Here is a 144,179-nt window from a genome sequence, read left to right as displayed (position 1 = left end):
TGCCATCATTAAGTTCGCTGATGATACGACGGTGGTAGGTCTCATCACTGACAATGATGAAACAGCCTACAGAGAGGAGGTGCACACTCTGACACACTGGTGTGAGGAGCACAACCTCTCCCTCAATGTCAGTAAGACCAAGGAGCTTGTGGTGGACTTCAGAAGGAAAGACAGAGAACACAGCCCCATCACCATCAATGGAGCACAAAGTCAGCAGCTTCAAGTTCCTGTGTGTCCACATCACTGAGGAACTCACATGGTCCGTCCACACTGAAGTCGTTGTGAAGAAGGCTCTTCAGCGCCTCTTCTTCCTGAGACGGCTGAGGAAGTTTGGAATGAACCGCCACATCCTCACACGGTTCTACACCTGCACTGTGGAGAGCATCCTGACTGGCTGCATCACTGCCTGGTGCAAAGCCCTGCAAAGGGTGGTGCGAACAGCCAGACACATCATCGGAGATGAGCTTCCCTCCCTCCAGGACATCTATACCAGGCGATGTGTGAAAAAAGCTCAGAGGATCATCAGAGACTCCAGCCACCTGAGCCCTGGGCTGCTCTCACTGCTACCATCAGGCAGGCGGTATCACAGCATCAGGACTCGCACCAGCCGACTTCATGACAGCTTCTTCCAAGCAAGTTTGTTCCAGCAGAGCGCCAGCTCTGGCACTGGAAGGTGGAAAGGGGTATGTTTGTGTGTGTGGCTGTAAACTAAAGCCTATTGGCTATTTTTAAAAATGGGACAAGTAGTTCGACATGTACCGCCCCCACTTCCTGTTTCAGAAGGAAATACATCAAAACACCAAACCAAACTGCGCTCATCAAGGCACTTCACGGGGACTTGTTGAAGTTCTTTTTAACTGCATGGCATCCAAAAAATGTGGTGTTACTACATGAGATGCTGAAAAAAAAAAACTGCAAAAAAAACAATGGCCAAAGACATCCATCTAGCACATGTTTACACAGAAAACAATTGTGCTCAGTGTGACCGGCCCACTTACACTAACAAAACAATGTATCTCTCAAACATGCAATTGCAGTGATGTATTATGCTTCTCCAAAAAGCTGATGGTTTTGTTTGTGTGTTCATGTCACATCTCTTACAGGACGCTCTGAAGTTTATGCACCATGGGAAGAGGCGCAAACTTACTACTAGTGACATAGACAACGCTCTTAAACTAAAGAACGTAGAGGTGAGAAAACTGAAATGTTGGTTTCCTGCACTCCAGCCTCTAACTCACACACACACACACACACACACACACACACACACACACACAACATTCAGTTGGCTGTGGCTCAGGTGGTAGAGTGGGTTGTCCACTAATCGCAGGGTTAGCGGTTCAATTCCCGGCCCACATGACTCCACATGCCAAAGTGTCCTTGGGCAAGACACCAAACCCCAAGTTGCTCCCATTGGCAGGCTAGCGCCTTTCATGGCAGCTCTACTGTCATTGGTGTGTGTGTGTGTGTGTGTGTGTGTGTGTGTGTGTGTGTGTGTGTGTGTGTGTGTGTGAATGGGTGAATGAGACACAGTGTAAAAGGTGCCATATAAGTGCAGACCATTTACCATTCTTTTTCCTTTATTTAGCAAACAGTGTTTCTTGAATTGTGTGTATCTGTCTCCTTTAGCCGCTGTATGGCTTCCAGTCTCAAGAGTTTATTCCGTTTCGCTTCGCAAGTGGAGGCGGCAGAGAGTTGCACTTCTATGAAGAAAAGGAAGTGGATCTCAGTGACATCATCAACACACCCCTCCCACGAGTCCCTCTTGATGTATCGCTCAAAGGTGGCTAATCAGTGTCACATGAAACAAGTATTGCAATTTAGAGGCAGTTTTTAGTGACTGACCCATTCAATCCCCATACATTCAGCGACTGCTGTCGCTCTAACGTTATTGGTGGACTTCACGTCTGGCCATAACTTTTGAAAATGTAATCACAGATTGCCAGTAAAACTAAGATCTAATGTGACGAGGAATTCGTTTTTTATCGCAAAATATTAAGATTCTGCCGTGGAGAGTGTTGTTATATGAACTACAGCAGTGCTCAGTGCATTCAATCATTAACCCGATTATGAACAGTCTATCAATGTAAAAAATCTACGCATCAAACTTACTCAGACTGCCAACAATTCCTTTTCTTGTCCCTAAAAGTGTGATTTAATGTGAACCACAGCTGTGTTCATTGCATCATATCATTAACTAGATGAATGATCTATCAATATATGAAATAAACTCACTCAGACTGCCGACAGCATTATTTTTATTATATCCATGTATGTGATTACAGACAAATCATATAGAACAGTGGAAACGCTCACAGAAATTTTAACTTCTGTTGCCTGCACTTGACTAAGAGGCGGGTGATGTGAGCTCTACTGACAAGTTTTCTCCTATTGTTTGATGCTGCCAAAGGTTGCTCCTTATTTGCATAAAGTTAAACGTTTCTCAACTTTGTTGCATCGCCTGCCACACCCACATCTATCGCCAGAAGTCTCCAGCTCTCATTGAAAATGAATGAGATCTAGTCGCTTTGTCGCTGGAAGTCGCTGCATGTGTGTTCAGGGCTTAACGTGTTAATGACAGGAATGTTTAAGCCGTATGGTTCCATCATATCATCAACATGGAAACTAGCTTGTCATTTCTTTCTGTCTTTCAGCTCACTGGTTAAGTATTGATGGTGTCCAGCCTGCAATACCAGAGAACCCACCGCCCGGTAAAAGAGTTTTCCTGTCCTATTTGTTCACCTGTATATTTATCTAACCTCTTCCTCCAGGGTCAGGGAAAAGCTAGGTGTGTTTAGAATGGCATAGTACCACACATACATTTTTGTACTGTTTTTGCAGTGTGTATATTGTGTAGAGTTTGCATATCTTCCGTATGCATGGAAAACACAGAGTGGTATTTTGAATCTCTCAATGCAAGCACTTGACTTCACCCTCCATTTCTATTGTGATGAACGCAGTGTTCATTTTCAAAGTTTTTTGTTTTAGTATTAATTTTAGCCTTTTGATATAAAATGTATTTTTAAATTTAGTCAAAGCGTAATCCATATTCAAACATTTTTAAAAACAAATGACATTAAAACAAACATTAACATATAATACATTTAAATATTAATTAAAAATATAAATGTGTACAGTACATGTTCAAATATTCATTTTTTTTGTGTGCAAATACAGCTAATTAGACACATTTTTACAGGTATAAATCTTTGATACAAGTATATGTATACATGCCATAAAATCAGTTGACATGCTGTAATTAAAAGTTGGGCAAAATCTTCTACCATTTGTTTAATAATAGGATCAAAAGGGCAGAGTCAGTTCATATCAAGCGTTATTGGCAATATAAACTTAAGTGTACATTGCCAGTGCATTATTAGATACTATACATATATAATTTTTATTTGCTGAAATTGAAAATCTCAAAACTATTATTTTCTCTAGCTGCCTTTCAGTCTCTATTGCACACACTATGGGTCTCTCTCATGTGGTTTCGCTTTTGACACTGGTTCAGTTCACTGGTTTGACAGTGAGTGTTTTTGGGCGATGTGAAGAGATATGGCAGCTTGGCCGTAACCTTCACACACTTGGCTCACCACTTGCGGTTGAATTCTCCATTCAACATTAATGCATTAAACTTTCCATCCCTAATTTAAACATGTTTGAAATATGTCTTGAACGGCTTCTAATAGGATCAACTTGTATAATTTGCCGTGTTTACGGTTTTGCGCTATGTAAAGCGTATTGTTATGGGCTAAGTTCAAAATGCAATGACCGGATCATTTGAATCAACCATATTCAACAATATCATTTGTAAAGTTGTTTATTTATCGTCATATGTTTTACTTCAAATAATTTGAGCTGGAATTAATATCTGCCACAGGATTTTTAACAGTTCATTCATTTGATCGAAATGCCAATATTTTTACATAAAATTGAATCAAAACTTAAAATATATGTAGTAGGCATTATGTAGTGCATACTGTGCAGAAAGTAGTGTACTAGTATTCTGTTCCGAGCATCATGAAAGTCGTAAAAAATGCCCTTAATTCTTAATAGCTAACAATTACTTTTTGCCATGTATCTCTTTTTTGGTTCTCTTTCTTTTTCCTCATTCAGCCCCTAAAGAGCAGCAGAAGGCAGAATCCACAGAGCCCCTCAAAGCTGTCAAACCTGGACAGGAAGAGGAAGGCTCTATCCAGTCCAAGAATCAGGGTGCAACCTCTGCAGAAGTCAAAGGTCAGTAAATTAGTTGATGTTAAAAGTTGACTTTGACTTTCTAGTTCATATTATGCTGTTGATTTTGTACCTTCACTCACATTTTACTCTCATGGGGTTTCAGTAAAGGAGAAGCTCCGGATGAAACCACGTAGCACACATGAGCTATCCGTTGAGCAGCAGCTGTACTATAAAGAGATCACCGAAGCTTGTGTGGGCTCCTGTGAAGCCAAAAGAGCGGTATGTGTGTGCGTGTGTGTGTGTATGTGTGTTGTGAATCCCATTGTGATTTTGATTTTGTTTCACTGTGATGTGTATGTGTAAATACTGTATGTGTGTGTAATTGTGTCACCAGGAGGCGCTGCAGAGCATAGCCACAGACCCAGGATTGTACCAGATGCTCCCGAGATTTAGCACCTTCATCTCTGAGGGCGTGAGTACATTCCTCAGCGAGTTATAGCCTATAAACACGCACAAATATACGTAAACACAAATGGCACACTTTTTGCATCTTAATCTAGTTGTTTTTCTACTAATATTTGTGGTGCAGTCATTTATTGAATAGATTTTTTCATCCAAATAATATACCTGGTAGTGTCAACTAATGCCTTTATTAGCCAAATAAAAAGAATACTGCATCTAAGACACTTAATCCTTAACTTCTTCAACTCTGGTGCATTTCAAATTTTAAAGCTCACCATACACACATACGGTGGACTAATTGCATGAAATTGATCTCACAGAATGCCCCCCAAATCACTGATAGATAATTTTGTGTATGATTACAATCTTATGATGAACATAATATTTTCCCCCTAACCTTATACGCATGTAATTCTGGTTCTGTTTGCTCTATCTCCCTGCAAAAAGTCTTATTTCATTCCACTAGATGGAAACAAGTACGAGGAAAAATAAGTTTTTTTCTATCACCTTCCATATCAATATACAGATCTGACTGGTGTTCGCTAGTTCGCTAGTTCGAATACCAGGGCGTGCTGAGTGACTCCAGCCAGGTCTCCTAAGCAACCAAATTGGCCCGGTTGCTAGGGAGGGTAGAGTCACATGGGGTAACCTCCTCGTGTTCGCTATATTGTGGTTCGTTCTCGGTGGGGGCGCATGGTGAGTTGAGCGTGGTTGCCGCGGTGGATGGCGTGAAGCCTCCACACACGCTATGTCTCCGTGGCAACGCGCTCAACAAGCCACGTGATAAGATGCACGGGTTGACGGTCTCAGACTCGGAGGCAACTGGGATTCATCCTCCGCCACCCGGATTGAGGCGAATCACTACACGACCACGAGGATTTAAAAAGTGCCTTGGGAATTGGGCATTCCAAATTGGGAGGAAAAGGGGAAAATCCCCCCACCCCCCCCCCAAAAAAAGTATACAGATCTGAAATGGAGGTGGCGCTCTAATGCAACTGAGCACTCAATTTTGGATCGCATGCATGGTTTACACTGTTCCGTCATATATCCCGGGCTCTGAATGGACTTAAATTGTCATCTTAACAATGGGTTGTCTCCCCCGGTGAGCCTGGTTTCCCCCAAGGTTATTTTTCTCCATTAACTAACATCTGATGGAGTTTTGGGTTCCTTGCCACAGTCGCCTTTTGCCTGCTCACTGGGGGCCTAAAGAAAAATTATTTTAAGGCATGCTTTTCAGTGACGTTTTTCAGTGAACTTCTCTGTGAGGAATTTTAAGACATTTGATATATTACAGTCTAGGGCTGGGTGATATGACGAGATATATCATGGCGACAATTTAAAGTGTCAACCGATAGACATTTTGCTATATCATTTTGGTATATCGCGGTATGTAAATATCCATGTATGCAGCTTTGGCTTATCTATCAATGGGCAGGGCTTCACGTGAGACTGAGAGTATTGAAGAAACATGGACAGGGTTTTTCCGGCATTGAAAAGTTTTCTGCGGCCGCCCAAGCAAATTTAATCACCTTCATCGTGCCTTTGCCGCTTTAAAAATGCTAAATGTTCTTCTCATGTGACATGCGAATGTTTCACATGACTGTGGCGTGCGCTGTCTCTGGAGCTCCAAAGTGCACCAGGCTTTCCGATATTTGCAAGTGTATCTGTCTGCGTCCCGCAAGACTACAAGGAACACCCACTTCATGACACGCCCACTACACGTAACACCCCCTCCCCCCCCGGATCATCAAGCGATTTTAATGGCTACAAGAACTTTTAAAATCCTATGCAATTGCTGTATGATTCATTTTCTCTTAACTCTTTAAATATGACAAAGAATAACTTATGTCACATATCATATTATTAAACAGAAATGGTAAACTGAACTTACTTTTTTAATGTGAAATTTTGTGGAAGTGCTCTTTACTTTATTCCTGAAGGTGTTTGTACAATTTCTGCTTGTTCAATAATAAAAGTTATACTGTAAATGGTAAGATAAACATTTATCTGTTCTGTTTTCTTTAGTTAGCTTACAGTCTAATCGGTTAGCATATTAGCTTAGCAAACCGCTAGCAGCTTCTTCTTGTCACTTTCATTAAAGTTCTCCTCACTGTCGCCACCTAGTGATACGGTGGTATGATTGAATTCAAAATAACTTTTAAGTTGCGGTATGTTCAATGATTTTACAAACTTTTTTTTTTTATCTTTCTAGTTATGGTTAGGTTTAGAGTTATGGGTAGGTGAAGGTGTAGGGTTGCTGCTGGACTTCAAATAAAAACAGCAAACACAATGTATGAATGTGACATCCAACTGTTCCAAGACTTCAGGATTTCGCTGCTTATTTGGAGGGGGCGTAACTTGTAGTAGGCATATCTTGTAGTAGTCTTGCAGGATGCAGACAGACTGCTCTTCGTATTTGTGCTCCACAGACAGGAGAGCTCAGAGCGGGATCACTCGCGCTACTCAATCATTTTTGACCCAGCAAAACACCAAATGGAGAAAGAAATCTCCACAGAACGGGACAACTCCCTAACAGGTCAAGAAAATGAAAAGTTCAATTTTGTTATTAAAACAGGTGCGCCATCTGTGGTTCGTACGATGATAATCACTTGTAAAACAAGCAGAATATTATGAAAGCCAAAAGATGAACTCCATTTATTTTTGTTGTATTTTTAAAATTTTTTTGCTTATGTTTTATTTTCTTTGCCACATTGCTTTGAGAAGATCTTATGTTTCTTGAGCAAAGTTTATAATAATAATAATAATAATAATAATAATAATGGTCAACAACACTTTAAACTGAAATGTGGCATACTGTTATATTTAGCATTTTGGTAAGGTTTATTTTTATTTATTTATTTATTACTTTGACATCGTTTGTCTTGTTCCAAATAAAGAGGATGTAGTTTTAATTTATAAAGTATTTAATTCACTGACTGGAGTTTCAAAAATAGGCATTAAAATGTGGTTATTTTAAATATGAACCCATTTTTATTGATTTTCCAGAAAACATTTATATATCGTGATATATATCGTTACCGTGATATAAAATTACTCATATCGTGATGTAAGATTTTGGTCATATCGCCCACCCCTATTACAGACATTACAGCATAATGTTCTGCAAAGCTGCTTTGAAACAGTGTGTGTGTCGTGAAATGCACGTGTTTTCTCTCTCTCTCTCCCTCAGGTGCGTGTAAATGTTGTTCAGAATAATCTGGCTCTGTTGATATACTTGATGAGGATGGTGAAGGCTTTAATGGATAATCCGACTCTATATTTAGAAAAATATGTAAGTAATTCACACATTACATATTATAAATATTTACACAATTATATATAAACATTTTTCACCTTCTCTCTTGCCCTTACAATGAAGTGGCCCATTTTGCCCCTGTTCCTTTACCTCTTTAATAGCAACCCTATTTCTTTTCCCTCTGTCTGGTTATGATAGCTGCATGAGTTGATTCCGGCAGTGGTGACGTGTATTGTCAGTAAACAGCTGTGTTTGAGGCCTGATGTGGACAATCACTGGGCTCTGCGAGACTTTGCTGCACGTCTAATGGCTCAGAGCTGCAAGACCTTCAGCACCACCACCAATAACATCCAGTCACGAATCACCAAGACCTTCACCAAGGTAGTAGAGTATGACAGTGCACTCAGATATTTAGTCATTGTGTGTGCAAGCCATTATTTGGGCAGTTCCTGTGTTAAGTACTCCCACATATAAAGTGTTAATTACCAGTATATTAAACCATATGTATGTACAATCAGAAACCCCTTTAAAAAGAGTGCAGACATCAGAAAATGTTCTGTCTAGGAAAGCCTAATGTAAGAAACTGTATGCCTTTTCTAAAAAATTTTTAAAAAAGATTTTGCTCAGTGGGACCATGAAGGAACAATATATATGTATGTATATTTTTACTATAAAGCAGTTGTGGTAACTACATATTTATTTTTACTTTACTTTGTTTCATGTATTGTAATAATTAGAGCTGTTGAAATTAACGCGTTAACGCATGCAATTAATTAAAAACGTTAAACTTGATTAACGCATTTACCAATTTGACATTTCATTCAGCTCCATGTGAGTTCTAAACACTGCTTGGAACAGGGCGGAACCTTTGTGATGTGTCTGTCCGGAGTCATTACCCTGACACACCACAAACACACACAACAGTGATTCCGTATGATGGAGAAAGCCTCCCTAACCATACATTTTATTGTACAAAACAAACCCAGATGGGACCTGTGAAAAGCTGCATTCACATGATTTGCTGGAGTGAAGCATCAGTGTCTCTCCGGTACCACGTTACGCTTCCATCTTACCAGACAGTTTGGATAAAGTATCATTTACGTGTGCAGTACCAGCGCTAAAAGCAAAACAAGTCGTTCTCTGCAAGCACATTTCATGGGGAGTTTAAAATGGCGCGAATAATGTGAATGCGACATCTGCTGTAGCAAAGTGGATAGCCACGATTAACATTGTGGAGGATGAGAGTTTAAGAGATTTAATGCCCATTGCAATGAATACTTAACCTAGTTTTTTCAATTAGTTAACCTCCCACTCAGACTTCGGGAAACGTTTAATGTTATTTAAATTGGTGTTATTTTAGTGCATTTCTGTCCGTATATTGTGGAAGGCTTTGTTTGGAAAATGTCAATAAAACATTATTGTTACATATTGTTTTCTTTTCTAAGAAGGAACTAAATGCATTTTGACAGGAAAAGAAGTATATAGAGTCAAATTTATGCACTTTTTCTTTTTTTTCTTTAATTTTTTTTTTATCCCCTTTTCTCCCCAATTTGGAATGCCCAATTCCCACTACTTAGTAGGTCCTCGTGGTGGCGCAGTTACTCACCTCAATCCGGGTGGCGGAGGACAAGTCTGTTGCCTCCGCTTCTGAGACCGTCAATCTGCGCATCTTATCACGTGGCTCGTTGTGCATGACACTGCGGAGACTCGCAGCACGTGGAGGCTCATACTACTCTCTGCAATCCATGCACAACTCACCACGCGCCCCATTGAGAGCGAGACCCCTAATCGTGACCACGAGGAGGTTACCCCTTGTGACTCTACCCTCCCTAGCAACTGGGCCAATTTGGTTGCTTGGGAGACCTGGCTGGAGTCACTCAGCACACCCTGGATTAATTTTTTGACATAATCTTTAGAGGAGCACAGTGGAATTAAATGGCTCTGTTTATGTTACTATTTGCACCACTCATGTAAATCAAGACCAACACATTTACAATTTACAACTCTCTGTAAAATACATCAAAAACTATTTTTGACCCTTTAAATTTCAAACAAAATTTTGGTTACAACTGTAACTGATGGGATTAAATGGGATAATTTTTATTAATTGTTGTTTTCACAATAATGAGGAAAAACCAGCTTTACGGATGTGACATCTCTTCGTTACGGATGTGACAAATGTGAACACGGAACTTAAACGTTGAGGGAAATTCATCTAAAGCTCTTAGAAATCTACAGACATTGAGATATCGGTTTGATATTCATTAAGGTTGCACTACTGATTGAATCAAGACTGAAGTCGCAATATGGCCTTGTGCGATTACTAAACTGCAAAACGGTGTATTTTAAAATATAGGTCTAGTCTGCATTCACCGCTTCAGAGTGAAGGAGCGGCATTCTCTAGTGTGGAGATGCTCAAACCAGGGCAAAAAAGTTGGCCCATGATGACCTTTGATTTGGCCCCCCTTGCCGTATATGACAAGCGTTAAAAAAATTGAAAAGAAGAAAAAAATATTTGACGCAGCTTTTCATTGCATTAATTTAGCAGATTGCAGAGTAATGGTTTTTTTTTATTATTGTTTTTTATATATAATGAAATTAATAAAGGAGGGGAACCAGAGCAACTTTCATATTTTCACATAACAAAGTTTGCAGAGCCTGAAATCCGGCACGGGACTGTGGGTATTGCACACAATTTTAATCATTCCCGCAAGTTCCACGTTCATAATGCGGGAAATTCCCGCACACTTTTATTCACTTGAAGGGTGCAGCTGCGAATAAGTAAACCAATAGATACACATGAACGAATCAAATCAATAAACTTGTTTTTGTGTCAAACTGTAATTCCATAAACTGCGCGAGTAAATCCGTTATGTCTCTCACTTTCTCTCTCTTTTTTATTTTATTTATTTTTTATTTTATCCCCTTTTCTCCCCAATTTGGAATGCCCAGTTCCAACTACTTAGTAGGTCCTTGTGGTGGCGCGGTTACTCACCTCCGCATCTGAGACCGTCAATCCGCACATCTTATCACGTGGCTCGCTGTGCATGACACCACAGAGACTCGCAGCATGTGGAGGCTCATGCTACTCTCTGCAATCTACACACAACTTACCACATGCCCCATTGAGAGCGGGAACCCCTAATCGCGACCACGAGGAGGTTACCCCATGTGACTCTACTCTCCCTAACAACCGGGCCAATTTGGTTGCTTAGGAGACCTGGCTGGAGTCACTCAGCACACTCACTTTCTCTCTCTTGTAGCTGTCAGCAGCACAAAGCTCTTGTTGAATTTAGTGTGAGCGCACGCAGTGAGGAAGCTCTTTGTCGCATAGTTACTGAATTTGAGATGTTACAGATGTAAACCTTTCTAAACCTGTTAATTCGACATGCAAATGGCTTTATACTGCATCTCCATAAGCGAGTGATGCAATAAAACTATATCGTTCCTGTTTATAATCAACAAAGCTGTTAACATTGCAAGCGCGTGGCGTGGAGTGATATAGTTCAATCGCCTTTTATATCTTGGTGCTCCCTCATTGGTCATAATGCAGCAAAATTGTAAGAAAGGCAGAAATAGCAAAAAATGCTTTGTGTAATGTACCAGATGTAGGCCTATGGTGAAGAGAGACGCTTAAACACCTGTTACATCTCTTGTCTCCATCTCAAGTTCCATCCAGGATCGGAAATTAACGGGGGCTCTGGGCAAAAAAAAAATCCCCTGCAATCTGATATAGTTCCAAATATAACCATCGCAATCTTAATTTTAATTTTTGCTGAACATATTTTGTGCCGTTTGTTGTGCAGATGTTGCCGAGTCAGAACTGGTGGATGCTTGCGCCATAATCGCGCACAGAGGAGCACTCCGCTTCTCTCGCTCCGCATCAGTTTGGTGTCGTGCTCGCATGCTAAAATTACCAAATCCTACAATGTAGTTATTAATAATATGAGCAAAAATTATATTGGGATGTGTTAATAGCCTTGATGTTAAATAAAACATTATTAATGATACAATAATAATTTTACAGGACATTTACCACTTTTGGTGTATGAATCATATCTCTGACTAATGTTCATTGTTAAATGTTTAATTTTGCATTGTTTTATTCAATTGGCATGAAAGAGTTGCTAAGTTTATATACACTACTGGTCAAAAGTTTTGAAACACTTACTCATTCTTTATTATAATTTTTTTTTCACATTTTAGAATAATAGTAAAGTCATTAAAACTATGGAATAACATAAATGGAACTATGGGAATTATGTTGTGACTAAACAAAATCCAAAATAAATCAAAATTGTGTTATATTTTAGCATCTTCAAAGTAGTCACCCTTCGAAGTCTTCAATTTCAAAAACTTTTTTATTTTAAATTAAATGTTAGTTTTATAATTAAATAAATTAATATGGTGGCACAATTATATTTTTGTCTACAAAACTAATTTCAAACATTTAAACATACGCCTTCAGATCAAAAGATTTTTAAGATCATGAGAAACATTTCAGTCAAGCGTTTCAAAACTTTTGACCGGTAGTGTATATACAGTTGTGCTCAAAAGTCTGCATACCCTTAGTTCTTAATACTGTGTATTGCCCCCTTTAGCATCAATGACAGCGTGCAGTCTTTTGTAATAGTTGTCTATGAGGGCCCAAATTCTTGCAAGTTGTATAGCTGCCCATTCGTCTTGGCAAAATGCCTCCAGGTCATGCAAAGTCTTTGGTCGTCTTGCATGAACCGCACATTTGAGATCTCCCCAGAGTGGCTCGATGATATTAAGGTCAGGAGACTGTGATGGCCACTCCAGAACCTTCACCTTTTTCTGCTGTAACCACTGGAGGGTCAACTTGGCCTTGTGCTTAGGGTCACTGTCGTGCTGGAAAGTCCAAGAGCGTCCCATGCGCAGCTTTCTTGCAGAAGAATGCAAATTGTCTACCAGTATTTTCTGATAACATGCTGCATTCATCTTGCCTTCAATTTTCACAAGATTCCCCGTGCCTTTAGAGCTCACACACCCCCAAAACATCAGCGAGCCACCACCATACTTCACAGTGGGGATGGTATTCTTTTCACTATAGGCCTTGTTGACCCCTCTCCAAACATAGCACTTATGGTTGTGACCATAAAGCTCTATTTTGATCTCGTCACTTCAAATTACAGTGTGCCAGAAGCTGTGAGGCGTGTCAAGGTGTTGTCGGGCATATTGTAACCGGGCTTTTTTGTAGCATTGGCGCAGTAAAGGCCTCTTTCTGGCAACTCGACCATGCAGCTAATTTTTGTTCAAGTATTGTCGTATTGTGCTCCTTGAAACAACCACACCGTCTTTTTCCAGAGCAGCCTGTAATTTCTCCTGAGGTTACCTGTGGGTTTTTCTTTGTATCCCAAACAATTCTTCTGGCAGTTGTGGCTGAAATCTTTCTTGGTCTACCTGACCTTGGCTTGGTATCAAGAGATCCCCGAATTTTCCACTTCTTAATAAGTGATTGAACAGTACTGACTGGCATTTTCAAGGCTTTGGATATCTTTTTATATCCTTTTCCATCTTTCTTAAGTTCCTTTACCTTGTTATGCAGGTCTTTTGACAGTTCTTTTCTGCTCCCCATGGCTCAGTATCTAGCCTGCTCAGTGCATTCACGTGAGAGCTAACAAACTCATTGACTATTTATACACAGACACTAATTGCAATTTAAAAAGCCACAGGTGTGGGAAATTAATCTTTAATTGCCATTTAAACCTGTGTGTGTCACCTTGTGTGTCTGTAACAAGGCCAAACATTCAAGGGTATGTAAACTTTTGATCAGGGCCATTTGGGTGATTTCTGTTATCATTATGATTTAAAAAGGAGCCAAACAACTATGTGATAATAAATGGCTTCATATGATCACTATCCTTAAATAAAAGACAGAAATAATGCATGATCATTGCATGATCAGTCATATTTTCAAAATCAATGCCAAAATTTCACAAGTTCTGCCAGGGTATGCAAACTTCTGAGCACAACTGTATATATACAGTACTGTGCAAAAGTTTTAGGCACATAAGATGTTTCACAAAAACATTTGTCTTAAGATTGTTATTTATATCTTCAGCTTTAGTGTGTCAATAGGAAAAATACATTTTAGACTCCCAAACATTACTTTTGCAAATAGAAAAGATTAGAATAGAAGAACAGGGAGCCCTTCAACAGATGTCATGGTCTCCACAAAGCCCCCCACTGAACATAGTGTCTGTCGGAGATTACATGAAAAGACTTAATCAGTAATTGAGACTAAATAGATAGAAGAACTGTGGTGAGTTCTCCAAGAAGCTTGGAACATCCTATCTTCCAGCAACCAAGAAAAACTGTGTCCAGGTGTACCTAGGAGAATTGGTGCTGTTTTAAAGGCAAAGGTGGTCACACCAAATGTTTATTTAGCTTTTTTATGTTTACTGAACTTTGTATGACATTAAGTGATAAGTGAAAACTATTTATGCCATTATTTCAGAATCAGAATCAGCATTATTGCCAAGTATGCTTACACATACAAGAAATTTGTCTTGGTGACAGGAGCTTCCAGTGTACAACAATACAAAAACAATACAACAACAGCAGCAAGACATAGATAATAATAAAAAAAAAAAAAATATATATACACATACGTATAGACACACACATACATACATACACACGTACAAATATGGGTAGTGCAAATCTAATACAATCTGTTATGTACAGTGCAAATTTGTTTTTTGTTTTTTTTCAGAGGAATGAAATGGCAGAAGAGGTTGGATGTTGGATAAATATAAGAAAGACTAAACTGTGTATTGCACATAGTTATTGCTCAATGAGGCAGTTTAACTGTTCATGAGATGGATAGCCTGAGGGAAAAAACTGTTCCTGTGCCTGACGGTTCTGGTGCTCAGAGCTCTGAAGCTTCGGCCAGAAGGCAACAGTTCAAAAAGGTAGTGGGCAGGGTGAGTGTGGTCCAGAGTGATTTTTCCAGCCTTTTTCCTCACTCTGGAAGTGTATAGTTCTTGAAGGGGGGGCAGGAGGCAACCAATAATCCTCTCAGCAGTCCGAACTGTGTTTTGTAGTCTTCTGATGTCTGATTTCGTAGCTGAACCAAACCAGACAGTTATTGAAGTGCAGAGGACAGACTCAATGACCGCTGAGTAGAACTGTATCAGCAGCGCCTGTGGCAGGTTGAATTTCCTCAGCTGGCGAAGGAAGTACAACCTCTGCTGGGCCTTTTTCACAATGGAGTCAATGTGGGTCTCCCACTTCAGGTCCTGTGAGATGGTAGTGCCCAGGAACCTGAATGACTCCACTGCTGCCACAGTGCTATTTAGAATGGTGAGGGGGGTCAGTGTTGGGGTGTTTCTCCTAAAGTCCACAATGATCTCCACCATTTTGAGCGTGTTCAGCTCAAGGTTGTTTTGACTGCACCAGACAGCCAGCTGTTCAACCTCCCTTCTGTATGCAGACTCATCATCATCTCGGATGTGGCCAATGACAGTGGTGTCGTCTGCAAACCTCAGGAGCTTGACAGAGGGGTCCTTGGTGATGCAGTCATTGGTGTAGAGGGAGAAGAGTAGTGGGGAGAGCACACATCCCTGGGGGGCACCAGTGCTGATTGTTCAGGTGCTGGAAGTGAGTTCCCCTGTCTCACATGCTGCTGCCTGACCGTCAGAAAACTGGCAATCCACTGACAGATAGACATGGGAACAGAGAGTTGGTGTAATTTATTCTGGAGAATAGCTGGGATGATGGTGTTGAAAGCCGAACTGGAGTCCAAAAAAAGGATCCTTGCATATGTCCCTGGTCTGACCAGATGTTGCAGGATATGATGCAATCCTATGTTGACTGCATCATCCACAGACCTGTTTGCTCAATATGCAAATTGAAGGGGATCTAGAAAGGGTCCAGTGATGTTTTTCAGGTGGGCCAACAGCAGTCTCTCAAATGATTTCATGACCACAGATGTCAGGGTGACAGGTCTGTAGTCATTAAGTCCTGTGATTTTTGGTTTCTTTGGGACAAGAATAATGATTGAACTTTTGAAGCAGCATGGGACTTCACATTGCTCCAGTGATCTATTGAAGATCTATGTGAAGATGGGGGCCAGCTGGTTAGCACATGATCGAAGATATGCTGGTGAAATGCCATCTGGGCCCTGTGCTTTCCTTATCCTTTGTTTTCTAAAGGCGCGGCTCACATCATCTTCACAGGTCTTAAGTGCAGGTTGAGTAGCAGGAGGGGGGAGGAGGGGGGTTGCAGGAGGTGTTGGTGTTTGTGTGAAGTGAAGGTCAGAGTGGGTGTAGAGTGTGAGATTGGGCCTTTCAAATCTGCAGTAGAACACATTCAGGTTGTCAGCCAGTTGTTGGTTCCCTACAAGGTTGGGGGTAGGAGTACTGTAATTTGTGATTTTTTCATGTCACTCCACACTGATGCAGGGTCGTTAGCTGAAAACTTGTTTTTCAGCTTGTCAGAGTATCTTCTTTTAGCCACTCTGATTTCCCTGTTCAGTGTGTTCCTGGCCTGATTGTACAAGACTTTATCCCCAACCCTGTAAGCATCCTCTTTGGCCTGACAAAGCTGCCTGAGCTCTGCTGTAAACCACGGTTTGTCATTGTTGAACTTTAAATAAGTCCTAGTAGGAATGCACATATCCTCACAGAAACTGATATATGATGTAACAGTATCTGTGAGCTCGTCCATGTCTGTGGCTGCAGCCTCAAAAACACTCCAATCCGTGCAATCGAAGCAGACTTGTAGTTCCCACTCTACTTCATTGGTCCATCTCTTTACAGTCCTTACTACTGGCTTGGTTGATTTTAATTTCTGCCTGTAGGTTGGAAGAAGATGAACCAGACAGTGATCAGAGAGTCCCAAAGCTGCTCTAGGGACAGAGCGATAGGCATCCTTTATTGTTGTGTAGCAGTGATCCAGTATGTTCCTGTCTGTAGGCAACAGTTCAAAAAGGTAGTGGTGAGGGTGAGTGGGGTCCAGAGTGATTTTTCCAGCCTTTTTCCTCATTCTGGAAGTGTATAGTTCTTGAAGGGGGGGCAGGGGGCAACCAATAATCCTCTCAGCAGTCCGAACTGTCCTTTGTAATCTTCTGATGTCTAATTTGGTAGCTGAACCAAACCAGACAGTTATTGAAGTGCAGAGGACAGACTCAATGACTGCTGAGTAGAACTGTATCAGCAGCGCCTGTGGCAGGTTGAATTTCCTCAGCTGGCGAAGGAAGTTTTTCACAATGGAGTCAATGTGGGTCTCCCACTTCAGGTCCTGTGAGATGGTAGTGCCCAGGAACCTGAATGACTCCACTGCTGCCACAGTGCTGTTCAGAATGGTGAGGGGGGACAGCGTTGGGGGGTTCCTCGTAAAGTCCACAATCATCTCCACCGTTTTGAGCGTGTTCAGCTCAAGGTTATTTTGACTGCACCAGACAGCCAGCTGTTGAACCTGCTTTCTGTATGCAGACTCATCATCATCTCGGATGAGGCCGATGACAGTGGTGTCATCTGCAAACTTCAGGAGTTTACTGCAGGCTTACTGTTAATAAAGAGCGCTTCCAAATTAGGACAGCACAAACTCTTTAACGTTGTTACATCTGTACACCAACTTTGATTGATGTAAAAGCATGTTCCACCGCCTCTTGTTTTCCCCGTTAACTCCGTGATGCGATCCGCTCTGAACAGCTGGAAGCCCGGCAGATGTAATGCGCTGTCCGGAATGGCTTCACTCAGCCAGGTTTCTGTGAAGCACAAGGCAGCAGAGGTTGAAAAGTCCTTGTTTGTGCAGGTGAGGAGATGTAGTTCGTCCATTTTGTTAGGAAGAGAGCGGAGATTCACTAAGTGAATACTCGGCAGCGCTGTTCGAAATCCGTGCCGACGGAGTTTTACCAGCACACCGGCTCGTCTCCCTCGCCTGCGTCTCTTGAACAGCAGAGCTGCGCCTCCAACTAAAATGTCCAGCAAAACGTCTGAATATTCGAAAACCAGGAAAAGATTGTCTGGTATATGCTGTCGAATGTTCAGCAGTTCATCTCTGTTAAAATTGACTGGAAAAAGATTACTTAACACAGGACAAACAAACAAAAACAACAAAAGAACTGAGGAGCTCCACACCGAGGCAGCCATCCGCGGCACCATCATGATGATAATATGATTTTTGAAGACATCCTCACTATGCAACATTTTTCACAAGTGCCTAAAACTTTTGCACAGTACTGTACATATAAGCTCCTCTTTCCAAATCTGGAGAAATGCTGTCATCTACTCCTCTGAGTTGGTGTATTAGTTTTGTAGTCTGCAGTATGCAATGTAGAGATCATGCAATTTTGTAAGTATCGAAACATGCCATTTTAAAATTTAATTGTTTGAAATTATTTGACATGAAAGGATTAGTTTTATAAGGTTAGAAAAAAATTACCTTTGTAAAGGTAAAAATGCCCCCATATGAGCCGTGTAAGGAGGGAATTCCCCCCATTTTCAGAAATGAATTTCAGGCCCTGAGTTTGTTATAATGCAATGTTTACTTTCATCCCACGGCCCTCAATCAAGTTTGACTTTTGGCCCTTCGTAAGAAAATGTTTGGGCACCTCTGCTCTAGCGGGTGTGTGCGGCACACACTGAGCAGTGGCATTATAACCTTTTTTATATTACGATTCAAATCGCAAAGTTTGGCAAAATGATTTACTTCCTAAATATTGGGCTATAAATGCAGTACGTGTGATTTTCTCTTTGATAACCATATGATTTGATATGAAGTGTCTGTAACCATCACATCAGTAATACATTATTTTGGGGTATTTAAAGTAAAGAAGAGAGGCAATTTGTTCATCATAAGTTAGTTTTGCACTAAATGTATCAACTTGTATGAATATTGTTTAAGTGAAAAAATGTGGCTCTTATGACAAAGTGTGTATGTTTCTTAGACATGACTTTGTCTCTGTGGAAAATGTTTGTTGATAACATAAAGTGAAAATAAAGAATCCCTTGATCCCTCTTTTGCAACCAGGAAATATGGCTGGTTGTTACACACATCATGTGATGTGGATAAACAATACAATTTCCTAAAAAAAATCCATTATAGCACTATAATACAGTAAATACAGAACTAAATGAACGATTTTAAAGGAACATTGTTTTTAGACTTTGTTTTATCCAAGTGACACAAATTTACCTAATAGGCAAAAGTACAGGAAGTGCTTGATTGTTGAGTCTCTCTCTCTTGCTCTCTTAGTCATTGTTGGATGATAAGACACAGTGGACGACTCGTTACGGCTGCATTGCCGGACTTGCTGAACTTGGCCATGATGTGAGTCTCACAAATGACAAATTCTCCTTTATTAGGGGTGATGACTGTAACTACTGTGTTGCATATTGCAGTGCATATGCAGTTTGTACACTTTTTTTCTATTCTAAGCATTAGTTTGTATTGAATATTTCTGTCTTTGGTTTTTAAGCATTCATGTGTGTTGGTCAGACATGCAGAGTAAACTGTAAATCTGTCCGTTACTTTTCATGCAGGTGATAAAGACACTGATCATCCCGCGGCTGTCATTAGAGGGAGCTCGTATCAAAGCTGTGATGGATGGGCCAGTGCTGTCGAACATCGATAAGATCGGAGCAGATCATGTTCAGAGTCTGTTATTGGTAAGGGTTAGGTTGTTAAATACTGATAACAGTTAACATTGCAAAGCTATGACCCAGCTGATAGTGCCAATGGTCTCACATGTTGAGCCATTGACATTACTGTCAGAAACACACATTTTTATCCCTATATCTCTCTCTCTCTGTCTCTCTGTCTCGTTCTGTGTTTAGAAACACTGTGCAAGTGTTATTGCAAAAACTAGGCTGGTCCCAGATGTGGTGGAGCAATATAAAACAGATTACGGTTATCTGGGTCCCATGCTGTGTTCACATGTGGTGAAGGCCCGCGCACAGGCCGCCTTCCAGGCCCAAACCGTCAACAGAACAACACTCACCATCACACAGGTGCGTACATTTGTTAAACATCATCTGTAGAATCGTGAGCTGAAAGTTTACCTGAATGCTGAATTCATTTGTTTTGCAATGATCACTCAGTGTCTCTCTCTGCAGCCACGTCCAACTCTGTCAATGTCTCAAAGTGGCTTGGCAGCATCCAGCGGTTCCCGCACACCCAGCATCATTAAAGTGCCCAGTTCTCTCACCCTCATGTCCACTCGCCCTGGAACGCCCACCCAGCCATCACCTCCAGCAACCAAGTATATTGTCATGGCAACAAGTGCGGGGACTGCCTCCACACAACAGGTAAAGGAGTTTGACGTGATTCTTTGATAGTTATGTTGTTGTATTTAGTAGAGCTGCACGATTATGACAAAAATTATTATTGAGGATTATTTCCTTTGCTATTGTAATTGCCATTCAATTCGTTGAATAGAATTTACACTAAAACACTTATTTTGGGTGGATCAACTGAATGCAAAATGGTCAACTTCACTTTGGCCCTCATAGCAGCATAAAAACAAAGCTGTTACTCAAATTTGGAATAAATTATAGACCAAAGCGAGCATCGGATTTGTCTGTGATTGGTTATAATGCTCAACCGCTGCAAAAACGCATGTTAAATAGAAAATTAAATAAAACATTTTGACGCAACATGACTGCTTTAATTGTTCATTTTCAGGATTAGTTAATTGTGGCAGCTGTAATCTTGATTATTCAATTAATTGTGCAGCCTAGTATTTAGCTCACATTTTGATTATTTATGCCATTTTCTTGATCTTTAGAAGCTGTCGACCAATATGGGTTTTGGCTGAAAAACTGCTCAAATTGAATGTTTATTTTACAATTTATTTACTCAAAATTCACTCACATCCTTTAAAACAGAAAGTGCATTCTAAACAACTTTAATTATCACTAGTAACTAAATGGGGGCAATAATCGGCTAATGCAGATAAATTGGAAATGCCTAATAGAGGCCAATTACTCACCCAGGCCGATATATCAAAACATACAATTTTAATAACAAGGGGTTTGTAATATAACAGCAATATATTGGGCAATTATATATATATATATATATATATATACACTACCGGTCAAAAGTTTTGAAACGCTTGACTGAAATGTTTCTCACGATCTTAAAAATCTTTTGATCTGAAGGCGTATGCTGAAATGTTTGAAATTAGTTTTGTAGACAAAAATATAATTGTGCCACCATATTAATTTATTTAATTATAAAACTAACATTTAATTTAAAATACTTTTTTTTTTTTAAATTGATGACTTGGACCAAATAATAAAGAAAAGCAGCCAATAAGTGCCCAACATAGATGGGAACTCCTTCAATACTGTTTAAAAAGCATCCCAGGGTGATACCTCAAGAAGCTGGTTGAGAAAATGTCAAGAGTACATGTCTGCAAATTCTAGGCAAAGGGTGACTACTTTGAAGATGCTAAAATATAACACAGTTTTGATTTATTTTGGATTTTGTTTAGTCACAATATAATTCCCATAGTTCCATTTATGTTATTCCATAGTTTTGATGACTTTACTATTATTCTAAAATGTGAAGAAAAAAAATATAATAAAGAATGAGTAAGTGTTTCAAAACTTTTGACCGGTAGTGTATATATTACTTTAAGGATTAAATTTTTATTTTGTATATGTTCATCAATAATAGATATAATTTTTTTGGTCAAAATTGAGTCATGACCGAAATCGGCTTATGCCGATACCGATATCTAGGGAGCAGGATTGCCGATATAAATACAGAAAAACATGCAATTAACAACAGCAAATCAGATGCACACACAATTTCTAAAGTGAAACAAACCCTTATTTTTTGCAGTATTTACTTACATCTGCATAAACTTGAAAAGAAAAAATCTTGAAACATAAAGCGTTGACCATCCATTGACAAATCTATTTGTAGATTTTGGAACTTTGACTGTGAAAGTTAACACTTGTGTTAATCGGCCAAGCGAACATGGATATCGGCTGATGCCCGACAATCGTAAAATGGCGAAATATCAGCCGATTAATCGGCCTGGCCGATATATCGGTCTATCACTTAAATACATCACATGTTAGAGAATACATTTTTAAAAATAAAATAAGTTATTCACTAAGGGATGCCCCACATTTTATAAGTCTTTGTCCCGATTTAAATGATAATGATTATAACTAATGCTACAACAACTAATCAATAATAATCAATAATAAAAAGAATCAACAGCAAAAATTAGGTAACTTTACAGTGGTGAATATTTTTTTGCATGATAAAAACCTGTTTGAAAAATGGCATAGACAAGTTGAAGCAGAAAAAACATGACCCATGTTGTCCAGTGCACTGGAGAACTTAAACACTTAAAGAAGATAATAAGCATACAGTTTAAAGTGAGCGGTTGCCGCATCAAGTGCGTGGAGAGAGTGCTTGTGCTGTTTGTTGCGCTTGAGAGTTGTTTATATCATTTTACCATAGTTGTTTCTATTTTATAGTATAAATGTTATGACTTCAAAATCAGGCACATAATATCACAATCTAGTCTCCGTTAAACTGAAAATAAGCAAGCTTGTATCCATCCAACAGAGAAAGGGAGTGCAATCATTTTGATTAAACTGTGCCGTTTGATAAACAATGGTTTTGCGCATCAAATTTAGGTTTAACCTCCTGAGACCCGAGCGTGACTGCTGTGTGCATTTTGCATTTCCCTTTTTGATTTGTAACTAGTAGCACCTAATAAACATGCAAAAAATAAAAACATTTCTAGAGCAAATAGTTTTCCTGAAAATGTATGTCTACATATGTGGACAGCGGGACCAAGTTGTAAAATTTAAAATAATATCAAGCAATAGAAAGTTGGTTGTTCATGTTTTTGAGATGTTACAGACATTACATCAGAAATTAGCATAATTAATTCTGATTCAAAGTAATGTCCAGCATCATCCATTCACTGCCAACCATGTTAAATTAAAATTATACATTATAAATTCTGAATCTGTGTACTGATTACCATTGTCACATGTCTGCCAAACATGTTGAGTGGTCCAAACATCATCTGCCATTGTGTCACATGACTCGTGAGCCAGAAGTTTAACCCTTAAATGACAGTCTAGAGTCTTGTGAACAGTTTTCAGTCAGTTTGAATTCATTTAAATTATGCATTGTGCATAGCAAAGCCAAAATACAACACATGTGGACGAGGGGTCGCACAAGGTTAAATGTAACCTTTGTTGTTCTTTATTTTCATTTTTAATTGAGTGGTTTAAATTGTCCTGCTGCTTCCAAACTAAGGATGAACAGGGTTTTTTATTTTATTTATATATATATATATATATATATATATATATATATATATATATATATATATATATATTTATTTATTTATTTTTTTATTTTTTTATTCTACATTTACAATTGATATTGTAACATTTATATTTTTTTGGATACAATAATGTTTTTTTTTTATTTATTTTTTTTATCCAATTAATCAAATAAATATCACAGATTAATTGATGATCAAAATAATCATTAATTGCAGCCTTCATAACAAGTGTCTATTTGGGACTTTTTAAACGTTTAAAACGTTTTAATCTCAAATCTGTAATGTGTCATTATTGTGGATGTAATTTCTCCCTCCAGGTGATCACTCTCAGTTCTTCCCAGTCTGGATCTCCCATCACAAGTACAGTCCCCAGCACTCCCACCTCATTACAGCCACTAGTCAAACTGGAGTCTGGAAACACAGGAGCTGTGGGCGGCTCACGTCCTTTGCAGAAATACATTGTGGTGTCTTTGCCTTCATCCTCTTCCTCACTGGAGAGCAAGAGCTCAGGCGTTCTCCCCTCCTCTACCTCACCCATCAGCATGGAGTCTACTGTGAAGCTGGAACGCTCCGAATCATTGGCCGCAAGCTTACAATCGCCACACTGACACACACACACACACACACACACACACACACACACACACACACACTTTATACAGAAATTCATTCTCATACACATGCATTGACACTGTATATACAATGTATACTTTCCAACATTAACACTCAATCATGAATACACATAACTATATCTGCATACAGTATATACATGCACACACACAAAGTTGCCAATGTGGCTGCAAGAATAGAAGCTCTAACAGTGGCTATCATACACACACATTGCAACTTTGCAGAAAAAGACAGGATGGAAGTTGATTGTGACTAGTGATAAAATATTGCTGTTAGTGTGTGTCAAGAAATGTCAGGACTTGTAGGTTCTGTGTTCAAGCACAGGGCTTTAGCAGTCTTTCAATAATAAATATAAGGAGGTTATTCTTGTATTTATAATGGGTGCTAAAGAGGACTGGAGTGATTAATCTGGATTGTGTGGATAAAAAAAATAAAAAAAGACTGGGTGTTTTGCCTCCATCCCTGTCTAATATACACGTGTATAATTATGCACATACAGTATGTGGGCTTGTTGACAGATAACTGGGCATTTATAGGGTTTAACAAAAAATTTAATTGATTTCCTATTTCATGTTCATTTTTTATCTTCTGTAATAAAGATGCTTTTTAAATGTGGTTGTCATTTTGTGGTTTCCTTATGAAAGTTTGCCATATTTCCGATATAGAAAGCTACTATAGTGGATTTTGTTTTCAAATACCACATGTTTTAATGATGTAAAAGGGATAGTTCAGCCAAAAATGAAAATTCTCTAGTCATTTTCTCACCCTCATGCCATCCCAGATGTGCATGACCTTTTTTCTTCTGCAGAAGCAAACGAAGATTTTTAGAAGAATATTTCATCTTTGCAGGTCCATACAATGCAAGTGAATGTTGACCAGAACTTTGGAGCTCCAAAAAGCACATAAAAGTAATCCATACGACTCCAGTGGTTTAATCCATGTCTTCTGAAGAGATATGATAGGTGTGGGTGAGAAACAGATCAATATTTAAAGGAATTTTCTGGGTTCAATACAAGTTAAGCTCAATGGACAGCATTTGTGGCATAATGTTGATTACCACAAAAATATTTTGTTTTACTATAGATTCTCCTCGGGGCCTGGGTAGCTCAGCGAATATTAACACTGACTACCACCCCTGGAGTCACGAGTTTGAATCCAGGGTGTGCTGAGTGACTCCAACCAGGTCTCCTAAGCAACCAAATTGGCCCGGTTGCTAGGGAGGGTAGAGTCACATGGGGTAATCTTGTGGTCACGATTAGGGGTTCTCGCTCTTAATGGGGCACGTGGTAATTTGTGTGTGGATCGAGGGGGCTAGCATGAGCCTCCACATGCTGTGAGTCTCCGCGGTGTCATGCACAACGAGCCACGTGATAAGATGCGCGGATTGACGGTCTCAGAAGCGGAGGCAACTGAGACTTGTCCTCCGCCACCCGGATTGAGGTGAGTAACCGTGCCACTACAAGGACATGGTAAGTAGTGGGAATTGGGCATTCCAAATTGGGAGATTTTTATATAATAAAAATAACTATAGATTCTCCTCCCTGCCCAGTGGCAATATGCGTGATGAATGTGAATAAAATAAACAACAAAAGAAGAACTTATAGGAGAGTAAAGTGCTTAGGAGGGCTGTTTGATAGTGCTGATTTATAGTAAAAAAACCAAACAAAAAATTAAATATTGAGCTGTTTCTCACCCACACCTATCATATGACTTCTGAAGACATGGATTAAACCACTGGAGTCTTATGGATACATTTTATGTGCTTTTTTTAGCTTCAAAGTTCTGGTCATCATTCACTTGCATTGTATGGACCTACAGAGCTGAAATATTCTTCTAAAAATCTTTGTTTGTGTTCTGCAGAAGAAAGAAAGTCATACACATCTGGGATGACATGAGGGTGAGTAATTTTTGGGTGAACTATCCCTTTAATAGCAGATGTAGGGTCATAGTAACCCCAGGTAAAACCATGGATTGCTTCTCATAATCATCGCTATATCAGTGTAACTAGTTTCACTGTATGGAATTTGTTAAGGAAAAATAGCAGCCTAAAAACATTTAGCAACTAATAAAAGTAGCGTAGTGTTAACTCACTAGAATATATACGTAGTATGAATGTACATTTCACCAAAATACCGTAGTTTCCGCACTTAGTGTTGCTATAGTAAACTATGGTTATTTCTTGAGATATTTATGGTAATAAATAAATATTAAAACCACAGATGTGACAGTGAAATACACATAATTTGTTTTTGTATGCCATTAGAACATGTAAAATGCATGGCCACATACAGTTGCATGTAACATGTTGAATGTGTCAGGAGGTGTATACCCCTTCAGAAGAGATGTCACATGAACTCAAACGCACGGTCCCTCCCCCGGTCGGACACGAACAATGCAGGCGGGGTGTAGATGTTTGCCAGGCCAGAGTTTCCGTATGTTCACGTCTATCTAGATTATAAGAACGCTCAACGAAAAGGGAGTCTTTGTAACTTCGGTAAGTTGTTTGAGTTCTTTTGATTGCTGTTGTTTTCTGCCAAACTAAACTGTTAGAACTGCTTCGGGATGAGAGAAAATAAAGAAGGTAGGGATTTTGTTGTTACAAAACACGAAACACATAGTTTCGTACCTTCGTGAAATTGTACAGTTGATTTTAACTCGTTCTCCTAATATGCCTCCAACTACAATCAGTTTGACGGAAGTGCGCGTGCTGTCCCGATTTAATGGAGAAAATGTTTGTAGAACTGTCAGTCAGTCGCCGGCTGCATACTTGTTGCATACTTGTTTTAACAAGCTTTTTTAATATTTATTCAGTAGTTGACAAGGGTTGAAAGTACAACAATGAGAGTTTACAACCCCAAATACTACTTTGAAAATAGTTCTGTCAACTTCTGTTGTTGTTGTTGTTGTTGTTTATTTACGTTAATTGTTTTGTGTACTCACTGTGCTGACTCTAGAAGTTCTAGAAATCTTATTGCACAATGTTGACTCGAGACTAATACAAAACTTTCTTCTGCTGAACACAAACTAAGATTTTTAGAAGAATATTTCAGCTCTGAAGGTCCTCACAATGCAAGTGAATGGTGGCGAGAACTTTGAAGCTCAAAAAAAGCACATATAGGCAGCATAAAAGTAATCCGTACGACTCCAGTGGTTTAATCCATGTCTTCAGAAGAGATATGATAGGTGTGGGTGAGAAACAGATCAGTATTTAAGTCCTTTTTGTTTTTACTATAAATCTCCACTTTCAAACAGCCCTCCTAAAGCTGCGGTCTCGCATACCTTCACACAGCAAAATTCCACGGGTCTGCAACAATGTATAGGTAGGTGGCACGGGTCAAATTGACATGCACATGAATGGCCGGACCCAGGGTTTCCCAGCAGAACATTGCCCAGAGCATCACACTCACTCCACCGGCTTATTGTTGTCCCACAGTGCATCCTGGTGCCATCACTTCCCCAGGTAAACAGAGCACATGTACACGGCCATCCACGTGATGTCCAAGGTCAAGTTCCGGCACTCGTGTGCCCATTGTAGGAGCATTCGATGGACAGGGGTCATCATGGGCACTCTGACCAGTCTGCGGCTACGCAGCCCCTTATGCATCAGGTGTGGTGTGACACATTTCTCCCGTAACCATCATTAACATTTAGACCTTCTGTCAGTTTGGATCAGACGGGATAGCCTTCGTTGCCCTCGTGCATCGATGAGCCTTGGGCGCCCAACACCCCTGTCGGTGGTTTGTGGTTTGTCCCTCCTCAGACCGCTGTCGGTAGTTATTCACCACTGCTGACCAGGAGCACCTCACAAGATTCAGGGATGCTCTGACCCAGTCATGTGGCCATAACAATTTGGCTCTTGTTAAAGTCGCTCAGGTCTTTACTCCTGCCCATTTCTCCTGCATTCAACACGTTGACTACGAGAACTGATTGACGGAGATGATCAACGTTATTCACTTCACCTGTGAGTGGACTTAATGTTTTGGCTCATCTGTGTAATGTGCAGCATTAAAAAAGGTCATATATTTGCTGGTTTCAAACAAGCTCAACGTCCACCCAAGGTATCTTTGCCTGCGGAATTTGGCCGTGCGAAGGTGTGTGTGACCGCGCCTTAAGCGCTCTTCTCTCCTAATAGTTCTTTTGTTTTTGCCGATACGCCTTCTTCATGCATATCGCCACCTACTGGGTAGGAAGGAGAATTTATAGTAAAAAAGGACTTAAGTATCTGTTTCTCACCCACACCTATCATATCGCTTTTGAAGATATTGATTTAACCACTGGAGTCTTATGGATTACTTTTATGCTGCCTTTATGTGCTTTTTTTTGAGCTTCAAAGTTTTGGTCTCTGTTGACTTGAATTGTATGGACCTACAGAGCTGAAATATTTTCATTTTTGGGGGAAATCTCCCTTTTAAAGGATATTCCAGGTTCAATACAAGTTTAGCTTAATTGACAGCATTTGTGATTGTCGTCCCTTTTCTTTAAAAAAAAACAAATAAAAAAATTGAGGTTACAGTGAGGCACTTACAATGGAAGTGAATGGGGCCAATTTTTGAAGGGTTTAAAGGCAGAACTGTGAAGCTTATAATTTTATAAAAACACTTAGATTTATTCTTCTGTTAAAGCTGAAGTCTGTAATGTTTCCAGTGTTAAAATACTTTTCCCTAAGTTTATATGCAGAAACTTATAAGTAAGCCATTCATAGGTTGGTTTTCTTGAAAACTGTTAACACTGTGTCTCTGTGTCGCTATGAAAATTCCTGTTTTTTTGTTTTTTTGTGCGACCGGTCTCGAGAGACAATAACATCGACTTAACCAATGGTTTGAGTTGGGGGTGGGACTATCTGTTTGTTTGATCAAAGGCGGGGGGGGGGGGGGGTATTCAGAAAGCTGTTTTGAAAACTTTTTTTTCTTTTTGCAATTCCGTTTGGTGGCACAGAAACAACATACTTCAGCTTTAAAACTCACGTATTATTTGAGCTGTAATGTTAAAATCGCTGGACTCACTGGAAGCTTGATTTTTGCTTGATTTATAAAGAGAAGGAAGAACAAGTCGAGATACATTTTAATGGTAATCAATAATATGCCACAAATGCTGTCGATTGAGCTTAACTTGTACTGAAACTGGAATTTTTTTTTTCATTCTGTCTTTCTATCAGTCTGTCTTCTTTTATGACAGGATTTCACATTTTATTTATTCAACCTGTTAAAACTGGTTTCTCTCTGTCAATGGAGATAATAAATGAACACATTTTTTTTTTTATGTGCCAGCTGGGTATCAGTAAATTCAGTTGTAAGGGGTATCTCATAAAAAGGCTTATAGGAAAATATGTTCCATGGTATTACAATGATGTTTTGGTACTACCATTGTATTGCCACAATACTTTTTGAAAGGGAGTACTTTTAAAAGATGTAGCATAATACCAGTGAATCTACATTGAGCTACACAATTGTTAAAAATAATATCACACTGTTATTCTTTCTCTCTCTGGTCAGGTCAGAGTGAAAAAAAGAGGATGGAAGACCGGAATTTACTTCAGAATATTCGTAGACCACCCAAACTCAGCACACCTGTTCTAAGTACTCACAGTTACTCTGCTTTTCTGTTTCAAGAGTGCAATATGCCCAGATAGCACACTTACATCTCAGAGATGCCTGTTTTAGATCTTTTCATCTGAAAAACTTCACAGTCTAATTAACATCTGCTAAACATCTTAAAAAGATCAGATTTACAAACATTCTAAATTGTAAACATCTCAAAGACATCTGCTGAATGTCTTATTGAAATCCCAGAGGAAATGTAAAAAAAGAGACATTTTGCAGATGAGCAAACAGTCTTAAAAATATGTCTTCCAGATGTAAACACACACTTCAAATAGACGTCTGGGTGATGTAGCCTACCTGTGCAATCAGGGTGGTTGATTATATCACTTTATTAATGGTGCTTTGACAGTCTAGAACTTTATTCATCTGAATAATAATCTGAGATTAATCTGAGATATAACAGTTTATAATGCCGTCATTTAAAAAAAAAAAAAAAAGTGTACACTTAATTCCAAATACTTCTTAAGCCTTATCCATGTAGGTAAGACTCTGGTGATCTGTATGTTGTAAGATCTACACATGCCTACAACAGTGGTTCTCAAAATACTAGGTCGCGGCCCAAAAGTGGGTTGCAGGTCTGTTCTGATAGGGTCGTGGACAACAGGGGAAAAACAATGCTTAATTTCAATAATAAAATGCAAATAACCATACTTCTAAAACGTTTAAAGGAAGTAGCATTTCTTAAACTTCTCTTTTGTTGTTGATGTTAAAGGCTGTAATTGAACTCTACAGAACAGGTGGGGTGACATGCCATCATCCTTGAAAACCAAAACCACAAAATATGCAAGGCAAAAGACAATACGACCCAGTTTGATTTTAATTATGGGTGACGTTTGGTGCTGTGTTCGGGTCGACACCTGAAGTTAAATAAAAAATCTCGGTCCTGAAACAAACAATGTATGTATCCGGGTGCAACGTGGGCAAATGTTTGCCCTAGAATTTATGGGATTATGATTATAAACTGTATTATATGCCTTCAATATGGACATCCGGTAAGAAATACACAGGAAGTAATCTACTTTTATTTTCTCTGCCTCTAACCAATGTTTCACAGTAATCTCCAAACTCATTGCGATCGCCCTGCCCATCGCTCAGGTATCAATTGGTATGTTTGCTTTAAATGTTAGTCCAGATTTTTTGTTACGCCAGTTCAGTTTGGGCAAATAAATAAACCAATATTTGAGTATTATCTCCCTCTCCTTCACAGGTGCAATATATCGGAATGACTGTCCAAAGCAGCCCTATATCCCCATCTATCTGCTGGTGTCAGGTGTGTTTGCGCTGGTGTTGGGCCTGCTGTCTTGCCTGCCATGCTCTCAGGAACCAGAAGAGGGAACTCAAACTCCTCTGAGCAGTCTGTGCACTGCCTGGAACTCACTGGTGTCGCTCTTCCTCTTCTGCTGGTTCATCGCTGGTAAGACATCAGAGTGTGAGCAATAACGCTAGAACGTGATACCAACTTTCAAATGATGTAGGGTTATTACAGCTCAAGGTTTGGACTGGTACAGGGTTCAAAATGAAAACTCTGCCATCATTTACTCACCCTTTATGTAGCTGAAAACACCCTGTTTGCATAATTTAAAAGCCGCTCTTTTCCATTTTCGAATTCTTATTGTTTGAAGAACTATCCCTGTAACCAGCGTTGGGCAAAATTCACAATTTCTGAATTGGCTTCCTTTCAATTCATGAGATGTAATTGAATTGGCCACACCCAATAGGAAGGTGAATTGGACTTTTAATTGGAATTCTAGGAAGTGAAACCCAGTAGAGTACAACAGTGCCCTTCCACTTTTTCAACCGTCTGGGTTCCGGAAGTATTTTTCCCATTCATATTTTACGTAGGCTTTTCATAAAATCCTCCATAAAAGAGTTGTTAGCCATGAACCAAAGCAACCAGCTCTGAGGTAAATCACAACTTTACAAACTTTGTTTTGAGGCAAAACATTATGTGAAAATCAGATACTCAAAGTGCGTAACTGAAATTCGCAGTCGCTCCTGGGCTCGTATCGTGGGCTATGTTGGTGCAGTTCTCTGATTAGTGAAGCTTACTCTGCTGAACCGTGGGTGATGTAGGAATTCCACTATAAAACAAGATTTTTAAACTGTGAAGTTCAAATAATGCAGACTGATGGCTTTAACAAATGCATATTCCATCGATGAACAACGTCGGACCTCACGTTGGGTCTGTCTTTAAAGGCTTTATTAGTTATCATTGAAAATCAATTAGTCTATGAGAAAAATGAATGGAATATTTAGTTCAGGAACGAGACCGTTGCGCTCTATTGCAATTCAAAGAAATTCAATAGTTACACAACACAATTTCATTAGTCCAACACAAAAATCCTGATCCATGAGATCTTTGCGTGAGGTGTCTAAAGGTTGATTCTGAGGCAGTTTGATCTCTCTCTTTTTTTTTTCTTTTTTTTTATCCCCGTTTCTCCTAATTTGGAATGCCCAATTCCCACTACTTAGTAGGTCCTCGTGGTGGCGCGGTTAGTCACCTCAATCCGGGTGGCGGAGGACAAGTCTCATTTGCCTCTGCTTCAGAGACTGTCAATCCGCGCATCTTATCACGTGGCTCGTTGTGCATGACACCGCGGAGACTCACAGCATGTGGAGCCTCATGCTATTCTCGGCGCCATCCACGCACAACTCACCACGCGCCCCACCGAGAGCGACAACCACATTATAGCGACCACGAGGAGGTTACGCCATGCGACTCTACCCTCCCTAGCAACCGGGCCAATTTGGTTGCTTAGGAGACCTGGCTGGAGTCACTCAGCACACCCTGGATTCGAACTCGCGACTCCAGGGGTGGTAGTCAGCGTCAATACTCGCTAAGCTACCCAGGCTCCCTCATCACCTATTTTTAAAAACTGCATTTTAATCAAAACAACTTTCCGTTATTATTTCTTTTTATACAAATTATGTTGCTCCATTAATATTCAGTAAAAAGATTTACATCTTTTCAATCTTTATTACATTTTGCGACCAGTAAAAAAGCCAATTTTCCTTAAGGTGTGCCTTTAGCCCAGTTGTACCCTATTCCTCCAAAAGAAGAATTTAATTTTTTTAACTTATTGGACACAAAAATATTATAAAATGACTAAAATTAACATAGCTATCAAAACATAGCTATTTTAAATGTAAGAAATAAGGAAAATTTGAATCTATGTTTGGTTTAAAAGTGCAGTATGTAATATTCAGAAACCCTTGTTATTAATGACACCCGTGGCCGTTAAGTGAACGGCAGCCAGCTACCTGTTGCTCGAGCTCGTGGTCGTGAACACACTCCATAGGGACGCGAGCGAGCGAGCATCCAAAACAATGACGTAACGTACAAAGAGACTGAACGTGATTCACCGGCATCATGCTGACAGATGAGGTAGCATAATTAAAATTACACTGTTATGATTGTTTTAATAAAAACTTTGAGACTGTATATTATATTTGACTCTCCAGTGCTGGAACAGGGCTAAAACAAAGTGTGGATATAGGTCTGGCTATGCGAGACTGTAGTTTGAAGTAATCACTTTTCTTTGCATGATACATTGACTGCATTTATACGATAGCCTATGTTGGCGTTAGCTAGCTAGCCAGCTTTATCAATAGCTGTTAGCTAAATTTGGTGGATGATGACATGAGTAAATTGGAGCATTTCAGAGAATGAAATATTCTTCCTCCATGATCCATAAAATGAAAATGCATTAAAAATAGTTAAATATACGTAATACAAATTTATTTAGGAGGTATTTTAAACATGATTTATTATTGATTATAAATACTGTAAAAATAGATATGTTCGTAGATCTTAAAGAAATTATTATTATTTTTACATTGAATTCATTTACCTAATTTTAAGTTAAAGTAACTAAGAAGTTTTCATAAACTCTGTCAACTTAAAAGTCCTATGACAATTTCTTCCTTTTACATAGTTTCAAACTGTTACACATAAACATTTTGTGTTAACATCTGTTAACATGATAAAATGTTTTATGGTGTGTTCACATTTGGCAGGTTTGGTTCGATTAAAACGAACTCTGGTACGATTGCTCTGTTACTGCGGTTCATTTGAACAAATGTGAATGCTACCATCCGAACCTTGGTGCACACCAAACAAGCAGACAGTGGGTCTCGGTCCGCTTCCAAATGAACTCTGGTGCGGTTCAACTGATACATGAATGCAGCATGGACCAAAGACATCTAAACGGACCAATAACAGGATGTGATGTCACAAGATGCGACCCTAAAAATCATGTGATTTGATAACATAGAGCGTTAAGTGCGGTGTATGCAAAACAAAATGAGCAGAGGGCAAACATGGAGCAATAAGGAGGTAAAGATCCTAAGTAACATTTGGTCCGACGAGCATATTTCCAGTATACTGGAAAAAACGCACAAAAATGCTCAAGTGTTCAAAATGTTCAGTGATCGGTTAGGGAAAGTGGGTCCAACGAGCACATTTATCCCAGCAGCCAGCATTGTTTTGGATGTTCGGCAAGTTCCGTCGCAAAATATACGTCATAAAAGCAGGTTGTGACCTTATCTTTTTGCCTTTTGTTTTGTATCTTTAGGTTCGGTGTTAGAAATGCCAGTGTAGGGGGCCTGGGTAGCTCAGTGGTAAAAGACGCTGGCTACCACCCCTGGAGATCACTAGTTCGAATCCCAGGGCGTGCTGAGTGACTCCAGCCAGGCTTCCTAAGCAACCAAATTGACCTGGTTGCTAGGGAGGGTAGAGTCACATGGGGTAACCTCCTTGTGGTCACTATAATGTGGTTCGTTCTCGGTGGGGCACGTGGTGAGTTGAGTGTGGATGCTGCAGTGGGTGGCGTGAAGCCTCCACACGCGCTATGTCTCCGTGGCTACACGCTCAACAAGCCAATTGATAAGATGCGCGGGTTGGCGGTTTCAGACGCGGAGGCAACTGGGATTCGTCCTCCTCCACCCGGATTGAGGCGAATCACTACGCGACCACGAGGACTTAAAAAAAGCACATTGGGAATTGGGCATTCCAAAAAAAAAAAAATGCCAGTGTGAACACTAAGCGAACCAGGACAAAATGTATCATTTTCTTTTTTTGGTCTGAACCAAGAGAACCGAACTACAAGTGTGAACACACCCTTATGTTATACTGAAAAATCAAATGTATTATTAAAAACTAAACAACGGATAAAATAATTTATTTGAATTTCATTACATTTTAATTCAAATTGCTGATCTACATCCTGTTTGCTACCTCAATTCAAGTTCAGTTCCAATTCTGGAATTAAATTGGCATTCAATTCTGAATGATGCACAACCCTGCATGCAACACTTTTCAGTAAAATCGGCTTTGGTAATTACAAATAAAATGACTTGTTAGCCATTTTCTAGGACTTTTTTTTTTTAAGGAACTTTTACAATGTATGGATTGGATGTATGCTTGAAATTGCAATGTACAGTAGGAACGATATTTCAAACTTTTCAAAACTTTTTTTTTTTTTACTTGAGCGAGACCAATAAAAGACATGTGGTCTACGTAAGAAAAGCTTTGTAACAACTAATTTTAACTAGTAAATATGCACAAATCTACAAAAAAAAAAAATTGGTATTTTATTTATAATTTCTTTAATTATTTCATTGTAAAATATACCGTACATTTTCTCAAGTCACACACCATTGGCTGGTGTGACGAAGTTAATTTTGGGCTCCTGTTTGTGTATAACGATTTTGGAAGAGTTAACATTTTTAAAAGCAACACAGCAACTCATGACAGATTCATTTGAAAATAAAGTTTTATAGCACACTCACACTCTGTACTCCTCTCTTCCTCTACAGGTAACGTGTGGATCTACTCCATTTATCAGCCTAGTTACATCCCTGGCACAGACCAGTATTGCAATAAGACGCTGTATCTGTTTGCTTTCTGGACCACCACACTGGTCTATATTCTGCTGGGGATCGTCTTCTTAGGAGGTTGCTGTATGTTATTCTGCATGTGTTTGTTTGGAAGTCTGGGATTAAGTAGAAATGTGGATGATGATGTGTGAGTGACAAACAGTCAACACTGATGTTACTGAAGTTTATTCTTCTGTGCACTTAAGCAGTTTCAGGGCTGCTAATTTTTTTTGCTCTGGCACTAATTTGATTTACTGGCACTTCTTGGGTCAAATATGAGCTTTTGCACTTTTGAATAAAGGCCATTGGCAGTGATGTAACTCAAAAGGTCTTGTTTACGCATCGACGGGTGAAAACTCTGTCTGAATAATTGCATGTATTGGATTTTGCACTTAAGAATATTGTTAAATGCTCAATAAAAAAATAAAAAAAATAAAATAAAAAAAAGATTAATGAAATCATATAAAAGATCATGTTACCCATTATTCAGTTTGTTCATTCAGTCCATTTTTTTTTTTGTATAATCACCACTTACTGTAACTGTAAAATTCACTGTTTTCCTAGCCAACCAATTTCATAGTCGTTCTAGTTTCATGTCTTTTATATTATTCCATGGTCTTCGCAATTTCTTTGCATACAATAAAATAATTCCAACTCAAAACAATAATTCATGGCCATTTATTGATATATTGGTAAGTTGCAGCGCAATAAGTGCATCAGCCGGTACAGTCAACCAGTCATTGTCGCAGACGGGGAAATCAGGACCTCTGTGCATTATCCCTTGCATGTATTCACATAAAATGAACAGTAGTTCACCTATAGTTAGTTCCCCTCATGTTGTTCCAAAAGCCTATGAATTGTTTCTGTGGAATACAAAAGGAGTTCTTAGACAGAATGTTAGCCACCATTCACAATGAAACTGCATAACATTTTCTTTTGTGTTCAACAGAAGAAATAAAGCTGTATGGTTTTGGAATGAAATTATGACAGAATTTTCATTTTTTGTGTGAACTATCCCTGTAGTAGCATGTGCACCTCAAGTTAAGGCAAGTTCAGTTAGTAACATATTGTTTTTCAATGCAAGGTAAATTAGCCTTAAACATACAGGTGCATCTCAATAAATTAGAATGTCGTGGAAAAGTTCATTTATTTCAGTAATTCAACTCAAATTGTGAAACTCGTGTATTAAATAAATTCAATGCACACAGACTGAAGTAGTTTAAGTCTTTGGTTCTTTTAATTGTGATGATTTTGGCTCACATTTAACAAAAACCCACCAATTCACTATCTCAAAAAATTAGAATACATCATAAGACCAATAAAAAAAAAAAAAACATTTTTAGTGAATTGTTGGCCTTCTGGAAAGTATGTTCATTTACTGTATATGTACTCAATACTTGGTAGGGGCTCCTTTTGCTTTAATTACTGCCTCAATTCGGCGTGGCATGGAGGTGATCAGTTTGTGGCACTGCTGAGGTGGTATGGAAGCCCAGGTTTCTTTGACAGTGGCCTTCAGCTCATCTGCATTTTTTGGTCTCTTGTTTCTCATTTTCCCCTTGACAATACCCCATAGATTCTCTATGGGGTTCAGGTCTGGTGAGTTTGCTGGCCAGTCAAGCACACCAACACCATGGTCATTTAACCAACTTTTGGTGCTTTTGGCAGTGTGGGCAGGTGCCAAATCCTGCTGGAAAATGAAATCAGCATCTTTAAAAAGCTGGTCAGCAGAAGGAAGCATGAAGTGCTCCAAAATTTCTTGGTAAACAAGTGCAGTGACTTTGGTTTTCAAAGAACACTATGGACCAACACCAGCAGATGACATTGCACCCCAAATCATCACAGACTGTGGAAACTTAACACTGGACTTCAAGCAACTTGGGCTATGAGCTTCTCCACCCTTCCTCCAGACTCTAGGACCTTGGTTTCCAAATGAAATACAAAACTTGCTCTCATCTGAAAAGAGGACTTTGGACCACTGGGCAACAGTCCAGTTCTTCTTCTCCTTAGCCCAGGTAAGACGCCTCTGACGTTGTCTGTGGTTCAGGAGTGGCTTAACAAGAGGAATACGACAACTGTAGCCAAATTCCTTGACATGTCTGTGTGTGGTGGCTCTTGATGCCTTGACCCCAGCCTCAGTCCATTCCTTGTGAAGTTCACCCAAATTCTTGAATCGATTTTGCTTGACAATCCTCATAAGGCTGCGGTTCTCTCGGTTGGTTGTGCATCTTTTTCCTTCCACACTTTTTCCTTCCACTCAACTTTCTGTTAACATGCTTGGATACAGCACTCTGTGAACAGCCAGCTTCTTTGGCAATGAATGTTTGTGGCTTACCCTCCTTGTGAAGGGTGTCAATGATTGTCTTCTGGAAAACTGTCACATCAGCAGTCTTCCCCATGATTGTGTAGCCTAGTGAACCAAACTGAGAGACCATTTTGAAGGCTCAGGAAACCTTTGCAGGTGTTTTGAGTTGATTAGCTGATTGGCATGTCACCATATTCTAATTTTTTGAGATAGTGAATTGGTGGGTTTTTGTTAAATGTGAGCCAAAATCATCACAATTAAAAGAACCAAAGACTTAAACTACTTCAGTCTGTGTGCATTGAATTTATTTAATACACGAGTTTCACAATTTGAGTTGAATTACTGAAATAAATGAACTTTTCCACGACATTCTAATTTATTGAGATGCACCTGTATTTTTGTTGCTTTAAAGCAAACAGAGCAAAATGGGAATCTTGGAAGTCCAATAGAAAAAGTCAGTAATAAAAGTTAGTGGAGTGGGTGAGAGTCGGATTAGATACTTGCTGTCCAAACTACACTGACAATTAGTAACTCTTAGAATGTGGAAAAACAAACAAGCTCAGGTTTGTAAAACAGGGTTCCCACACCTTTTCACAAACTAATTTCAGTGACTTTCCCAGTTGCGCTTGATGACAGGATAAGGATTTTTATAAATTATTTTAGAGAGACTGCTCTCTCAAAGATTCATTTCTTGCCAATTAAATATTTTAGAGCTGAGAATGACTAGTAAAAAATGATTTTCATTCATATAGAAATTTCCATGATATTAGATTCAGGCTTGGGAATGAAAATGTTATAATTCCCTGATATTTCCAGGTTTTCCATGACTGTGGGAACCCTGTTTTTACCCTTGTGTTGTGTTAATTTTGTGTTCCCGGTCAAAAATGACCGGCCCATTAAGATTGTTTATACAATTGAAGTCAGAAGTTTACATACACTTAGTGATCCTAACTGACCTAAGACAGGGAAAGTTTTCTATGATTAAATGTCAGGAATTGTGAAAAACTGAGTTTAAATGTATTTAGCTAAGGTGTATGTAAACTTCTGACTTCAACTATAAACCTCTCATAGTGCATATATTATCACAAGATATTGTATTATATATTTTTATCAACTTCTTTTTTTAGTAATTATGACTGGTTACAAATATATATACACTACCGGTCAAAAGTTTTGAAACACTTATTCTTTATTATAATTTATTTTCCTTAACATTTTAGAATAATAGTAAAGTCATCACAACTATGGAATAACATAAATGGAACTATGGGAATTATGTTGTGACTAAACAAAATCACAATAAATCAAAACTGTGTTATATTTTAGCATCTTCAAAGTAGTCACCCTTTGCCTAGAATTTGCAGACATGTACTCTTGACATTTTCTCAACCAACTTCTTGAGGTATCACCCTGGGATGCTTTTTAAACAGTATTGAAGGAGTTCCCATCTATGTTGGGCACTTATTGGCTGCTTTTCTTTATTATTTGGTCCAAGTCATCAATTTCAAAAACTTTTTTTTTATTATTAAATTTTAGTTTTAGAATGAAATAAATTCATATGGTGGCACAATTATATTTTTGTCTACAAAACTAATTTCAAACATTTCAGCATATACCTTCAGATCAAAAGATTTTTAAGATCATGAGAAACATTTCAGTCAAGTGTTTCAAAACTTTTGACCGGTAGTGTGTATATATATATATATATATATATATATATTAATAGAAGGATTAATTGAACTGAGTTTAACTTTGTGTGCAAACACACATCCACATGTGCTCATCTAAAGGACTGGATTGCTCCTGAACACTTAATATTTCTGTATTTTGTAGTCTAATCCATTCATTTCCAATGGGAACACAACAAGTGTAACAAAGTGAAATAAAACCCATAAAATGTAAAGAAAATGTTCCAATTTTTTTGTGTGTTTTTTCAGATACCATATGTGAAAGAAGTCAAAGAATTTTATTCCAATTGTATTAAGGAAGGAAAAAAAAAAAAAGTTGCCCGGAACAACACATAAGGAGACTATTCAGAGATGGCATTTTTTACATTCCTGCTTTTAAACCCTACAGTACACTTGCCTCATAGGCGTTCATTTTAAGTACATTACACTTTATGTACAAATGTTCTGTTTTTCCTATTTTTCTTACAAACTGAGGAACAAGTTAATTTGTTTTGTAGTGATAAACAGCATGCCACAGATGCTTTCAACAGAGCTTCAGTTGTCTTATCCCATAATATTCCTTTAGCTTTTGTTTTATGGGCATTCTTTTTATTTTTAATGTGCTGAACAAGACAAAAACAAACATAGATCTCTCCAAAGTAGAAAAATTGACTTTCTAGATTAGTGGTGTAAATTTAGCGATTTGCAAAACAGTATATATCTTCTATCTTTAAGACCACAATAATAGTTTTTAGTCGTTTAAACTAAATGTTTAATCCATTGGAAATCTGGAATGCAACCATGTTAACTCACTGAATACTAGATTAATATTTAGCTGGTGCTGCTGCAGAGTGCATTCTTTCACATGGTTCTCTCTTACAAAATTATTCATTTCACTTCTTCAAAAAGTTTTTAGCGTAATAAGTCTTTATGCTGGATGTAACAGACTAAGAGGAAGTCCATTAAAAAGATTGGCCAATAACATTAAGGCCACAACTTCCCAGTTACCAAACCATTGCCACTCACAGTCTTTCTTGAATACAATGTTTATAAAGAGACACTCTGAAAAGTATATGAAGGGAATAGTGAAATAGTGAAAAACTTTTATCAATACATTTGTAAACCAACTTGTCATGTCTAGATTTCTGTTTACAAAGTGCCTGGAGGCCTACCAATTAATGTACATGAAGAACATTTTGACCAATTATACAGCAACATGTTAAAACTAGAATAATATCAAATAAAACATTTTAAGAAAGCTCAAAAAATAGCTACAATAGTCTACTGGGCAACTAAAGCTGACACTCTTGGAAAGCTTGTGTTGTAATATTTAGCTCTTTCCTGATGCAACAGATTTTAATGACATGAAAAACACTTGGTGGCATTACAAGCACTGGTGACATTCCAATGTAACTGTCTCATTGTACCCACCAATAATTGACTATACAGAGAGTTGCTGTCAGACTTAAGACCATCCATATTCTCATATTAATACAGCCTTTTATGTCCTTACAGAAATAGGGGCAAAAGTGGAATGTTTGTTCATCCACTTCCATCGACTTTTCATGAAAACATTCCCAAAGAAGAGATGTCAGCAGTAACTGTTCACAAAGACTTTCAAGAAAGTCTCAAGGATTGCAGTGGTGTTTCAGCTGCTTATACTGGTTCTCCTCTTTTACTCTCTCTACCACCGACCTACAAACCAAAAAATAACCCATTATTTTTCCTTTAAATTATTTTTTACATAGCTACAGTTCTTGCTAGAGTTCAAATGTCCAAAGATGAAACAGTTTTGTATGACAATGTGAGAAATGCTGTGGTGTCCACTGGTGAAAATGCCAGCCTAGTTCATAGAATGAACGTTACTATTACTAACTTTTTGCAAACTGAGTTTTACATGCTGAATTCTGCGTTTTGCTGCAGTTTCCTGGTGAAATGAACACTAGAGGCGCTACAACAAGAGTGCGTTTTATTCACTTTCACACAAATCACGACTACAAGGCTGATTATGACTTTATAAACACTTATTTTTTCCTCTATTACTCACTCACTATGTTACGATATCGATACACTTTCATTCTAATGCATCATTTGAAAAACGATACATTTTAACAGACCCACCTACATTTACACACTTATTCCAATGTGATTAGCTTGTGCGGTAGCTCACCTGACTTTGGACTTGGAAGAACGTGGTTTGAGCCTAGCCAAGAACACAAGCTGACACGTGAAACATAGTGTCATAGAAGCAACACGAAAAGACGTGGTCTGCATCAGAAAATGTGCTTTTCATGTCGCATTTGATTTTAGAACACTATCGGTTAGGTTTAGGTGTTGATTTAGGGTAAGGACGTCTGTTTTGTTCACCTGTCATTTATCTTTTTGAACACTATTAGTTAGGTTTAGGCTAAAGTTTTAGGTTAGGGAGGTACATTTTACTCGTTAAACCTCCATCTAATAATCACCTGAAAAACCTTGTCTGATTACATCACAATTTCACTTGCTTTTGGCGCCTCCCGCTGGACATTTCAATAGGAAACTGCAGCAAATTGTGTATTAAAGCACGTAATTTCGTTTGCAAAAATGTTGCCACAGTCACATAATATTCATGAGACTAGGCTGGAAAATGCTTCTATTTTGCATTTTTCTAATGTATTAAACACATTTTTATTAAAATTTTTTTGATCAAGCATAAACATTTGTATGAAAAGTTGTTTTTAAGAATTGAAAAATGTACATGAATTTGAGAATTTCTAAGTATTTGGTATGTCCCCCCTTTGCTTTAATGACAGCTACATGCTGGCACGGTCTCCACAAATTTGTGCAAAACCTGATGATCAATGTTATCCAGCATTATTTGAGAATGTTCCAAAGAGCATCTTGTATGCTTTAATGGATGCAAAAAAAAAAAAAAAAAACTGACCTTTTGTACAAAGAAGTTAAAGCTGAAGTATGTAACTTTTTCGATGTTAAAATACTTTCTTCTATCCTAGCTTAATATGCAGAGACAACATTAAAGTTTCACTCAGTAACTTTAGTCTTTGTGTCATCTTGGACTTACACTGACATCTAGCGGCTTGGATGCAGCATCATTTAAAATAAACAGTTTTCATTTTCAAATGCCATTGTAGAAATGTAGTATTCACAGTCAGCCATAATTACTTTAATCAATGAGTGAAAGTGTCCAATAACAGGATGGTTACTGAGATTAAGCGAGTTGTATTCGGCTGGTCATGTGATTCAAACATGGCCACCCCCATGTGTGGACCCTCTCCATGTAGAATAAAACAGCTTTTATAAGGTTACTGATATGACTGGAGTCTTCATTTTAATGTAAGTGCTCATGATTTTATACATAGAGTACATTACAAAATTACAATTTATGTCTTTAGAGTTAAACTATTTTAATGAGGAAATGCAATAAGTAAGCCATTTATAGGTACATTTTCTCGAAAACTGTAAACACTGTCTTTGTGGTGCTATAAAAATGACTGTGCTTAGATCCGCCCCGAACAACGTTACTCAACCAATGGCGTGATTCAATTTTCTATGTGATTCAGTGTCGTAGAAATTACATACTTCAGCTTTAACATGGTCAGGGAGACAAATGTGCTTTTATTTGTTTAGTGTCCTAGAAATAGTGCAGAATATGAAATATTTCTATTCATTTTACCTTTTCTATTCATTTTACCTTTTCTTTTAAAGGGATAGTTTAGCCCAAAATTAAACTTTTGTCATTTATTCACCCTCATGTCATTCCAATACCATATGACTATCTTCTGCGGACCACAAAAGGTAATATTTAAAAGGATGTTCTGCTCGTAGATACAATACAATAGCAGTTGATGGTGACTTACTTTAAAGAAAAGTCTCATAAAAATAGCCCATGCAATTCTTGCAACCTATTCCAAGACTTCTGAAGTCATACGATCACTTCGTATGATGAACAGGCCAAAATTAAAGTCATTCACTATCAAATCAAATCAAAGCAAGAATCAAGGAGGTTTTATTTGATTTGCGAGTTAATAACGACTTGAATTTTGGGTCTGTTCATCTTACAAAGTGAATTTATGCCATTAGAAGACTTGGAATATTATGCATGATTATGGGCTACTTTTATAATACTTCAGCTGCTCACTTCAATTGCTATTGTATAAAAAAAATTTCTTTTGTGTTCTGTAGAAGAAAGAAAGTCAAATGGGTTTTGAAAGACATGGCTTGGCAAGAAAAAGACAGGGCAACCGCTTTCCCTTACGTTAGTGCTACCCCATCCCTTCAATCGCCACCCTGCAGACCTACCTTCATTTTTTGTTCAAGTCTGCTGGTAGTGTGCAACTTTTTACTTGTCCCAAGGCTGCAACTGGCTTTCCATCCATCTTGCTTTCTTCTTCTTTAGCGTGATTGCTGTCCTCCTCTTGCAAGTCATTCAGAGCTCTCTGGAAGGATTTGGCTAAACAGGCAGTCATATCTTTAGCCCGGTCCGGCCTACTACACCAGAACACTCTGCACTGGAGCTGTTGGCCTCGCTGCTTACAGATATAGAGGAAAAGATTGGGCCTGGTTGCGTCTGCTGCGCAATAGGCAATGTCCTTTAGATAGGTCTTTGTAAGTTGCCTGCCTGTGCTGATCTCCTTCACTTCTACATAGCGTGGTCGAACAACAAGAGCATGCTCCTTGCCCAGTTTGCCTAGAGTGGTCATATCTGGCAATTTCTCTAGCAACCGGCCTATGGCCTCCTCAGCCTGTTCTACATCCAGAGAGTAGATCTTTTCTGTACCAAGGTAGTGCACCTTGAAGAGGGGGTCGCCGTGCGAGAAGGTTTGGGCACGGTCCTGGCGGAAATGGCACCGGACAACAGCCGGAGTCTTCCTTAAAGTCTGCATGAGCTGGAATGGGCTGCTCTGAGACATGGCTGAGAAAGAGAGACCACAAGGTTACAGGAAAAAGAAGTTAATGTGGCATTCTCAAATCACAAACACAGAGAAATGTTGAAATGTCATATCTCGCAACTCTTGGGCAATCACAGTTGTGCAAACTCTGCCCTGATTTTGAGAGAAAATCTGCAGAATTTGTAGGTTGATTTCTTTGGGAAATATGCAGAATTTGTAGGTTGATTTCCTTGGGAAGTGTAAACTCTGTAGCTTTGTGGAGTGAATAATCATCCCAACCAGCCAGACACAACATCGGCACAACCAATGGCCTGTGTTTGGGGCGGGACTATATGTTTGTCGGATCACTGGTAGATGGGGGGAGTGTTACTCGTTTGAAAACAGTCTATAGGTGTGTTCAACTTGAACTGCGCCTTGCCTTACCGATCGGTGAGATTTGGCGGTTGTAGTTGGGGGAGGAGTTGAAAAGAGAGCCGTCAAGCCGGACACATTGCGCTTCCCATAGCGTGCTAAACTAACATCAGTCATGGAAGATGTCAACAGTGAGTCTTGCCGATCATGAATAAGATGTGTCGTCATTAGAGTTTGTGCAACCGCTCAGGAGAAATAGGACGGCTGGACTCAAATCGCTCTTGCGGTACTTTGATGGCATACGTCTCGGTGACGCAGTGGTGGCGCTGTCTAAAGTTGGGCAAAATTTCTAACCAACATGCATTGCTTCAAGTCTGGCACCGATCGGTCTGCACAGCGCTGAATGAAGTCGAACACACCTATTTGCAGTTGTGCTTGGTGATGCTAGTGGTGCAGAAATAACACACTTCACCTTTAATCTGGCATTAATTTTTTCAAATCACATATGCGCTGCATTCTGGAATGAATCATCCCATAGCTACTGGGCAATCGCAATAAGCAATACTGTGCAAATTAAGATTTACAGTGGTGCCTTCCCAAAGTTTGTAATTGTGCGATTCACCTCGGAGTTGGTTGGAGTGGTTCATGGCTTAGAACTCTTTATAAAGGATTTTATGAAATCTTTATGGAAAAATTTACTGGGAAAAATAATTCTAGAACCAAGATGGCTGAAAAAGTGGGTGGTAAATGTTGAGCTCCATTGGATTCTGCAAACATTCTTTGCGTTTTCTGTGCTTTAAGGTAGTTTTCTGTGCCTGAATCTGCAGAATGGATTCAAACATGGTAAAATTTGTTAAACGAAGCTTAGAGTGCCACTCTTATTGGAATGTGGGACTGCCGAAAAAGCAATGTGACAGGTTATTAATACACATCCGGTACATGATGTACAGCTTTCCATCCTTTCTCTTTTCTTAACCCATTCTTTCATCAGTCTTCTGATGGTGCTTTGGCTAGCGAGCTGTGGACTCAATCTCAGGAAGTAACTGCCACGTTCAACCCCAAATACTTCTGCTAATCTAAACAATGGGTGTGTACATTTGTGTGTGAGAAGTTTAGAGTGAGAGGCAACGAATGTACATGCATTCAAACACAAATGTGTTCCTGTGCCTTTGATGAATGTCTTAAATTACGTATATACTCATATTAAGAACTCATTACAGGAAATATCTGACATAAATAAAAAGGGCAGTACCGATACAATTATATAGCGATATATTGTGATACTTTTTCTCACAATATTGTATCAATACTTAAAGGGATAGTTCACCCAAAAATGAATATTCTCTCATTATTTACTCACCCTCATGCCATCCCAGATGTGTATGACTTTCTTTCTTCTGCAGGACACAAATTAAGATTTTTATAAAAATATCTCAGTTCTGTTGGTCCATACAATGCAAATGAATGGGTGCCAAAAAGTTGACGCTCCAAAAAGCATAAAGTAATCCATAAGACCCCAGTGGTTTAATCCATATCTTCAGAAGCGATATGATAGGTGTGGGTGAGAATCAATATTTAAGTGAATTTTTGCAAGAAATTCTTCTCCCTGTCCAGTAGGGGGTGTATGCATGAAAAATGTGAATCGCCAAAAACACAAGAAGAAGAATGTGAAAGTGAAAGTTAAAGTGGAGATTGACTGAGCAGGGAGGAGAATTTATAGTAAAAATTGACTTAAATATTAACTGTTTCTCACCCACACCTTTCACATTGCTTCTGAAAATATGGATTTAACCACTGGAGTTAATGTGGAATATTTTTATGCTGATTTACGAAATTTTTGGAGCTTCACAATGTTGGCACCCATTCACTTGCATTGTATGGACCAAAAGAGCTGAGATATTCTTCTAAAAAACTTAATTTGTGTTCTGCTGAAGAAAGAAAGTCATACACATCTAAGATGTCATAATAATGAGAGAATTTTCATTTTTGGGTGAACTATTCCTTTAAGGTTTAATTTTTTTGTTAATTCATATAATTACAGTATCGAAGAATCAGGTCGTCTACATAAGAGCAAACTCTAAAAATGGCTCATATATCGCGATATATGATATTGTTACATATTTCGTAAGGTGATTGGCAATACCTAGCCCTACAAATAAATCAACAAAACATGAAAGGTATTTTACACACAAAAATTTAAATTGTTATTAGTCACCCCCATGTTATTCTAAACCTGAACCTTTTCAACCAAGGAACACAAAAGGAGAATTTTTTTAAGAGTATCGCGGCCACACTTTTCCTTAAAATGAAAGTAGAAGCTCTGAAAGAATTAGCTCTGCAATTAGCTACAAAATCTATGGACTAAAGGCACATAAATGGCATATGCCACTGGTTCTTGCATCTCTTGAAATATCAAATGTCATTAATCATGCTTCCGTCCAAGTTACGCAAAAAATCTGAATATCGCAAAAAAAAACAACAACAAAAAAAACAAAAAACAACTGTGAATAAAGTTTCCATCCTATGTGTTTTAAGAGAACAAAATCGTCACTTCTGGGTAAACTGGTGCAAAATAGAGATGAAAATGTTAGTTGAAGCCACTGTGGCTCTTTTATGAAATGTAATTAATTCCTAATTGTGGCTTAGAGCGCACAGACAAAATGCTCTAACGAATTTAATGTTTGCTAGCGTTTAGCAGCAAATACCTTATGTCTGGGAGCGAAAGCGAGTCAAATAGTTTTGGGAGGTAATAGAAGCCAATCATTTTTATGATAGGCTTTGGCATTTCCAAATAACCAGAGCATTTGAGATGTTATGCGATGCTGTTCTATGAGCGAATTATCAATTTACAAGGCTTGTTGAAATTTACATGGCTTGTTGACGCAGTCAAATTACTTTTTTGATCCGCATCTACACTCACTGAGCACTTTATTAGGAAATATGGTCCTAATAAAGTGCCAGACGTGGTCTTCTGCTGTTGTAGCCCATCCACCTCAAGGTTCGACGTTTTGTGCATTCTGAGATGATATTCTTCTCACTACAATTGTACAGAGGGGTTATCTGAGTTACCGTAGACTTTGTCAGTTCGAACCAGTCTGGCCATTCTTTGTTGACCTCTCACGTCAACAAGGCATTTCTGTCCGTTAGAACTGCTGCTCACTGGATGTTTTTTGTTTCTGGCACCATTCTGAGTAAATTCTAGAGACTGTTGTGTGTGAAAATCCCAGGAGATCAGCAGTTACAGAAGTACTCAAACCAGCCCATCTGGCACCAACAATCATGCCACGGTCGAAATAACTGAGATCACATTTTTTTCCCTATTCTGATGGTTGATGTGAACATTAACTGAAGCTCCTGACCAATATCTGCATAATTTTATGCACTGCACTGCAGATTAGACAATTGCATGAATAAGTAGATGTACAGGTGTACCTAATAAAGTGCTCAGTGAGTGTATATTCCAATATCAATTCTATAGGAATATATTCGATAAATGTGTTTCCATAGTTTGTGGATGTCTTGTTTCCAAAAATAATTTATCCACCTAAAGCATGTGTATATGTGCAGTTTAAAGATTTTATTTGCATCTTGTTTTTCCATCCAGCATTTTTAATGCAATATTCCAACATTTGCATTAAAATACGTGGATGGAAACCCCGCTATTTACGCCAAACCTGATTCTTATATTACTCTGATATATCGTAAATTTCAGTCTGTTTCCCACACAAAGCTATTGCATGGCTACGGAAGACTTGGAATATAGTGCATGAGTCATATGGACTTTTTTAATGTTACTTTTATTGTGCTTTTTGTCATTTAGGAGCCCGACAGCCCCAGTTCCCTTTCACTTATGGAAAAAGAATGGTCATGGCGTTCTTCAAAATTTCAGCCTTAGTGTTCCATGGAAGAAAGAAAGTAATATTGGTTTGGAATGATATGAGAGTAAATGATTTTAGAATTAAACTATCCGCTTAACACTATTAAGTAGTCATGTGCATTCATGAAGACCATGTTTAGGGTACAACAGGGCTAAAGGCATTTTTATTGAATATTGATGGAGCAACATTATTTGTGTGAAACTAAATCATAACAGAAGGTTTTTTGAATAAAATACAATTTTTATAAAAAGTGGCGAGGGAGGATTTTACCCCACACTAGGCAAAATTTGTCAACTAATGCAAGATGCTTTTTTGAGTAGCAAATTAAGATAATGCTTACTCACAATAACTACTTCAGAAAAGGGTGCATGATTCCCTTTTAATTTCAACCACATTTGGCATTTTATAACATCTCAAGTATTCTATAAACAAATTAATCTCCATTGTGATTGGATCAGTCAATGATAGCCCACTTTGAACATTCTTCAAATCAGATTTGCCCCACTTGTTTTTTATAGGGGGCTTTTTACCCAAAATACTATCTTCTTCCAGCTGCTCCTGTTAGGGGTTGCCACAGCACACCTGTGACTTGGCACAGGTTTTATGCTGGATGCCCTTTCTGATGCACCCCCCAGTGCTGTGGTAGTTTTTGTTGCTATTTAGTGTTTTGGTGCTTTTAGCCCCGTTGTACCCCAAGACAAAGATAAGCACACTCATCTGGTCTTCATGTAAACATGTACTGTATGTTTGCTTGAGAAGGGCTGAACGATTTGGACAAAAATCTAATTGCGATTATTTACAAAAATGTGCGATTTAAACTGTGATAAGATAAAGAAAATTTAAGTGATCTCTTTTTACCAGAATTTAATCATGTTTTGTCCAAGCAAATACTGTTCTAGACAGGGTGTTCACACTTGAGTCCTCTTAAAAAGGACCAAAATAATAATAAAAAATGTGAAAAAATCTTCGCATTAACGTTGAACATTTCCCCCGTGTACATTTTTTCAATATTATTTTGGAACCCAGTTAACTTGAATATTATATTATTGTATAATTGTATATAATACTGAATAATAATAATTATTATTATTATAATTATTAGATAATAGTCATGTATTTCTGTAATAATTTCTTAACTTGCACGTGACGCTGCTATGCAGTCTGGTTAAACCCTCAAGCCTGTATTTTGGCAGAAGCTATTATTTTGGCGGAAAACTGAAGGAAGTTGTTTCCTGTTTGAAGTTGACAACAGCCTTTCAATTCAGTAAAATGCTCTCATCTCCCTTTATGTCCACAAAAACCCAGTGTCTTGGGGTTATTTTAGATTTGTATAGTAACTTAAAGCGGCTTGTGTATCAAGCACAGAACCGCTCTAAAAACACTATCTTGAACCTCATGTGTGCACAGACTATGTGTAATACACGGACCCCGTTTACATGCACTTCAGAAAGTACTACACTATATAGAACAGGTCTGCCCAGATAAGCCCAGCAAAGCAGGGCAGCACGTTCAGGACTGTTTACTAATTTAATTAAATCGCAGTCCTTACTGACTAGGTAAATCATGAGTAAATCATCACTGTGTCATCATATGCTGTCAGATAAATAATATGTTGGGCACGATTTAAAGCCCATAAGTGTATGTGTGTTTACTTTGCACTTAGCATAATATAATTAGCTATAAAAAGCTTGTTCTAGACTATACATGCATATTAGTGGAGATCCTTTATATTTAACGACTTCAGTTTCAGTCTGTTCCTCACACAAAGCTATCATATGGCTTTAGAAGACTTGGAATAGAGAGTATGAGTCATATAATGCGTTTATGGTACTTTTATGTCATTTTTTGTCCAATTTGGAGCTTTTTTGACTCTAAATCATTATTCACTTTTGATACTGTACATATACATACTATATTGTATATACTATATACCTGACTAACCATGCATTTCAGTGTTGATTATTTACCTCACACAATTAACTACAGGACTGCATTGAATGTATAGGTTTGCACTGTTGGATTTAACATTATGTAGTTAAGAGTTTTGCAACCTCTATAAAGAACACAGTGTATGCTTTCCATCAGTTGTACTGTAAATTGCCAAACATTCTCTGTTGAAAAAATGGTCATGCTCTCCATGGCAAATACACGGGACAGGGATGAGAAAACAAAGAATGGGGAAGTTTGTATTGTATTCACACAGGAAACACTAATTCTTTTAAATTGACTTCCAAAACTTGACAATGAGAGTCATGTATCATTCTGTCATTAGACAGACAATTGCAGAGAATTCCAGTATTGCCCCTTGGGATAAATTAAACGGAAAACTGATGAACAAAAATATAATGTGGGGTCAAATAATCTGATACCCACATTGAAAATCTTGGAATATTATTATTATTTTTATTATTCATTTAATCTTGGAAATAAAAGTCTTAGGATGTAATTTTTTTAAATTAATTTAAAAAAGAAAGAAATATTTAAGATTCTGCATTATTTCTAGGTCATTAACAAATAATGCACACAAGATGCTCTAAGAATCTCAAATCACGCTGGGAAAACATGGATTATCAGGGTTTTTTTTTTTTTTTTTACAAACTTTTGGGATCATTAAAGCAAAAGCGGGATTGACTAAATACTAAATTCTTAAATTCCATGTATTTTTCACATTTAAATCAAAACTGTTATGTTGATAATATAGCCTAGGCTGATTTGTAGTGAAAAAAATAAATAAAAAATTTCCAAAACAGACATTTGGATTCAGCTGTAAGCCTATATGAAAAATATCATTGAAAACTGAATTTGAAATGTGCCAGCTAATTTAGTAAAAAAATTATAAAAATAAGAGCCAACATATTATTTATAAATCACACGTCTGAATTGTTCAGTCTTAGAATAAAATTTGATGTCTTCATATTTTACAGAGGATTCAATTGCAACAGCTGGCTGATCACATCACAGACACAGAGCAACAACACCCAGACTCGCTTATTATTATTCTGGGAGATTTGAATAAAGCTAACCTCACCCGTGAACTACCAAAATACAAACAACACATCACATGCCCTACCAGAGACAGAAATATATTGGACCACTGCTACACCACTGTACAGGATGCAAATCGCTCTGAGCCACGTGCAGCTTTAGAACTCTCTGATCACTGTCTGGTTCTTCTTCTTCCAACCTACAGACAGAAATTAAAATCTGCTAAGCCTGTAGTAAGGACTGTAAAGTGATGGACCAATGAAGCAGAGCTGGAACTACAAGCCTGCTTTGACTGCACTGATTGGAGTGTTTTTGAGGATGCAGCCACAGACCTGGATGAGCTCATAGATACTGTTACATCATATATCAGTTTCTGTGAGGATATGTGCATCCCTACTAGGACATTTTTATCATTCAATAAAGATAAACTATGGTTTACAGGAAAACTCCGACAGCTTGGTCATGCCAAAGAGGATGCTTATAGAAGTGGGGATAAAATATTGTACAACCAGGCTAGAAATACACTGATTAAGGAAATCAAAGTGGCTAAAAACAGCTACTCTGAAAAGCTAAAAAAACAGTTTTCAGCCAACGATCCTGCATCTGTATGGAAAGGCCTGAAAAGCATTACCAAGTACAAGACACCTCCCCCTCGCTCTGTAGAAAGTGAACTAATGGCTGATGAACTGAATGTGTTTTACTGCAGGTTTGCAAAGCCCAGTCTCACACCCCTCCACCGCTCTGATCTTCACTTCACACATACACCAACACCTCCTGGAACCCCCCTCCTCCTCCCTACTGCTACTCAACCTGCACTTATGGTCTGTGAGGAGGATGTGTGCCGGGTCTTTCGGAAACAAAAGACTAGGAAAGCTTCAGACCCAGACGGTGTTTCACCTGCCTGTCTGAAAGTATGCGCTAACCAACTGGCCCCCATCTTCACACAGATCTCCAATAGATCACTGGAGCAGTGTGAAGTTCCCTGCTGTTTCAAATGCTCCACCATCATTCCGGTCCCCAAAAAACCCAAAATCACAGGACTAAATGACTACAGACCTGTCACTCTCACGTCTGTGGTCATTAAGTCATTTGAGAGACTGGTTTTGGCCTACCTGAAGGACATCACTGGACCCCTGCTGGAGTCCCTTCAGTTTGCTTACTGAGCAAACAGGTCAGTGGATGATGCTGTCAATATGGGACTGCATTATATCCTGCAACACCTCAACAGACCTGGGACTTATGCAAGGATCCTATTTGTGGACTTCAGTTCAATACCATCATCCCTGATCTTCTCAACCAAACTGACCCAGCTCTCTGTGCCCACCCCAATCTGTCGATGGATCACCAGCTTTCTGACAGATAGGCAGCAGCTAGTGAGACTGGGGGAAACTCACGTCCAGGACCCTCACTATTAGCACTGGTGCTTCTCAGGGATGCGTTCTCTCTCCACTGCTCTTCTCCCTGTGCACGAATGACTGCACTGCAAAGGACCCCACTGTCAAGCTCCTGAAGTTTGCAGATGACACCACGGTTATCGGCCTCATCCGCGATGGTGACGAGTCTGCATACAGATGGGAGGTTGATCAGCTGGCTGTCTGGTGCAGTCACAACAACCTTGAGCTGAACATGTTCAAAACAATGGAGATGATAGTGGACTTCAGGAGAAATCCAGCCACACAGAAGAAGGAAACTACAATGGACAGTCAGGACTGCTGAGAGGAATATTGGTGCCCCCCTGCCCACGCTCCAAAACCTGTACGTCTCCAGAGTGAGGAAACGTGCAGGTAGAATCACTCTGGACCCCACACACCCTGCACACTCCCTCTTTGAACTGTTGCCCTCTGGCCGGCGCTACAGAGCACTGAGCGCCAGGACATCTAGGCACAAGAACAGTTTCTACCCTCAGGCCAATTTCCACATGAACAATTAAACTGCCTCAGGACTCCCCCATAGTGCAATAATGTCAATAAATATCTCATGTACATATGTAAATTCACTCATATTTAATTCTATAACTGTACATACCCCTACCTTGCACATACTTTACCACTTGCACATGTACAGTTGAAGTGTCTATTTACACTCTTACCTTGTTTTATATTTTGTGTCTCACTGTAATGTTCTGTGTGCACTTGTTTCTCCTATCACCCCCAAAAAAGTCCTTGTGTATGCGAGAATACTTGTCAATAAAGCTCATTCTGATTCTGATTTATTTATTCATTAACTTGTGGAATTTTAGCATTGTGAAAACATAAATTAATGTATTCTGGATGCTGAAATATTTGCATATTTAAAAAACATGTTTGTTTTTTTTTTTTTTTTAAATAAATGATGAAGTTTGTTTGGAAAACTGCCCGTATAAGACAGTCTGCGGTTGGAGGAATGCAGACAGAACTCATCCTCATCACAGCGGCGCGTTATCAGCGCGTTTCAGCTGCGTTCCTGCGTCAGTGCGATTGGACTTGTGTACAGACAGACCTTCACGCAGTCTAACTGTCCAAAAATACAGTAACTGTATAATTAACTGTCTACATTGAAAACTCTATATAGTCAGATTAAAACTAGGTTCAGAAGTATTATACCAAAAGTATTCCAAAGTGTTATATAATACAGCCGTTATGAAATGAATACTTCAAATATAATGAAACACTTACCACGCTGCGGTTTTTTATTCTCCACCGCTGGATTTTAACCACGAATGAATAGCGAGTGATTTTAATCTAAAAAAAAAAAAACAAAACAAAACAAAAAAAAGATTTAAAAAAAAGTGTTGAATAGTCACCCTTTTACTGAAACAAAACGCGATTAGAAGTTAGTAACCATAAGCACGTGGTCTTAAATGCCTAAACAAAGCATTTCCCCTATATATATATGATCACTTAAAACTTTGTAAGATCGTTTGAGGAGATTCGGTTTGACAAGCATATGTTTTAGAGGGTCCTTGTACTGAATAGGGCGGGTCCACTGGGAGCTGAGGTGAGGTGGGCGTGTTCGTGAAACATAAACTCTAGAAATGGTTAATTTGAGCAAGAAAATATAATCAACCATAATTTAAAACAATATAATAAAATTGTCACGTTATGTTCAATTATTGAACATAATGTGATAGATAAAGGGAAAACAAGGCTTCATTTCCTCATAGAAACATTGTATCTCCTCTTTATTTCAGAACATTTCAGGACTTTTATCTCCTCGAGAACAGTTCACCCTAAAAATGAAAATTCCATCATCATTTACTCACCCTCATGTTCAAACATGACTTGTAACTATGTCAATAAGTATATCTTGGATTTCAATAAGACATTCAGCAGATGTCTTTGAGACGTCTATGATTTAGAACTTTTTAAATTGTTTAGCAGATGTTAATTAGACTGTGATGCTTTCCAGATCTAGAACAGACACCTCAGAGAATGTACGTGTGCTACCTTGGTTCTGACACCATATGGTATCTTTGTGTGGTGAACGGAACAAAATGTAAGAATAAAAAAATAAAGACATATTATCAAATATTGAACTATTCCTTGATGCAATACCCCTCTTAGCAGAAATGTTTGGTGTTTTTATATATGTGTCCAAGATTAGTAACGGACAGACAAACAGACAGATAGACAGACAGATAGATAGACAGACAGAAGACAGATAGGGGTGTAAAGTAATTGAGTAAAAATACTTAAGTATTATTTTTGGGGATTTGTACTTCACTCGAGTGGAATTTAAACGGAATCCTTGTACTTTTACTTAATTACATTTTCAAAGAAATAATAGTACTTTTTACTCCTTACAATTTAATTTAAACTTGAAAAGTACTCATTGAATTTTTGCAGATTATTTTCTTTTGTATGACTTGACTGAAGCCGCCTTTTTACTGCATCCGACAAATGACAGATGACAGACGAGTGTTGCATGTCGGCTGAGGGGAGTTCTGACCATCTGCAGAGGTGGAATTTCGGATCTGATTTGAGCTTCGGATACGTTGAAATATTTGTGCGACTAGACCGTATGTGACCACCCGACTGAATGTGATGTATTTATTCAAAACTATGAGCATGAAGTGAGAAACACTGACGATTTTTGTCCTAAACTTATGAAGTCAAAATGTACCATTCTCATTGCAAATATATACACTGGCGGCCAACAGTTTGGAATAATGTACAGATTTAGCTGTTTCGGAAGGAAATACGTACTTTAATTTACCAAAGTGTCATTCAACTGATCACAAAGTATAGTCAGGACATTACTGATGTGAAAAACAGCACCATCACTATTTGAAAAAAGTCATTTTTGATAAAATCTAGACAGGCCCCATTTCCAGCAGCTGTCACTCCAACACCTTATCCTTGAGTAATCATGCTAAATTGCTAATTTGGTACTAGAAAATCACTTGCCATTACATCAAACACAGTTGAAAGATATTTGGTTCGTTAAATGAAGCTTAACATTGTCTTTGTGTTTGTTTTTGAGTTGCCACAGTATGCAATAGACTGGCATGTCTTAAGGTCAATATCAGGTCAAAAATGATAAAAAAGAAACAGTTTTCTCTAGAAACTCATCAGTCAATTATTGTTTTGAGGAATGAAGGTTATACAATGCTTGAAATGGCCAAAAAACGGAAGATTTCATACAAAGTTGTACATTACAGTCTTCAAAGACAAAGGACAACTGGCTCTAACAAGGACAGAAAGAGATGTGGAATGCCAGATGTACAACTAAACAAGAGGATAAGTACATCAGAGTCTCTATTTTGAGAAATAGAAGCCTCACATGTCCTCCGCTGACAGCTTCATTGAATTCTACCCGCTCAACACCAGTTTCATGTACAACAGTAAAGAGAAGACTCAGGGGTGCAGGCCTTATGGGAAGAATTGCAAAGAAAAAAAAAAACACTTTTGAAACAGAAAACAAAAAGAAAAGGTTAGAGTGGGCAAAGAAAGACATTGGACAACAGGTAATTATGTGTTATGGATCTTATGGATCCCCTAAATCTAACACTATCACATGCCATTTTTATGCATTCAATACTATAATCAAACAAACTAGTCACTAATTATATTACAGTCTTTACACAGACTGAAGTCAAACTCATGCTTCTGGGAAAGTCCCACTGAAATAACATGATTCATATCCGCTCTCACAGACCTTTTTTATAACTTACTAATTTCTCATTGAGTTATGATGATTGGTCAATGTGTGCCTAAACTGACTCGGTCATCCAGGACTCTGACCCTTACAGATGACTTCACTGTCATATGACATGAAACAGTCTGTGATGCCACAAATCGGATGGCCAAATAAGATAAAAGTAAATAAACGGTTTCTCCAAAAGGTCAGCAACCTGGGGTGGATTAAGATAGTTGCTGAACAGACCATAAATGATTCTTATGATTTGCCATACCATGACGATATGTTGACTTCCTCTTCTGCTTCTTAAAAATAACATCTGACTTGAGTAAGGCAGGATTTTTTTTCCTTTCTTTTTTTTTCAATTTTACAAATTTCAGCATGATGGATTAGGTTAAAAGAGCCATGTTAAATAAATAAAGCAAATATGGGAATTGTTTATGTTTACTCTGATTTATTGTAGGCATAATGTATACTGTGTATGACATCTTTCAGATTGATAATCTTTCTAATTACATATCTTGTATGCTATATTTAGTACTTGGGGCCCCAACAAGAAAACTGAACCCGAGGTATGTGTCTGTCCATAAGGAGGCCCCATTGTGTTGCGATTTATATATTAGGGCAAGCACAGCTGTAACAGAGTACAATTGAATCACTGTGAATATTTCACTTCTAATGCAAGTTTGAAGTTTCATTTTCAATATGCATATTCACATTACATCCACGTTAGCATTCTACTCTCTGAGTACAAAATTTGAAGAACATAGTCCACATTGATTAGAAATTATTTGAGAACATCAGTTTTGGGAGTTTTTTTTCATTGTGAATAACGATTTTTTTTACTGAGTTTCTTGTTGCAATTATTGATTTGTCTACTTTCAATGAATTCTGAGAGGAAGTAGGGTCACAGAGAAAATCAGGCAAACATGCAAGGTGATCCGCGGGGGACAGATGTAACACTATGTTACAACTGTACTCACTTCTGAAGATATGTGGTTGCCAATGCTCCTAGTTTTGTTAGCTTTTAATCAGTCAGAAAGCTTAGATAAGTAAGCAAAACAAATAAATGAATTAAGATAGATAGATCTCCTTGTACTCAAACACTAATTAGGAACAATTCAGGTTTTCAGTATTTATCTGTCTACTAACAAAATAAAAGTATCTCATGTGTAAAAATGGCATATTTAGCTCTGTATTTGTGCAGTACAGCAAAAAGTGTTACAACTCTACTCTGTCTACCCTACTTATTTAAAAAAAAAAAAAAAAAAGTAATGAGAACAGTTAAGACATCTCAATTTTAAAGCACAAAAGATAATTTGATATGCAGTCGTTCTTGTTCACTCTAAAAGAGGAAGCGGGAGACGGGCAATGTTTCAACTCAAGCAGGTCATTTTTATTGCTTTCACACAAATCTTTAACTCAAAAGGAGCACAGTGTGCTAGCTCTCTCTTCCTGTGGCGTCGGCCCCCCTCTTATCACTCTTCCAGGATTACTGCAACAAGAAACAGCTGTTAGTCATAATAATCACCTTACCGCTTTCCCTCTCCCCCAGACGCACTCCCTCGCCACCACATACCCCCACCGGCCGACTCAGGCCAGAGATAGCTCACCGCATCCAGACTGCTCACCGCTCTCCCCCCCACCCCTTTCTGGAGAGGAAATCCGTGACAGCCATCTGCATCCCTGGCCTGTGGACCACTTCGAACTTAAAAGGCTGTAACGCCAGATACCAACGGGTGATCCATGCATTAGTATCCTTCATGTGGTAGAGCCATTGGAGCGGGCCGTGATCGGAACAGAGGGTGAAGGCCCACCCCAACAGGAAGTACCGGAGAGTGAGGATAGCCCGCTTGATGGCCAAGCATTCCTTCTCCACGGTGCTGTACTTAGCCTCTCTCAAATAGAGTTTCCAACTAATGTACAGGACTGGCCGTTCCTCCCCCTCCACCACCTGCGAGAGCACCGCCCCCAACCCTCGGTAGAGCCATTGGAGCGGGGCGTGATCAGAACAGAGGGTGAAGGCCCACCCCAACAGGAAGTACCGGAGAGTGAGGATAGCCCACTTGATGGCCAAGTATTCCTTCTCCACGGTGCTGTACTTAGCCTCTCTCAAATTCCAACTAATGTACAGGACTGGCCGTTCCTCCCCCTCCACCACCTGCGAGAGTACCGCCCCCAACCCTCGGTAGAGCCATTGGAGCGGGGCATGATCGGAACAGAGGGTGAAGGCCCACCCCAACAGGAAGTACCGGAGAGTGAGGATAGCCCACTTGATGGCCAAGCATTCCTTCTCAACGGTGCTGTACTTAGCCTCTCTCAAATAGAGTTTCCAACTAATGTACAGGACTGGCCGTTCCTCCCCCTCCACCACCTGCGAGAGCACCGCCCCCAACCCTCGGTAGAGCCATTGGAGCGGGGCGTGATCGGAACAGAGGGTGAAGGCCCACCCCAACAGGAAGTACCGGAGAGTGAGGATAGCCCACTTGATGGCCAAGCATTCCTTCTCCACAGTGCTGTACTTAGCCTCTCTCAAATAGAGTTTCCAACTAATGTACAGGACTGGCCGTTCCTCCCCCTTCAACACCTGTGAGAGCACCACCTCCAACCCGCAGTCCAATGCGTCCATCTGTAAAATAAATGGGAGAGAGAAGTCAGGTGTGTACAACAGCGGCTCGCCACAGAGTACAGCTTTATGAGAATGGCTAGCCATACCCAAAATAATAAGAGTAACAGTGTTAGTGTTACTGTGAGTATCAGTCTTATGAGAAATAGAAACAAACAATACATACACATTCATACAAACCCAGTTGATGGTCTTGGCTGGGGATCAGGTTCCATTTCATCCTCCATCTCCTCATGGTACGGGTCTTCCTGCAGTAGTTCCTGGTCCAGCAGATCTTCCTCCTGTGTGCTCATGCCCTCAAAAGCAGGGAGCCATAGTCTCTATCCATCTCTACAACAGAAACAAAGTACAACAATTGGTAGCCAGCAGTGTGTTATTCACAAATCCATACACTGAATAGTCACCAAAGGCTTGCAGACTAGCCAGAATGTCCAACTGCATAGCCCTCTCACACTTTCTTTGTGAACAGGAAGCTACACACAATCTAAAATCATGTCTGTGTGATAGTTGGGTAAGACTATCGGCTAAATTATAGAAAGATATCTAAAAAAAATTTTATTACATGGGAAAATCAACAAGCTAGATAGCTTATCTAACTAGCAGGCCAGTTTCCAGGCAGGTCTGAACATCGTCTGCTCTCTGCCTCACATTACTTCAGGCGGATTTTTCACAAGCGACAAAATTGACAAAACAAAGTTATTGATATTTAGTTAAAAATGTACAAAGTATTGCTAGCTAATGTTTATTTAGCAAGTTTAACAGAAACTGCCAAAAAAAAAAAGAAAAAAAAAAAAGAAAAAAAAAGAAAATTTATATATTATATATTTTTCCAGAAAAAAAAAAAAAACACAGCGGTAAAGTTAGTTTGACGTTCGACATTCATTAGATATTCGGTTTCGCTCACCCGCGCTCTCTTCAGTCGACAATCTTACAAAGATGTCATTAGCATGCTTGGTTTAAACGGAGTACAACTATACTATATGGGTATAAAAACTGGATTCGGTACAGTCAGCGCTTTGTGTGGCTGCAAAATTATGCCTGAAATGCTCCAATGTGCTTTGACTGCCTAGCAGATGTAAGGGACCGTCTGAAAACTCCACCCACTATGCTAAAACATAGGAGATGTCCACTCATTCATACAATTGACTGCAAGTTATACATGCAAAAAAATTATTAAAAAAAATAAAAAAACCCAGTAAAATACATTTTCACATTCAGAATGTTCTAATAACTTCCTAGAGGTTAGACGGACTGACTACATGTGAGATTATTACAGTATCATCAATTACATAAGTACAGTAATCAATTATTTTAGAAAAAAATATTCACTAAAATTCACCAAAATGATATTTTCACATTCTAAAGGTTATCGTAACTTCCCAGAGGATAGACGTACTTCACATAGGTGCGATTATTACAGTATTTATAACCATAGGAGTACAATAATGAATTTTAGAAAAAAATAAATAGTTGTGCTTTTCCACCTCCACCCACATAATTATTGTGCTAGTGTCTTCTTTCCCCCTATGAATTTGTACTCTGCCTGTTATTTAGCTTTTTGCTAGATCATCATGTGTTAGATCATCTGCCTTCTGTTTGTTCCTGCTACTTGTTCAGGGAGTTTTGTATGTTCCTTGTGTGTCTCTAAATAAAGGCTTTTTTCATCTGGTTTTCTGCCTCCCTGCCTGTTGCGACCAATGCTACTTTACATTTTTCTTGCTCTGATTTAATGAACTTGCCCTCTGATTGGACTTTCACTATAAATTCAGTTCTGTTCTCCCTGCTCTACCCATGAATGGCTGGGCAGTGAGAGCCTAGAAAAGAAGCATACAATGAAATTATTACTTCAAATCAAAGTAAAATTAATACACTTGATGCAAATGGTCCTGACTGAAACAACCATCGATTAAAACCATTTTATCCCTTAAAATCTCCAATGTCACTCAAAGCCAATTAATTAGCAACAATTTCAGTTATTTACTGAAATAAAATGAAAAACACTGCAAACTGACTTGCCTGTCACATTCTTTAAAGAAGATCCCAAATTAATTTAAAACAGTCTTACAGAAGGAATAAAAATATAGAATAATAGCAATAAACTTTTTGGTGGAAATGTTTTTATGAATTTGTTATACATTTTGTTAATGGAAATGTAGTGAATATACCTAAGTTTAGAAAACAATTTATGACAGCATTAACATTACAACTTGGGGATCATTATAAAAGAGTGCTATCAAAATAAGGGACAGGCCCTGCTCTCTCACCCTGGCCAGGGTGGGTATTAACAGGCACAGGGGAGGGAATGCGTAGAGCAGCACTTTGGGCCATGGATGAGCTAGTGCGTCCTCGTCCTTTAGCAAGAAGAACATAGGACAATGGGAGTTTTCGTGCGAGGCGAAGAGATCTACGGTCGCCTGTCCGAATCTCTCCCACAACATGCCCACTATCTGAGGGTGGAGGCGCCAGTCTCCGTAGAGCGGGTTCCCCCTTGACAGAAGGTCCACGCCCGTTCAAAATGCCTGGAACATGGGTCACACGTAACGACAGGAAGTGCCGCCTGCTCCACACTAAAAGCCTGTGAGCTAGAGCATGAAGCTTGGGCGAGCACATTCCGCCCTGGCGAATGATATGTGCCACTGCTGTGGTATTGTCGCAGCGAACAAGCACATGATGCCCCTGCAAGCAGGGCAGAAAATGATTCAGAGCTTTCCATACAGTCATGAGCTCCAAATAATTTATGTGGGCTAAACGAAGTTCGCTCAGCCACGAACCGTTCACCGTCCTGCCCTCCTGAGTGGCTCCCCACCCTGTCTGTCGTTACCACTTTTCGCAACATAACCACCCCGAGAGGGGTTTCATGTATGTAAAAATCTGTACTCCTCCAGTGGCGCAAGGCTGCTGTGCACAAGTGCGTCACTGTAACAGAGCGACAGAGATCGCGTAACTGGCTGAAGTGGAGGGATAAAACCTACTTCATGAATGCCCTCATTTGCACAATGCCCAAAGGCAAAACCTGAATAGCTGATGCCATAAGTAATCTGAGACATGACCCTGTAATCTGAGACATGTGCGAAATTGCACTTTCGCCCCCTCCTTGAACTGTGATAGACAATTCATTAGAGAGAGAACACACTCTTGTGAGAGGCGCACGTGCATGGAGATTGAATTCAGCTCCAGACCCAGGAATATAACATTCTGAGCGGGTGTAAAATTGCTCGTTCACATTCACTCTGAACCCGAGCGATGTGATGTGCGCGAGCACATGCCGAGTGTCTTGCACCACTTTCTCCGAATTGGCTATGATTACCCAATCGTTTGTGGATGTTAGGATCTTTAGACCCGTTATTCTCAGAGGCGCTAAGCCCGCCTCCGCACATAGACAGAACACCCTCGGACTCAGCGAGAGGCCGAAAGGAAGGACTGTGAATTCATAACATAGGCCCTGATAGGCGAAACGAAGAAATTTCCTGTGTGGTGGGTAAATGTTGATGTGGAAAAAAGCATCTTTCAGATCGACTGATGTGAACCAGTCCTTCTGATGAATAGAGCGAGCGAGTGTGCCGTGTGTTAACATTCTGAAATTGTATTTCCTCAAATGTTTGTTCAACACTCTGAGATCCAGAATAGGACGGAGAGAGCCGTCTTTCTTTGGAACTAGGAAATAACGGGAGTAAAACCCCTGATTGCATTGATCTAGGGGTACTACATGAATCACCCCCTTCCCAAGGAGGGAGGAGATTTCCTCTTTCAGAATGTGAGTAGCGCTCTCCTCTGTGTGAGAGGCGATAACGCCACCAAAAGGCGGGGGTTTCCTGGCAAACTGGAGTCTGTACCCGTTCATTATGGTTTTAATCACCCACTCGGGAGCCGACACAGCCTGCTAAACTGTTGTGTGACTTGCAAGTGACCCACTATGAACCGGGGAAGCGTTCATAGCTGCGTTTATGCCCGATTTGCTCATTTGTGATGCAATGGCGCCATCTAGTGGACAACTTAAGGGCAGCATGTGGGGTTGCAGAGAGATATTCTCTCTCTGTAATGAATTCATTTGATTTTTTTGTGTTTTTTTGTGTGTGTTGGGAAACACTGGTGCCGAGACCTTTGTCGAATGGGTTAGAGAAATGTAATAGGGGCGGTGTGGTGACACTGCTTGTGCACTTTTTCTCACTGTAAACACCTCTAGCACGGGGAGGCTCCCCGACATGAGCTGAACGGGGGAACACACATTGTTCTGCACTGAACACACAGGATGTGTGGGTGTGTGTGTGTGTGTGTGTGTGTGTGTGGGGGGGGGGGGGTTTGAACGGGTGGACTAGGAGGGCAGGATAGGAATCCGGAGGGCTGGCGGCCCGAGAATGTGGACTCAAAGACCCCTGCCGTGCATCAGGCCAGCCGTTTACGTTTAGGGGTAGAGTTGGGGGGTTTCTTGGCTGCAGTGAAAGACATTCTCCCCCAGGGCTTAGCGGAGGGTGGGTTACTCTGCTGGGGAAGTGGTTTGTTGCATGGCTTTGCCTTACCAGGGTGCTGGAAAGACGCCCCATGGCAGGAGAGTTGGGTGGCCACGCGGGGGGCGCCTGGTGTGGTGCTGCGTTCCTAGGAAGGCATAATTTAAGCGCTCCGTCCTCCTTTTAATTGTCGTTGCAACGTTGTTGCATCAACGCGACGGCAGGGCCAAAGAAAGCCTGGCCAGGCTCTACCGGGGCACCTGTGATGCACCGCTTCTCACTGTCAGGGAGGCCTGACAGATAAAGCCAGAGCACATGTTCTCCGGCCACTGAGAGCCATGGAATGCCTGCAGGCTTGGACGGCCTGACGGGCGTTACGGAGGACAAGGTCATTAACTGTGACAATCTCCTTCCACAGAGAGGGCGTGGGGGTCCCTTTCTCTAGTTGCTGCCCCATGTCGACCAGGAGTTCAACCTGGTATGCAGAGAGGAGGGAGGAGATGTTGAGGGCCCTGACAGCCAAGGCTGGGGCATAGTAAAAGGTCTGGTGGATGGAGGCAGAAAAGCGGTTCATTTTGTTGGGGAGAACAGGCTTGGGGGGGCAAGTAGGCCACCTTGAGAGGGATTAAGGTGTCTGGTGATAGAGGGATCGATGGCAGGGGGGTCACCCATGCCAAGGGCCGTCATATCCTTCACTTCGAGGCCCACGAGACCGTGTTTGAGGTCGAGCGGTTCTCCCCAACAATGCCTCATACATATGCTTAGCACATACAGGGAGGACAGGGAGAAGTTGTTTTCTCGGGCCGGGAGGGGGTCCCAGGAGTTTCCCCATTGTACACGTCCCTCTCTTGGTCAGTGGCACTTTGTAGTGCTGGCCATTCGATATTGAGGCGAGCGGCCACTGGCTCACAATCCTCGATGTGGACGGACTGGGTAAGGCCGCGGGAGCGTTAGCCTGGGGAGTCATGGAAGACAGAATGGCCTCCTCGTCCCCCGAACCCTCGAGAAGGTCCGCATCATCCTTGTCACCAGAACCAGCCGGCTCATTGGCGAACGAGGGATCCCCTGAGAAAATGTCCTCAGGGAACGCCAGGTTTCTTTGATCGGCCCAGCTGAGAGAGACCGCGCCCCGGGAAGCACCCAGGAGTGCATCGTCGTCACAGTTTCCCCCGTCAGAGTCGGAAAGTTCAGGTTCGGCGCACTGGTTAGCGGCAACCTTGAGCCTCCAAGGTTTTCCGGGAATTCTAGAGACTCCTCTGTGTGTTTGAGACCCAGGCAAACGACACAGAAAGGATGAGGTTCTCTGGCAGCGATGAGGGTGGGAAGCCTGACTGGTAGTTTGAGCGAGCGTGGGCGGCTTGCAGCAAACAGAAACAGCTAACCTGGCTTAAGCAAGACAGTCATGTCTGGCGGAGGCTGATCTGAACAATATGTCCTCCTGTAGACAAAACTTTGCAAGGCCAATTCCAACCGAGCTGAGAGAAACAGGTCGTGAGAAGCGAATGTCAACTGAGGAACAGCAGCACGTGCAGGTCCTTATTTGCTCTTAAGGGGGCGGGTCCTTACCGGGCATAGGTCACACGCTTCTGTCTGTCTAGCCAGACTTGATGCAATTGGATGCTTCTGCAGAGGTCAGGTATGGATGCCCTTCCCATAGGTGGATCTCGAACATGAGATGATGAAAGAGAACTATACACTCCTACAGTTGCCGCCAAGCCAGAGTCCCCCATCATGGCCACCACCCCTGAGTCCCCAGTCATGGCCGCCACGTTCAAAGAGCCAGCGTTGCAAGCCTCGTCTGTCTCAGAGCCAGTGATGCAAGCCTCGTCCGTCCCAGAGCCAGCGTTGCAAGCCTCAGCCACCACGTCTGTCTCATCATTCCATGTTGCCACACCTGCCATTTCTACCTCGCCATGCCATGTTGCCACATCTGCCACATCATGCCGTTACCACGCCTGCTATGCCTAGTCAAGAGGCCCTGCCTTGCCATATTGCCACATCTCCGTCCCCTGAGCCCACCACGGCTCTGTCCCCGAGTCTCCCACGGCTCCGCCTTCCGATTCTCCCACAGCTGTGCTCACGGCCGTCCAGAAGTGGAAGAGAAGGAGGACTCCTACTCCCCAGGCACTGCCTGTGTTCATGGCCACGGAGACCGTTCCCATCACTGCCTGTGCTTATGTCCACAGAGGTTGTTCCCCTGTCACTGCCAGTGTTCACAGCCACGGAGGTCGTTCCTCTGTCACTGCCAGTTTGCATGACACAGAGATCGTTCCCCTGTCCCTTCCTGTACTCACAGCCACAAAGGCTGTTCCCCCGTCAATGCCAGTGCCCATGACCATGGAGATCGTTCCCTCGTCCCTGTCTGTGCTCACAGCCACTAAGGCTGTTTCCGTCATGGCCAGTCCCCGAGCCTTCCATGGCTCTGCCCTCTGAGCTGCTCCCTCCGGAACCCTGTCCAGCAGCAACTCTGTCCCCTCTGCCCCGTGGCCACCTCCCAGGCCTCCTGTCCCTGCCCTGTGGTCACCCCTCCCAAACCGCCGGACCCCACTCCCTTCCTGGAGCCACCACCAAGCCCACCACCGGCTCTGCCCTGGTCTCCTGCTCCATGCCCCGTCTCGCAAGGCCATGCCTCAAGGACCCCAACCCCCCAGCTCCCTATTGAACTCTGTTAGTTTATGTTTGGGCATCGGGAGCCGCCCCTTGTGGGAGGGGATATGTCATGTTTTAATGTGTTTTTGTTCATGTTTTTTGTTCATGTCTTTTATTTTGAAAATGTAGTTCCTTGTTCCTGTTTCCTCTTTCTTGTCATGTGATTTCCTGTTCCCCCCATGTTTCATGCATTTTGTTCTTATTGGTTCTTTGTAATGTGACTGTCATGTGACCCTCTTGTTCCACCATGTTTATTAGTCCTGTCTCTTCATTGGTCTGTTTATGAGTCTTGTTATCAGTTCTGTTTTATCATTGTTCTTGTTTCATTGCCTTGTTATCATGTTCATTAGTTTAGTCTCGTCATTGGTTGTCTCTGTCATGTGGTTACCCATGTTCATGTATTTAAGCCCTCATATTTGCCATTGTCTTTTGTCGAGTATTGTTTTGGTGTAACATTGTCAAGTTGCTTATGTTTGTCCCATTTTGGATTTCACGTTGTTAATAAATACTGCACTTGCGTTCACTCGTCATCATCTGTTCCTGTCTTCAGCCTGTCTCAACTTTACAATTACTTTTATATCAGGTCTTATCTCACTTCATATAAAATGAAATATCTGATGAAATATCCAGTTGGAGAAATACTCATACAAACACAGTTTCCTTGAATTAAGTTTGCAGTCGAAACTTCAACTGGATGTTGCACTGAAAATGGAGAAGACTCTGATTACAAAAAGCTTGTGGATGACTTTGTCTTGCATTGTAGAAAACAACTGCAGCTGAATATCACAAACATAAAAAAGCTGGTCACCTGGTCACACAACAGTACATCAGAGCAGATGACCAAAAATATGTAAAGGAAATTATCAGAAAGGACAGCTATACTAGACTTGATATACATTTACTGAAGTCAGATGTTAAAGTATCCTCTCCACAACAGCGATTTTATGAGCACTGTGCTCTAGGAAGCGATAGTGGAGATCTCTCTTGCCGTCAGCAATCAGACTTTATTATGCCATCTCTCCTGTTAAGCCTATATAACAGGAAGCAGATTCAGTATTAACAGAAATGTATAGAATTGTTTCTAAAATAATTGATTTCTGTATTCATATAATAGAACGTAGTGTAATAATCTCACCTGTTGTAAATCCATATATCCTCTAAAATGTTACTACAGCCTTTAGAATGAGAAAATATAATTTTGGTAAATTTTAGGGAATATTTTTCTAAAATAATTGATTACTGTACTTATATAATTGATCACACTGTAATAATCTCACCTGTAGTAAGTCAGTCTATCCTCTGGGAAGTTATTAGAACATTCTGAATGGGAGTTTCCAGACGGTCGCTTACATCTGCTAGGCAGTCAAAGCGCATCGGAGCATTTCAGGCATAATTTTGTGGCCACACCAAGCGTTGACTGTTCTGAATCCAGTTTTTATGCCCGTATAGTATAGCTGTACTCCGTTTAAACCAAGTGTGCTAATGACATCTTTGTAAGATTGTCCACTGAAGAGAGCACGGGTAAGCAAAACCGAATATCTAACGAATGTCGAACGTCAAACTAACTTTCCGCGGTAAAAAAAACTATCTAGCGCTACTCCTACAAATAAATGCTTCGTAACTACTATCTTCCACAAGCGACAAAATTTGCCAAAAATGTTATTGCTATTTAGCTAAAAATGTACCTAGTATTGCTAGCTAATGTTTATTTAGCAAGTTTCACAGAAATGTGTTTAAAATTAGAGGCTAGCTGCCTGTCCGATGAATGCCGACGGTCATGTCATTGTTTCCAGAAATAACTAGCGTTACTCCTAAACAAATAAATGCTACGTAACTAAAACGTTTTGACTTTCAATTGACAATATTGACAACACATGTTAAATAACTTGTCTTACCTCGAAAGATCGCCTCAGTTTTCAATTTGAACCAGTAAGTCCAACACTGGAGGTAATCTCCCGGGATATCCTCTCTGCCTCCACTCAGGCAAATGGAGGATGACGCGGATGACGATACATTTATTATTAACGCCCAGTAACCCCTTAACCAATCATATGTGCATTTAGCTTATATTGTCATGAGTATCTGGCAGTTTTCAGAAATACAATCGGTGATTGGACGGCGAAGATATTGAGCCATGAGGAACCATGGGAATAAATGTTCCCAAATTTGAACGCTCCGACTGGTAAGGGTTAAACACTGACCCTTAACACTTACTTAGGGTACGTTTACACGACAACGATGTACTAAAAACGGAAAAGTTTTTCCTTTGCGTTTTTGAAAAGTTTCTCGTACAGACGACAACCTTGTCAAAACAATCCCTGTTCACACGGATCCGTGAAAATGACTAAAAACTCTGTATTATGCATGCCAGGCCAGTAGTTGGCGATGTCACTTTGTAAAGAAACACTACGCGCCTGCGCACATAAGCATTCTTCCACAGAGCGGTGAATACAAACAATGAAGATGACGATTGCTGGTCGTAGTAGCGATGCAGTAAATCTTGTTGTTGAGCAAAGAGTTTTCTTTCCTTCTCAGTAAGAAAACTCTCAAAGTCAGGAGTTCCAGGTGTCAAAGGTTAGAGTTTATTGAGCAAAACCAACAAACCCGAGACGTCAGCTGAGATATGACTCCCTTGGTGTAAACCCTCATCTTTTGTATAGTTTCTTATCTGGTATTACCTCATGCATAGGCCCCTTCAATATTTTTTGGTTGTCATGGATACCATTCACCACCATTATCTTACAGAGCCTTTGATTTCTTTTTAATTGTGGAAACCTGGCTTTAGTCTATTTTTTAAAAATAACTTATTAATTAAAGTAGTATAAAAACATAACAGTCTGAGCATAATACGGTCACTTTGACCACTAGTTGTTTTCTTCTTTATCTTCAGCTATGTTTCTCAAGGTCCGTAACATCATTATTTCTGCTACAGCTGAATCTTTATCTTCAGCTTTGTTTCTCAAGGTCTATAGCATCATTATTTCTGTTGCACTGTGTGGTTTTTTTGCAGCATCAACACTTTCAATAACTTCATATGCTCTCTCCTGGGTCACACAAAGTCCAGAAACCTCATATGCTCTCTCCTGGGTCACACAAAGTCCAGGCTATTCTATATTAGTAATTTTCTATGTTTGATATATAAAAATACACTAATCTACACATTGCTGGAGAAGCGTCAATAAACTCAAAATCTTGAGTAGCACAAACACAGTCCTGTAGTCCGCCATTGTCACGCGCGCATGCCTATAGACTGAACATGTAATACGCGTGCGCATGACGTCATCGTTTATGTATGTTTACATGGAGACAATAACGGCATCGTTTTGAAAAACTTGCACTTTGAAACCCATTTTCAAAAGTTTGCGTTTTCAGGCCCCAAAACGCCGTTGTCGTGTAAACAAACAGCCAAAAAGTATACAAAGTTTTCAGTTTTTATATGAAAACGTTGTCGTGTAAATGGCCCCTTAGTTTAATAATTTTAAACCATGACTTGCTCTATACATAAGTAATATTGGCATTATGTTCATGATGTTATCCAGAGGGGAACTGGCCCCCACAGTGAGTCTGGTTTCTCCCAAGGTTATTTTTCTCCATTAACCAACATCTTATGGAGTTTTGTGTTCCTTGCCACAGTCGCCTTCGGCTCTGAAAATGACTTATTTTTAAACAATTCACAATTGTATTTTATCAAACTACACAATGATGACTCTAACACATTATAGATATTACAGTTTCATTTTCTGTTAATTCATGATTTTCTGTAAAGCTGCTTTGAAACGATATGTGTTGTGAAAGGCGCTACACAAATAAAAATGACTTGATTTGACTACATCATGGTAACAATGGTAGTGTAACTCGGGACCAAGTACACTGTAGACACATAGTGCATCTAAGTCATCCTTTGCTGGAATGGGTGTAGCCGAACTTTTGTTGCCAGAGCTATGAACAGAGAACAGAGGCTTACTCACGGTTGGACATTACTGGGGGTATTAGAGAGTTAGTGAGCAAGTTATAAGTAAACCTCTTCACTTTTCCACTGATAAAGACTCTCGAGATTGACAATTTTGTTATTGTTGTGGTTGTGGTTGTACTGCTGAGGAATAGTGGTAAAAATGAATTTTAACCACTAATCCTTCAAATCGTCTGCCTTTGGAAGTCCATACAAAGATGTTTTGCTTTTGCAGTGAAGAAAACAGCGTCCTCTCGACATGGCAACAACACTTACCCAACTCATCCTGGCCTCGGCTATTACTACCTTTGTTTGAGGGCAGGCCAAAGTAGCCCTTAGGTGGGCATTATGCAAATGTATTACAGAGTGACGTAGCTATGTCACAGAAGTAATGGCTGAACTGCAAACCAGACGTTTCAGGCAGTCAAGGAGCAGTGTTTTCTGTGGAAGAGAGTGACTCCCTTTGGCGTGGACTTTGTGCTTTTTAAATTTGCAGACTTTTTACATGCACAAAGAGCTATACTACACACTAAAGGAAAGGTAAAATCCCAAAAAGCATAAAAGGGCCTCTTTAAGGTAATTCGAATTGGGGGGGGGGACCCTTTGAAATGACCTGCATTTATGTAAACATTTATTTTAAATGTTTTGATCTTGGGCTGGGTGATAAAACAATATCGATATTTATCCTGTGTAATACATCAAGATGGTTGGATCAGGTGCGATCCATATACGATCCAATCGATCAATATTTTTGTCCATATCACCCAGCCCTAGTTTGATCTTCATCTAAGTTATAATAAGTTATAATAATTAACAAACACAACTAATAACACACAAATTACTGTATTGTTCTTTTACATATTGAATACATATTCAAACATTCACAGTGTAGGCTGGAAAAGTCAGAAGTTGGCAAACTTGACATCGAATTAATGAAATGAAATTGGAGGTGTTGAATTATAAAAAGCATTTCACAATTTGCTATTCACAAGAAGCATCTGCTGACGTGGACCATGCCTCTCAAAAAGAGATCTCAGAAGACCTACAATCACGAATTGTTGCTTTGCATAAAGCTGGAAAGGGTTACAAAGTTATCTCGAAGAGCTTAAATATTCATCTGTCCACATTAAGACAAATTGTCTATAAATGAAGATGATTTAGTACTGTGGCTACTCCCCCTAAAAGTGGCTGTCCAGCCAAGATGACTTAAAGGGCACACAGCAGAATGCTCAATGAGTTAAAGAAACCTAGAGTGACAGCTAAAGAATTGAAGGAATCATTGGATCTGGTTAACATGAGTCTACTATACCAAAAACATTAAACAGCCATGGTGTCCATGGCAGGACACCATGAAGGAAGCTGCTGCTTTCCAACAAAAAATATTGCTGCGTGCCTCAACTGGGAAAATGTTTTGTGGACTGATGAAACTAATGTTGAATTATTTGGAGAATCCGCAGCACTATGTATGGTGTAAAAACGGCACCACATACCAACATAAAAACATAATTCCAACAGTGAAGTAAGGTGGAGGGAACATCATGATTTGGGGCTGCTTCGGGCCTGGATGCTCACCATCATCGAAGAAAACAATTAATTCGCAATTTTATCTAGAAATCATATTGTGTGCCAGCTGAAGTTCTGTAGAAGTTGGGTGATGCAGCAGAACAATGACCCTAAACATTGAAGTAAATTAACTACAGAATAGCTTATAAAAAAGAAAATCCACCCTTTAAGTGGCCCAATCAGACCCCAGACCTTAACCCAATAGAGATTTAGTTATTTTCAGTATAGATTTGTGGTAAAATATGAATGGAAATTTTCTTTACAGGTTTAGTGAGAATCACCCAGTAATGCCCTAGAAACAAACAAACAAAAAAAAAAACCTAGCAACCACTCATAACTGCTTAATGATGCCCCAGTGAGCACCCAAGCAAACACCTTAGCAACTGCCTATCAATGCCCTTGCAACCACCCAAAAAGCCTTATCAGCCTAGAATCCCCTCAGAACTCCTTAGACATGCCTTAGCACATATTGGGAAGTACACAATAATGGAAAAAAATGTCTGGCCAACTCCAACATTGTGGCGATGAGTTTAACACAGGCAAGCACCACTCACATTCCTAAAGAAAAAGTAGAATATAGTTCTTGTTTATTATTATTTTAATAAAATAAAATAAAAGGTACATACATTCTTCTAAAACTAAATTATTTTCCACAAAAGTGAGCCCAGGGTGTTGGGACTGGCTATGAATCCTGGCCATCGTGTGGTTTCTGTAGAAGTGGAATCGGAAAGCCTTCAGACCACCACCCATGGACTCTGGGGGACAGCATATGGACTATAGGGAATGTAGTTTGCATGCACATGTTGCTTCTGCAACTACTGATCTGGCTGTAAACATCCAGTTGTGCTGGGGTTACTGCAAACCAAATGGATTTTTCCTTATTTGACAAGGAAATGCTATTCCATCTGTTATTTTTGTTAGAACAAGGATAATGACAGCTTGAGCTGTGCTTTTTTCTCTGTCTGCATGTGTGTGTGTTTGTTTTTTGTGAGCAAATCACATTGGGTGTGCAAATACTGACAGTATCATTTCAAAATAAGAGACCTTTGAAGAAACTTAGTATTATTTGTAATCTCATTGTACCACTAACAGTCCCTCATAACCTCATACCATCAGCAGAGGGCATTCACAGACCCATATTGTTTACTCATAACTTATTTATTATTGCACATACAGTTCAGTGCATACATTTGCATACTTGGCATAATCTGCAAGATGTTCATCATAAATAAAAAAAGAAAAAAAAAAAGAAAAGAGGGACCATAAAAAGTACATTTTGTTTTTATTTAGTACTGCCCCAAAGAAGCTATTTGACATAACAGATATTTACATATATTCCACAAGACAACATAATAAACTTGCACAAATTATCCCCCTTGATACTTAATATGGTGTGTTGCTTCCATGATTATCAGTGATAAACTGTTCTTAAAAAATTTTTTTTAATAAAAATCCTCCAGCTACTTCATGTTTTTTTGGATTCCTTACTCCTTCTGCACATTTGAGTCCTTCCCAACAGTGGCTAGATGATGTTGACATGCAGCTTTTAGGACAACTGACAGACTCATACACTATTACAAAAGGTGCAAACATTCATTGATGCTAAAGAGGGCAACACAATATATAATAAGCCAATGTAAACTTATAGAGAGAGAGAGAGAGAGAGAAATTCTGCAAGGGCTGTGTGAACTTATAAGACAAGGGGGTAATCAGACTTATGACCTCAACAGTATATAAACAAAAACAACATCTCAAAGGGTAGTTTTATCATGTAAGTTACAGCAATAAACATAAATTATGGGAGTGACTTACAATGCTAACATATCACATATGCTTAGTTGGGCAAATACACATTGCAAGAAATTATTTAAAAATCTTGTTTGATTACACAGTAGTTCAGTTCAAAGTCAATGTTGATTATATAGAATTTAACTCTAAGCATCCCACCATGCCATAAGGTAGACTGACCAATCTCTGAATATGGAAAAACATCCTGGTCCAACATAATGCTAAAATTAATATAAAATGAAAGGATAATCTGTACATTTCAGTATTTTCAAGTATCGTTGCCATTTTCTTGCTAATTCTTATAATAACAGCTGTTTACTGCATATACTTTTACCACAGAAGAAAATTAAATATGCTTTGCAAAATGAACACTACAATTACAGCCTGTGTTTACATTACATTAGAGCATATAGACTATTTACAATAGTAACAAGGAGTTTCTAGAGAGCAGGCTTTATTATAATTATAATATTATTAATCACTGCATTTGACACAGTCATTGCATTGTGTGGTCTCTGTGTTTTGTTACAGTCTGTAATATCTTGACTTGGTTGATCCCACATATGCAGTAAACAGTCTGTTCCTTACACATATGCGTTGCGTCCATATTGGCTAGAAGTGGCGTGGGATGTTGCAGAGGCAGTCTGAACTGCACTCTTGGATTGAGGCTGGTAGGAGTACGTCCTGAAGTTCTGAAGATCTGATCTGAAATTGACAAACAAAATAGTTGAAAATTAATAGAAACTAAAAAATGGTTTTGTTATTATTATTACACGGACACAAATTCAGCAAGTTCAATACAAGTTAAGCTCAATCGACAGCATTTGTGACAATGTTGATTACCACAAAAAATTATTTCGACTCATCCCTCCTTTTCTTTAAAAAAAGCACTTACATTGGAAGTGAATGTGGCCAATCTGTAAACGTTAAAAATACAAAGTGTTTCAAAGGTATAGCCACAAGACATAAACAATATGCTTGTAAACATGATTTTACTGTGATTAAATCACTTGCACTTGTCAATTGAGCTTAACTTGTATTGAACCCGAAATATTCCATTTATGTCATGTAGTAACCTGAAAAATCAAATCTGTTACTAACATAAAATACAGTTTACAATTCCTTTATGATTACATGGAGTTATTCTATGAAATGGTTACTGAGTGCCATTTAACAAAGCATGTGTTGCATAATAAACTCACTTTTTTTCTTCTGGGCCATGCAGTCTACAGGAACACAGTAGGCAGCTGCCGCCACATAAAGCCAGTGTGGCTGAACTCCAACCAATATATAGGCCTTCTCCGATTTCATACCTTAGCACACAACAATGTTAATTAAAAATGAGAAAACTAACAATACATTGCTTACAAAAGAATAATGAAACCACAAACAATCTTAATGGGCTCTAAAACCATTTAAAAACCATTTTAAACAGGTTTCTTATGCCTTTATAATTATCGTGCCTCCAGGTTTTATGACTTGATATTCATGGTGAAACTACATTCAATTTTGTACTTCTAAAAGTTCATTGGTCACTCTGCACGATTGTTTAAGTGGAAAAAAGTCACCTTTTTAAATATGCACATTCTCTTACACATACAGTACTTAGGGAAACTTGGGCCAGTTGTCACACTTTTTACTCCAAGGAACATTTCTCCGGGTAGGTTTATTTTTGATAGTCTGTGTCTATACAGGCACACACTGTGTCTTAAAGTGGGGGCATTTCCATATCGTAATGGAACATGCCTTTAATAGCATATATATTTGATTTTCAGCTAAATTGAAACAGAACAGTAATTATAAATCACAAAACCATTCAAGGTGCTCAAATGTAAAAAGGTAACAAACAAAAATATCAAACCATTGTTTTGGCCAACAAAGACTGCAATTAATACACTGTATACATTTCAGACTTTTAAAACATGTGACAACTTGCCTTGACATTTAAAAAAAATGCTCATCCTCAAAACACAGTTTAACCTTTCGACTAAAATCTACCTTCATTATATAGTTTCCCTTTGTATACATAGCTTGAATACAAAAGTGTGTGGTTTTATTGTGTTTACTTGTATACCAAACAGCTGAAAATATGATATTGAAATAGGATATCAAAAAATATCTTAAATTAAGAGGGTTTTCAACTAGGTGCTTCAAATCAACATTGTGTAATTGGACTTTTGATTGAAAACTTTATAGTTACTGAGAAATAGCCCTTGTGACAACTTCCCCGTGTGACGGCCCTGGTCTCCCCTACACATTTTAACTGAAAAAAATAAATAAAAATAACAATTCTCAACTGCTCTACATTCTAATTTATTAGGAGACACTCTTTTCCACTTACTTTATTCCAAGATAAAGTGGGTCAAAGAATTCCTGAGTGATTCTGAAAGCATACCAAGACACTGCAATCATTGTGCACAGACCTGAAAAATGTCAATGAATTTAGTTTTCAGATAGGCTAGCATGGGGTTTAGACATTAATAGCTCATTCGGCCACACAACTTTGACATTTCCTACACCAATACGACAAGAATAGATGCTTTACTTGGTGATGTAATTACCTTGCAGTATGAAGAAGACCCCTCCGATTCCTGTGACCCGATCCTTCATGACGTAATTCTCCCCTCCTATTTTGGAACACTGCATACCCACAAGAGTCGCCACCAGTCCGAAAGTGCCCATCACAACAGATGTGATCATTAGCGCACGGCATGCTTGGATATAACCTGAGAAAATAAAGGGGAGGGATTGTAATTTTATTTTTAACTAGAAAATGCTATGTAGCAAGTGTTCAAGAATATTTCAAACAGAGCTGTTGATGGAACAGAGTTCTAATGGCGTAGCCTCCATAGTCTGAGAAGACTATGAAGGTCATTAAGGGAGTGCAAACATTATGTTGATTTCCAAAGAGTTCTACATTATTTCATTTCCTTCAATCAAAATGAAATTTTGTCTTATTAAAATTGTATTGTGACGGTCTATTATTTTAGCTATTGTTATGTAGGCTATACATTTGCATTTTATATCAAACCTGAAAAAGTGACATTCATTTTTGCTCAACAACATAGTTATTGACAAATCTTATCAATCAAACAGTTTATTTATTTAACAAATATTTAGGCTAATTTACATTTCATGCATGTAAATGTGTGTTTTGTGCCATTTAAAACAGCCCATCAAATGCCAAGGAAAACAAAAACCCTCTGACAATTACCAACAATATCATTTAAGACACAATGTTTAAAATTATAGGTTCCTATATGTAGCCTAACTATTATTAGACTATAATTTGAGATAGTATAGACCTACTTTTTTAAGCACAATGTCACTCAAAGAAAATGTACTTTGGAATGGAAAGATCTGAACATTGTTGGCAATTATTAATATATAAAGTTTTATGCTTAAAGATGCAAAATAGCTACTGTGGAAAGTCAAATGAGTTAAATCCTTCTAAAATCATAATTTATGCCAGCACTGGGGAAAAAAAAATGACTAGTAAGATTTACTTATTTTTATTTAGCAAGTTTTTGCACAGTTTTTCTAAGTAAATTTGAATTGTATAAAATTAATTAAAATCTACTATAACTTCATGATATAATATTGATTAAAGTGAATACATTTTACTGAAATAATTAAATATTTCAGTAACTTTTACTTACAAATCTGATGTAAATGGTACTTAAATAAACTTAGTAACATTTATATGAACTTTTCATATTTTTAACTTTCCGTAAAAATACGTTTCATCATGTACCACAAGTCGTACGGAAGCCTTTAACAGGGAAGCTTAATGCATGCTATATAGTCTGTTAGAAAACATCACTTTACATTACTGGCAATAGAAACAAGATATAGAGCTGCACATGCACACTTAACAATCAACAGATATTTTTTTGATCATGAATGGGAAATTTTGAGTAAAAAAAAATTTAACTTCAGAATTCAGAAAACAAGAAGTTACCAAACATAACAACAATTTATTATTTAAGCCCAGTGCATGCTGGGAACACCAGCTTCAAAAAGTTAAGTACAATTTATTTAATTTATTTACCTGTGAAATGTACTCAAATTTGCAAATAAATATGACAAGGCTTTCCAGTTTAGGACTGATACATGATGCAGTGTAAAGATAACAAACAATAGTAAATAATATTTACTTATCATGTACATCATGAATTATTACATGTTTGAATTGAGAACAAATGTAGAATTTACTTGATATTTTCAAGTTTAAGCTTAAACTAACTTATTCAATGTAGAAACTACTTAATCTTTTTTGCTATATTTACTTAATCACAAAATATTTTTTCAGAGTGTCGTAACTCGTATCTCTTAAATCGCCTATATTCCATACACTATTGTGATCATCTATGTAGCCTGTTAGTTTAGAAATTAGCAATGCATCAATAATGTAATATCTTGAAATAAAGTCTCACTTATTATCTCAGGTTCTCATACCGGACAAGGCAAGCAAAGACGGGAATTCACGGCAGTTGTGCACTCCGGTTGAGTCAGTGGCGCATGACATCCATAAGTTTTCATAGATCGTTGATGTGGTAATAACGTTACCGTCCACGGTCGATACCCGCCAGTACCTGTTCGGGAGGGCAACCCCGACCAACACCCAACCCAGAAAACCAAGGAAAAAAGCCAATGCCTCGACAACAGGATCCATATCGTTGGTTATTTGGTTATCAAACAGTTATGCCTTCTTTCAAATGTTGACTTAAAACGATGCAAACAGGCTATCGGTCGTCCAATCCCGTGTAACAGATGCATGAGTTTCCAAAAGTTTCTGCGCACTTCGAAGGTTGGATCTTAGTTTAGGATGCTTTCATCAAAGGATTGATGACGTTAGGAAATATCTTTAAATTCAGTGGTTAATATCCCCATCCCAACCCTCCCCTCCATCAACTAGATCAACAAGGGATGTCACAACAGGTGTTACCCCAGGACTGTCTGTAACACAATGTTGTTTTGGCTTCTGACTCCAGTGCAACATTGTGACTTACTGTGAAATCTTTTTTAAATATAAGTTCCCAATAAAGGTTGGCCAGTTACATGTGAGCCAATTAAATAATTGACAATTTTATAATTATCACCTCATGTCGTCTCTATGGAATATTGTCTTTTAAATACCTTCATTTTTATGTTTTAGCTTCTTTCGTAAGGTTTGTGATTCTAAACAGAAAATTTTCATACACAAGCACAGAACAGTCTTGATTAACACAAATGAATTGAAAAAAGAAATACATTATTTTAATACCTTTACTTGACTAGAAAAGAAGCCTCGCTGAGATTTAAATGATTACAATTTTAATTGTAACTCCTGAATTTTATATATATATATATATATATATATATATATATATATATACACAGTACTGTGCAAATGTTTTAGGCACATAAGATGCTTCACAAAAAGATTTGTCTTAAGATGCTTATTTATATCTTCAGCTTTAGTGTGTCAATAGGAAAAATACATTGTAGACTCCCAAACATTACTTTTGCAAACAGAAAAGATTAGTATAGAACAGGGAGCCCTGCAACAGATGTAATGGCCCCCACAAACCCCCCCACTGAACATAGTGTCTGTCTGAGATTACATAAAGAGACTTAATCAGTAATTGAGACTAAATAGACTGAAGAACTGTGGTGAATTCTCCAAGAAGCTTTGAAAATCCTATCTGCCAACAACCAAGAAAAACTGTGTCCAGAATTGGTGCTGTTTTAAATGCAAAGGTGGTCACACCAAATATTGATTTAGCTCTTTTATGTTTACTGGACTTTGTATGACATTAAGTGAGAAATGAAAACTATTTATTTCATTATTTTTAAGATATCCTCACTATGCAACATTTTTCACAAGTGCCTAAAACTTTTGCACAGTACTGTGTGTGTGTGTGTGTGTGTGTGTATATATATATATATATAAAAGCAAATTGTATATATAATATAATATTAATACTGTGAGTCATAGGTAGCTACTATTACTGTTTTCATAGATGATTTTTTACCTGGTAGAGCGAACATGGACTGAAAATCCCAACAATTGTAAACACCAGAGGAATCATCTGCACAGGACATCCAGAGGTTTTCAAAGATGTTGGAGGTAGTGATGACACTACCATCTGTCGATGACATTTTCCAGTAGTGATTATGCAATGATAATAAAGCACACACGCACCCCAAAAAACCTAAGACAAGTGCAATAATTTGCAGTGTGTTTTTCATGGCTCTCGGGATCTTCTGTTCTTCTAATGTGTTCTGGATGACTTGTGGTTCAGTCTAGACTCTCTTGTGCTTCCTGCGAGTTCCAAGGAACATAAGCTGTTTCTTGCAAAGCATGTACTTACATAAACCTGAAGTACTGAAAAAGGCTGACAGGTACACTTCAGAAAATCACCAACCCAAATCAATGCCAGTTCACTTTTTCAACACCATTGTTAGCTAAACTTAGACATAAATGAATAAAAAATAATATATATATATATATATATATATATATATATATATACAGAATAAGGGCCAATTGTACAACTATGGCACTAAATCCAATGGCCACAAATAATAGCTGCAAATTAAAGATAAAGAAAGGAAAGGATATGGATATTCCAAGCGTCTTAAGCAGCTCTGAAAAATACCTTCAAATACACTAGGGTATTCCATAATATGCTCCACCAATAAATGGAATTTAACCTTGTAATGAGCATTAAGGACATTTTTATGATTTTATTATACAACGGACCATGACTAAGCCTGTTCAAAAGCCTGGGATCGCCCATAATTTATGAATTGCACATTAACTCCACATTGTGTTGAACTCCAGTATACATTAAAATAAGAAAAGAGCCCTCTTTTTTATCATGAACCCTTACTGAATTTGTTACATGGTTCAATCTTTGAGATTAAAACAAGACATTGATGTTATATCATACTGTAGATTCTTCACATCAGCATATTTAGGTTCTTTAAAGCACTACAATAGATGGTTTTCTGAAGTTATTTAATACTTAAAAAGAATGTCCTATGTCACAAACCAGTACCCACACACACAAAAAAAAGCACATCTTGATACACTATAAAACATAATTTTAAATATTAGTCATTAGGTAAACAGGAGTATCTTTATAAAGTCAAACAGTGTCGGGTATTAATGTTTAGGGGAAAAAAAATAGATAAAAGAGTTAGCAAATATTTGAGAATATAATTGTTTGAAATCCATACATGTATATGGGCAGGGTTGTGAGGGTGACTTCTGAAATGTATTCCACTACAGATTACAGAATACATGCTGTAAAATGTAATTTGTAACGTATTCCATTAGATTACTCAAGGTCAGTAACGTATTCTAAATACTTTGGATTACTTCTTCAGCACTGGTAGATTTTTTTCACTTGTTTTGACTATAACAACTCTGCCAGTACAGTAAGACAAAATACATGTTAAAAATACATTCTCTGAAAAACCTAAATATCTTATGCAGTGATGTTTCTAAAACAAGATAAATTTAATTTTTAGGATTTTTAGATATTTTTACAGGAAAACAATAAAAATTTTTTTTACCAAGAATATGATTTTTGCCCTAATATCAAAGATCTTACTAGAAAAAAAGAAATTATGATCTAACATGAATTTTCTTGATAAAAAATGTGATCGTGCCTGGTAATGTGCATGTAAAATGGCTAGAAATAGCATTTTAGCTTAGCGTAAAGCTGACAATTTACACAAGATTTATTTCTATTTCTTCTGCTCCAAACTTACTTCAGACTTACTTCAAACTTCTCTGTCTGCTCGTATGAATGTAACACATCATAAGAAAGTGTTTCACCGCTGTTCAAATGCACTTTGGATCACATCATTTATATGTATAAATGTTTTCCATCTGAAAGGACTAAATATTAAATGAAACAAATGACAATAAAATGCAAAGTAATCTCTTCAGTAATCAAAATACTTTTTGAATGTAACTGTATTCTAATTACCAATGATTTAAATTGTAACTGTAGTGGAATACAGTTACTTATATTTTGTATTTTAAATACGTAATCCTGTTACATATATTCCGTTACTCCCCAACCCTGTATATGGGTAATGATTGATGGACAAAAATTTGCATATTTGCTGCAGTTAAGCATTAACATGTTCAAAGAATAGTTAAAGATGTGCTTCAATGCCTTATCTTTGACACCTATGAGCTGTTTGCATTGGAGGGACTAAATATGAATCTATGTCTTTCTTTATTTCCTGTTAAATCTTTTTACTGTACAATGTATAGTTTATTCTGTGTACTGTGTTTAGTGTCAGGTGTAATCAGATTACTTTTAAGCAACAAATGTAGTGTAATACATTACATTTTAGAATTATTTTTTACAGGTACTGACTTTCAATTACTTTAATTACTTTAAAGTACATTACTAGGGTTACACCTATTACTTAAATAGTATTATTTATATAGATTACATTTAAAACATAAATTACACTTTAATAGAAACACCTGGACACTTATTCATGCAAAGGAGCATCAGTTAATGTTCACATCAACCATCAGAATGGGGAAAATATGTGATCTCAGTGATTTAGACAGTGGCATGATTGTTGGTGCCAGATGGGCTGGTTTGAGTATTTCTGTAACTGCTGATCTCCTGGGATTTTCACGCACAACAGTCTCTAGATTTTCGTCCGAATGGTGCCAAAAACAAAAAACATCCAGTGAGCGGCAGTTCTGCAGATGGAAATGCCTTGTTGATGAGAGAGGTCAACAGAGAATGGCCAGACTGGTTCGAGCTGACAGAAAGGCTACGGTAACTCAGATAATGGCTCTGTACAATTGTAGTGAGTAGATTAGCATCTCAGAATGCACAACATGTCAAACCTTGAGGCGGATGAGCTACAACAGCAGAAGACCACGTCGGACACTTTATTAGGACCATAGTGTTCCTAATAAAGTTCTCAGTAAGTGTACATCTGTTTGCATGTGCCTCCTAACAAATCAATGAACAAGGAGGACATATAGCCATTATTTTGAACTTGAGCGATTTTTTTTTTAGAAAGTAACTTAAAAAGTAAAGTAATTGGTAATGTGATTATTGTTCCAGTGAAGTAATTAGTGAAGTAATTACTATTTGTAATGATTACTGTAAAAAAAATACTTACTCAACACTGATTGTGTTGCATATGTATTGTCTCTTAAGCTTTTTGAGTGGAAAGTCCCTAGTGCAGATCGGTGGCATTTTAAACAGACTATTGAATCTTTGATAAAATATTTAATTTTCAGTTTACTGATGATGAAAAGAGGATGATTTAAGATGAAAAAGTTGTAGTTTTAAGTTCAGTGATTCCAAAAGTTGATCCAATAAAAGCATTACAATTAATGGCAAGCATTAATTTTGGCGTCCCTATTGAACAGCATGGTGTTTTATCATATTGATTTTCATTACCTGGAGTGAGTTCAACAGGTTCATACAAATGATATCGTTAGGTCAATGCAGCTGTTGTGATAAATTTCAATGTTTAATATAAACGACAAATTTGAACATTTGTATGATAAACAATTTTGGCAATGTGTTGGGTTGACACTTGATGACCATTTTAAAATCCGGGTCCTGAAGCAAAACCAATTTAAGGATCACTAAATGAATATAGTGTATGAATGTATCTGCTGTGTAAGCACATGTCCTGCTGAATTTGTTATCAGTTTATTGGTTATTAAGAAATTGTGACCATGAAGCCTTTGATGTGTTATCTTCTACTATCATTGTTCTAGTTTTTATGACTGAGATATAGACATTATTATTATTAATTTTAATATTCACAGACATACCCTTTTTTAATCGCACTTAATAGGATACAAAATGGGGCCTTTTAAAACATTTTTTTTTTTTTCAATAAATGGCGAACAGATCGTAAACCTCAGGAAGTTAAAATAGATATTATATGAAGAAGATATATACTGTATATAGATAAATATAAATAGATATATTGCTATTACTGTTTTAGTTTATTTTAATCTTATCCTGTTATCAAAATCATTACCATTAAATAGACCAAATTTTAATTTTAAAAAGAAAAATATTTATTTGAAAATAATTTGACAGTAATTTGGGTAACAGGATTGAATGGTTGAGCATAATGAATGCAGTCAACACAACAAATATATATCTATTAAATAAAAAATAGAATGAAATTATTTTCTTGTCCTCCTGCCATGATGTACAAAGGCTCCAAATGTAATTTATTAATTATTTAATAATTATAATTACCAAAAATGTAAAATTAAGTTGCATCCCACATTTTGTAACAGCATGATTTTCCCCCATTACAAAACAATGTAATGTTCCTTGACACGGGAAAGTGGAAAATTGGATGGAAAATATTCAGGCACTCACTTACTACATGAAAAAAAGAAGTTAAACACCTCCATTTACAAACATAACTATTGGTTGAAACAAAAACAAAAAAGTAGAGTTTCAGGTGCTCTTTTATACTCTTATTTGACAATGGTAACATCTATAATATCAATTCAACATATTATGTTAAAAGTGTAACATTGTTTGATTGTAATTGTTGGATAAGTCAAGAAGGTCAAGACCTCAGACATGGAATGTGCCCAAATCACCATTTTAAGAGTGTTTACAGACATTTGAAGACCTAATTTTCAGGTTAACCATCCTATGGTATTCGGTCATTTTTGACCAAGAAAAAATGTCCTCATTTAATTAAAATGGTTTCCTTTACAGTTGTGGCCAAATATATTGGCACCCTTGGTAAATATGAGCAAAGAAGACTTAATTGAAGTAAAACAATTGAAAGAGAGGAAATATCTCAATATTAAATACATATTTTTCTCCAAAACACGCTGGCCACAATTATTGAAATTCTTATGAGTAAAATATATCTGAAGTATATTCCCATTCATATTTCTAATTTTTTAGTGCACCTGAGTGACTAGTAACATGAAACTGTTCAGCCATGACTTCCTGTTTCACAGGGGTATAAATATGAGGTAACACACAGGCCAAATTCCCTTAATCATCAATCCCAGTGGGTTAGACTAAAGAATACTGTTCTGATGCGCAGCAAAAGGTTGATGAGCTACACAAAATGTGAAGTGGCTATAAGAAAATAGCCAAAGCACTGAAAATGCCCATTTCCACCATCAGGGCAATAATTAACAAGTTCCAATCAACTGGAGATCTTAAGAATCTGCCTGGAAAAGGACGTGTGTCTATATTGTCTGCACGCACAGTGAGGAGGATGGTTCAATTGGCCAAAGAATCTCCAAGTATCACAGCTGGAGAACTGCAGAAATTAGTTGGGTCTTGGGGTCAGAAAGTCTAAAAAAAAATAAAAAATAAAAAATAAATAATAATCAGACATCACCTACATCACCAAAAGTTGTTTGGGAGAGTTCCAAGAAAAAAGCCTCTGCTCTTATCCAACAACAAACTCAATCGTCTTCAATTTGCCAGACACTACTGCAACTTCAAATGCGACCGGGTTCTATGGTCAGATGAAACAAAAAATATTTTGGCAACAAACACCAGAGATGGGTTTGGCGCACACAGAGATGAAGGTCCCAATGCCTACGGTGGTGCTCAATCTTTAATGTTGTTGGGCTGTTTTTATGCGAGAGGTCCTGGACATCTTGTTCAGATACATGGCATCACAGACTCTATCAAATACCAACAGATAAAAAAATCAAAACCTGGCTACCTCAGCCAGAAAGCTTACAATGGGCCCTGGTTGGATCTTCCAGCAGGACAATGATCCAAAACAAACATCAAAATCAACATTCATAATTCAGTCATAATGCTAAACACACTCAGAAATGAAGGGCTGAGATGATAACACACTCACAATGCAGAACACACACTTTTGCAAAATAATTTTTTACTATAGAAAGTTTGAAATTGTATTTTATACTCTGAATTTTCAGAATTTTGCAGTTTATTTCTGTTTCTTGATGTTCATTTTCCTGACATTATTATGCATTTACTTTGAGTTATTACATTTTTATGTTTTAAATAAATGATTGGTAGAAAAATGCTTATTCTGTGTCTTCTCTTTGTAACGCCATGGTCAGGTTTGATTGCAAGCATAATGAAATTAACTGCAAAAACTGACCCTTCAAATCAATTTAAAATGCTAAATTTTGACAAATAATAGTTTGATAATGTCTAAATATACAGTATATCCAAATGTATATCTTGTGATAAAATATAAAATTAGGTTACAACAAGCCGTTAGACTTCACAGTAGGTAGCTACAGCCATCTACTGGCTGTTACGGTTTCAACTTATAGAAGTGTAGGTTCTGAATTTTATTTTAATTTTTTTTTAAAAATTTGCTTATTTGAATATGTAAATTAATCATAACATTTATAAATTTACATGTAAATAAGATCAAAATAGCATAAAATCCCAAAAGAAATGCACAGTTTTTTGTTCTTAGTTCAGGGAAGAAGAAATGGTATCATTATAATCATTAAAAAAAAACAAATTCTGGTCAAAATGTAATCGCAAATTCCAAAGGGAGGTGCCCTTTTTCAATACCATAGGAGGGTTAATTCTATCTCAGATATAAGTTTAAACACACAATAGCTCTCACAACAAAAAACATGGAATTTGTGACTCTGAAGCTTTAGAAAATAGTCATTGGGCACCAAAGAGTATATTTGTTAAAAGTGCCATATAACTGTAGATCTAAATGCTTTCCTAAAACCACAATGAATTGTGTTCTGGCTATGTGACTAGCTTTGAAACAAAAGATAAGTGGATAGCTATGATAGTTAACAATAAGAGACATTCACAAACTGACTGAATCTATCTGATATTGGAAGATCTGCCCTTCAGAAATGTGAATATAAGGGACTTTCTTTTATTAGCTTCATGTCCAGTTGAGTGTGAGTTGCCTGACAATGAAGTTAATAAACTCCCAAGTTTAAGTTAATTGAACTTTCAGATTTTAGTTTTGTACTAAACACGCATGTTGTCCTTAACTAAATATTGAGTAAGCTAACTCGTACATTTTGATAGCACTTAACTTTAAATGTAACTGTTTGGCTGAATTTAAATTTAACAAGTAATCTCAATTTAAATACTTCAAGTAATGAAAATCTTACTAGCTAAAATGAGCTAACGTGAATGCTAGCATGCTAATTATACATGCACATTATATAGTAACACTTAATTTTAACATTTACTCTTCCTGTCGAGTGCCATGCAAATAGGGTTGGGGAGTGATGAAATACATGTAACGGGATTACATATTTAAAATTACAAAATATTAGTAACTGTATACCACTACAGTTACAATTCAAATAGTTGGTAATCAGAATCAATGTTGGGTAAGTTACTCTAAAAAAGTAATTAATTACTAACTACTAATTACATCTTCTACAGTGCAAATTGATTACTGTACTAATTACTCTGTCTGAAAAGTAATTGCATTACTTATTACTAATTACTTTCTAAAACCCTCATCAACCTCGACCAGTTGAAAAATACAAGGATAGACATGAAACTGTTCTTTTATTTCTTTCAAATAAATTATTTGAAATCAAAATAAATTATTCATGAACTGGCCAAAGAAATTAAGGGGGCTGCATTAAATTAGAAAACATACATTTTAACACTAGACATTACATTTCTATTTTAAATTCACTATTGTTTTATAAAGAATTGTTCTATAGTCTATACAGTATTTAACACAATTACATCAGAAGTAACTGTAATTAAATTACTGAGAATTTAAGAGTAATCCCTTACTTTACCTTTTAATGAAAAAGTAATTACAGTAATTAATTACTTAGTAATACATTACACCGAACACTGATCAGAAGTTACATTCAAAAAGTATTTTGATTACTGAAGAGATTACTTTGCATTTTATTGTCATTTGTTTCATTTAATATTTAGTCTATTCTGTTAGAAAACATTTATCCATATAAATGATGTGATCCAAGGAGCGTTTAAACAGTGGTGAAACACTTTCTTAAGATGTGTACATTCATTCGAGCAGACAGAGAAGTTAGAAGTAAGTTTGGAGCAGCAGAAATAGAAATAAACCTTGTGTAAATTGTCATGTTAACATTTAGCCTTATGCTAAGCTAAAATGTTATTTCTAGCCATTTTACATGCACCTGCTACCAGGCATGGTCATATCAAGAAAATCCATGTTAGATCATAATTTTTCTTTCTCTAGTAAGACCTTTGAAATAAGTTCTTAATCTTGATGGGAACTTTTATATTTGTATATTATTATATTATTTATATTATTTTTCTGTAAAAATATCTAAAAATCCTTAAAACAAGATCAACTGGCTTTTTCTTGTTTTAGAAGCATAAGATATTCAGGCCTTTTTCAGAGGATGTATTTTTAATATAAGTTTATTTGGTCAGTGGTTGTCTTTACTGTACTTTTCAGATTTTTTCACTTGTTATTAAGTTGTTTATAGTCAAAAAAGGAAGAAAAATAAAAAAACTGTATTTAGATTACAAAACAATTAAATATTTTGAGCATTAGGGTTTACAGTGTGTTTGTTAAGGCAAGTATCACTTTTTTAAATAGGTTTGTTTGGGTTGACCCTTAACCCTAAATACACTGCCTGGCCAAAAAATAAAAGCTGCAGTTTGGATTTAAATAAGCAGATACTTAAGAGCCTATGATTGGATCATTATTGCAGTGATTAATATGTTTCAGCTTGCAGCAATTCTTTTAACCCTAACTGATGCAGTGTGTAGCTTCTCATTTCTTAAACCACCATGTCGGAATACGTATCCCATGGTCGTGGAAAAGATGTTACTGTGTTTCAGAAGGGGCAAATTATTGGTCTGCATCAAGCAAAGAAAACAACTAAAGGGATTGCTGAAATAACTGGAATTGGGTTAAGAACTGTCCAACGCATTATTAAAACCTGGAAGGATAGTGGAGAACCATCAGCTTTGCAGAAGAAACGTGGTCAGAAAAAAATCTTGAATGATCATGATCAGAGATCACTAAAATGCTTGGAAGTCACATCGTAAAGAGAAAAAAATAAAAAAAAAAAAAATAAAAAAAAAAATCGACTGTAGAACTCACAGCTATGTTTAATAGTGAAAGTAAGAGCATGAAGTACTTTAGTTAAAAATAAGAGCATTTCCACACGCACAATGCAACAAGAACTTACAGGATTGGGACTAAACAGCTGTGTTTACAAGAAATCCACTTGCTAGTGACGCTAATTGGAAAAAAACTACTTCAATTTGCTAGGGAGCATAAAGATTGGACTGTGTAGCAATGGAAAAAGGTAATGTGATCTGATGAGTCCAGATTTACCCTATTCCAAAGCGATGGGCGCGTCAGGGTAAGAAAGGAAGCACATGAAGCGATGCCCCCGTCATGCATAGTGTCCACTGTATGTCACGGTCTCGGTGAGTCCGCTGGTTTGTTTTCTTTTGTCATTATGTTCTCTCTGTTGGGTTCAGGTGTGTCTGACTCGTGTGATCAGCACTGTCATGGAAGCCTTGATTGTTTCCATGGTAACGTTGAACATGCCAGCTTTCTGCGAACAAGCGGGAACCTGATCGCCATTAGTTCCCGGGCTATATCTACCGCCCTCTGTTTGTGTTCGTTGCTCGATTGTTTGTTTGAGTCCTGTTTCTTACCACTCTCTCCCTCTGCTCTAGTATATCCTGTATCGTGTCTTTATATTGGTTACCAGTCTGCACTGTGTGTGCCGGGATTGTGGTTACCATCCTGCCTGTTTGCCTCACTTCCTTGATGCTACTTCTGAGTTTCTCATCAGTGATACTTCTCTGCACCGGGACTGCTCTGCACACGACCACTATGCACACAAGCCTATGAACATACTACTCTCTCTGGACTCCTTGAGGATCTACTCTACACGACCACTTCGCACACAAGCCTACGAACACACCATCCTTCTCCATGCTGCAGTCGGTGCCAGGTTCCTCTCTCAAAGCTTTACCAGCCTTACTGTTTATATATATATATATATAAACAGTAAGGCTGGTAAAGCTTTGAGAGAGGAACCTGGCACCGACTGCAGCATGGAGAAGGATGGTGTGTTCGTAGGCTTGTGTGCGAAGTGGTCGTGTAGAGTAGATCCTCAAGGAGTCCAGAGAGAGTAGTATGTTCATAGGCTTGTGTGCATAGTGGTCGTGTGCAGAGCAGTCCCGGTGCAGAGAAGTATCACTGATGAGAAACTCAGAAGTAGCATCAAGGAAGTGAGGCAAACAGGCAGGATGGTAAGCGTAGTGACTCGCCTCAATCCGGGAGGTGGAGGACGAATCTCAGATGCCTCTGCGTCCGAGACCGTCAATCCACGCATCTTATCACGTGGCTTGTTGAGCACGTTACCGCGGAGACATAGCGCATGTGGAGGCTTCACGCTATTCTCCGCGGCATCCACGCACATCTCACCATGTGCCCCACCGAGAGCGAACCACATTATAGCGACCATGAGGAGGTTACCCCATGTGACTCTTCCCTCCCTAGCAACCGGGCCAATTTGGTTGCTGAGGAGACCTGGCTGGAGTCACTCAGCACACCCTGTATTCGAACTCGTGACTCCAGGGGTGGTAGTCAGCGTCTTTACTTGCTGAGCTACCCAGGCCCCCACTATGTTTATATTAATAAACGGATCATTGTTCTCCGCACTTGGATCTTTTGTCTCATCCTTCCTGACAGAACAATCGAGCCAGAATGGATCCAGCAAAGCAGACTGATCTGCGTGCTGCGCTCGCTCAACAGGGAGCGTTTCTGGGTCGCCAGCAGGACCAGATCTCCGCTTCCAACAGTTCCATTGAAATGGTGGCCTCTCAGCTAGCCAAACTCACCACTTTGGTTCAATGACTCCCGCAACTCTGTCAGCCTCCTGACTCTGACTCTACTGCGGAGGTTCCTTCACTGCCGCCAGCAGTTCTCCCTAGCCCTGGACACTCTGAGCTCCATGTCAATTCTCCACCTCCATACTCAGGTGAGGCGGGGAGCTGTCGCACATTCCTCATGCAGTGTTCACTCTGTTTCTCGCTGCAGCCCTCAACTTACTCCATGGAGGCAGTCAAGGTCGCCTTCATTATCACGCTCTTGACTGGGAGGCCCGGCCAGTGGGGAACTGCTGTATGGGAGAGTCGCCACCCTTGCTGTTCATCTTTCCAGGAGTTTTCGGCAGAGCTTCTGCGTGTTTTCTACGGATTATGCTATCGAGTTCCGCACTCTTGCCGCTTCTGCCGAGTGGAATAAGGCAGCCCTTTGGAGTCTGTTCCTGGATGGTTTGTCAGATTCGATCCACAATGAGGTTTACACTCTGGATTTACCTTCCCGTTTTGATGATCTGGTCACTCTTGCCATAAGGGTTGACCAATGCCTTGCACTCGAACGCAGCTGATGTTGCTCCTCATCTCCTAGGTCGGCTGACCGTTACCATCCTCCCACTCCTGTGGCCGGGGTCTCAGAGCAACCATCTGAAGTGGAACCAATGCAGATCGGGAGGACATGTTTATCTTGGAGAGAGAGGCAGCAGCGTATGTCCAAGGGGCTTCGTCTCTACTGTGCTGGTCCTGGTCATGTCATCGCCAACTGTCTGGTAAAAGCCCCCATTCATTGGTAGACAAGGGGTTACTGGTGAGCGCAACTCCTCTGAGCAAAAACACCACATAATGACCTGTTCTCCTGGCCTGGCTGCAGCACAGATCGACTACGCACTCTGTTTCTGCCCTGGTGGACTCTGGAGCAGAGGAAAACTTCATTGATGCTGCCATGGCTTCCAGTTGGCAGATTCCAGTGGCTAAATTGGCCGAACCATTACGGTGTACTCCCTTAGTGGCTCATCCCTGTCAACCATCACCCATTCTACGGAGCCGCTTACCCTCGTCACGGGGAACCACACTGAGCAACTTTCCTTGCTGCTGATCCGCTCTCCCTCCGCACTGGTGGTACTCGGGTATCCTTGGTTGGTATCACACAATCCACACTTTGACTGGTTAACCAATTCTGTTTTAGCCTGGAGTCCCTTTTGTCTCTCCTGTTGTCTTAACTCTGCTGTCTCTCCTGTCCAGTCTTGTGTGTATTTTCAGGATGAACCAGCGGATTTATCCAGTGTACCCATGGCATACCACGATCTGGGGGTGGTGTTCAGTCGGTCCTGCACCGCAACCTTTCCTCCTCATCACCCGTACAATTACGCAATCGATATGCACCCTGGGACTTCTCCTCCACAAGGTCGGTTGTATTCGCTCTCTGCTCCCGAGAGGGAAGCTATGAATAAATATAGTACTGATTCTCTGGCAGCTGGTCTCATCCGCCCTTCCTCTTATCCTGCAGGGGCAGGGTTCTTCTTCACGGGGAAGAAGGACTGCAAGCTTAGACCCTGCATAGATTATCAGGGGCTGAATGATATCATGGTAAATAATCACTATTCTTTGCCGTTGATGTCTTCAGCTTTCGAACTCTTGCAGGGGGCGCCCGCCTTTACAAATTTGGATCTACGCATTGCTTTTCACCTAATTCGGATCAGGAAGGGGGATGAGTGGAAGACAGCCTTTAACACCCATAGGGGGCACTTTGAATATTCGGTCATGCCGTTCGGATTGGTCAATGCCCTAGTTGTCTTCCAGGGGTTTGTGAATGACGTGCTTCGGGATATGGTTGATTGTTTTTGTTTATTTAGAGGATATTCTGATCTTCTCCCAGAATATTGAGGTCCATGTCCAGCACGTCAGGCAGGTGCTTCAGCCACTGCTAGAAAACCAACTGTTCATTAAGGCGGAGAAGTGTGTTTTTCATGCGTAATCGGTTTCATTCCTGGGTTTCATTGTTTCATCCGAGGGAGTGCACATGGACACTGTTAAAGTTAAAGCAGTTTCTGATTGGCCAACCCCAGACACCCGCAAGTCCTTGCAAAGGTTTTTGGGGTTCACCAATTTTTACTCACGTTTCATCAGAAACTTCAGTCAGCTCGCCACACCTCTGACGGACCTTACCTCCACCCGTATTAAGTTCTGTTGGTCCTCGTCGGCTGAGGCCGCATTTTCCAAATTAAAAGAGAGGTTTAGCACTGCTCCCATTCTAATTACTCCTGACCCTGTATGTCAGTTCGTGGTGGAGGTGGATGCATCAGAGGTCAGGGTCAGTGCTGTCCTGTCACAGTGCCCTCCCTCAGATGGAAAGATGCATCCGTGTGCCTTTTTTTTTGCATCGTCTGTCCCCAGCCGAACGGAATTACAACATCGGTAATAGGGAGCTGTTGGCTGTCAGATTGGCCTTGGGCGAGTGGCGTCATTGGTTAGAGGGTTCAGGGGGTACCTTTTGTAGTCTGGACTGACCAAAATAACTTGGAATAAATCCGTGGAGCTAAATGTCTTAACTCCAGACAGGCCCATTGGGTGCCGTTTTTCACCCGGTTCGACTTGATTTTATCCTACCGTCTGGGCTACAAGAACACCAAGCCCGATGCCCTTTCCCGGTGTTTTGAAGTCGGGACCTCCACCACCCTTCCGGATACCATCCTCCCCACCTCCTGGGTGGTGGGCATGATGTCCTGGGACGTGGAGTCTAAAGTCCGTTCCGCACTGCGTAACACCACCTTGCCCACCAGGTGCCCAACGGGCCTGTTATTCATTCCGCGGTCAGTCCTGATGCATGTTCTCCGGTGGGGCCACTCGTCCAACGTCACCTGTCATCAAGGGGCTGCTCGTACTCAGGCACTCATTAGACAGCGATTCTGGTGGCCGTCGCTAGTGCAGGATGTTCGTTGTTATGTTTCCACCTGCCCAGTCTGTGCTGCTAACAAGACTTCCTGTAAGCCTCCGGCCGGGCTCTTCCAACCACTGTCAGTCCCCTCGAGACCCTGGTCTCACATTGCCATGGACTGTGTTACCATTCTCCCCCCTTCCCATGGTAACACAGTCATCATGAAGGCTGCTCATTTTCCCCTCCTCAAATTACCTTCAGCGAGGAAGACAGCAATTGAAGTCTTCTGCATTCATGGCCTCCCGGTCGATGTGGTTTCTGACAGGGGACCCCAGTTTGTGTCACGGTTTTGGGCAGAATTTTGCCGACAGCTGGGGGCTACTGTAAGTCTGTCCTCTGGGTTCCATCCCCAGACTAATGGGCAGGCGGAATGGGCGAACCGAGAGCTTGAAAAGACCCTGAGTTGCGTCACTTCCCGTAATCCGTCTTCTTGGAGCTCTCATTTAGACTGGGTCGAGTATGACCACATTTCCCCTCCGTCGTCGTCTACGGGGAGTTACCAGCCTCCTCTGTTCCCTGACCAAGAACCCGACGCTCAGGTCCTGTCCGCACACGCCTTCATCCAACGGTGCTGTCGCATCTGGCGAATAGCCAGAGAAGCCCTCCTCCGGACTGGCATTCGTATTAATAAATCAGCAGATTTCCACTGGTCTAAACCTCCAGCTTACATCTGCGGGCAGAAGGTCTGGTTGTCTACCAAAGACATTCCTCTCCGACTCTCCTCGTGTAACCTCTGTCCAGATTCTTTGGGTCTTTTCCCATCACTAAGGTCATTAGCCCGGTGGTGGTCCATCTCAAATTGCCCCCTTTCCTTAGTTGTGTCCACCCGGTGTTCTCATGTCAAACCCATCATCCGGTCTAACCTTCACCCTTCCGCACCCGCCACGTCTGGTGGAGGGCGCCCCGGCTTATTCTATCAGACGGTTACTTGATGTCAGATACAGGGGCAGGGGGGTTCAATACCTGGTGGACTGGGAGGGCTATGGACCTGACCACCAAGAGGCGTCCCTGGGGGGGGGGGGTGCAGTCACTGTCACGGTGAGTCTGCTGGTTTGTTTTCTTTTGTCATTATGTTCTCTCTGTTAGGTTTAGGTGTCACGTGATCAGTGTTGCCATGGAAGCCTTGATTGTTTCCATGGTAACGCTGATCATGCCAGCTTGCTGCGAATGAGCGCACCCGGTCACCATTAGTTCCCAGGCTATATCTACCTCCCTCTGTTTTGTGTTCGTTGCTTGATTGTTTGTTTGAGTCCTGTTTCTTACCACTCTCTCCCTCTGCCCTAGTATATCCTGTATCGTGTCTGTATATTGGTTACCAGTCTGCACTGTGTGCACAGGAATTATGATTACCATCCTGCCTGTTTGCCTCGCCTCTTTGATGCTTCTGAGTTTCTCCTCAGCGATACTTCTCTGCACCGGGACTGCTCTGCACATGACCACTACACACACAAGCCTACGAACATACTACTCTCTCTGGTTTCCTCGAGGATCTACTCTGCACGACCACTATGCACACAAGCCTACAAACACACCATTGTTCTCCATGCTGCAGTCAGTGCCGGGTTCCTCTCTCAAAGTTTTATCAGCCTTGCTTCATTTATATTAATAAACTGATCATTGTTCTCAGGAGGTGGAGGAACGACTGGTGCTGTACATTAGCCTTCACCCTCTGTTCGGATCACGCCCCACTCCACCACATGAAGGATATCAATGCGTGGATCACCCATTGGTACCTGGCACTTAAGCCGTTAAAATTTGAGGTGATCCACAGACCAGGGGTGCAAATGGCTGTGGCTGACTTTCTCTCCAGAAATGGGTGGGGGGGGGGGGGGTTTGCAGGCTGGATTTTGCCCTGGCCTGAGTCGGGCGGTGGGGATATGTGGTGATGGGGGCGTGGTTGTGTATCTGTCTGCAGGAGAGAGCGGTAAGGCTCGTCACCTGGGTTATCATTATCTCTAACACCTGTTTCTTGTTGTAGTGATGGCAGATAGAGACCAGAGAGAGACTGTCCCTGTGTGTGCGCAACAAGAAGCATTTACTCGTTTGTGTGTGACAACTTGGCCACTGAGTGCCCTTTTTGTTTAAGTTTTGTCAACGACGCTGAAGAGTAATAAAAATACTCACGTGCAGCCTCCTGACTCCATTGTCCAGATATCGAACCTTATCAGAGGTGCTGAAACCTGGGTGGGAGGAGGGATTTGCTGTTGTGGAGTCTTCACTGCTGCCATCTGCCAGGGGAGCAGCTGCGGCCTTCTGCCTGGGGATGGAGGGGTCACTGCCGGCAGCCGAGAGCCGGAGGAAACGCTGCCGTCCGCCGAAGAAGGGGAGGAGCAGTTCCGTTTATCAGGGGAGGAGCGAGCTAGTGTCTGCCAGAGAGCGGAGGAACGGTTGAGAACTGGGCGACAGCGCCTCTGGGAGCCGGCGAGCAAGTTCTTCTCTCTCTCTCTCTCTCTGCATCTCTGCTCACCCTTTCCCTCTCCCCACGCCTCCCCTCGTCTCTCCCCCAGGTTCACAGGAGGCGGGGTGGACCACCGGCTGATGGAACAGCCGAAAGGGCAGCGTCTCCCCTCCAGAGGTGGTTAATTTATATCATTAAAGTTTATGTTGACTGTTCAGCCGGTTCCCGCCTCCTCCTTGCCCACCAGAAGGCACCAGAATATCATAAATATTTTGGGAAACACCTTAGCAAAAGAATTGCAATGTCCTGCCAGTGGCCCAAAACATCATTGCCCTTAGCATTGTGGCAGCGAGTTTCGCATGTGCAAGCACTACTCATATTTTCATATGTTTTCTATCTTAATCTTACATTTTATTTGAATTCAAATCCTCTTTCCATATACATTTATACCTAAATCAAAATTAAGTGAAGACAAGAGTAAAAATGAAGTACATTCAAAACATGTAGAGCATGGGGTTTAATTTTATTTGGTGCTTGTGTTTAAAATTGGCAATATGCACTGTTGTTATAAAGACAAACACAAACAAAACAATCTGATATTCCTCGTACAGAATACACCATGAGACAAACTCTTGTCTTTACGATTTAGTGCAAGAACAAAACATGCATGTCAAAACAAAACATCTGTAATCTTTGTGCCCAGTGTTCATACACCTGATTTTTATTATGGCTATACATATTTGGACTTTATACATGGCAGGCTTTTAACTAAAAGATCTGGCCTAGGCATCACTGGAAGGTTTACTTTAATCTCACTGCTGTATACTCGTTTCTGGTTTTAACATTACATTTCTAAACTGCATTAGAAACTCTTCAAATACAAGCACAAGAAGACAAATACATGGACATTCATTTGGTATTGTCTTAAACTTATATAAAACTGTTTTTTTTTTTTTTTATATATATATATATATATATATATATATATATATATATATATATATATATATACACACACACACTACCGGTCAAAACTTTGGAAACACTTGACTGAAATGTTTCTCATGATCTTAAAAATCTTTTGATCTGAAGGCGTATGCTTAAATGTTTGAAATTAGTTTTGTAGACAAAAATATAATTGTGCCACCATATTAATTTATTTCATTCTAAAACTAAAATTTAATAAAAAAAAAAAGTTTTTGAAATTGATGACTTGGACCAAATAATAAAGAAAAGGAACTTTTCAAAAGGAAGGAAGATGGGAACTCCTTCAGTACTGTTTAAAAAGCATCCCAGGGTGATACCTCAAGAAGTTGGTTGAGAAAATGTCGAGTACATGTCTGCAAATTCTAGGCAAAGGGTGACTACTATGAAGATGCTAAAATATAACAAAGTTATATATTTTTTTTTATAAACAAAAAAAAAAAAACAATAATAATAATAATATAATAACGAATGAGTAAGTGTTTCAAAACTTTTCACCGGTAGTGTATATCTGGTGTTAAGGTTATACACACACCTGCTCGTTAGATGATACACTTTCTGAATGTAAATGAAACAGATAATGTTTCATTTTAATAGACATCAATATCTTAAATATGTAGTTTAATGAATGTGTGCTGATCCATGGATACTTTTTAGCATGCTCAATGAGGGGACACTTGCAAGGACAAAGAATAAAAAAAGCTAAAACAGTTAAATGTTTAAGGTTCTACAGTCCATATTATTAAATCCCTTAATAACAGAAAAAAAAAAAAAAAAAAATGTATTGCGGTAGCTCCTCTTTCTATAACAGAGATGTGAAGAGGTGCTGATCTGGTTACATTATGCTGTAAGTGTGAGTGTGTTCTGATTTAGTTTAAAATGCATTGGCCTTATACAAAGGAATTCTTGAAAAGCTAGTAAGGCATCAGATGGTTAATTGGTTTTCTGTCAGTGTCATCATGACTGACTGAATTATCGCAGGTCTTTCTGCATCCATTCCAAACCTAAAACAGGTCTTAACATCCTCATTTATAAGGCATCATGATGAATGTGTCTCAGCTCATTCTCTTATGCAGATTTCTTAGCCACAGCTAAACCAACCAGACCCACCAATCCAGCCAAACCAGCCAAACCAGCCAAACCAAGACCAATTCCACCAACAATTGCCATCCCAACAAGTCCATCTGGAGAACATGAGAAACAGAAGCACATTGAATTCAAACTGACGAGGCATGTGAGAACTACGGTGAACATGCTGCTATTAGTCTATTTCCAGATATGTACAATAAAATATCTAATATCACACAAGAGTGCTCTTGAACTGAATAGCAGCACAATTGTGAATTGGCTGCAGGCATAATGCTGCAGTTCTATAAACAAAAAGTTAATACTGAGAAAGTTACATTTTAGACACATTCTAAGCCATGAACCAAACCAACCAGCCCGAGGTGAATCACATTTAAAACTTTGATTTGAAAATCAGACAAAAAGACAAAAGGTACAAGACTGTGTACAGTGATGTGAAAAAGTATTTGCTGCCTTCCATATTTCTTCTATTTTTTTATATTTTTCATACTAAATTGTTTTAGATATTCAAACGAGATATAACATAAAACAAAGGCAACCTGAGTAAACACAAAATACAGTTTTCAAACATATATATTTTTTATTGAAGCAAAAACATTATCTATCACCCATGTGAAAAACTAACTGCCCCCTTAAACTAAATAGCTTGTTGTGCCACCTTTAGCAGCAACAACTGCAACCAAACGCTTCCGATAACTGGAAATCAGTCTTTCACAAAACTGTGGTGGAATTTTGGCCCACTCTTCTTTGCAGAACTGCTTTAGTTCAGCCACACTGGAGGGTTTTCGAGCATGAACTGCCTGTTTAAGGTCCTGCCACAGCATCGCAAGTGGGATCAAGTCAGGACTTTGACTAGGCCACTCCAAAACTTAAATTTTTCTACTTTTGAGCCATTCAGAAGTGGACTTACTCCTATGCTTTGGATCATTGTCTTGCTGCATAATCCAGTTAATCCAGAGCTTCAACTCACGGACTGATGACCGGACGTTCTCCTTTAGGATTTTCTGGTAGAGAGCAGAATTCACGTTTCCCTCAATTATTGCAAGTCGCCCTGGCACTGAAGCAACAAAGCATCCCCACACCATCACACTACCACCACCATGCTTGACTGTAGTTATGATGTTCTTTTTGTGGAATTCTGTGTTTGAATTACGCCAGATGTAACGGGACCCCTGTCTTCCAAACAGTTCCACTTTCGACTCATCAGTCCACAGAACATTCTCCCAAAAGGTTTGAGGATCATCAAGGTGTGTTTTGGAAAAATTCAGACGAGCCTTAATGTTCTTTTGGGTTAGCAGTGGTTTTCGCCTCACCACTCTTCCATGGATGCCATTTTTAGCCAGTGTCTTTCTGATAGTGGAGTCATGAACAGTGAAATGTATTGATGCGAGAGAGGCCTGCAGTTCCTTGGATGTTATTTTGTGACTTCCTGGATGAGTCGTCGCTGTGCTCTTGGAGGAATTTTGGAAGGTCGGCCACTTCTGGGAAGGTTCACTACTGTGCCACGTTTTCTCCATTTGGAGATAATGGCTCTCACTGTGGTTTTTTTGGAGGCCCAGAGCCTTTGAAATAGCTTTGTAACCCTTTCCAGACTGATGTATTTCAATCACCTTTTTCCTCATCATTTCTGGAATTTCTTTTGACCTTGGCATAGTGTGCAGCTGGGTGAGACCTTTTAGCCAAATTTATGCTGCTGAAAAAGTTCTGTTTAGGTGTTGATGTGACTGAACAGGGCTGGCAGTAATCAGGCCTGGGTGTGTCTAGTCCAGCTGAACCCCATTATTAATGCAGTTTCATAGATTTGGGGATTTCGTAACTAAGGGAGCAAATACTTTTTCACACAGGCCCAGTTGGTATTGGATAACTTTTTTGCTTCAATAAATAACATTATCATTTAAAAACTTTATTTTGTGTTTACCCAAACTGCCTTTGTTTTTTGTTAGATTTTGTTTGAATTTTTTAAACTTTAGTATGAAATATCCACAAAAACAGAAGAAATCAGGATGGGGGTAAATACTTTTTCACAGCACTGTCCTTAACGTATTTCATGAGGGAATGAACTACAATCCCATGAAGCATTGCAAAAGACGTAATCCAATTTAAAAATGATGGAAAAATATAAAACTATTGATTTAAAGTTATTGATATAGTATGGAAAAAATGTTTTGCAAAATATTTAGATATTTTCAAATATATGAGTAGTTTGAAAGTGTAAAGAGATCGACTCGATTGTGTCATTCGCAGTGCATCATGGGAGTGGGCGGAAGCTGCAGAGCTTGTTTGGCGCACTTTGTTGGCAGCGGTCCTCTGATTCGTGGATGTTTTCTCCTCATGATCATGGGTAGTGTAGTTCTTCACCAGGAATTCCGCAATTAAACACAATTTCAAAAAAATGTAATTGAAATAATGTGGACTGATAGCTTTAACAGAAGCATATACCACCGATTAACAACCTCGAAGCGCATGGTAGGTCTTTGCTGTGTTTCTGATTTATTGTTCATTTATTTTGCCTATGGAAAACAATTAATGGGATTTTTACTTCCGGAACTAGACTTTTATGCTCTATATAGGCAGTTATTTTTGCAAATTCTTGCCCTACCAAGGAAAATAGTTCAAAAGGAATCTGAAACAGATCAATGGTCAACCGTTGCGTCTCAGGAACACCAACACAATCACAAACAAGTGGAGTGATATAAAGAGTGAATAGTTCCAGAGTTGTTTTACAACTATATATGACTGGATGCACATACTGTACACATACGTGTGCTTCATCTCACCTTTTTTCATGGCTTTGTCAATGAGCTTTTCCAGATCTAAAGCTTGAGAGTTTCCAGGTTCGTTCTTCAATAAAATCCTGATATATTTCAGACCTCTCTCATACTCCTGTGAATAAAATTGGAGAATAAGTGTTGGAAAGTCATTTAAACTGCAAGTGTGTGATGTAAATATTAAAGGCTTTCTTAACCACCTTGAGTTTGTAGTTTGCAACAGCAAGGTAAAACAGGTAATCCCGCTGGCCATCCTTGGTGCCCTTATGAATAAGCTCTAATAAGGGAAATAACAATTATTTCAATATTTAGTCAAAACAAAAATTCATCATTTACTCACCCTCATGCCATCCCAGAAGTGCATGATTTGTTTCTTCTACCAAACACAAATGAAGATTTTTAAAAGATTATCTTAGCTCTGTAGGTCCTCACAATACAAGTGAATGGTGACCAAAACTTCCAAGCTCGAAAAAGGCACATAAGGCAGCATAAAAGTTATCCATAAGACTCCAGTGGTTAAATAAATATCTTCTGAAGTGATATGGTAGGTGTGGGTGAGAAACAGATCAATATTTAAGTCCTTTTTTACTATAAATTCTCTTCCCTGCCCAGTAGGTGACGATATGCATGAAGACTGCGAAACAAAAGAAGAATTTGAAAGTGGAGATTTATAGTAAAAATGACTTCAATATTGATCTGTTTCTCACTCACACCTATCAAATGCTTCAGAACACATGGATTTAATCACTGGAGTCATACGGATTACTTTTATGTGCTTTTTTCAAGCTTGAAAGTTCTGGTCACCATTCACTTGCATTGTATGGACCTACAGAGCTGAGATATTCGTTTGTGCTTTGCAGAAGAAAGAAAGTCATACACATCTTGGAAAGCATTAGGGTAAATGATGAGAATTTTCATTTTTGGGTGAACTATCTTTTAATATATTAGTGAATTAACACTAGTACTGAAGTGAATGTAATAATACACAACACTTTAAGACATTGATTCTCACAATGTATAACTACAAAGTTTAATTGTAGTTGCACTCTTAAAACTCATGGACTTCAGTTACATGTAAGTTAATAAGCATTCCCATCTGAATTTGTCAAACAATAACATTTATAACCTCTTCATTGTCCCTCCTAACAGAAAAGAATTAATCATTGTCATCCAGATTAAAAAAAAAAAAACATATAATTAAATTTAACTATTGTGAAATTGCAATATAGATGGAAGTCTTAAATTGATCATTTGGGAAGTTGTTTGAGGAGCTGCCAAGTGGCAGGATAGGCAATTAAAATATTATACCACTGACAGGAAGCCATTTAAATTGCATATTATGACATGAAGGGCAACAATAAAAATGGAACCTATTCTCTCGATTACTGTTTACAACCTTTTCAAGTGGTTTTACAGATTTTGTTGTACTATTTTCAGAACATCAAGTTTTCAAGTACTACAAATGATTCACAGCATTCACACATTGGAAAATATAACACCACTCTTACATGTGTGATTGTGAGGCAAGAGATCTTAGCCAGGGTAGACTCCAATATCTACATTTTTGTGACTGAAAATGAGGCTGTGAGAGATAAAAGTGTAGTCTGTTCAATGGGTTGTACAGTTTAATATCTTCATGTTGATTATTCAGATGAAGAAACTTCATATCAGTCATGCCAAAAGAAATCTGGTTCACAAAATAATTCCAGAAAACATGTTTGGTGAACATTAGATATGATCTAGATTAGATGAACGGATTTATTGAATGGACCGTTTGGCAAACATTCACACCGCAGCCAAATGTGACCCAACTCTGATTTTTTTTTTTTTCCAACTTGTTCTTTATTTTATTACTTAATTTTGTTTCACGAATAAAGCATGGGTTGTAACACTAGTGACAAATTTTCTTTAAAGATTACGTTTCTAAGATGGTGTCAATAGCATCACAAAACACACACCAGTGATCAGACTAAAATCAATAAATCACACCATTAAATCAAAAGTTTTCAGTAAAATATTTCACAAAGACATTAAACAGTGTGACTCCAATGACATATTTAAATGAAACATGTGAACAATGTACAGTTAAAATGTAAATTAATAACTTTTTCAACATGGGGGAAAAACCACTAAATGCACATTTGAGCAGCCTCTCCTTCCTCTGAACTTTGACCTTGGAAGCTATTTGCCACACCCACAAGTTTTTAACACTGATAACACCAATGACATGACTTCAAGGGACAAACACTCCTTTTAAATGATTAATTACTGCAATTATGTGTCAAATGTCTCAAACAACATAAAGTCAAACCATTTCATATTATTTCATAGAAGCAGGGTTTCTACAGGTTCGAAGGTATGAAATGTAAGACTTTTTAAGGCCAAATGAAAGACAAATTGAAGACACTTTCGCAATAATAATAATAATAATAAAAATGACATAATTAATTAGCTGGTAAATACAAAACCACTGAGACTACTTGGATGTCTCTGGACATGTTTATTTTTTAAAAATTTCTTTTTTTAAATAAGTTAATACAACATTAAAACTCTAAATGAATTTATTAAGAATGCACGTAGCCTAAGGTATGTAGCCTATTTTGTGACCCTTCACTTTTGTCACTTGCTTTCCAGCAAGACGTGATGCAATACACCAATGCTTTGGCAATGTCATTGCTTATGTCAAACACGGAAGTGGTGGCAAAAACCATGCGCAAAAAGTAAACTTTCATCGGATTACGTTGTTGAAAAATGATTCCTAGGGCTCTCATTGACTGCTGTGGCTTCAAGATCATCAACAGAGTTGACTGGACGGAGGAGATCATTTCATCTCACAACTTTGCAGCAAAAATTTATAACGAACATGATTACATGTTTATTATTAACTCATTTTATTATAGTAATTGTATCGCTAAGAATATGTCTGTATTTATGATGGTTTTGTGTCATACTTTCGTTTAATCCTCTAATCTGTCAAATCTAACACAACAGTCAGCGGGCTTTCTGCCACCACTTACTGCGCATGCGCTGACATTTTTGTAAACAAGAGGATTGGTCTATAGACCTTATTCAGAGTAGCGCCATGTTTGATTTTTAATGGGAATGGAAACGAGGCTGTGAGGGATCGACTTACCATTTCTTCAAAGGCACGCACGGTATATATATCTGTAAAAAGCTCCAATATCCCATCTGATTTTCCACAACTCATATTGTCTGGAGTTTTTTGTCTACTGAGTGCCCTTGAAAATATATTTTTCCAATGTTTTGTCTGTGGAACGATCCAAAAACACTTTAAACTGCAGTACAGCCCATTGAAGAGACTGTACATCTATCCCTCACAGCCTCGTTGTCATTCAGGTCAAAAATTAAAAATGGCGCTGCTGTGAATAAGGTCTAGCATATGCTGAAGAACATTTATATTTTTTTTTTTGGCAGATACATTTAACAAATACTTTAACAGGTAAGTTAAAGGGCAGTTCATTTGAAAATTTGTCATCACTGCTCACCCTTGAGTCAGTATGAATTTTTCTCTGCCATGGAACAAAAAAGGAGATGTTACAAAACAAAACGTTTAGTCTCATTCACTGTCACTGCATCTTGTCTTTCATTCAATGTAAGTGAAAGGTGGCTGAAACTCCCTAATATCTCCTTTTGATACCCACAGAAATAAAGTCATACAGGTTTGCAACAGCATGAAGGTAAGTGATGACAATTTTCATTTTTGTGTGAAATATCTCATCAGTTACCTTAAAAATGGCCGTTTAAAGTTGACAAGATGTATTGAAAATGTTAACAGATTAAATTATGAAAGAGAACTGTGCTGTATAATTAGCTATGATGTATACTGAAAACAGATTATATACTAAATATTAAATATAGATTATATATTTTCATATTATGTATATTATTAATATTATAATTTATATAGTTATATTATTGTTTTGTATATTATTACAAATAGTTTTTAATTGATTCAGATGGCAGAGAAAATACCTGTATATGTCAGATGGAGCTCAAGAGAGATGGAGATGAGAGATATAACAGGTGTAACTCTGCAGCTGAGTAGTTCTGTTAGCTTTACAATTCTTGTCAAAGGTGATGTAAAATAAGGAAGCGCCACGATTTGAAAGGCGTCAAAAAACCGCTCCAACCTCGCGTGCTTGCAAATTGCAACGTTGACAGCTTTGTCGATTACAGGCAGGAGCGACAGTGTTAGCACATCGCTCACTTACAGAGATGCAAAATAACGGCATTTGCATTTCTGATTAACAGGTTTATGAAGGTTTATACATGTGTAACATCGTAAGTTCAGTAAAAATGCGCTTCCCTGTGCACGCTCACACCAAACTCAACAGCTTCTAAATGATGGATGCACGAGAGAGAGAGAGAGAGAGAGAGAGAGAGAGAGATGATTTTGACTCACGCAGATTCTGCTGTTTTAAGCGTCTTCTCTATTCACGCCCCAAAATTTAAGACCTCAGCAAACGAAATTTAAAACTTCTTGTACATTTTTTCAGATATTTAAGACTTTTTATGGCCTTAAATTTTAAAAAGTAAATTTAAGACTTTTTAAAGACCCGCGGTAACCCTGTAGAAGGTAAGGTTATACAATGATGCCTTTTAAAATTATTATTATTATTTTTTTTTTACTATTTGAAATCTTTTTCATTACTGAAAATCAAGGGACACGTTTTTCACCATAATTACTTTTTCACTTATAATTAGCGAAACACACCGTAGAATTGTGGGTTTGTTAAGAAGAGTTGTTATTTATAATTACTTCAGAACTGCATTGTCTTGCAAGCACTGTTATATAAATCTACCTCTGTCTGGTATCTTTTCATGTGCATAGTTTATTATTTACTTACGTGTAATCCGAATGAATCGCTGAAACCAAATCTTTTCTTTAATTGCATTTTCTTTACGCATCAGATACAATGCACTTTCGGATGTTTACACTGTATTCCAATTAACACATCTGAGTGAAAACATCAGATTTGGGCCACATTCATCTGCAGTGTGAACAAAGAATTTGTCTATACCTCACAGCCTTATTTTAATATACTGTCTCCCCTGAATAAGGTCAATAAACAAGGGCACTGCTCTATGCTGAGTAAGAAGACAATATAAAAAGCTAAATGTCTTAATAATAGTGAAGAGTCCATTTTAGGAATATTCAATTCACCATGAACCAACATTAAATTATATTCATGTGCCTACATTCAGTTTAGACATAGACATGTTCAGCAATGCCAAGGAAACGTCAAAAATAGAAAGGACTAGGATGATAGGGTACTGCAAAAGTCATATGCCGGACAATTGTTGTCAACATATTTCAAGGAATTAAATGGACCCTTTACACACGTCCACGTTCGCGAAGCGGAAGTCGTCATTGTTGGGTAAACGCAATTATGGCTGCTACTGAGGTGTATGTGCTTTCACAGTCCTTAAAAGTTTGCCAGTATTTACGTTTGGAGATGTTGATCGCATCGTCCATCAACGGTTAAATCTAAACTCAACAAAGGTTACAAGTTATTTTTTGAGGGTCTGCACGAATACGAAGGTAAGTCCATAAAAATAAATTATTATTGAGAGGTTGTGTGTTAAATCAGCAGGCACATATTTACGTATTAAAGGAACGATCTACATATCTGTCGCCATAAACTGCAAAAAAGCAAAAAAGAGGGCACAGTTAACAAATCTGTGAGTTGTACTAGGTGAAACTAATACCTGATGGGGGCGACGCAGGATGTGAAGGAGTGGAGAGGCCCATGTTCCGCTCCATCCGACTTCTAACCCTGTCAAACACACACTCTCGTGTCGGTTGTGATGTGTAATCATTCCATTGAAACCGTGATGGTACAACTTTTCATCTTGAAAATACTGTCCAAAGATGAAAGTGCTTCCTCATTTAATAACAAAGTTATCTCCCTCACATTTAATTGCCTGAACCCACCGAGCTCGTACAAAGTTTAGCATCTTTTTTGGAAATTCGTGGAAACACAAATCCAGAAGTTTTCATTCAGAATTTGTGCAAATAGGAACACTGTAGTGGTACTGGTTATTACCGCACTTCCCATGGCCGCCATAGTTTATCCAACTATGACGACTTCCGCTTCGCGAACGCGGAAGTGTAAAAAGGGTCCATTAAGCAACATAAGCGAGGAATTAGACCTGTCAACAATGCAAAATGGTAAAATTACATATTAAAACATATTTGTAACACAGTTCAATGGGCAAGGAGGAGGCGGGAACCGGACGAAGCATCAAAGTAATATTTTAATGAACACTTAAACAAAAACACACAAAACACAAACACACACACGGCAGCTGCGTGTGGCTCTCTCTCCCGAACTGCCGCACCCGGCTCGGCCTTATCCCTCTCCCTGGCTGATTAGCCCGATTGGGACCAGCCGTGTGCATTCACGGCCCGGCCCCGCCCTCCTCCTCGTTACAATATTAAACATCTTTCATGACTTCGTGCTTCTCTGCTTTACCATAATTAAATTTAGTAAGGGAATTTTCTGAAAAATTGACAATTTCCTTTGCTTTTTGGTAATGGCTTGCTCTGAGGCAATAATATATTTTTGTAAAGGAGGGGAAAAGTAAAAATAAAGTTACTGATAACAGAGAAGATCCAAAAAAAAAGGAAAAAACTTTTATAAATATAAACAAATATTTAAAGCTAAAATCCTAGACACATCCCAGATGCGTATGACTTTCTTTCTTCTGCTGAACACAAACGAAGATTTTTAGAAGAATATGTCAGCTCTGTAGCTCCATACAATGCAAGTGAATGGTGACCAGAATGTTCAAAAATCACATAAAGGCAGCATAAAAGTAATCCAAACATCTTCAGAAGAGATATGATAGGTGTGGGTGAGAAATACATCAGTATTTAATTAATTTTTTACTATACATCTTCACTTTCACATACAGCCACCTACAGGTTTGGGCTGGTCAAAGGTAGAGATTTATAGAAAAAAAAGGACTAACCTATCATATTGCTTATGAATACATGGATTTATCCATTGGGGTCATATGGATTACTTTTATGCTGTCTTTATGTCCTTTTTGGAGCTTCTGAGTTAGGCCTGTCGCAATTATTAAATAATCATCTAATCGCGGTTATTTGACCTAGCCGCAGTTATTTGAGACTTTCAATTCCAATGACAAATGAACAAATAATGGAATGAATGGCGCGTTTGAGTGTCTAATTCAATTTAACTTCGACCATCTCAATGAGCCAAACCACAGGCTGCACTAAAAGCAGCACCTGAAGAGCGCATGAAGATTAACCGCTTCTGAACGGGACTTGAAGCTCTGTGATGTACATGGCATCTGTGGATGTTTGCCCCAAACTCCCGCTAAAATATGAATGAGGTTTTTCGTTGTTGATTCATACATGCAGTGTTAATGTGACGCACGCCCGAGATCATAGAATAAACAATCAAAGAATCTCAAAAGTGTTTGTTCATGTAAAATAAGGGCTCACGAGTTTAATCGGAGAGCCTTAAAGTAATGTGAAAGTGAAGAATTTTAGACTATTACATACTTTAATATAATATAATAGCTATTCAGGATGGCTGGGTTCCAACAACAACAACAATGTAAATGCACCAAGACTAAAATTGACCAAAAAGAGAGACATATATTTTAAGTATTTTGAAATATTTTGATATTTTTATGTCATTCATAAGTTTTTAAAGCCTTAAAGGAAATTATGCAAAAGTAAAATATGAATAAATAACTTCTTAAGGTTCATGAAGCACACATACACCTATGACAAAAGCATGACAATTTGTATGACAACTAATCGTCATCGTCGCGAATCCCCCAAAACAGGCAACTAATCGTCATCGTCGCGAATCCCCCAAAACAGGCAACTAATCGTCATCGTCGCGAATCCCCCAAAACAGGCAACTAATCGTCATCGTCGCGAATCCCCCAAAACAGGCAACTAATCGTCATCGTCGCGAATCCCCCAAAACAGGCACCTAATCGTCATCGTCGCGAATCCCCCAAAACAGGCACCTAATCGTCATCGTCGCGAATCCCCCAAAACAGGCACCTAATCGTCATCGTCGCGAATCCCCCAAAACAGGCACCTAATCGTCATCGTCGCGAATCCCCCAAAACAGGCAACTAATCGTCATCGTCGCGAATCCCCCAAAACAGGCAACTAATCTTCATCATCGTGAATCCCCTAAAACAGGCAACTAATCGTCATCATCGTGAAACCCCTAAAAACAGGCAACTATTCGTCATCATCGTGAAACCCCCAAAACAGGCAACTAATCGTCATCATCGTGAAACCCCTAAAACAGGCAACTAATCGTCATCATCGTGAAATGCTAAGGTACTCAGAATGCTGCTTTCTTCAATATTTTTATCAAAGAACATTTGACATTATTATTATACATTGTCAACAAATTCTGGAAATGAACACTGAGAAAATAAAGAATAAATAGAAATACAATAAATAGCTTAATTAACATCAGTACTGTTAGTATAAGTCAATTGCTGACCATTAAAATAAAGAATAAATAAAAATAATATAAAATAAAAATCAGTACTGTATGTTTAGTATCAGTCAAATGCTGACCATTTAAATAAAGAATAAAAATACAATAAATAGCTTAATTTATATCAGTACTGTATGTTTAGTATCAGTCAAATGCTGACCATTTAAATAAAGAATAAAAATACAATAAATAGCTTAATTAACACCAGTACTGTTTAGTATCAGTCAATGGCTGACCATTAAAATAAAGAATACATTTAAATTAAATAAATAGCTAAATAAACATCAGTACTGTTTAGTATCAGTCAAATGCTGACCATTTAAATAAAGAATAAAAATACAATAAATAGCTTAATTAACACCAGTACTGTTTAGTACCAGTCAATGGCTGACCATTAAAATAAAGAATCAATTTAAATTAAATAAATAGCTAAATAAACATCAGTACTGTTTAGTATCAGTCAAATGCTGACCATTAAAATAAAGAATAAATAAAAATAAAATAAATAGCTAAATAAACATCAGTACTGTTTAGTATCAGTCAATGGCTGACCATTAAAATAAAGAATAAATTTAAATAAAATAAATAGCTAAATAAACATCAGTACTGTTTAGTATCAGTCAATGGCTGACCATTAAAATAAAGAATAAATTTAAATAAAATAAATAGCTAAATAAACATCAGTACTGTTTAGTATCAGTCAATGGCTGACCATTAAAATAAAGAATAAATTTAAATAAAATAAATAGCTAAATAAACATCAGTACTGTTTAGTATCAGTCAATGGCTGACCATTAAAATAAAGAATACATTTAAATAAAATAAATAGCTAAATAAACATCAGTACTGTTTAGTATCAATCAATGGCTGACCATTAAAATAAAGAATACATTTAAATAAAATAAATAGCTAAATAAACATAAATACTGTTTAGTATCAGTCGACGGCTGACCATTAAAATAAAGAATAAATAAAAATAAAATAAATAGCTAAATAAACATCAGGGGCCGGTTGCACCAGCTATACTTACATTACAACTTAGCCTAGTTGTGGCGTAAATGGGCACTAAGTCAAAATTTATGCACTACTAAATATTTGAGCATTGCACCATGAAATTTATGTAGGACGTAACCCTACATTATAAACTAAATATATAAGGCAGCCTCCGACCAGAAGTAACTGATGGAATAAAAAAGCAGACTGATATTTAATGACATCAATGAGCTCATGTTTTGGTTGACAGGCATCAGTCCTTTCGACATATATGATGGTGTTGGCATTTACACTCATTTACATTTACGAGAGAGAGAAAAAAAAACCTACTTTTAAGTGGCTCTTCAGCATGAAACCGTTCTAACGGTGCGTCACCCGGTGTCAAGTTTCAACACATTCAAAATATATATATAGGATATTAAAATGAATAAATGTCTGTTTTTCCAGCCTGTTGTATTAGTATGTATCACCCCTCATTTATTTTAGATACAGTTCCTATATATTATTATTTACACAGGGCAAATATACTATTTATTAAATCTACTTTTATTAAGCATCCTATTTTAATGTCCGGAAAACCAGACTTTTAAATAGTACATTTTATAAATGCAACAACTGGAATTGTGTGGTTGAAGGGTTTACCAAACTTTGAATCTTAAACAAAACAGTTTGGTGAATACATGTTTACTCATTAGCTTCCACTCAGCTGACAACAATGAAAGTAGCTATGTGGTTAGCTAGTTACCTATAAGCTCATTGTCACAGAGAGTAAAAGATGGACTTTATTTACTTTCCAGCATTGTCTCACCAACTAGGTAACAGCGTAGCGTGAAATCAACACTCACCACACACAAACCACCACTGCACCGTTGTCTGCTGAGCTGCAAAAAGGTGCTCTGATGTTTACCTTTCAATCTGCTACATTACTGACTGCACTGACAAACTACAGCTGGTTAACAGCAAACAGATGTGATAAACATGAGTGACATGGTTGTCAGGGACAGGGTTAACATTATATTAGTTATATAAAATGATGGGGTAGTTTTTTATTAACTTTCCAGTATGTAATTCACAAACTAGTTAGCAATTTAATGAGAAGAGATCACTCAAATCCACACAGTTTAACTCCGCCCTGTCTGCAGAGCCACCGTCAGCTCAGAGTCAGCTCTGTAAACAATGGAGTCGGAGCGTGCTCTGCTGGACAAACTACACTATGACACTAATTCTAAAGTATTGTTTTCTGCATTATATGTTCTGAAAAAAAGTTTTCATATCGGCGCATATCGGTAAAATATACACCGATACCGAAATATTGGGGAAAAGATAATATCGGCTGACCGATATATTGGTCGGGCACTAGTCATAATCGTGAAACCCCTAAAACAGGCATTTAATCGTCATAATCTTGAAACCCCTAAAACATACAATTAATCATCATAATCTTGAAACCCCTAAAACATAGAATTAATCGTCATAACTGTGAAGCCCCTAAAACATTTTAATTGTGACAGCCCTAATCTGAGGTCTGGTCACCATACACTTGCATTGTGAGGACCAACAGAGCTGAAAAACTCTTTTAAAAATCTTTGTTTGTATTCAGCAGAAGAAAGAAAGTCATACACATCTGGAATGGCATGAGGGTGAGTAAATGATGAGAGAATTTTCATTTTGGGGTGAACTATTCATTTAAGATAACTCAACTTGAGAAGACCTTCCTACAAGCAAATAAAATGTCGTCGTCAGGACATGACAGCCAATAATGATCTTTGCACACTAATGATCTTCCATATCTGACTCTGCTGAGCAAAATTTAACTTTCTCATTGAACTCATGTATTAGTTACCATCGAGCATCACGATTCCTTTCTTGATGTCCTCCGAGTGTTTGCTCCTAATCAGACACCACGCATACTCGAACTGAGTGTCTTTAGAAACACACCCCTTCGCCAACTCTGCCTTGTATTTCTCCCCGAATTTCTGAAAATCAAAATAATATAAAGTCGACAACCTGTCTACGATCATCGGGCCAAATATGAGCGTGATGCTCAGTAATACTGAGGTTTGATGGGACAGTTGGCAGATTTGGGAACAATCACCCTCATTCAGAGAAGTGTTCACACATGTCAATTCATTTTCAACAGGAAGCATTTCAGATAGACATTAGAAAAGACTGCAAATTACCTCCAAGTCCTCTGGAGCGACAACCTCACCAACAACAGCCTCCATGATAGCGGAAACAGTGATGTGTTTACACCGGAAGCTCCGTGGTTGAACCTTTTTCAGAGACTGTGATGACGCGATTCCGCCTTATTTAGCCATTTTTTTATTATTATTATTTAGTTTTTATTATTAATAATTAGGTTAAATCATTGACATTATAGTTTGCATTATATTTCTCTGCAATTAGTTTTAACAAACGAGTTACCACAGATGTGAGGTTTCTGATACAGCTATGGAGAGAGTGACAGTAATTTTGTAAGCTTCTCTCTTCTGAATGTCGTAATCCATCGCCCTCTAATGTTTTTGTTTTTGTTTGTTTGTTTGTTTGTTTGTTTTTTTCATTTGGAAAGTTGTAAAAATTTAATATTGGCATTTTCTTTTGAAGTTGGAGCAAATGTGTAAGCAAAAAAATAAAAAATAAATAAATAAATAAATAAATAAATAAATAAAACCAAAACACGGACGTGTGAAAAGAGTCCATTGACAGTTAAACTAGAGTTCCTCTATAAAAGATCTCTGGCAGTACTGACTATATAACATCAACAAAATAATTTGGCAACACTTATAATAACTTTCATCAATCAGCCATTTAAAACATAATACGATGCTAAACGGATCAGTTATATAAAATTACAAGTTTATGAATTTTCAAAAACATTATAAAATGGATAGTTCTGGTACTGGATGCTGATTGGTCAGCAGCAGTGCTTTATTCATAATAAATCACAGCTCTGACCTCTTTACAGAACGTCTATTTGTATCACTCCAGCACCCATAGCTGACCGTTATTCTTGTTTTTTAGCAACGTTCTCGCTGCGTACTGTCACAGTATGTACTGTATTTGATGAAGGACGCACTTATCTGCCGGCAAAACAGTATGTTCTTTTAGGTATGCATGCAAGTAGTATGAATAGATTTCGGTCATACTTCATCCAGGGACGTGGGCATTGTCTCGTGACCCGAGTATATGACGTAAGAACAACAACCGCGAAAACGATCTGCTCTAGTTTTGTTAAACTTTTAAGTTTAAGGACAAGGACCAATTATCTTGGTATATATAGCACTTATTTTGCGTTTCATTCAACTCGGAAAGTCGGATTTTCCAACTTCCTACTAGGAAAAGTGCAATGGAACGCCACTTGAAGTCGTAATTCCAATTTGGAAAGTCGTGCGGAAATTTTTAACTTAGATGCAGGTGCCTGTCGTCACACAAACATGTCGGCACCCAGGAAGATACACAAAATAAGTGATAAACATTCACTTTTATTAAATAATTTTGATAAATGAGTCAAAGTTCCTACATTACATGATATTAAAGCATGTTTAACAAACGTTAGCAGAGTAGCAAGTGTTCAAAACATGGTAAATTGTACTCTATTTTGATAATCGTACACCTGTAGCACAAATGCTACCATTGCAGATTGTTTCTGAATTGGGTTGTTAGGAGACATCTCTAGTGACAGTCAAACACCTGCTAATCTAACGGGAGCATTGGAGTTTTGGTTCCTTAAACGTCATCTTCCGAGCATCTGGCAATGGAATGCATTTATGGTTGGAGATCGGAGATATCAAGATGAATATCCCACATCTGACTTGAATGGAACGCAGCATTACAGTTGAGAAGAACCGTCCACTTTGCGGTTCACTGCCGTTCCTATAAATCCAGTGTTTTGAACGTGACATCGCCTCAGATCCCGAGGGATTATGGGATCGTTGGGTGTCCAGTCAATCCGCACTTCAAAATCTCCCCAGAAATAGTAGGTCATCCGGGTATTTCTCACTCACTGCTTCATGAATACTGTGAATTCTAACATACTACTCCATTGGCATACTATGTAGTAGGGAAGTATGGATATTTGGACATAGTGTCTGTTTACTATTTACTGTAAGGGACTATATTTTCTGGCAGAAGAATGGCATTTAATGATTTTACTTAAAAAATAGAAAATTGTAATGTATATTTGTGTCCTTAATATTTTTATTATGCGATGACCATTTTATAAAAGCAATAAGGCACTCGAGATTGTGCCATATTTTGAATATTGTCACGGCTGACTAAGGGCGGCCTCTCATGCCTTATTGCTTGATTAAAATATGTAATAAACATTCATGACTGTCATAACTATGTGGATGAATTCTACCTAATGATATGTAATTCGTTCTGCAAAGTAATAATGATTGTTAAAGTTATTAATGAAAGTTATCATAGTGTGTAATTTACAAATGCTGCTAAAGGTGGGCTTCACTCATGAATACTAATGCACTAACCAGTTGGTCTAACCAATGAAAAGTAGACACTGATAAGTAGGCGTTAACCAGCTGCAGAAAATCGAATCCCACTAGAGAAGACTTGGCTCATGAATATGAATTAAGCTCTTTGACAGGACGCCCAAGGAGCAATGTCTGTATGACTCAATTAATATTCATAATCTGTATGTTCTCCAGAGCATGATTTGTTTTTATTTCACAGTGGCATAGATTTGGATGCTTTCTCTGTTGACTTGTTTAGAAAAGAATCCGATTTACTAAAATATACAGTTTGCGTTTATTTTGTACAATGGTCATGTATTATATGACTTGTTTATGGTGAGTTTTGTTTCTGTCTCCAATAATGAAAGTTTAGCAATATCACAATATCAGATTCTCTCCCTTGTTGTTCTGTTGTGATAGTCTCTCTGATGTCTTAATTATTCTTTCGTTATATCTAAACTGTAAATAGGACACGTAAATCTAAATTAAACATTCCCTTTTGTATTTTTTTTTTTGTATGGTTTGTTTTGTTTGGTTTATGTCCTAGCTCTGTCCCTGACTCCATACCTATTGGTAAACACATACTGGAAATGGTTTAATGTATTGTACAGACACTTTGATCATGAACAATAAATGGTCATATAATATTAATTTTGTTTGTTTATTTGTCATGTATTTTTCAGGACAGAGTGCCATGATCCTCATTTCTGGCTGTCACTCAGTTCAAGGTTCCTTGGCTCCACATTTCGGTTTGATGTCCAAGGTATTCAGTTTCCTGTATATAAAAAAAAAACCTGAATATGAGTTTGTCATGGTTTGAAACATGACGTGTGGGTGAATAAGTGTAATGTGGGAATTTTATTGCACATTTATCTTATTCAGTTTGTGATGTCACCCCAACACTTGATGTCCCACTTTGCCCAATGTCCCAGATTTCCCCAATTCACTCATTTATGTTGCCTGAAATGATTAATTTGATACCGTATGTTTCCACTGTTCCTCTCGCAGGAGGCTCTGAGGTCCGTAAAGTTTCTGGTCAGTGGGCAGCAGAGTGTGGTTACACCATTGGGTTTGACTCCTGGGGTGACCTGCTACTGTGTGTGTGCTACTTGGCCTGTCTGGTGGAGAACCAGGTACGATGCAATTAAGAAAGGAGAACCAAAATGTGCAGTAGATTTGAGCTAAATTCTTGAGAAAAGGCAGCCTTGCAAATGCGTTATGTGCCACAGTATTATTTGTTATGGTATTGTTTTTAATTAAATACCTGAGAGCACCATAGTTAGCAGTAACTAGTTGTTTGTGGTTACAGAGGGAGTCTGAATTTCGGGTACTGGTGTGGTATGTAAATCAGTACTTTAATGAGGAGGAGAAATCCTACCCTTTATTGCTCACCTGCCCTCTTCAAGTCCCGTGGGGGCCTCGGGAACTCATCTGCGAGTTCCACATGGAGATGGAATGAGTCTTTTATATTTTATGTGAACATAAGGGTGAATCTCTCAAAACACTGTAAGGAAACTTCAGGGTCATATTTCACTCCAAAATCAAAAGAAAGAAAATCAGAAATAATATTTTGCATTAAGCAATTTTATTTTGCAGAAATGTTTGTACCATGTTTGTATCTCCTACTGTTAAGTGAAAAAATCATGCTAGTGTTTGTTCTACTGCCATAAATTTATCTGATTTTAATAAAAAATTAAATATGAATATTTCTGCTTAAGATGATTTTATTACTGTATTACAGTAATTACAGTAATGAGTGAGAGTGATGGGGTGATGCTTAGTTGTTTTGAAAATAATGTCACAATGTAAAAAAAAATGTATAGTCCTAAAAACAGACCTAATTTTGTTTATGATAAATAAAATGTCATATTTGTATTTTTATTTTGTGGTGAAATATGACCTGGGCGTTTCTTCATGAGATTCACCCATAATCTGTTATCCTGTGTGCAACTGTCTGTGCAAAATTATTCTGCTGCATTATCTCTGCTGAATTTAATCATAATGTTGCATTTAAAAATACAATTTATAATGCTTTTTCTGTCCCCTAGGTGTCTGTGCTTAAACAGTTGCCTACAGATATTCACATAGGCATGGAGTGGGTAACCCCGGCCGCTGTGGTAAGTGTGTGTGTGTGAGCACGCTCATGAAGTTAATGTAGCTGAAGTATCCTCTGTCATTAAAACATTTTTTGTTGTAAACAAAATTCCCCCTTAACTCTTGTGTTGTCTTAAGGGTCAAAAATGACCCGCCACTATGTTTACCAGCAGAGAAAACCAGCTAAATTATTTTTTTTCAACTTGAAATTTGATGACTTTTCCTAGAGTGACCCCAACATTAGAAAAAGTGAAACATTGCCTTTGTTCATATTTCCATGAAAGCTGTACACCACCAGGGTACAAAGATTGTCTTAGGGTCATTTTTGACCCAGCAGTTATAAAATCATTTACACACCACAAAAACCACAAAGAGACACACACACACACACACACACACACACACACACAATGAGAAATTGAGATTATGTGTGCTACTGATTGAACTCAGACAAAACTAAAACTTTCTTGTGCATGTGCAGCATCTCCCCTCCACGACCCCACACATGACTCAAGTTCACAGACAAAATAAAAACAATTTCAGACAAAATAAACTAAATTTCAGACAAAATAAACATTTCTTGAAAGCATTATTTACTAATGGGGAATGCAGTCAGAGGCTATAAAGGTGCTGCAAATGACAGTACCCCCAGTTCTCTCTTTGCTGAAGCCATGAGTGCACATATAGATCTTATTTTTTCAGATGTCCAGGAGGAACAAGAGAACAATGATTTAGAAGAGGAGGAGGTATCTGAAGAAGAAGATGGGGAAGAATACAACCCAGAGCACGATGCATCATCTTCAGATGAAGAAGAAATCCCCCAAGCTGAAAGAGAGACATTTTTGTCAAAGAACAGCAAAATAACATGGTCCTTGTCACCATATGACAACCAGGGCAGGATGGCAGCACAAAATGTCATAAAGATGACCCCAGGGCCCACAAGACATGCAGTTGCCCATACCCAGGACATTCTTCATGTTCATCACACCAGCCATCGAAAAAATAATCCAAGAGATGACAAATTTGGAGGGTTTCCGTAAATACGGAGACAACTGGAAAAGGATGGATGAGATTGACCTGCGTGCCTACATAGGGCTGCTAATCTTAGAGGGTATGTATAGGTCCCGAGGTGAGGCCACATGTAGTCTCTGGGATGCAGAGAGTGGAAGGGCGATTTTCCGTGCCACGATGCCACTGAAAGTCTTTCACACTTTTCCAAGAATGCTACGATTTGATAACCGTGAGTCAAGACCTGCAAGACGTGTGAGAGACAAACTGGCGGCCATAAGAGATGTCTGGGAGAAGTGGGTGGAGCGTCTGCCATACCTCTACAACCCTGGGCCTGAAGTAACAGTGGATGAGCAACTGTTCCATTCAGAGGTACATTTTTATTTTCATATCTGTAATGTAAGTGATTTTCACTGTTAATTTTATTATGTATTGCTTTAATATCATTGATTTATGTGATTGTTTTCTGTGACACTGATACTAATTACTGATAGTAATCTTTTTTGTCAAAAGGTCGCTGTCCTTTCCGGCAGCATGTGCCCAGCAAGCCAGCAAAGTATGGCATCAAGACATGGGTGGCCTGTGATGCACAATCCAGCTACGCTTGGAAGATGCAAGTCTACACAGGGAAGCCGACCAGTGGAGGCCCGGAGAAGAACCAGGGGATGCAGGTTGTGCTTGATGTGACAGATGGACTGAGGGGGCACAATGTCACGTGTGACAATTTCTTCACCTCTTATGAACAGCCAGCAGCTCCTGAAGAGGAAGATCACCATGGTTGGCACAGTTAGAAAGAACAAGCCTGAGCTCCCCCCTGCACTCCTCGCAACAAGGGGGAGAGAGGCCTTCTCATCAAAGTTTGCCTTCACCCCCACCACTATACTAGTTTCTTACCTTCCAAAGAGGAATAAGAATGTGGTCCTCCTGAGCACACTGCACAAAACGGCTGAGATCAGTGATCGTGAGGACAGGAAGCCAGCCATTATCCTGGACTACAACCACAACAAAGGAGGCATGGACAACCTGAACAAGGTGATTGGAACTTACAGCTGCAGGAGGATGACTGCCCACTGGCCCCTGGTCATCTTCCATAACATCATTGATGTGTCCTCATACAATGCCTTCGTGATATGGAACAAGATCAACCCTACCTGGATGCCTGATAAGTGGAACAAAAGGAGGGTGTTCCTGGAGCAGCTGGGAAAGGCACTTGTAACCCCACACATTCAAAGAAGGGAGCGCCTCCCCCACACAGCAGCCTCTGCAGCGCTTGTGAAAGCTGTTCAGGGGGCTGAATCTTGTCCTGATCCACCTGAGGCTGCAGCTGGGGCAGGCAAGAGGACGAGATGCCAATTCTGCCCCTCAAAGAAAGACTGTAAAACAAATACTATGTGCTGCACATGTGACAAATACATCTGCAATGTCCATGCGCACACACTTGCATACTGTCCTACATGTGCTATTTAGAGTTGACTGATTTATGTTCTTCACGTTTTTGTTTTGTATCTATTATCTTATTTTATTCTTATTTATTGTTGTTGTTTATACACCTTGTGGGTGGGGGCAATGGTTCAAAAAATGGGAGAAGACTAGTATTTTGTAGTTGAATTCCTCATTGTACAGTATATAAGAATATATCACTATGTTGCCAAAAAAGTTCAAGACTGTTATTGTTTCCCTTCAATAAAATGCATTCAAAACTACTTTCCGCACATTTTTGCTACTTTCTTAGGCTATACAAGTGCTATCTCTTGCTAAACAATTAATGTTTACACCTATGCAGTACCTTTAGCAATAATAATAATAATAATAATAATAATAATAAACCTCTACTTTAGTAAAGAAAACAATTATGACAGGTTTGTTGTAATAAAAACGAGTGGTGTCCACTGATTAAATGGAGTCTTTCTGCACTGTGAAGAGGTAAAACCCACATATAAGTTTGTGATGAATGACAGGTTGTTTCTTCATGCAAAATAGATTTGGGGTTTAAAATTCAATTAAGCTGCTTTATTTTAGGGGTTTGGTGAAGGTGGGTCATTTTTGACCCTTAGGACAAGGGGAGTATACAGAATGTTAAGACTACATAAGGTAAGGACTCATTTCGGGTTCAATACAAGTTGTTCAATCAACAGCATTTGTTCATTAATGTTGATTACCACAAAAAATAATTTAGACTTGTCCCTCCTTTTCTTTAAAAAAAAAAAAAAAGCAAATATTTTTGAGGAGTAAAAACAAAAACAAATAAAGTTACAGTGAGGCACTTACAATGGAAGTGAATGGGGCCAATATTTTGAGGATTTAAAGGAAGAAATGTGAAGCTTATAATTTTGTACAATCACTTGCATTACTTCTGCTGTTTTAATTTTACACAGAAATGGTTAGTTAGTGATTTTATCACACAAAATCATGTTAACACTTTTTTCACGTCTTGTTTTGACATTTACGGATTGGCCCCATTCACTTTCATTGTAAGCACAGGTGTCATTTACAATGGAACGGGTGGGACATGTCCCCACCACTTTTTGAAATAGCTTTTGTCAGGTATGTGTCTAATGCAGAAGAAACATCTCCAATTCTTCAGCAGGAGTTTTCATTACGTTTGTGTGTGTTATAAGTGGTGATCCAGTGCTGGAGTTTGTTATAGGCAAATGAGTGCTCTACTCGGATTTACCCCCCAAGTCTCCCCCCAGCTGTTGGTCAAACAAACAGATAGTCCCGCCCCCAATTTATGCTATTGGTCGTGTCAGTGCTATTGTCTCTCTTGTGATGGGGTCACTCAAACAGAGAAATTTTCTGTGGTGCCACAGAGACACAGTGTTTACAATTTTCAAGAAAATGAATATATGAATGGCTAACTTATAGTTGTATCTGCATATTAAGCTGGGATAAGAGAAAGTATTTTAACATCCAAAAAGTTACATACTTCAGCTTTAAATAAGCAAGAACATAAACTTGTCCTCCTCCTGTTGTCTACATGTGTTCATGATGTCTGGCGACGAAAAACAGCCAGAAATCAGAAACGATCTACATATAAAAGCTGTCTGCTACGTATTTACCGTGATAACATGCTATGCTGATTGTGACGAGGTGGAGGGTGCTGAATCAGCTGATCAGCGGGAGAGTGAGATAAGGGGCAGCCGGAGACGCCAGTTCGGGAGAGAGAGACACACTCGGCCGCTTTGCATGTGTGTCTGTGTTTGTTTATGTTTGTTTTAAGTTCATTTATATCATTAATGTTTATGTTGACTGTTCAGTCGGTTCCCGCGTCCTCCTTGCTCATCCTTTATCTGTTACAGTGGTGCCAAAACACGGGATGGAGGTGGGATGCATTGTTGCGGTGTCCTTGCCACTGCCATCCGGCAGGGGAATGGCCACGGCCATCTGCCAGGGGACAGAGGGGTCGCTGCCGGCTGCAGGGAGCCGGAGGAACCATGGCCGTCTGCCGAGAAGGGGAGAAGCGGTTCCGTCTGCCAGGGGCCGGAGGACTCGCTGCCGTCCGCCAGGGGAGGAGCGAGCTGGCATCTGCCAGAGGGCGGAGGAGCGGCTGAGGACCGGTTGACAGCACGTCTGGGAGCCGAATCTACTGATCAGCGGGAGAGTGAGATAAGGGGCAGCCGGAGATGCCGGTTTGGGAGAGAGAGACGCATGCAGCCCCATTGTATATGTGTCTGTGTTTGTTTGTTTTTTTATTTTATTTTTTTGCAATGAAATGTAAACATATATCTATATCTATATCTATCTATCTATATATATATATATATATATATATATATATATATATATATATATATATATATATATATATATATATATATAAAATCAACATTTAAACCCCACAACCCCCCCTCCCCGACCCCGACCCCCCCCCCAAAAAAACAACCCTGTGGTCAATATACATACATACATATACAAACATAAATACATATATATACACATACATACATACATACAAACTACTATAAACTACTCTCTCCACACCCCACCCGAGAGCCCTCCAAAAACTCCAAATACCTGCCCCATTTCTGAACAAATTTATCCAAGCCACCCCGTCTTCCCGATGACACCTCCTCATAAGCTGCCACCCTCCCCACCTCCGTGCACCACTACGGAAATGGGGGCGCATCAGCTGACCTCCAACCCCTCAAAATAACCTGCCTGGCGATCATCACACATGTCAGAACCCAGTTCAGTTCAGTCCAGCCATCCCACACATCGATGACCGCCCCATTGCCCAGAACACAAAACCTGAGTGCCCACCACGTCACACAAAATTCTGAACCTTCGACCAGAATTTCTGGATCTCGACACACCACCAAAAACATGGGCCATGTCTCCATCCTCCGATTGGCATCTCCAGCAGGTGGGTGTGTCTTTAAGACCAAGCCTATACAGTCTAGAGGGGGTCCAATAAAATCTATGCAAAATTTTGAATTGTATAAGACGCGCCCTTGCATCACTAGATGCAGATTTAACGTTTTTAAGAATCTTACCCCACACTCCTTCCTCCAATGCCAAGTTGAAATCTTTCTCCCATACTCTCTTGAGAGAAGTTAAGGCTCCGTCCCCCATACTCTGAATTAATAGGGAGTAGTACACTGATGCCTCATAACCTTTTCCAAAAGCCGCAATCACCTCTCCCAAAGCATCTGCCTCCTTAGGGGGATGTGTGCTACTCCCAAAAATAGTACAAAGCAGGTGGCGCAGTTGTAAATACCTATAAAACTGAGGTCTGGGGATCCCAAAATGTTGGACCAAGTTTTCAAACGATCTCAACACACCACTTTCATATAGGTCACCGAGTGTAGCAACCCCCCTCACAATCCACTCGAGGCAGCATTTAAATAAGTGTCCAATTTAAACAATCTGGACACTTTAGTCCATACCGAGTGTAAATGCGAAATAACGGGGTGTAACTTAACTTTTTTGATTAGTTTGATAGAGATGCTTTGTAATGGCGAAATAGGGGCAAGAACTGCCTGTTCAATAACAAACCAGGGAGGGGCTCTCTCAGGTGGAAGTGACCAATGAGCCAAATGTCTGAGACTAAACGCATAGTAATAAAACAAAATCTTGTGTAGGCCTAGCCCTCCTCTGTCTATCGGCCTATGTAACTTATTAAAATGCAATATGGGACATTTACCATTCCAAATGAAGGACTTCGCTATGCTATCAAATTCCTTGAAATAAGTGAGGGGGACATCTACAGGGAGAGATTGTAGCAGGTAGTTAAATTTTGGAATACAATTCATTTTAATAACATTAACCTTCCCAATCATCGATAAATGTAATGAAGCCCACCTGCTGACATCGCTCGAAAAACTTTTTATTAAAGGGTCAAAATTTACACTAACTAAATCAGACAAATTTGCTGGGAATAAAATCCCCAAATACTTAATGCCCTGTCTGGGCCATTGGAAGGCGCCCGGCCTTCTTGTGCTTTGGATTTTTTGATGAATGAGGCATACTGTATGATCCGACCCCTAAGAACTGCCTTAAGTGCCTCCCAAGCCACACCCACAGAGGATACTGAGGACCAGTTGGTCTCCATATAAATATTGATTTCAGTCTTTAACATTTGTTGGAAATCAGGATTTTGCAGAAGGGATACATTAAGGCACCAACTATACGATTTCTTTTTCTCTATATGTGGCATCACCTCTAAACTCACCAGGGCATGATCTGATACTAAAATGTTTCCAATTGAGCAATCAACAACAGATGAAATGAGGGATTTGGATATCAAAAAAAAAAATCTATTCTAGAATAAATGTTATGGACTGATGAAAAAAATGTATAGTCCCTACCAGATGGGTTCAAAAGTCTCCAAATATCTGTAAGACCAAGATTTTTACACATCCTATGAAGCGTCAGTGTTGCTCTAGGGGGCTTACACACTTTTGCTTCACTATGATCAAGGACTGAGTCCATCAAAAGATTAAAGTCTCCTCCCAATATTATATCATGAGGGGTGCCAACGGTTTGCAGCATCCCTTCAAGATCTATAAAAAAGCCCTGATCATCAGCGTTAGGTGCGTAAATATTAGCCAAAATCAACATTTGTCCATGAATTTCAGCTAAAACAATAATTACTCTTCCTAATTTATCTTTAGTCTTTTTGAGACATTTGAATTGTAGATGTTTATTAATCAATATAATGACTCCCTTGCTCTTACTTGAGCCAGCACTAAAAAAAACATGCCCACCCCATTTCTTCCCAAATTTTTCAGCTTCCTGTGGGAAAGATGTGTTTCTTGAAGAAACACTATATCATATTTCTAACGTTTAAGAAAAGTAATAACCTTCCTTCTTTTTGGGGTGCTCCAACCCATTTACATTCCACGTGGAGAGAGATAGTACACTCATATTAACATTTGACATTTTGATATAGTAGAAAAAACAAATTGTGTGTCAAAAAAAATTATACAGACCACATTCCCCATTAGTGAAACAATCAAACCACGAACTTCCCCCCGAACAAAACAAACAGAAAAAAGAAGAAAGCGCCAACCGGCGTCAATCCCTCTAAACTCAAAATGTCCATGAGCGCCCACGAGCCCCCACGACAACCTTGTCATCAGATTGCAAAATTACATAACAGAAAATACTTTGTAAAATAAACCCAGCAAATAGGAAGAATGAACACAAAGAATGTGTAGATTCATTCACAGAACTGTCTCAAAGGTGTGGTCTTCCACAAAACAAATTCCAGCTGATATAAAACCGTTCAGATGTTTTCAGTGAGCCGGCTGTTATGAGTTCAGTGGATGACGTATTCATTCCAATGTCCCGTAAAAAAAACTCAACAAAACAAACTACAGCCAGCAGGAGGAATAAGCATGAAGAAAGAACAGATTAATCCACAGCTATTCCAATGGAGTGTTATTCAATAGAACAAGCTCTAGCCGCTAGGCAGAGCCAACACAAAAAGAAACAAAACCGGCATCCCGGTTCCCCGGATGGTCGAGTCAATTCACTCGGAGGCCGCATAAAAGTATATATCATGACTTACATAATCCGTCAACTTCATAAAAGACATCCTTTGTGTGAGCATGTAGATATTATGCGGTCATCCGTAGTGTCCACTCAAACTGGCCGGGAACTGGCAGGAGAAATGTTATTCACAAAACAAGCTCCGGCCGCTAGGTGGAGCCAACGCAAAAAGAAAAAAGAAACCAAAATGACGCCCAGCTTCCTCAAGAGTAAGTACAGTGAGTCGACCCACTCACATGAGAAACATCCAATGGTTTACTCAGACATTGATTCTATAAAAGACATTGCCTGATTTGGACATGTAAATACTTTGCGACCGTTTTTCGTTTCTATTCTCAGTTTGGCCGGGAACATCAGAGCAAATGAGATATTTTTCTAATGCAAGAGTTTCTTGCATTCCTTGAACCGATCGCGTTTCTCTCTTGTCGAACTCGCAAAGTCTGGGAACAAGAAAACATTATGGTTCTTCCAAGAAAGCTTTCCTTTGCTTCTCGCCTGGTGCAACACAAGATCTTTATTGGATGATCTCAGAAATCTGGCCAGGATTGATCGGGGCCTGTCTCCCTCAGCAGATCTGTGAGCTGGGACTCTGTGAGCTCGCTCGATTTCCAGCTTGTGGCCTGTAATGTCGAGCAGACTCGGGAAAAGCTCCTCTAGGAATTTCACCATATCTCTGCCCTCCTCATGCTCAGGAATTCCAACAATTCAAACGTTATTCCTGCGGCTTCTATTCTCAAGATCTTCAAGCTTTTCAAGAATACGTTCCAGATCAACTTTGGTCACGGGCGGATTAGCGGTTAATTCCCTCTCCAATGATTCCAGAAAATTGATTCGTTTTTCAACATAAGTCACTCTTGTAGCTAACTCAGAGAATTTTGTTTCCATCGCCGTAATCGATCGACGTATTACAGCGAGATCCTCCAAGTCAGCAAGATCGAGTCCCCGGTCTGTAGGTCTGTTGGGGCTTTCATCCTGAACACATAAGTGTCTTTTAATGTCTCCAGAGCCTGAGGATTTTGACTTCTTTGCCATGTATCAAAGAGCAAATGTGTAACTGGGTGTATACAAATTCACCAGATTATAACACGAAAATAATTAAAAACTTAGCAAAGTGCGCAGAGCTCGTTGCTCACAAATCTGCCTCTTGCATGGCGTCACGTGATCTCCTTGTGTCTGTGTTTGTTTATGTTTTTAAGTTAATTTATGTCATTAAAGTTTATGTTGACTGTTCAGCCGGTTCCCACCTCCTCGTTGTCCATCCATTATCTGTTACATTGATATAACTAGAAGTTCATTCAGAACTGTAGTCCCACAACAACAATAACTATTTAGACAACTTTACAGGTCAAATAATACGGAATATTATGGAATAATTTATGTAAGTGCTTTAACAAACAATATTTCAGCCTGAAATCTGGCAACGTTTACCTCCATTGTAAGTGCCTTACACTAACCCTGATTTTTGCTTTTTTAAAGAAAACAAGAGACGAGTACAAATGTATGTGTGCTAATCAACATTATGCAACAAATGGGGTTGATTGAGCTTAACTTGTAGTGAACCCATAACATTCCTTTTAACTATCACATATAATGTTTTGTGTTTTTCTCAGGATGAGCTGGATGAGGGTTTGAGGGAGTGGAGAGTGGTATTCCGTATCCAAGAGCTCCATCAGGAGGGTGGCATGAGCGAGGAAACTGTAAGAATGGCACTTAAATTCTCTGAAAATGACGTTAGGTTTATCTGTACTGTTGCAGGCTGGGGTGGAATTGGTCAGTGCCACCATCATGTACAAGATAAAACAGACCCTGTTGACTGTGGATGTGTCTGTGGCCTGCACCATAAGTATGTTATTCTTGTTTTTCTTCCTTTTTAAGTCTGTATGCTTATGTAGCTCATTAATTTAAAGGGATCTGTCGGTCACATGCACTACATGTGTGAACCAAATTATCTTACATGCCAATGTGCAACTCGAAGGCTGTATTCAGAGTAGCATACTATTCTTACTATTTCTGCAGTATGTATGCAGTGCGCAGTGTGCACATTTTTTGTATGCATGGAGTACACAGATAAGGCCCACACAGAATCTATAAGAGTCATCATTAAGAGTGTAGTGCTCTCATGTTTAAATCCTTTCCACAGAATTCCGCACATTTACAGTATACATTATAAAGTGCACAGTATGCAGTATTCCATTCTGAACATAGCCGAATGAGTCCCCTAGTTCTCCTTTTTTCTATCTTGCCTTCTCTTCTTTCTTTTCCTCCTCATCAGGTCAGGCCTGAATGGATGGTTCAGATGTGTTGTAGTCTCTTCCTCACAACCTCCCTGCTCTGGTTCATTCTTCCTTTATAGAAAAGGGTCTTAAGTTGGGGGTGGTGGGGGGGGGGGTGCTACCTGTCTGAGTGTGTAGCTCACCAGCGTGGTTAGACGGTGTAATTTGTTTTTAAAACTTCACACAGTCTTGTGGATTTAAAGATGTCTTCTTTGTTTTATGATTTGTCACATGACGACAATTTCTGCCTACACGTTGGTAACACCACATGATTTGGTAAACAAATGTTTTTCAAATATTAATAGTATTTCTAAAAAAAAAAAAAATTTCACTACTTATGTTTTTTAAAATAAATTATATACGATTATTCAGCACAACTCATGCCAACATTTTTCAAGAATTTCAGCTTTTTAATTGTGTAATTTTTTTACATTTATTTTTTTTACTGTCTGTTTTACTTGCGGTTAGACCACATGCCATTTTTGACTTAAATCCCCAGACAAAATATCAAATTGACTTTGATCTCAGTAACTGAAAACATGTTCATCACAGAATAGGTGTATTCAAGTAATTGTTTTGTGTGAATTGCATTTGTAATGTCTTTTTGAATAATTTAGTAGATGTGGACAAACATGAGCATCATGTAATTGACCCATTACACAATTCTCACCATTTTGAAAGGATTTCATTCTTTGCTTCTTGGTTACTAACAGTATCTCTCCTTGTGTTTGTCAGAGTTATGTGACTGAGGGATGGTACTCTCAGTCATATTTTGTGGACATGTTCCTGCTCCGTGAATGGGAGGATGCAGTGTGGAGTTTGTGCAAATTATAATAGTTCTGTTATTTGATGTTAATGCGGGGCAGCAACATTTTGATCATTTTGTTTGATTCGGATGGGATTCAAATCACAAAGTATGCCTGTGAAACCCGACTTTCCCTAACCTTGTCAGGGAGAACTAGTCCCATCCAAATAGGGCTTTTGTCTCCTGTAGCTAGAGTTTTTAATATTGACATAAAGGATTAGAGTCTGGTACTCTTAGCAGCGATTAGTTCTTCCTCAGAAGTGCTTATTAGAGCAGCCTGGTAAATTCAACTTTTTCTTAGCAGACTGTCCTGACTGAAAATTGCATAAAGCCAGCTAATTAGAGAATGTTCTTGACATTTTTGTTTGCTATATGCACCAGACAATCTTTGGAATCATCCCTTGCATGTTTCTTCTGAGGCTAAAACTATGAGTGGACCCCAGAGTAGATGCACAAACTATTGTGACCAATTTCAGAATGCACTTATCCCACGTGTTAACTCATTATTTCTCTTTCTCCGCTTGAAGTGACTGTGCCCTCACAGGGGAGATTTTCAGTATCTTTGTGCTGTTTCTCGCATGATGTTTCTCTGGGGAATGTGACAGTAGCAGGTCAGCCAGTGGTTTGGGAGGAAATGGAGAGGAACGGAGTCCGTCTTTCTCCGGACCCTCTCCCCAACAACACGTACGCCTAACTGCTTCAAATCCTCTTCAAATCCACAATGTCTCCCAGAAGGTGATGGGCCACATACACTCATTTACCACATCTTTTTTCTTGATGTTTTCTGAGATGAAGTATGTTTTCTGTGCTCTTCATCCCTCTCTGCTGATGTAGTATTTGAGAGACAGGTTGAGGCGGTACAATCTCTCAGTGGTCTTCTCTTTCATTGTGTCTCCTGATGGAGTGATCTACGACCATCTTGCTACTGGTGAGGCTGACCTGCAGGATGTGGGTAGGTAAAGCCCTTCTTAATTTTTCATCTATGGTTCTGTTCCAAACCTTAAGTGATCTGCCTACCTACACAGCATTCTTAGCATCATAGGTAGGCTCCCCATAAAGAGGCTTTACCAGACAGGAGGCAACAACATTATGCAGCCTTCACAAGCTATTCCCATTATAAATGCGTTAACTGAAATACTGATCCTGTGTGTATCTAGATGCATGCAAACAGGGTCCGCATCTGGTATTAAGATGCGCTTCTGGTCCGATCACAAGTGGTCAAAGCTGAAAACAGATTCAAATGGGGTCCAAAACGTTTTGTGATCAGATCACTGAAACCTCATACGAAGGTAATCAAAAATGCATGTGACCACAGCTCGTTTGAGGTGTAAACGCATCCTGGACAGCAGAAAAGTACCACCCACTCACCTGTCAATCAAACACTGTGCTAAAACAAGAGTTTTAAACTGCCAGTGTAAACATGTAGAAATATGTGGCATTAAAAGCGAATAACAATCTAATTGGAAAATTAGAAAAAACGAATACATATACACTACCATTCAAAAGTTTGGAGTCACCATGATATTTTTGTTTTTGGAAGAAAATTTGAATTTTCATCACTGAGGATGCCTTAAATTGATGAAGAATTAAAGTAAAGACATTTATAATGTACTAATGACTATTTCTATTTAAATAAATGTATTCTTCAAACTTTGTTTATCCAAGAATATTTGGCTTGTTCTACCCTTTTTTATTTCTTATTTGCCTGTGTCAGATGTGGCCTTTTCTTTACAAGTGTACTCAATACTTCAGCAACTGAAAAAGGACACTGTATTGCGATGTTCAAACATCATTAAATTGCACACTGTTTTCAACTGTTCTAACAAAAAGACCGTACTGTTTCTTGAGTACCAAATTGGCACATTAGAATGATTTCTCAAGGATCAGGTGACCGTATTTTTTTATTAGACTGTGGTAATGACTGCTGAAATTGGGGGTTTGCTTTTTCAAACATTAATAATAAATTTCAACATTGCTAATGCTTTTGGCATTATTCTTTTTTTTATTTTTATACTTTACTGTGCCTTTCCATTCAATACCTTTGGCAGTATTTTTGATCAATTTAATGCATTCTTGTTGAACAGAAGCATCAATTTCTTTCAAGAACACAAATGTCCAAACTTTTAAACAATAGTGTACATGCACAATACTTAACAGAAATTCTTCAGTGTGCCTGATATTAACATGCAGTGACAGATGAGAACCATGCACATCTGAAGCTTAGTTAATACATGTGCTCCAGTGAATTAATTTTTTTTGTTAAAAACATTATCGTTCATTGAAGAGGTATAAAATTTTTACTTTTTTTTTTACTCTTTTTACCTTCTTAATACACAAAAGATCCTTTCTAAAAAAGAAAAAAGGAACGTTTGTACTGTTTGAGGTAAAATTTGAATGAACGTTGAAATGAATGGGTGAGACTATAACACTGCCACAGTGCAGAACACACCCACACCTATACCTACCCATACACACACACACACACACACACACACACACAAACACAAACACACACACACAAAGACAGACAGAAATTAATGGGTGAGACATAGGGCTGGGCGATATGTAAAAAATATTTTATTGATAATCGCCTTAAAAATATTGTGATATCCGATTATATTGTCAACCCCCCTGCCGAGGGTCATTTAGATATTTGTTTGATTTTGCTTTTAAAATTAAATACATTTCTTGAAACACGAAAAACTTAAAGGGATAGTTCACCCAAAAATCCCTGTGTTGTTATAACCCCATATGACTGTCTTTCTTTTTCTCGTGACTCCAGCCAGGTCTCCTAAGCAACCAATTGGCCCGGTTGCTAGGGTGGGTAGAGTCACGTTGGGGTAACCTCCTCATGGTCACTATAATGTGGTTCTCGCTCTCGGTGGGGCGCTTGGTGAGTTGTGCGTGGATGCCGCAGAGAATAGCATGAGCCTCCGCGCGTGCTAGGTCTCCGTGGTAACGCGCTCAACAAGCCACGTGATAAGATGCACGGATCGACGGTCTCAGACCCGGAGGCAACTGATATTCGTCTTCCACCACCCAGATTGAGGCGAGTGACTACGCCACCACGAGGACTTAGAGCGCATTGGGAACTGGGCATGCCAAATTGGGGAGAAGAAAAAACAGTCATATGGGGTTATAACAACACAGGAGTGAGTAAACAATGACTGAATTTTTATTTTTGGCTGAACTATCCCTTTAAGATATTTCTAAATTCAAATTGCTCTTTAAACAAAACAAAAAAAATCAATTAAAATTACAAAGTGATTTTACTTCCCAAATCCAAATATTTACCGTCTCCAATGGCCCCATTTGCCATCATGCAAGTATTCGTCTATGACAACAGGTGAGAAATTACTAATAGCCTAAAAATTAAGAACTAAAGTAAATTATAAATGTAAAGGTAATGATAATATTTAAAAACAATAAATAAACCATTACCTATAGAAAGTTAAACACAATGTAATCACAATGCATGTTAAGCGAAAACTGCTCCATGGAAATAATCAAACTAAAATTCGAGCACCTCCTGAGATGGTCTTGGGTCATTTGCAGCATTCTCATACACAACACTATTCTTGCAAACAGTTTTCAGTCAAATGAAACAGAGAAGAGTGATAACTCTTAATGTCCTATAGGAGGCCTCAATGTTCTCCTAATTGTTGCCTGGTCGCTGTTTACAATTTCTAAATATTTTTCACAATGCATTAGGATACACACACACTATATATACACCACACATTATAAAACACTGTTATTTGTCAGATTCTAGCTGTTCTAATTGTTTTGCATGGGAACAGTTTTTATAACAAAAAGATACAATGTTTTTTTTTTCTCAGACATGTAGTTGACAGACGGGTTCAGACATGTACCTCTGTAAGTGTGTGTTTGTTCTGTATTGTGGCTGTGTCACTGTCTTACCACGGCTGGGCGATACTTGTCATTCCTATTGTCATGTTTTTTTCCCAGCAGATGGCAGCAGATGCCCCTAATTCATGACATAGCAGAATTTTCATAAATATTCAAGTTTGCTCTTTAGTGAAGTGAAGGTAACAAAAATGTGCTTATTTTATATTAAAAAAATCGAGTGGTGTAATTTGAACTCATTGAGGTCTAAATCCACTGAAATAAGTCCACCGAAATGCAATTTTTTTTAACTTTGCAAGAAGTTAGTTAAGAGGTGTGACACTCAATGTGTAAAAAAAAAATATATATATATGTGTGTTTTGGGGAAAAAAGGTGTCACAAAGTCTGTTCCAGTCAATTCTGACCTTGAACAGTACGTGTTAGCCCAGTATGAACAGAACTTGAGGGTGAAGAATTCTGTTCGAAATGTCACGCTTGTGCTTCGATTAAATTCCAAGTGTATCTTGGAGAAACTGTGCCTTTTTTAATGCTTTGTCTTATTATTATTATTATTATCTTTTGTTTTATCATAAAATAATGAATTACTGACATGATGAGTGATGTATTCAATCAGTCATCCTCACCTTAAAGTGCCAACACAAGTGGTCACGGGAGACACATTTGAGCGATTGTGTCTTGTCTGACCACTTATGATCGGATCACCCGAGACGCATCTTAATACCAGGTGTAAACGGGGCCTGGGATGTTGCCTATATAACTATTAGTGTGTTAACATGCTCACCAATATGTGGTTAACAACAAAAAATCGATTTACTATGGGCAAAAGTTGACCTGTGTTGATTTTTTTATTTTTTTTGGCTTGATCCATTTATGACCTTTAATTCGATAAAGGAAAACCATTTAGTGCATTTACATGACCACACACGTTGTCAGCTTATTAAGCATAATCGTGTAAGATCTTGCATGTAAACATGTTCTATGTAGATAGCAAATTTCTCCCGTCCTCCCATGTATGTCTTATATATCCTCTCTCTACCCCGTCTCTCTCAGTCCTACCAAAGTTAGAAGGGGACTGTACAGTGCAGGGTGTGCGTGCATTGGCTTACCATGGTAATATAGACTCCTCTGAGTGGAGTTTGTATGTAGGAGGAATGAGGCTTGAATGGGAGTTGGTGGAGATGGGGGGATTCTCTCTGGATCCCCATGAGCACTACCTCAGTGTGGAGGTGCCGCTCTATGCCCATGGCATGAATTATGAGGTAGAGCAAAGGCATGAGAGTAGGCACTATTCACTTGAATACATCTAACAAGATAATTTGTATTACTTGCAATTATTTTTATTATCTGCTTACATGCAATCCCTCTCTCTGTCTCTGAGGGTTTGGGTATGTAAGGTCGGTTAGTGAGCGTATTGGTGAGTTTAGTTCACTTGGAAACAGCAGAAGAACAGACTCATGTGCAGCACTGTCTGTTCCCGGTCAGAGAATTATTGGGTAATTAAACTGCACAAATTGCACTCACAGGACACAGGAAAACTAATTGTCTTGCACTTTGCTTAACAGGAAAAATAACTGATATAAGCCCTTTAAAGCAAGAATGAAAAAAAAACATGAAAATCCCAGGAGATCAGCAGTTACAGAAATACTCAAACCAGTCCGTCTGGCACCAACAATCATCCATGCGATTGTCTAATCAGCCAATCGTGTGGCAGCAGTGCAGTGCATAAAATCAATCAGATATGGGTCAGGAGCTTCAGTTAATGTTCACATCAACCGTCAGAATGGTGAAAAAAAATGTGATCTCAGTGATTTGGACCGTGGCGTGATTGTTGGTGCCAGATGGGCTGGTTTGAGTATGTCTGTAACTGCTGATCTCCTGGGATTTTCATGCACAACAGTCTCAAGAATTTACTCTGAATGGTGCCAAAAACAAAAAACATCCAGTGAGCAGCAGTTCTGTGGATGGAAATGACTTGTTGATGAGAGTGGTCAACAGAGAATGGCCAGACTGGTTCGAACTGACAAAGTCTACGGTAACTCAGATAACCACTCTGTACAATTGTGGTGAAGAATATCATCTCAGAGTGCTATTCTGAGATGCGGGTTGGTGCTGTTTTGGTGGCACGAGGGGAACCTACACAATATTAGGCAGGTGGTTTTAATGTTGTGGCTGATCGGTGTATGTAGCTCAATGTGTTTGACAGCCAGATACGTCTCATGAAATTTCAGTGTGAAAGTGATGAGTCCTTTCCTAGATTTTTCCTGATTTGTGCATTAACTCTTTGATGTATTAAAAATAATACAAGTCTGTTTTATTCTATTTTGTAATTGTCTTGAAAATGTTATGAAAATTGTACACTATCTGGGCAATTTGTAGATCCATTTGTAATAAATATATGTGCTGGGTTTCTAAAGACCCAAATATGTAAGAGTGTTTGGTGAAATTCCTATGTATTTAAGGGTTAATTTGACAGCCTTACTGCCAAGGTTAAAAAAGGACATAAAAACATCATAACAGTAGTCCATATGACTTGTGCACTATATTCCAAGTCTTCTGAAACGATAGCGTTGTATCAAGAATAGTTCTCAATAATTGAATCTTCCCCTCTACTGTAGCTCTCAAATCTCATTCGCAGTTGCATACATTCAGACTTCCACATTGTGATCTGTCATGTGAAACGTGAGTACCAATGCTATTTTATCAGTGACATCATATGGGTTGCGATGCCTTTAATGCGATGCAGCGTTTTTTAATTCAAAACAAGTGTGAATGAGATTTGTGAACTCTGGTGCAGAGAAAGATTTTTGGCTTACATTTTTAGAGTTCCACACACAAGGCTTTTGAATGGCTTCAGAAGGACTACTGCTAATCGACTTCCATTGTATGGAAAATAGAAACTCAAACATTCTGCCTAAGAACTCTTGTTTCATTAATATACAGTATATACACATACACTGGTGGCCAAAAGTTTGGAATAATGTACAGATTTTGCTGTATCAGAAGGAAAATGGTACTTTTATTCACCAAAGTGGCATTCAACTGATCACAAAGTATAGTCAGGACATTACTGGTGTAAAAAACAGCACCATCACTATTTGAAAAAAGTCATTTTTGGTCAAATCTAGACAGGCCCCATTTCCAGCAGCCATCACTCCAACACCTTTTTCTTGAGTAATCATGCTAAATTGCTAATTTGGTACTAGAAAATCATTTGCCATTATATCAAACACAGTTGAAAGCTATTTGGTTCTTTAAATGAAGCTTAACATAGTCTTTGTGTTTGTTTTTGAGTTGCCACAGTAAGCAATAGACTGTCATGTCTTAAGGTCAATATCAGGTCAAAAATGGTAAAAAATAAACAGCTTTCTCTAGAAACTCATCAGTCAATCATTGTTTTGAGGAATGAAGGCTATACAATGCTTGAAATTGACAAAAAACTGAAGATTTCATACAAAGGTGTACACTACAGTCTTCAAAGACAAAGGACAACTGGCTCTAACAAGGACAGAAAGAGATGTGGAAGACCAGATGTACAACTAAACAAGAGGATAAGAACATCAGAGTCTCTAGTTTGAGAAATAGACACCTCACATGTCCTCAGCTGACAGCTTCATTGAATTCTACCCACTCAACACCAGTTTCATGTACAACAGTAAAGAGAAGACTGAGGGGTGCAGGCCTTATGGGAAGAATTGCAAAGAAAAAGCCACTTTTGAAACAGAAAAACAAAAAGAAAAGGTTAGAGCGGGCAAAGAAACAGACATTGGACAACAGATAATTGGAAAAGAGTGTTATGGATCTTAAACCCATTGAGCATTTGTGGGATCAGCTAGACTGTAAGGTGTGTTAGTGCCCGACAAGACAGCCACATCTATGGCAAGTGCTACAGGAAGCGTGGGGTGAAATGTCATCTGAGTATCTGGACAAACTGACAGCTAGAATGCCAAGGATCTGCAAAGCTGTCATTGCTGCACGTGGAGGATTTTCTGATGAGAACTCTTTGAAGTAGTTTCAGAAGTTCTGAAATTTTTTTCAAATTGTAATAGTAATTTTTCACGTTATTAATGTCCTGACTATACACTGAGATCAGTTGAATGAAAGTACCTATTTCTTTCCATAAGAGCAACATCTGTACATTATTTCAAACTTTTGGCCGCCAGTGTATATGGAATGTGAACCACACGAGGGTGAGTGAATGACAAAATGTTCATTTTAAGAGGAGCTTTTTCTTTACCATGTGTCTCATGCATCTGGAGTGACCACTTTTAATTGGATTTCAGAGGGTTTGTTCTCTGAATTTGTGAATACATGCATAACTTTGTCATGTTGTTGTCAGACATACTGATATGTTTTGATGCAATGATTATGTCTTTCTTGCAGTATGATGGTGATCATGTCATCTACAGGAATGAGGTGAAAAACATGCCCCCTTTTCCTCCCCACCTGAGACCACTCAGCCAACCACAACCACACTACAGGTAAAACAAGGCCCTTTCCTATAAAATATGAAAGTGCTTATAGTGCACAATGGGAGAGATTAATGCAGATTTTTGCCCTCCATTACAGTGAGCATGCATTGTAAAGAACTTAAATACACACTGAACAAAACTAAATGATACTTAAGAGAAGTACTTAGTGTAATTAAACAGTGACGTACATTGAGTGTGGAGCCACAGCTAATAGAGCAAATGAACCTTCGACCAAACTGCTTGTTGAAGTTTTGACTGCTCCACACTTTAGGCTTCAGGAGAGAGTGTACTTAGTGTGACATAATCATGTCTAATATTTACATTTCAATTAATGTTGTGCATTTCTCTCAGGTTCAGAGTCCCCCTCGGCTGTGTTCATGTGCTGATGTTGCCATCTACCTGCCACCTCTACCTCTAAAACACACACACAAAACAGCCTCACACACAGGGCATCTTGAGGACAGAGGTGAGGAACAGTGCACATTCACACAATAGCAGTCTTATTAGGTAAACAATGTACTGAGGTCGGTACTTTGGACTGGACATCACATTATTGATGTAATGTTCAGGCCTCCTCCTATTTAGGTTGTGTTTTTATTCACTGACATGAACCTGACTGCTTATGTATTAATGAACTAGCAGTTCTCTCAACAGCCCGAACGGTTCATAATTGAACTGTAGTGGGTTTGTGAGATTGTGATGGAAGTGCTAATGCTGAAAAAAAATTATTGGTATAATTAAAAAAAAAAAAAAAAAAAATAGAATGATGTAAAACACTTTAATCTTGTAAGCAATATATAATATTGTAATATATTATACACTACCGTTCGAAAACACTAAAATTTCCTTTTCACAAACAAAAAATTCATTCACCGAGGATACTTTTAAATTGATCAAGAATTAAAGTGAATTTATTATTTTAAAAATAACTTTCTAAATGCTGGATTCTTCAAACTCTGTTCATCCATGCAGTGGTGGTTCCAGCTTGTATGGAGTGCATGGAATTGCCTTCATCTCTCAAAAGAACAATTGACTAATTTTCAAGAGAGATTTGTTTCTTTTTGGCCATTTTGAAAATCAAAATTTGCCTTGCAATGATAAAGTGACGATGTCTATACTTCATTAAGTAGCAAAACTGTTCAACAAAAATAAATGTTTCTTGACATCCAAATTGGCATATTGAAATAATTACATGACATTCTCTTTTCTTTGTAGACTGGAGTAATGACTGCTAAAAATAAGAGTTTTAACATCAAAATGTAAATGTAAATGTCATTTTAATATAAAAATGTGTAATAAAAGTTATTTCAAACAGTAATAATAATTGGCAGCATTACTAATGTTTCTTTCAAAAACAAAAATGTCTTTTAAACAGTAGTGTAGTTGTCTATATAGTTGTCCTTGTATCCTTAAATAATTATAGTTATACACAAAATAATGGCTTCAATGGCAAAAAGAGAAAAAAAAAAAAAAGAAAAAAAAAAGTATATTTATTGTATTTATTGAAAAGGGTTTGTACTGATTTTGGATTCCATATGCCAGTTGGTGGATGACACCCTTAAAAGGTAATGGTGATGTGTCTGCACTTAAAGTTTTTTTTAAGTTATTTAAAGGGATAGTTCACCCAAAAATGAAAATTCACTCATCATTTACTCACCTTCATGCCATCCCAGATGTGTATGACTTTCTACTGTAGAACATAGACCAAGCTTTTTAGAAGAATATCTAAATGGGTACCAAAATTTTTAAGCTCCAGAAAGTAGAAAAGCAGCATAAAATTAATCCATACTACTCCAGTGGTTTAATCTATATCTTCAGAAGTGATATAATTGGTGTGGGTGAGAAACAGATTCATATTTAAGTCCTTTTTTTTTACTATCAATTCTCCTCCCTGCCCAGTAGGTGGCGATATGCACAAAGAATACGAATCGCCAAAAACAAAAGAAAAATGTTGAAGTGAAACTGGAGATTTATAATAAAAAAGGACTTAAATATTGATCTGTTTCACACCCACACCTATTATATCGCTTCTGAAGATATAGATTTAACCAGTGGAGACATATGGATACTTTCATGCTGCCTTTATGCGCTTTTTGAGCTTCAAAATGTTGGTACCCATTCACTTGCATTGTATGGACCTACATCTATAATGGCATGATGTTGATAAATGATGAGAGAATATTTGGGTGAACTATTCCTTATAAAGAAGAACGTTGTGTTTACATTTTTGGAATAAACATGAGAAAGGTGTTTACCAAAGTCTTATTTATTATTGTGTGTTTGTGTGTGTTGTATGTATTAATAAAAAATTCAGCAATAGAAACCTTGCCCGCACTGTTTCTACGGAGCTAAATGTGGAGCCTGATGGCACAAGAGAAGGGGCTCGTCCTGTTAGTCACCTCATGCATGATGACATGACAGATCTCTCCAATAAAGGCTTTTTGTTTTGATGCACAATCCAGGCTTCCTTTTTGACATTTTAAAATATTCTTGATTCATTGTTTAAAGATTCAAGAATTTTGGGGATTTTTCTAAGATTACTTTGGGGAAGAGGATATTACTACCAGAGACATTAAAGGATGAGACAGATCACTTGTACACATGAATTGTGTGTTCATGAAAAATAATCAAATAAACCACTTTCAGAATCAGAATCAGAATGAGCTTTATTGCCAAGTATGCTTACACATACAAGGAATTTGTCTTGGTGACACGAGCTTCCAGTATACAACAATACAAATCGGCAACAAGACTTTTAAAAAATAATTAAAAATTGAATACAAAATAAATAAATATTGAAAAGAAAAAAGTATATATAGAATACACAATAGACAATATATATATATATACAGGTGCATCTCAATAAATTAGAATGTCGTGGAAAAGTTCATTTATTTCAGTAATTCAACTCAAATTGTGAAACTTGTGTATTAAATAAATTCAATGCACACAGACTGAAGTAGTTTAAGTCTTTGGTTCTTTTAATTGTGATGATTTTGGCTCACATTTAACAAAAACCCACCAATTCACTATCTCAAAAAATTAGAATATTTTGACATGCCAATCAGCTAATCAACTTAAAACACCTGCAAAGGTTTCCTGAGCCTTCAAAATGGTCTCTCAGTTTGGTTCACTAGGCTACACAATCATGGGGAAGACTGCTGATCTGACAGTTGTCCAGAAGACAATCATTGACACCCTTCACAAGGAGGGTAAGCCACAAACATTCATTGCCAAAGAAGCTGGCTGTTCACAGAGTGCTGTATCCAAGCATGTTAACAGAAAGTTGAGTGGAAGGAAAAAGTGTGGAAGAAAAAGCTGCACAATCAACCGAGAGAACCGCAACCTTATGATTGTCAAGCAAAATCGATTCAAGAATTTGGGTGAACTTCACAAGGAATGGACTGAGGCTGGGGTCAAGGCATGTCAAAGAATTTGGCTACAGTTGTCGTATTCCTCTTGTTAAGCCACTCCTGAACCACAGACAACGTCAGAGGCGTCTTACCTGGGCTAAGGAGAAGAAGAACTGGACTGTTGCCCAGTGGTCCAAAGTCCTCTTTTCAGATGAGAGCAAGTTTTGTATTTCATTTGGAAACCAAGGTCCTAGAGTCTGGAGGAAGGGTGGAGAAGCTCATAGCCCAAGTTGCTTGAAGTCCAGTGTTAAGTTTCCACAGTCTGTGATGATTTGGGGTGCAATGTCATCTGCTGGTTTTGGTCCATTGTGTTTTTTGAAAACCAAAGTCATTGCACCCATTTACCAAGAAATTTTGGAGCACTTCATGCTTCCTTCTGCTGACAAGCTTTTTAAAGATGCTGATTTCATTTTCCAGCAGGATTTGGCACCTGCCCACACTGCCAAAAGCACCAAAAGTTGGTTAAATGACCATGGTGTTGGTGTGCTTGACTGGCCAGCAAACTCACCAGACCTCAACCCCATAGAGAATCTATGGGGTATTGTCAAGAGGAAAATGAGAAACAAGAGACCAAAAAATGCAGATGAGCTGAAGGCCACTGTCAAAGAAACCTGGGCTTCCATACCACCTCAGCAGTGCCACAAACTGATCACCTCCATGCCACGCCGAATTGAGGCAGTAATTAAAGCAAAAGGAGCCCCTACCAAGTATTGAGTCCATATACAGTAAATGAACATACTTTCCAGAAGGCCAACAATTCACTAAAAATGTTTTTTTATTGGTCTTATGATGTATTCTAATTTTTTGAGATAGTGAATTGGTGGGTTTTTGTTAAATGTGAGCCAAAATCATCACAATTAAAAGAACCAAAGACTTAAACTACTTCAGTCTGTGTGCACTGAATTTATTTAATACACGAGTTTCACAATTTGAGTTGAATTACTGAAATAAATGAACTTTTCCACGACATTCTAATTTACTGAGATGCACCTGTACATACACACACACATACACATTCGTAGTGCAAATCTAAATACAAATTGGTTATATACAGTGCAAGGGAATGTAATGGCAGAAGAGGTAGGATGTGTTGGATAATATAAAAAGACTAAGCTGCGTATTGCACATTAATTATTGCTCAGTGGGGCAGTTTTAACTGTTCATGAGATTGCCTGGGGGAAAAAACTGTGCCTGACGGTTCTGGTACTCAGAGCTCTGAAACGTCGGCCAGAAGGCAACAGTTCAAAAAGGTAATGTGCAGGGTGAGTGGGGTTCAGAGTGATTTTTCCAGCCTTTTTCCTCACTCTGAAAGTGTATAGTTCTTGAAGGGAGGGCAGGGGGCAACCAACAATCCTCTCAGCAGTCCGAACTGTCCTTTGTAGTCTTCTGATATCCGATTTCGTAGCTGAACCAAACCAGACAGTTATAGAGGTGCAGAGGACAGACTCAGTTATTGCTGAGTAGAACTGTATCAGCAGCGCCTGAACTTCCTCAACTGGCGGAGGAAGTACAACCTCTGCTGGGCCTTTTTCACAATGGAGTCAATGTGGGTCTCCCACTTCAGGTCCTGTGAGATGGTAGTGCCCAGGAAACTGAATGACTCCACTGCTGCCACAGTGCTGTTTAGAATGGTGAGGGGGGACAGTGTTGGGGTGTTCCTCCTAAAGTCCACAATGATATCCACCGTTTTGAGTGTGTTCAGCTCAAGGTTGTTTTGACTGCACCAGACAGCCAGCTGTTTAACTTCCCTTCTGTATGCAGACTCATCATCATCTTGGATGAGGCCGATGACAGTGGTGTTTTCTGCAAACTTCAGGAGCTTGACAGAGGGGTCCTTGGCGATGCAGTCGTTGGTGTAGAGGGAGAAGAGTAGTGGGGAGAGCACACATCCTTGGGGGGCACCAGTGCTGATTGTACAGGTGCTGGAAGTGAATTTTCCCTGTCTCACAAGCTGCTGCCTGTCCGTCAGAAAGCTAGTAATCCACTGATAGATAGATGTGGGAACAGAGAGTTGGTGTAATTTATTCTGGAGAATAGCTGGGATGATGGTGTTGAAAGCCGTGCTGAAATCCACAAAAAGGATCCTTGCATATGTCCCTGGTCTGTCCAGATGTTGCAGGATACAATGCAATTCCATGTTGACTGCATCATCCACAGACCTGTTTGCTCGATAAGCAAATTGAAGGGGATCCAGAAAAGGTCTAGTGATGTCCTTCAGGTGGGCCAACACCAGTCTCTCAAATGACTTCATGCCACAGACATCATGGCGACAGGTTTGTGGTCATTAAGTCCTGTGATTTTTGGCTTCTTTGTGATAGGAATGATGATTGAGAATTTGAAGCAGCAGGGAACTTCACACTGCTCCAGTGATCTATTGAAGATCTGTGTGAGGATGGGGGCCAGCTGGTTAGCATAGGGTCTAAGACATGCAGGTGAAACGCCATATGGGCCCTGTGCTTTCCTTATTTTTTGTTTTCAAAAGACACAGCACACATCATCTTCACAGATCTTAAGTGCAGGTTGAGTAGCAGGAGGGGGGGGGAGTGGGGTTGCAGGAGGTGTTGGTATTTGTGTGAAGTGAAGGTCAGAGTGGATGTGGGGTGTGAGATTGGGCCTTTCAAATCTACAGTAGAACACATTCAGGTCATCAGCCAGTTGTTGGTTCACCACAGAGTTGGGGGTAGGAGTCCTGTAATTTGTACGTTGTTTCATGCCACTCCACACTGATGCAGGGTCATTAGCTGAAAACTTGTTTTTCAGCTTCTCAGAGTATCTTCTTTTAGCCAGTCTGATTCCCTTATTCAGTGTGTTCCTGGCCTGATTGTACAAGACTTTATCCCCACCTCTGTAAGTATCCCCTTTGGCCTGACGAAGCTGCCTGAGTTCTGCTGTAAATCATGGTTTGTCATTGTTAAACGTTAAATAAGTCCTAGTAGGGATGCACAAATCCTCACAGAAACTGATATATGATGTAACAGTATCTGTGAGCTTGTCCAGATTGGTGTCTGCAGCCTCAAAAACACTCCAATCAGTGCAGTCAAAGCAGGCTTGTAGTTCCAGCTCTGCTTCATTGGTCCATCTCTTTACAGTCTTTACAACAGGTTTAGCAGATTTTAATTTCTGTCTTTAGTTTGGAAGAAGATGAACCAGGCAGTGATCAGAGAGTCCCAAAGCTGCTCTAGGGACAGAGCGATATGCATCCTTTATGGTTGTGTGGCAGTGATCCAGTATATTTCTGTCTCTGGTGGGGCATGTAATGTGCTGTCTGTACAGTTGTGCTCAAAAGTTTGCATACCCTTGGAGAATTGGTAATATATGTACCATTTTTAAAGAAAACATGAGTGAGCAGGCAAAACACATTTTTTTTTATTTCTTATGGGATTCATATTCAACTCTAGGTTATAACAGAATGGCACAATCATAAAACAAAACATGGCAACAAAGAAAAAAATGAAATGACCCCTGTTCAAAAGTCTGCATACCCTTAGTTCCTAATACAGTGTTTTGCCTCCTTTGGCATCAATGACAGCGTGCAGTCTTTTGTAATAGTTGTCTATGAGGCACCAAATTCTTGCAGGTGGTATAGCTGCCCATTTGTCTTGGCAAAATGCCTCCAGGTCATGCAAAGTCTTTGGTCGTCTTGCATGAACCGCACGTTTGAGATCTCCCCAGAGTGGCTCGATAATATTAAGGTCAGGAGACTGTGATGGCCACACCAGAACCTTCACCTTTTTCTGCTGTAACCACTGGAGGGTCAACTTGGCCTTATGCTTAGGGTCACTGTCGTGCTGGAAAGTCCAAGAGCGTCCCATGCGCAGCTTTCATGCAGAAGAATGCAAATTGTCTGTCAGTATTTTCTGATAACATGCTGGATTCATCTTGCCATTAATTTTCACAAGATTCCCATGCCTTTAGAGCTCACACACCCCCAAAACATCAGTGAGCCACCACCATGCTTCACAGTGGAGATGGTATTCTTTTCACTATAGGCCTTGTTGACCCCTCTCCAAACATAGCGCTTATTGTTGTGACCATAAAGCTCTATTTTTGGTCTCGTCACTCCAAAATACAGTGTGCCAGAATCTGTGAGGCGTGTCAAGGTGTTGTTGGGCATATTGTAACCGGGCTTTTTTGTGGCATTGGCAACTCGACCATGCAGCTCATTTTTGTTCAAGTATCATCGTATTGTGCTCCTTGAAAAAACCACATCGTTTTTTTCCAGAGCAGCCTGTATTTCTCCTGAGGTTAACTGTGGGTTTTTTCTTTGTATCCCAAACAATTCTTCTGGCAGTTGTGGCTGAAATCTTTCTTGGTCTACCTGACCTTGGCTTGGTATCAAGAGATCCCAAATTTTCCACTTCTTAATAAGTGATTGAACAGTACTGACTGGCATTTTCAAGGCTTTGGATATCTTTTTATATCCTTTTCCATCTTTATAAGTTCCATTACCTTGTTACGCAGGTCTTTTAACAGTTCTTTTCTGCTCCCTATAGCTCAGTATCTAGCCTGCTCAGTGCATCCATGTGAGAGCTAACAAACTCATAGACTATTTATACACAGACACTAATTACAATTTAAAAAGCCACAGGTGTGGGAAATTAACCTTTAATTACCATTTAAACCTGTGTGTGTCACCTTGTGTGTCTGTAACAAGGCCAAACATTCAAGGGTATGTAAACTTTTGATCAGGGCCATTTGGGTGATTTCTGTTTTCATTATGATTTAAAAAGGAGTCAGACAACTATGTGATAATAAATGGCTTCATAT

At 38.9% G+C, this 144,179-nt stretch overlaps 6 protein-coding genes across 13 annotated transcripts in view; 3 read left to right on the top strand and 3 right to left on the bottom strand.

The window, feature by feature from the left end:
* LOC127428330 (transcription initiation factor TFIID subunit 6-like) overlaps window positions 1–24,440 on the top strand; it is a 27,328-nt gene extending 2,888 nt beyond the window's left edge. The window contains exons 3-15 of the mRNA XM_051676652.1: window positions 1,104–1,190; window positions 1,630–1,783; window positions 2,655–2,711; window positions 4,120–4,239; window positions 4,343–4,458; window positions 4,574–4,651; window positions 7,832–7,933; window positions 8,096–8,278; window positions 19,124–19,198; window positions 19,411–19,536; window positions 19,705–19,878; window positions 19,984–20,175; window positions 23,513–24,440. Coding sequence (XP_051532612.1) covers window positions 1,104–1,190; window positions 1,630–1,783; window positions 2,655–2,711; window positions 4,120–4,239; window positions 4,343–4,458; window positions 4,574–4,651; window positions 7,832–7,933; window positions 8,096–8,278; window positions 19,124–19,198; window positions 19,411–19,536; window positions 19,705–19,878; window positions 19,984–20,175; window positions 23,513–23,803 — 1,755 coding nt within the window. The 3' untranslated portion in view covers window positions 23,804–24,440. The remainder of the gene's footprint in view (window positions 1–1,103; window positions 1,191–1,629; window positions 1,784–2,654; window positions 2,712–4,119; window positions 4,240–4,342; window positions 4,459–4,573; window positions 4,652–7,831; window positions 7,934–8,095; window positions 8,279–19,123; window positions 19,199–19,410; window positions 19,537–19,704; window positions 19,879–19,983; window positions 20,176–23,512) is intronic.
* A 1,727-nt stretch (window positions 24,441–26,167) lies between these two features.
* LOC127426683 (transmembrane protein 272-like) lies at window positions 26,168–35,970 on the top strand. Of its 2 annotated transcripts, none has more exons than XM_051673645.1 (5): window positions 26,168–26,319; window positions 29,318–29,401; window positions 30,480–30,530; window positions 30,633–30,839; window positions 35,243–35,970. In XM_051673645.1, the coding sequence occupies exons 1-5, from the start codon at window positions 26,235–26,237 to the stop codon at window positions 35,452–35,454; spliced, it is 639 nt and encodes a 212-aa protein (XP_051529605.1). In that variant the 5' UTR covers window positions 26,168–26,234; the 3' UTR covers window positions 35,455–35,970. The 2 variants fall into 2 exon arrangements, with proteins under 2 accessions (XP_051529605.1, XP_051529612.1); XM_051673652.1 differs by lacking the exon at window positions 26,168–26,319 and adding an exon at window positions 26,373–26,406.
* Window positions 35,971–40,345: 4,375 nt separating this feature from the next.
* On the bottom strand, window positions 40,346–52,935 carry LOC127425632 (uncharacterized). Its single transcript, XM_051671826.1, has 3 exons — window positions 52,769–52,935; window positions 43,571–44,183; window positions 40,346–40,966 (listed from the first exon to the last, which is right to left on the bottom strand). The coding sequence occupies exon 2, from the start codon at window positions 44,179–44,181 to the stop codon at window positions 43,573–43,575; it is 609 nt and encodes a 202-aa protein (XP_051527786.1). The 5' UTR covers window positions 44,182–44,183; window positions 52,769–52,935; the 3' UTR covers window positions 40,346–40,966; window positions 43,571–43,572.
* A 4,010-nt stretch (window positions 52,936–56,945) lies between these two features.
* On the bottom strand, window positions 56,946–60,273 carry LOC127423849 (uncharacterized). Of its 5 annotated transcripts, none has more exons than XM_051668526.1 (4): window positions 60,023–60,264; window positions 59,285–59,448; window positions 58,867–59,121; window positions 56,946–58,653 (listed from the first exon to the last, which is right to left on the bottom strand). In XM_051668526.1, the coding sequence occupies exons 2-4, from the start codon at window positions 59,351–59,353 to the stop codon at window positions 58,120–58,122; spliced, it is 858 nt and encodes a 285-aa protein (XP_051524486.1). In that variant the 5' UTR covers window positions 59,354–59,448; window positions 60,023–60,264; the 3' UTR covers window positions 56,946–58,119. The 5 variants fall into 5 exon arrangements, with proteins under 5 accessions (XP_051524486.1, XP_051524478.1, XP_051524449.1 ...); XM_051668509.1 differs by having other exon boundaries at window positions 56,951–57,987; window positions 58,106–59,121; window positions 60,023–60,263; XM_051668500.1 differs by having other exon boundaries at window positions 56,951–57,987; window positions 58,072–59,121; window positions 60,023–60,262.
* A 12,718-nt stretch (window positions 60,274–72,991) lies between these two features.
* On the bottom strand, window positions 72,992–112,345 carry LOC127425803 (mitochondrial fission 1 protein-like). 3 transcript variants are annotated; one of them, XM_051672069.1, is made up of 9 exons: window positions 112,202–112,345; window positions 111,865–111,997; window positions 100,704–100,780; window positions 100,513–100,618; window positions 79,530–79,643; window positions 76,074–76,238; window positions 75,854–75,935; window positions 74,715–74,825; window positions 72,992–74,217 (listed from the first exon to the last, which is right to left on the bottom strand). In XM_051672069.1, exons 1-9 carry the CDS (start codon window positions 112,244–112,246, stop codon window positions 74,097–74,099), a joined length of 954 nt encoding a protein of 317 aa, XP_051528029.1. In that variant the 5' UTR covers window positions 112,247–112,345; the 3' UTR covers window positions 72,992–74,096. The 3 variants fall into 3 exon arrangements, with proteins under 3 accessions (XP_051528029.1, XP_051528037.1, XP_051528046.1); XM_051672077.1 differs by lacking the exon at window positions 79,530–79,643; XM_051672086.1 differs by lacking the exons at window positions 72,992–74,217; window positions 74,715–74,825; window positions 75,854–75,935; window positions 76,074–76,238; window positions 79,530–79,643 and adding an exon at window positions 96,170–97,833.
* A 2,274-nt stretch (window positions 112,346–114,619) lies between these two features.
* LOC127419044 (uncharacterized) lies at window positions 114,620–137,763 on the top strand. Its single transcript, XM_051660093.1, has 10 exons — window positions 114,620–114,828; window positions 115,165–115,253; window positions 115,499–115,623; window positions 116,539–116,607; window positions 126,196–126,428; window positions 128,191–128,398; window positions 128,498–128,615; window positions 135,911–136,008; window positions 136,351–136,465; window positions 137,215–137,763. The coding sequence occupies exons 1-6, from the start codon at window positions 114,824–114,826 to the stop codon at window positions 128,243–128,245; spliced, it is 576 nt and encodes a 191-aa protein (XP_051516053.1). The 5' UTR covers window positions 114,620–114,823; the 3' UTR covers window positions 128,246–128,398; window positions 128,498–128,615; window positions 135,911–136,008; window positions 136,351–136,465; window positions 137,215–137,763.
* Window positions 137,764–144,179: the final 6,416 nt, after the last annotated feature.

The sequence above is a fragment of the Myxocyprinus asiaticus genome, chromosome 3 (genome assembly GCF_019703515.2).
Source record: "Myxocyprinus asiaticus isolate MX2 ecotype Aquarium Trade chromosome 3, UBuf_Myxa_2, whole genome shotgun sequence".
NCBI lineage: Eukaryota > Metazoa > Chordata > Actinopteri > Cypriniformes > Catostomidae > Myxocyprinus > Myxocyprinus asiaticus.
Note: the sequence above shows the minus strand (reverse complement) of the source record. Positions and strands in the feature narration are given on the sequence as shown.

What these genes read in the sequence shown, in the direction of transcription:
- LOC127419044 (XM_051660093.1), top strand. An exon ending in ATTTCGGTTTGATGTCCAAG is followed by an intron (nt 115,254 to 115,498) that starts GTATTCAGTTTC and finishes TTCCTCTCGCAG; the next exon opens with GAGGCTCTGAGGTCCGTAAA. An exon ending in GTCTGTGGCCTGCACCATAA is followed by an intron (nt 126,429 to 128,190) that starts GTATGTTATTCT and finishes CTCCGCTTGAAG; the next exon opens with TGACTGTGCCCTCACAGGGG.
- LOC127425632 (XM_051671826.1), bottom strand. Translation starts at nt 44,181, where the DNA reads ATGTCTCAGAGCAGCCCATTCCAGCTCATGCAGACTTTAAGGAAGACT.
- LOC127426683 (XM_051673645.1), top strand. Translation starts at nt 26,235, where the DNA reads ATGTTTGCCAGGCCAGAGTTTCCGTATGTTCACGTCTATCTAGATTAT. An exon ending in AGGGAGTCTTTGTAACTTCG is followed by an intron (nt 26,320 to 29,317) that starts GTAAGTTGTTTG and finishes CTCTCTGGTCAG; the next exon opens with GTCAGAGTGAAAAAAAGAGG. An exon ending in ACTCAGCACACCTGTTCTAA is followed by an intron (nt 29,402 to 30,479) that starts GTACTCACAGTT and finishes AATGTTTCACAG; the next exon opens with TAATCTCCAAACTCATTGCG.
- LOC127425803 (XM_051672069.1), bottom strand. Translation starts at nt 112,246, where the DNA reads ATGGAGGCTGTTGTTGGTGAGGTTGTCGCTCCAGAGGACTTGGAG. An exon ending in TCGCTCCAGAGGACTTGGAG is followed by an intron (nt 111,998 to 112,201) that starts GTAATTTGCAGT and finishes TTTGATTTTCAG; the next exon opens with AAATTCGGGGAGAAATACAA. An exon ending in TGACAAAGCCATGAAAAAAG is followed by an intron (nt 79,644 to 100,512) that starts GTGAGATGAAGC and finishes TGTCATCGACAG; the next exon opens with ATGGTAGTGTCATCACTACC.
- LOC127423849 (XM_051668509.1), bottom strand. Translation starts at nt 59,353, where the DNA reads ATGAGGAGATGGAGGATGAAATGGAACCTGATCCCCAGCCAAGACCAT. An exon ending in AACTGGGTTTGTATGAATGT is followed by an intron (nt 59,122 to 59,284) that starts GTATGTATTGTT and finishes TTTATTTTACAG; the next exon opens with ATGGACGCATTGGACTGCGG.